Source organism: Equus przewalskii, chromosome 2 (genome assembly GCF_037783145.1).
Source record: "Equus przewalskii isolate Varuska chromosome 2, EquPr2, whole genome shotgun sequence".
Taxonomy (NCBI): Eukaryota; Metazoa; Chordata; class Mammalia; order Perissodactyla; family Equidae; genus Equus; species Equus przewalskii.
In genome coordinates this window covers 55,226,928-55,356,587 of record NC_091832.1, presented here as the reverse complement: position 1 = coordinate 55,356,587, position 129,660 = coordinate 55,226,928, and the positions used below count along the sequence as shown (strand labels likewise).

The 129,660-nt window shown below is 37.2% G+C and overlaps 1 protein-coding gene across 12 annotated transcripts; it reads right to left on the bottom strand.

Moving 5' to 3' along the window:
• Nucleotides 1–33,512: 33,512 nt before the first annotated feature.
• Nucleotides 33,513–116,643, bottom strand: PPP2R2A (protein phosphatase 2 regulatory subunit Balpha). Of its 12 annotated transcripts, none has more exons than XM_070607214.1 (11): nucleotides 116,053–116,384; nucleotides 114,147–114,221; nucleotides 80,206–80,335; nucleotides 63,388–63,485; nucleotides 49,881–50,046; nucleotides 43,894–44,006; nucleotides 42,777–42,954; nucleotides 41,322–41,486; nucleotides 40,216–40,385; nucleotides 37,758–37,849; nucleotides 33,513–34,510 (listed from the first exon to the last, which is right to left on the bottom strand). In XM_070607214.1, the coding sequence occupies exons 3-11, from the start codon at nucleotides 80,219–80,221 to the stop codon at nucleotides 34,231–34,233; spliced, it is 1,278 nt and encodes a 425-aa protein (XP_070463315.1). In that variant the 5' UTR covers nucleotides 80,222–80,335; nucleotides 114,147–114,221; nucleotides 116,053–116,384; the 3' UTR covers nucleotides 33,513–34,230. The 12 variants fall into 12 exon arrangements, with proteins under 12 accessions (XP_070463315.1, XP_070463321.1, XP_070463323.1 ...); XM_070607220.1 differs by lacking the exon at nucleotides 116,053–116,384 and adding an exon at nucleotides 115,080–115,141; XM_070607222.1 differs by lacking the exon at nucleotides 116,053–116,384 and adding an exon at nucleotides 114,621–114,742.
• Between the last annotated feature and the right edge of the window lie 13,017 nt (nucleotides 116,644–129,660).

Below are 129,660 nucleotides of genomic sequence, written 5' to 3'. Positions count from 1 at the left end.
CTCTCTCTTTTTTTTCTTAATTAGCCTGGCTAGAGGCTTATTGTTTGTATTCAGCTTTTCAAAGAAACAGCTATTTGTGTCTTTGATTTTTCTCTGTTGGTTTCTCCTCTAATTTTTATTGTTTTCTTCTATGTACTTTGAATTTAGCTTGCTCTTATTTTTCTAGTTTCCTAAGATGGATGCTTAGATTATTGATTTTAGATCTTTCTTCTTTTCTAATGTATGTATTCAACACCATAAATTTCCCTCTAAACACTGCTTTTACTGCATCCCACAGATTATGATAACCTGTGTTTTAATTTTCATTTAGGTCAAATATTTTTACATTTCTCTTGGAATTTCTTCTTTGACCCATGTGTTATTCAGCAGTGTATTGTATAATCTCTGAGTATTTTGAGATTTTCCAGCTATCTTTCTGTTATTGAACTCTAGTTTAATTCCACTGTGATCTGAGAGCAGTTGTTATATGATTTATATTCTTTTAAATTTGTTAAGGTACGTTTTATGGCCCGTAATATTGTCTGTCTTGGTGAATGTTCCATGTGAACTTGAGAAGAATGTGCATTCTGCTGTTGTTGGATGAAGTAGTCTATAGATGTCCTTTATATCCAGTTTTTTGATGGTGGTGTTAATTTCCACTGTCCTTAATGATGTTCTGTCAGCTGGATCTGTCCATTTCTGACACAGGTGTGTTCAAGTCTCCAACTGTAATAGTAGATTCATCTCTTTCTCCCTGCAGTTCTGTTCTTGCCTGACATAGTTTGATGCTCTGTTGTTTGGTGCATACTTGTTAAGGATTGTTATGTCTTCTTGGAGAATTGATCCCTTTATCATTATGTAATGCCCCTCCTTCACCCTAAAAACTTTCCTCTTTCTGAAGTCTGCTCTGTCTAAAATTAATATTGCTACTTCTGCTTTCTTTTGCTTAGTGTTAACATGATATATCTTTCTCCATCTGTTTACTTTTAATCTACACCTGTCTTTATATTTATAATAAGTTTTTTTGTAGACTGTATGTGTCTATGTAGACATATAGTTGGGTCTTGTTTTTTGTTTTTTTTTTGACCCACTCTGACAATCTCTGTCTTTTAATGGCACATTTAGAGCATTTGTGTTCAAAGTGATTATTGATATAGTTGGATTAAGATTTACCATATTTGTTACTGTTTTATTTTGTTTAATTCAATTTATTTAAACTTAAAAAACCAAAAACTGTTCAGTCATTTCTCCCACCCCATGCCTCTGGCAACCACCAACCTGTTCTCTGTATCTATGAGCTTGGTTTTTAAAATTCATTCACTTATTTATTTATTTAGATTCCACATACAACAGAGATCATATGGTATTTGTCTTTCTCTGGTGGACTTGTTTCACTTAGCATAAAACCCTTGAGATCCGTCCATATTGTCACAAATGGCAAGATTTTGTTTTTTTTATGGCTGTTACTTGTTACTATTTTCTTATTACTGTTTTCTTTTTGTTGCCCTTGTTCTTCCTATTTTTGTCTTACAAACTTTTTTGTTTTAATTGAGTTTTTTATATGATTCCATTTTCTCTCTTTAGCATATCATTTATGCTTTTTCCCCCTTTTTTCAGTGGTTGCCCTAGAGTGTGCAATACATATTTACAGCTAATCCAAGTTTACTTTCAAATGACATTATACTGCTTCTCAGGTAGTTTGAGTACTGTATAATAACAAAATAATCTAATTCTTCCATCCCTTCCCTTGTATCATTTTTCTCATTTATTTAAATTATAGATAACTATATGTACATTGTTACTATTGTTATTATTTTGAACAAACTGTAATTGTTAGATCAATTAAGAATGAGAAAAATAACTTTTTATTTTACCTTCAATTATTTCTTCTTCAATGCTCTTCCAGTCTATATGTACATTTGAGTTTCTGACCTGTATAATTTTCCTTCTCTCTACAGAGAGACATTTCTTGCAAGGCAGGATGATTGGGAACAAATTCCCTCACTTTTTGCTTGAGAAAGCTTTTATTTATCTTTCACATTTGAAGGATAATTTCATAGGATACAGAATTCTAGGTTCATGAGTTTTTTCTCTCAACACTTTAAATATTTCATTTCATTCTCTTCTTGCATGGTTTCTGAAGAGAATTCTGATGTAATTATCTTTATTCCTTTAGCTTCCTTTAGGATTTTCTCTTTATCTTTGATTTTCTGTATTTTGAAAATTATATGCCTACATGTAGTTTTATTGACGTTTTTCCTGCTTGGTGTTCTCTGAGCTCCCAGCATCATTGGTTTGGTGTTTGATATTAATTTGGGGGAAACTCTCAGTCATTATTGTGTCAAATGTTTTTTTCAGTTCCTTTTTCTTTTTCTTCTCCTTCGGTTATAACTTTCTATTATAACCTGTATATGTTACATCTTTTGTAGTTGTCCCATACTTCTTGGATATTGTATTCTGCATTTTTCAGTCTTCTGTCTGTTAGCTTTGTAGTTTGGGAGGTTTCTGTTGACATATTCTCAAGCTCACAGGTTCTTTCCTCAGCCATTTCCAGTCTACTAATAAGCGCATGAAACACATTCTTTATTTCTGTTGCAGTGTCTTTGATCTCTAGCATTTCTTTTTGATTCTTCTTAGAATTTCTATCTCTCTGCTTACATTGCCCATCTATTTTTGCATGTTGTCTATTTTATTTGTTAAAGACTTCAGCATATTAATCATAGTTGTTTAGAATTCTCAGCCTGAAAATTCCAACATCCCTGCCATATCTGAGTCTGGGTCTGTTGCTTGTACTGTCTCTTCAAACCATGTTTTTTGCCTTTTAGTATGTCTTGTAATTGTCTTTTTGATAACTGGGCATGCTGTACTGGCTAAAAGGATCTGCTGTAAATACACCCTTAGTAACAGGCTGATAAGGTATAGATGAGGGGGAATATTCTACAGTCCTATGATTAGGTCTCAATCTTTTAGTAATGAGCCTCTGCTTGTAGCCTGTACACTTCACACAGACTTCTCAGTCTCCACTCCCCTTAGGTGATACAGGATGGCTAGAATGGGCTGAGGGTGTGTATTTTCCTTCTCCCGTGTGGAGATCTAGAAGGGCCTGGAGTCGAATACTTTCCTTCCTCCATGTGGAAGGCTAGAGTCGTCTGTGGTTGGATATTTCCCTTTCCCTGGGTCAGTTAGGCTCTGATAACAACTTCAGCAGGTATTGGTCTGGTTAAATAGTTTCTCCTGAGGGCAGACCTTATTAAGAACAGAATGATCTGGCATATTTCAAAAGGGTTTTTACCCCTCCCTGTGCTGGAAGCCATGAGGTGATTTTTCTCTGGTATTCACTGTGAGAAACTGGTCGAAATCCAGGAGGCAAAATTCACAAGTGTGGGGATCTCCCAATGATGGGTCCCCCTGGAGTTTTTACTTCTCAGAGTTATCTGCACTGAGCCTTTAGCAATTCATCAATTACAGTTCAGGTTTCCTACCCCCAGCACTGGCTGCTAGGGAAGTTTCAGCTCATGGATTTTTACCCTGAAAAGTTGTGAGTCTCTGTATTTGACTGTCAGGCTCTCCATTTTGGGACATAGCTATTTGCTCTGCATTCTCACTTCTCTCATGGATCCTAGAAGGATTGTTAATTTTTTCAGTTTCTTCAGCTTTTTACTTTTTGATAGGATGGAGTGGCAACTTCCAAGCTTCTTACATGCCAGACCACAAACTAGAAAACTTTGTTTTTCTTCATTCTTTTTTCTTTCTACTCCTCAGACTGGATAATTTCAGTTGACCTGTCTTCAAGTTTGCTGACTTTTTCTTCTGTACATTTAAATCTTCTGTCCACTTAAATCTATTGAGTTTTTCATTTCAATTATTATACTCTTCACTTCCAGAATTTCTGTGTGGTTCCTTTTTATAATTTCTGTCTCTTTATTGATAATCCCTATTTGTTGATACACTATTGTCCTTGTTTCCTTTAGTTCTTTATTTATGGTTTTCTTTAGCTCTTTAGTAAATTTAAAACAGTTGACTTGAAGTCTTTGTCTAGTAAATTCAATGTCTGTGCTTCCTCAGGCACAATTTCTGTTAATTTCTTCTATAAATGGGCCATACTTTCTTGTTTCTCATATGCTTCATAATGTTTTGTCAAAAACTGGACATTTTGCATATTATAATATGGCAACTCTGGAAATCAGATGTTTTCCTTCTTGGGTTTATTTTGTTAGTTGTGGACTGTAGTCTAGTTTTTTAGTGGTTTTTAAAAGCTATTTTTGTGCATTTCCCCCAGCCTGGTGCACCAGCCCAGCAGATGGCCAGAGCACGCACACAGAGAAAAGCAGTCAGTGGCTGGGGGAATGTGTGGGCAAAAGAAAGGCCACCTCCCCCTCAACTGGCACTCCAGCTGAGCAGATGTCCAGAGCATGCACAGATAGAAAAGAAGTCAGCAGCTGCGGGGGTTGCATGGGCAAAAGAAAGTGCTCCTCCCCCTGCCCAGTGATCCAGCTCAGCAGGTGGCCACAGTGTGCACAGACAGGAAAGCACCCAGTGTCTGTGGCAAGGAAGCCATGGATCATGGTAGGCTCAGAATACACAGCTCCTGACCCCCACCCAATGGTGGCAGGTGGAAGCTGCAACCAGATAGTATCACTATGTAGAGTCACAAATCCATGCTGTCTAGCAGTATGAAATGGCAAGCACCCAGAAATCAACCTGAAGAAATTTATAATCTAAATAACAGAGAACTCAAAATAGCTAAAAACTCAGCAAGTTACAAGAAAATACAGAAAGTTCAATGAATCCAGGAACTTCTTCACAATAGAGATTGAAACTATAAAGAAGAACCAATCAGAAATGTTGGAGATGAAAAACACAATGGTAGAGACAAAGAAAAATCTGTGTTCCCTAAAAATAGAGCTGATATTATGGAGGACTGAATTAGCAATTTAGAGGGTAGGAATATAGAAATGCTTGGGACGGAGGAGGAAAGAGAACTAAGACTAAAAAGTAGTGAAGAAATTCTCTGAGAAATATCCAACTCAACTAGGAAATGCAACATAAGGATTATAGGTATTCAAGAGGGAGAAGAGAAGGAGAATGGAGCAGAAAGCTTGTTCAAAGAAATAATAGCTGAGAACTTCCCAAACTGGAGAAGGAGCTGGAAATACAAGTTAAATAAGCCAATAGATCTCATAACTATATCAATGTAAAAAGAACTCCAGGGCATATAGTAGTAAAGCTCGCAAAAATCATGACAAAGAAAAATATTAAGGGAAGCAAGGCATGAGAAAATAACTTACAAAGGAACCCCTATCAGGCTTTCAGTGGATTTCTCAGCAGAAAGCTTACAAGCTAGGAGAGAGTAGAATGATATATTCAAAATTCTGAAAGACGAAAACATTCAGCCAAGAATACTCTGTACAGTGAACATATGCTTCAGATATGATGGAGAAATAAAAACTTTCCCAGATAAACAAAAGCTGGGGGAGTTCATTGCCACAAGACCCTCCCATATAAGACATCCTCAAGAAGGTGCTCATACCTGAAAAAAAATTGGAAAGGGTCTATAAAGCCCTGACAAAGGAGATAAATAGGTAAGAAAAATCAGAAAGTTGCAGCTCTCTACCAGGTCAGGTTAGTAAACACTTAGTTATACCATTAAAGATAGAGGAAAGGAAAACACCAAAATAAATATAATCCCATCACTTTAACCACAATCTCACAAGACAAGATGGAATAAGATATGACAATAATAACTTAGAAGGAGAAGAGGAAAAGAATGCAGTTGGCTTACTCTAAGGAAATAAGAGGCTATCAGAAAATGGACTATCTCACCTATGAGATTTTTTATACAAACTTAATGGTAATCACTAAACAAATAATTAGAATAAAGACACAAATTATGAATAAGGGGAAACTAGGAAAACCATCATAACACTACCTAACTGAATTGGTAGTCTGAAATACACGGGATAAGAAACAAAGGAAATACAGAACCAGAAAATGAGCAATAAGATGGCAGCATCAAGCCCTCAAATATCAAGAATCACTCTAAATGTAAATGGATTGAATTCTCCAATCAAAAGACCCAGAGTGGCAGGATGCATCAAAAAACAAGACCCAACAATATGCTGCCTCCAGGAAATACACCTCAGCTACAAAGACAAACACAGGCTCACAGTGAGGGTATGGAATACAATACTCCAGCTAATTGCAAACAAAAGAAACAGGTATTGCCATAGTTATATCCAGACAAAGTACACTTCAAGATAAAACAGGTAAAGAGAGACAAAAAGGGGCAGTATATAACGCTAAAAGAGACACTCCACCAAGACAACATAACACTTAAAAATATTTATGTGCCCAACACAGGAGACCAAAGTACATAAAGCAACTAGTAACAAACCTAAAAGGAGATATTAACAATGACTCGATAATAGTAAGGGACCTCAAAACCCCACTTACATCAATAGATATATCATCCAGACAAAAAGTCAATAATGAAATAGTGGAATTAAACAAAAAACTAGACCAGATGGACTTTATAAATATATATTGAAAACTCCATCTAAAAACAGTAGAATACACATTCTTCTCAAGTACACATGGACATTCTCAAGGATAGACCATATGTTGGAAAACAAGGCAAGCCTCAATAAATTCAAGAAGACTGAAATCACAGCAAGAATCTTTTCTGACCACAATGCTATGAAACTAGAAATCAACTATAAGAAAAAGCTGGGAAAGAGACAAAGTGCAGAGACTTAACAATATGCTACTGAACAACCAATGGATCATTGAAGAAATTCAAGGAGAAATCAAAAAATATCTAGAGACAAATGAAAATGAAACACAGCATACCAACTCATATGGGATGCAGCAAAAGCAGTCCTAAGAGGGAAATTCATAACAATACAGGCCCACATTAACAAACAAGAAAAATCTTAAATAAGCAATCTTAAATTACACCTAACAGAATTAGAAAAAGAAGAACAAACAAAGCCCAAACTCAGCAGGAGGGAAAAAATTAGAGCATAAATAAATGAAGTTGAAACAAAAAAAAAGACAGCAGAAAGGATCAATTAAACCAAGAGCTGGTTCTTTGAGAAGATAAACAAAATTGACAAACACTTAGCCAACTCACTAAGAAAAAAAGAGAGAAGGCTTAAATAAATAAACTTAGAAATGAAAGAGGAGAAATTACAATGGATACCACAGAAATACAAAAGATTATAAGAGAATACTATGAAAAACCATATGCCAACAAATTGGACGACCTAGAAGAAATGGATAAATTCTGTTGGTGGTGAACATAATGCAATCTACACAGAAACTGATATATAATAATGTACACCTGAAATTACACAATGTTATAAGCCAATATGACATCTATAAAATAGTTTTTAAAAAACCACAGCCCATAATGTCACCAAGACAAAAAATAACAAATGTTGGAGAGGATATGGAGAAAAAGGAACCCTCATGCACTGCTGATGGGAATGCAAACTGGTGCAGTCACTATGGAAAACATTATGAAGATTTCTCAAAAAAATAAAAATAGAAATACCATATGACCCAGCTATCCCACTACTCAGTGTTTATCCAAAGAATGTGAACTCAACAATTCAAAGAGACTTATGCACCTCAGTGTTCATTGCAGCATAATTCACAATAGCCAAGACATGGAAGCAACCCAAGTGCCCATCAACTGTTGATTGGATAAAGATGTGGTATATATGTACAATGGAATACTACTCAGCCATAAGAAAAGACAAAATCGTTCCATTTGCAACAACATGGATGGTCTTTGATGGTATTAAGTTAAGCAAAATAAGCCAGGCAGAGAAAGACAAACACTGTCTGATTTCACGCGTATGTGGAAGATAAACAAACACACGGACAAAGAGAACAGTTTAGTGGTTACCAGGGGAAGTGAGTAGGGGGGACACAGGAGGTGAAGGGGCATATTTATGTGATGACTGACAAATAACAATATACAACTGAAATTTCACAATGTTATAAACTACTATAATCAATAAAAAAATTATTTTTGTAAGTCCATATTCTTTGTAATGTGAGAACTCTGAAGTCTCTGTTCCTTTAGCTCGTGCTCAGTTAATTTTTTGAAAATAATCAATCAGTTGATACCAACCCAGAACAGTCACAGAAGATAGAAGAGAAGTGCATTAAAATAATTTAAAATCTGTATTCTATATGTTAAAAAAGTTAGGGAGAGACATGGAAGACACAAAACATACTCAAATCATACTTCTAGGGATAAAAACTACAAGGTCTAAGATTAAAAATACACCAGATAAGATTAATGGCTGGTTAAATATTTCAGAAGAAAAGATTAGTGAACTTGAAGGCATAGCAATGGAATCTATTCTAAATTAAACAGAAAAAAAAAATGAAAAGAGCACCAGTGAGCTTTGGGACAACATTAAGGAACCTAATATATGAATAAATAATGTCCCCAAGGAGAGGAGACCGAAAAAACATTTGAAGAAATAATGGCTGAAATTCTCCTAAATTTGAAGAGAACTATAAACGGAGAGATCCAAAAAGGTTAATGAACCCCAAACATAAGAAATACGAAGAAACTTAAATCAAGACACCTCATAATCAAATTGCTGAAAATCATAATAAAGAGAAAATCTTAATGGAAGCCAGAAAGAAAAAAAAGGTGTGTCATCTAGAGGAACAAAAAAAGGATGGTATCAGATTTCCCACTGGAAATAATGCAAACAAGAAGACAGCAAGGTAACATTTTTAAAGTAGTGAAAGAAAAAACTGTCAACCTAAAAATCTTTCAAAAGCTAAGGCAATAGTGATACGAGCAAAAATGGTGAAAGTAATTTCAAGGGTCTGTTCCTCTACAGGAACATTTAAAACAAAGCAAAACTGTCAGAATCAAATTTCTCAGGACTCTGGATAATACTAAATAGTCAGCAATCAAAGGAATGTTGAGTTATGAAAAAGACAACTAGAAAATGGTAGGAAAGCTTTGTGGGCGGTGCTACTTGCCCTGAGCTCACACTTGCCTGGGTCAGAGGTGGTCTTGATGATGGCAGTCTGCATCCCCACTGTGGGACCCTAGTCATTGGTTCTAGAGAGAGAAGAGCATACTGTATTATCAAAGAAGTATGTCTGTCTGTTCTAACCTGTGTTGGGGCTACCTGAAGGTGCTTGCGTTGGTTTCACCTAACTAGGAAGCCAATCAGGGCAGAAAAGTGGCTCTACAAAAGAAATTCCTTGGAATAACTGTAAATGAAATGAACTATTGCTGCTGCCTGGGCAAAAGATTACAGTTGAGGCTAGTAGTAGAGCCAAAGGTGCGGGAGGAAAACCTGGGGAGAGAGTCTTTTCTGTAAATTAGGGCATTCAAAAGTGACCATGTATACTGAGGAATTTAGAAAGCCAGGCATGTGCCCAAGGCAGGATGTGTGCTTACAAAAGACCTGAAAAGACCTCCGGCTGATCTCTACGCTCAGCACAAGCAAGAAGTAGGGACTCAGACAGAGTTGTAAACAGCTTGGCAAAGCACAGAAGGAGTGCCCCACAACAGATTCAGAGTGTATTTTCCCACTTATTTCTGGTTGTTCTATATTTCCATTGTTTCTTTTTCCTTATATTCCTGTTTGTCATTTCAGTTTCGTGGTTTTCTGTAATGTTTTTCTCAGTTTTTTCTTTATTTATGATATGTGACTCTGCTCTGATTTTTTGTTTTGTGATTACCATGAAGTTTGTATAAAAGATCTCGTAGATGAGATATTCCTTTCTCTGCTGATAGCATCTTATCTCCATTAGCCTATGCAGGTTCCCTCCTTTCCCTCTCCCCCTTCTATATTTTTGTTGTGACAAATTATTCTTTTTTGTGTTGTGTTTGTGACCAAACTGAAGTGGTTATGGGTATTTTTGATGCTTTCTTTCCCTTTATCCTTATGTTATAATTAAGTGTTTATTAACCTATTCTGATATAGAGCTGCAATTTTATGATTATGTTTGTCTGTTTATCTCCTTGCTTGAAGCTTTGTAAACCTTTGCCTTTTTGTTTCAGGTAGGAGGGCCACATTTCTTGTAAGAAAGGTCTAGTGGTGATGAACTCCCTCAGGTTTTGTTTGTCTGGGAAAGATTTTATTTCTCCATCATGTCTGAAGGATAATTTCACTGCATAGAGTATTCTTGACTAATAGTTTTTGTCTTTCAGTATTTTGAATATATCATTCCACTCTCTCCTAGCATATAGGGTTTCTGCTGAAAAATCTACTGAAAGCCTGATGGGGGTTCCTTTGTAGATTATTTCTTCCCTCTTGCTGCCCTTAATATTTTTTCTTCGTCATTGATTTTTGATAGTTTTAATATTATATACCTTGGAGAAAGTTTTTTTGCATTGAGTTAATTAGGTGTTCTGTTAGCTTCATGTACTTGCATGTCCAGTTACTTCCTCAGGTTTGGGAAGTTCTCAGCTATTATTTCTTTGAATAAGCTCTCTGCTTCTTTCTCCCTCTCTTCTCCTTCTTGGATATCTATAATCCTATGTTACTTTTCCTAATTGAGTCAGATATTTTTAAAAAGTCTTGTTCTCTTTCCTCCTCCACCTGAATGGTTTCTAGGTTTCTATCTTCAAGCTTATTAATTCTCTTCTCCATATGGTCTGCTCATTTTTAATGCTTTCTACATTATCTTTCACCTCTTTAGTTGTCTTCTTCATCTGCAGAATTTCTGTTTAGTTTTTCTTCAGTGTTTCAATCTCTTTGGTGAAATACTCCTTCTCTTCATTAATTTTATTCATGAGCTCATTGAACTGTCTTTCTGAATTTTCTTGTAACTCAGCTATTTTGAATTCTCTGTCAGAGTCTAATCTTCTGTGACTTCAAGTTTCATTTCTAGAGAGTTGTCATTCTCTTTCTCTTCTCCCATGTTACAGTAGTTCTTCATGGTGTTTGATGAGTTGATCCTCTGCCAGTGCATTTGTGGTAGTAATCACTTTTCTTATTTGGGTATGGCTTTGGTTACTTTGGTTCTGAGCTGCTTGTTGTATTTGAGAGCTTGCCCATTTCTTCCTCCACTGCCTCTGCTAGATTTGTCATTAGTGCCCTTCTTGTACCACTTGTGCCTCTGAGGTTGCCAGTGCCATGCTTCTTATGATGTTGCACAGTCTTAGCTGTCACTACTGGGGTCACCAGGGTACAAGCATTTCTGCTTCTTTCAGGGTCCCCTGGGTCTCGTGTTCCCCCACTGGCTGTCCATGGGCTCCCAGTGGGCATGCATACGGCTGCTCTTGGGTTGTCTGGGGGTGCTGGTTGCTCTACTGCCAGGGGTGGTGGGTTCACAGGTGTCATTATCACTGCCAGGGGCCCGGGGACCTGGGGACTTGTATACAGCCGCTGCTGCTGGAGGAGCTGTTGGTGGGAGTGCCACCACTGGGTCACCAGTTCTGCTGTGGTTCCTGAAGCTTCTGGGTGCAAGTTCCACCTACCACTGCTAGGGAGAAGCAGGGGTTAAGTAGGGAGAGTTGTTGTTGCTTGCTTTTGCAGCCTTTGGTCTCTGGTGCTAGCCAGTGTGTTTTGAAAACTCAGATCAGGCTACCCGACCTCATCTAGGAAAAATCTGAATTTTGTATATTTTCTACACTATTGGAAATACCTGGCCACTGACATGGGAGGGGGAGGGGACATGCATGCTGGATCTGCTGAGAGATGGACAGGGAGAAAGTCATGCCTGTTTTTTCTGCCCCCCGTCAGCAACCACTCACAGGCTTGCAGGCTACATCCACTGGAGGATGGGCAAGGAGTAAGCCACAGCTGTTTTTTCTGCTCCCACCTTGTCCACTTGCTGTCACAAGAGCTGTGGCATCCACTGTCTCTGCTCTGCTCATAGTCACAAGAGCTATGGCACCCATTGTTTCTGTTCCTGCAGTGGCCACATGTAGGCACGTGCACAGGTGTGAAGATCTGCTCCTGGATAGCTGCTGCTGTGGGAAGGGGAGAGGCTGCTCCCCTAGTTCCACTCCCTCCCACGTGTCCAGTCCACCCACCTTCAGATGTATAGATGCATGGATCTCTTATACATCCTGTTGTGCTGTGTAGGGAGTCCTCTCTTAGTCAATGGATGTCCGATTGGTTGTAACTTAGAGGGGAGAGATAAAGGGAACAACTCACTCTGCCATGATGCTGACATTACTCAATGGGCTGTCTTATTACAGTTTCTTGCATTCCTGGTCTTTGATTGGATTTCAGACATTGTGAATTTTGATCTGTTGAGTGCTGGATATTTCTGCATTCCTATAAATCTTGAGCTTTGTTCTGTGATGCCCTTAAGTGACTCAGGACCAGTTTGATTTTGGAGGGTCTTGCTTTTTGGGTGGTTTTTAGGTCAATTCAGAGTAGCATTCAGTCTAGAGTTACCTATTCTCTACTACTGAACCTGTCCTCAGAGGAACGGCTCTCCGTTTTTCCCCAATGAGTATGATGTTGGCTGTGGGTTTGTCATATATGACCTTTATTATGTTGAGGTACTTTCCTTGTATCCCCATTTTCTAAAGAGTTTTTATTGTAAATGAATGTTAGATCTTGTCAAATGCTTTCTCTGCATCTTTGAGATGATTGTGTGGTTTTTATCCCTCATTTTATTAATGTGGTGTATCACATTGATTGATTTGAGGATGTTGAACCATCCCTGTGTCCCTGGTATGAATCCCACTTGATCATGGTGTATTATCTTTTTAATGTATTGCTGTATTAAGTTTGCCAATATTTTGTTGAGGATTTTTGCATCTATGTTCATCAGTGATATTGACCTTTAATTTTCCTTCTTTGTGTTCTTCTTGTTTGGCTTTGGGATCAGGGTGATGTTGGCCTCGTAGAATGTGTTAGGAAATGTTCCATCTTCTTCAATTTTTTGGAATAGTTTGAGAAGAATAGATACTAAATCTTCTTTGAAGTTTGGTAGAATTCTCCAGAGAAGCCATCTGGTCCTGGACTTTTTCCTTTTGGGAGGTTTTTGATTACTGTTTCAATCTCTTTACTTGTGACTGGTCTATTCAGAGTCTCTATTTCTTCTTGATTAAGTTCTGGGAGGCTGTAAGAGTCTAAGAATTTATCCATTTCTTCTAGGTCATCCAATTTGTTGGCGTATAGTTTTTCATAGTATTCTCTTATAATCTTTTGTATTTCTGTGGTATCCATTGTAATTTCTCCTCTTTCATTTCTAACTTTATTTATTTAAGCCTTCTCTCTTTTTTTCTTAGTGAGTCTGGCTAAAGATTTGTCAATTTTGTTTATCTTCTCCAAGAACCAGCTCCTTGTTTCACTGATCCTTTCTACAGTCTTTTTTTGTTTCAATTTCATTTATTTCAGCTCTAATTTTTATTGTTTCCCTCCTTCTGCTGAGTTTGGGCTTTGTTTGTTCTTCTTTTTCTGATTCTGTTAGGTGTAGTTTAAGATTGCTTATTTGAGGGGCCAGCCACGTGGCCAAGTGGTTAAGTTCACACGCTCTGCTTAGGCGGCCCAGGGTTTTGCCGGTTCAGATCCTGGGCGCGGACTTGGCACTGCTCATCAGGCCATGTTGAGGCGGCATTCCACATGCCACAACTAGAAGGACCCACAACTAAAATATACAACTATGTACTGGGGGGATTTGGGGAGAAAAAGCAGAAAAAAAAAAGAAGATTGGCAACTGTTGTTAGCTCAGGCGCCAATCTTTAAAAAAAAAATTTTTTTTTTAAAGATTGTTTTTTTGAGCTTTTTCTTATTTGTTAATGTGGACCTGTATTGCTATAAATTTCCCTCTTAGGACTGTTTAGCTGCATCCAATATGAGTTAGTATGGTGTGTTTTCATTCTCATTTGTCTCCAAATATTTTTTGATTTCTCTCTTTATTTCTTCAATGACCCATTGGTTGTTCAGTAGCATGCTGTTTAGTCTCCACATTTTTGTTCCTTTCCCAGCTTTTTTGTTGTAGTTAATTTCTAGTTTCATTGCATTATGGTCAGAAAAGACAGTAGATATAATTTCAATCTTCTTAAATTTATTGAGGTTTGCCTTGTTTCCCAATATATTGTCTAGCCTTGAGAACGTTCCATGTGCACTTGAGAAGAATGTATATTCTGCTGTTTTTGGATGGTGCTGGGAGCCGTGGCTACATCATTTGATCGGCTGTTTGACAGGGTCCAGCCGATTAACGCCGAGGGGTGCAGGGTCGCCCCTTGGTGAAGAATAACCGGCCAGCCCCTCACATAGTTCTGAAACCTGTGCTGCTTCTAATTGCCCTTCATTCCTTTTCCTTTCTTAACCTCCAGTTTTCACTCCTTTGGGTGGCTGCTTGGGAGGCACTACCTCCCGGGGAAAATTAGATATAGTAAGAGAATGCGACCACCTGCAGGTAACTTTCAAGATATTTTTCAGTTAATTAATGGAGGAGCACACAGTCCCATTTGAGACAATCAGAAAGGAATCCTGCCCAGATTAGATGTCGAATTAGGTTTATGGCCTCCATCTGGTTAATGTTTCCTTCTCCCTCCAGTTCTTTGTCTAAATATATATATGCATCGTCCTTCTAAGTTTGTTGGTTAATTGGATGATCAAGAAGTATCTATATATTATTCTTGACCTTCTGCTTTCTGTTAAAATGTTATAGAGGTTTTCTCCTAAAAGCAATAAATAATAAATAATTGATGAGTAGAAGGGCCGAGGGGTGCAGGGATGCCCCTCGGTGAAGAGTGGCCGGCCGACACCCCTGATATTTTCTGAATTATATGCATGCTTTCTAGCAAGGTTATGTCTATACTTATTTCTGTTTTTTATTCTTGAAGATATACAGTTTAGCTTAGCTTTTCAGCCCTTTACTTTACTAACAAAGTGATACTTTCTCCGGCAGTGTGCTTAAGGGACTGTTAGCTCCACAATCTAAAAGACAAAGGAATGCTTTCACCCCCTAAAGGGCGCGAAAATGTAAAGATGTTTAACTGCCCGCTGAGAATGCAGATAGCCCTGGGGATAAGACACCCTGGAGTCGCCTTTTGTTCCCATTAACAATCTACACTAATGACGTAAATGATTGAGGGAGGCAGGGATGGCTCCACCAGGATGTAACCAGACGGACTGCTGTCCTGTCCGGAGGCCTGGACCTTCTCTCTTTGATTTAACTTTACCATGAATTACAACAGACGCCTAGGTACCTATCTCCTTTAGCTTAGAGACAACAAACACTAGTTAATTGCGGAGAAGACTACCATTAACCTTATGCTCTATAGAACATAATGCTAATAAATATTCTTGTGCTCGTTTTTTACTTCCTTATCTCTCTGAGAATATTTGTAGAACTATTTCTGTACTAATCCTGAAAAATATATAAACGACACTTGTGCACAGTGAAGTCGGACTTGCTAACACCAACCCAAGTCTCACTTCCCCTTTATTTTCCCCTCATCGCGCCGACGCTGTCCATCCCTCAGGAACCTGGACTCCGCTGGGGCGGGACCCTGGCAGGATGGAGTGCTCTCTCTCTATATCTATTAAGTTCATCTGGTCTAGTTTTTCATTTAATTCCACTATCTCATTTTTGACGTTCTGTATGGATGATCTATCCATTGATGTAAGTGAGGTGTTGGGGTCCCCTACTATTATTGTATTGCCATTAATATCTCCTTTTAGGTTTGTTGCTAGTTGCTTTATGTACTTTGGTGCTTCTGTGTTGGGTGCATATATGTGTATAAGTGTTAGGTTTTCTTGGTGGACAGTCCCTTTTTATCATTATATACTCCCCCTCTTTGTCTCTCGTTACTTGTTTTGTCTTGAAGTCTACTTTGTCTGATATAAGTATGGCAACACCTGCTTGCTTTGTTTGCTGTTAACTTGGAGTATTGTCTCCATCCCTTCAGTCTGAGCCTATGGTTGTCTTTAGAACTGAGATGTGTTTCCTGGAGGCAGCATATTGTTGGGTCTTGTTCTTTAATTCATCCTGTCACTCTGTGTCTTTTGATTGGAGAATTCAATCCATTTACATTTAGAGTGATTCTTGATATATGAGGGCTTGTTGCTACCATCTTACCACACATTTTCCAGTTTTTCTTCTTTCCTTTTTTTCTCATCCCATGTATTTTGGTCTACTGATTTGATTAGGTAGTTTTCTATGTTAGCTTTCTTCATTTTCTCCTTGTTTATCATATATATCTCTGTTCTAATTATTTGTTTAGTGGTTACCATTAGGTTTGTATAAAAATTCTTGTAGAAGAGAGAGTCCATCTTCTGATTGCTTCTTATTTCCTCAGACTATACTGATTCTGTCCCTTTCCTCTTCTCCTTCTAAGTTATTTTTGTCATATTTTATTACATCTTGTGTTGTTAGTTTGTGGTTAAAATGATGAGATAACTTTTATTTTGGTGCTTTCCTTTTCTTTATTCTTGATGTAAAAGTTGTGTTTATCAACCTGATCTGATAGAGAGTCGCCATTTTCTGATTATTGCCTCCATATCTATCACCTTGCTCAGGGCTTTGTAGCCCCTTTCCTGGTTTTTTTTTTTTTTTTTTTTTTTTCCTTTCAGGTACGAGGCCCTTCTTGAGGATTTCTTGTAGGGGGCATCTTTTGGTGATGAACTCCCTTATCTTTTGTTTACCTGGGAAAGTTTTCCTTTCTCTGTCATATCTGAAGGAGATTTTTGCTGAATAGGGTATTGTTGGCTGGAAGTTTTTGCCCTTCAGAATTTTGAATATATCTTCCCACTATCTCCTGGCCTGTAAGGTTTCTGCTGAGAAATCCACTGAAAGCTGATAGGCGTTCCTCTTTAAGTTATTTTCTTCTGCCCTTAATATTTTTTCTTTGTCGTTTACTTTTGCCAGCTTTACTACTATATGCCTTGCAGTAGGTCTTTTTACACTGACATTATTTTGAGTTCTGGTAGCCTCTTTCATGTGGATTTCCATCTCCTTACCCAGGTTTGGGAAATTCTCCACTATTATTTCTTTGACAAGCTTTCTGCTCCATTGTCCTTCTCTTCTCCCTCCTGAATACTTATTATCCTTATGTTGCCTTTCCTAATTGAGTCAGATACTTCTCTGAGTGCTTCCTCATTTCTTTTTAGTCTTAGTTCTCTCTTCTCCCTCTGAAGTATTTCTATAGTATTGTCTTCTAAATTGCTAATTCAGTCTTCCATATCTTCACTTTTGTTGTTTAGGGAGTCCAGATTTTTCTTCATCTCTACCATTGTGTTTTTCATCTCCAACAATTCTGATTATTTGTCCTTGATAATTTCAATCTCTTGTGAAGAAGCTCCTGAATTCATTAATTTGTCCTTCTGTGTTTTCTTATAACTCATTGAGTTTTTTTATGATAGCTATTTTGAATCCTTTGTCATTTAGGTTATGGATTTCTGTGTCTTCAGGGTTGGTTTCTGGGTACTTGTCATTTTTCTTCTGGTCTGTAGATTTAACATACTTTCTCATACTGCTTGGTGGTGTGGATTTTTGCCTCTGCATGATGTTATTTTCTGGTCACCGCTGCTACCCGCCTCTACTGGGTGGGGATTGGGCTCTGTGTATTCTGAGCCTAGCATGATCAGGGGCTCCCCAGCTCCTGCCACTGACTGCTTGTCTCACTGTGCGATGCTCTGGCCAATGGCAGATCTGGAGCACTGGGCAGGGAGAGGGGTGATCTCCTTCACCTGTGCTTCCCTCAGCCTCTGCTTCTCTCTCTGTGTGGAGCTCTGGGAAATCACTGGACTGGAGTTCCAGGCCAGGGAAGGGGCACTTTCTTACACCTACTTGCCTCCCCCAACCACTGTCTCTCTCTCCATGTGGTACTCTGGGCACTTATGGGGCTCCACCTGCTGCCATTTCTCTCTCTGTGCCATGCTCCTTGTTATCCTTGGGCTGGAGCACTGGGTGGGTTGGGGCACTTCTCTTTAGCTGCTCACCTCCCCTAGCTGTGGCCCTTCCCTCTCTGTGGAGCTACTGCCAATCAGCTTCCACATCCTTTGGAGGATGCAGCCCCACCACCACCTTCAGACATATGGCTGCATGGGTCTCTCAAATGTCTTTTGTATTGTGTATATGTCCTCTGTTGGTGTATGAATGTCCTTTTGGTTGTATTTTAGAGGGGAGAGTCCAAGGGAAGAGCCAACTCTGCCATGATGCTGATGTCACTCTATTCTCTACTATTGAGGTGAGATTTTCTAAATATTCTTCTCAAATCCCCATCAACTATGAGTCTAGTTGGTGGGAGAAGACACTCTTCCCCACTCTCTGTCATCCTGTCCTTTTAATCCTTTTAGGTGAGTCTTTCCCAAACCTCAGGTAATTTCCTTACCTGCATGAGCATGGGCTGGTCAGTATTCTGCTGAATACTCTAAGGGGCCCGTCTGCAGATCTCTGGGGTTTTCTGTCTGTGCAGCTGTCATCACCCTGGTACTTTGTCCTGTGAATGCTAGCTACCTCAGTCTCAGAAGCATCACCTTACCTCAGAGAGTTTTCCAGGCTCCACTTCAGTTCTCTCTCCTTTTGCCACAGCCTGGAAACTCTCACAAAGCAGTAAGCTGCAGCTATCATAGAACTCACCTTGTTTGATTTCTCTCATGGATTACTGTCCTTTCTTGCCTGTTGTCCAATGTCTTCAAAACCATTGGTTATTTGTTGTGTCTGTGTTGTTTTTAAAACATCACCCAGGAGGATAAAGCTGGTCTTATTTATCCTATCTTCTCTGGAAATGGCTGTTTGTTTTAGATTCTAATACAATTTTCTAGAGTGCCAGTTATTGGTTTGTTGTCTCTCAGCTTCATTTTTGGCATTCCTTGTTCTCTTCTGAGCACTGGGAGCTAGAAGCCTGCACATTACATTTCCACCTCTCTTTGCAATCTGGCTTCCACTTAGGTTCTGCTTATGGGGACTTCTGGAAGGAAACTGGAAGGTAGGAGGATGGTAGAAGAATTTTTTTACTGTGCTTTTACTACGTGCTTCTGGCAGTGATGGCAGTAGCAGAGGCAGGTAAATCTGGCTACCGGCTTCCCGCTTAGGCCACATGGTTCCCTGTAGCAGTCACAGGTACTCCTGCTGTCTTGATAGCTTAGCATCTGTGGGCCCTTAACCTGGGAGCAGCAGGCACTTTGAACTCCTGCGCTTCTGCAGCATCAGAAGGAGTATGCATTCCTGGCTTCTTGAAATAAGGTTGTATTGGCAGTTCTGAGAGCTGCCTTACCATTACAGTAATAGTTGTGGGCTCTGGATAACACCACTTCCCACTTTGCTTCTTTGACCTCAGGGCTAGTAGTAGATTCCTAAAGTTACTAGTCTCTAGATAACTCATTTTCTGTAATCAATTCCTTGCATTCAATTTTCTCTACAATCTATGATATTTCTTCAAAAAATCTACCATACTTTCTGGTTTCCTAACTGAACACTAAATGTAATGGAAAGATATGAAATAATTGGGTTATACTTTGTTTATTTAAGGATTTTGACAGCATTAGTCCACTGTCTGCTAGCATTGAATATTGTTTGGGGGAAGTCTGAGGTCAGTTTAAGTTCCCCCTCTGCTTTATAATTTGATGTGACTTTTTTCCAGGATACTCAAGAGTTTTTTCTTCATCTTTGACATCCATTAGCTTTATCCATGTGTCTGGATATGGATTGTTCTGTGTCAGATTTCCTCAGATATCTATATTTGTTTTGTTTATAGACTTGGGTCTCATTTCTGGAAAATTTCCTTGAATGCTTCCCTTAAGTATTTACTCTGTTACAATATTTTTATCTAGACACTCAAATTAGGTATATGACAGAACTCATTTGCCTGTCTTTGGTACCTCTCATTTGTGACTGCTGTTTTTCTTTCTAAATATTATACTTTTTTCCTCTAAATATTTTATGTTATAGGTAGAATAATCACCCAAAAATATCCAGGCCCTAATTGCTGGAACCTGTGCATATGTTACATTACATGGCAAAAGGGACTTTGTGAATGTAATTATGGTTATAGCCTCAAAAATGGGGAGATTATCCTGGATTAGCTGGGTGGGCTCAATATAATCACATGAGCACTTAAATTACATGAGCAGAGAATTCTTTTCCTAAAAAGAGAGATTAATCAGAAAAGGAAATCAGAGAGATTCCAAATGTGAGGATTCAATTTGCTGTTTTTGGCTCTGAGATATAGGGACCTCTAGGAACTAAGGGAGGCCCAAAGCTAACACAAGAAAACAGGGACCTACATCCTAACCTGCAAGGATCTGGTTTCTTCCAGCAATCTGAATGCACTTCAAAGTGGATTCTTCCCGGAGCCTCCTGATAAGACTCCGGCCAGCAAACATATTGACTTCATCCTTGTAAGATTTGGAGCAGGGAAATCAGCTAAGATCACCTGGAATTCTGACCTACAGAACTGTGAGATAAGTTTGTGTTGTTTTAACCTTCTAAGTTTGTGGTGATTTGCTTGGAAGCACTAGAAAATGAATTTATTATACATCATACTCTAATACAATTTATTTAAAAATGAACAGATCAAAGTGATACATTGAGTAGAATAATAAATGAATGAGTTTGCAACTTTTGAACTAATGCCTCTTACTATATAACTTTTCCTTTACTTTCTAGTGTTGACACATTACAAATTTCATTGTTATTGCCAGAACTTCTAAAATATGTGGTCATCTTCTTATTCTGTGGAAATTTTGATTTTATTTATGAATAAGACTTCATATTTTGGTGTCTAAATATAAAAGAAATATACAGTAAAAAATTATGTAAATATGGGAGAACAAGTAAACAATGCATCACTGACTGAAAAGGTGTACAAAAAATTTCTAGACAAAACAAGTTAGAACATGGATACAAATATTTAAGAATAAGTCACCAAAATTACTCTACAGTGTATAATCTCATCATTATGTGTAATAGTGGCAGAAACATTAAGTAATTAAATCTGTTATATTTTGGATAAGTCACTAGGACAGGAAATAAAATTTTTAAAAATCTTATGATATAGTGCTTCCAGTTCTGGCTGTCATAGACTAAAGGGGACTAGATTTAGCTTCTGATAATATTCAACTAGTAAACTGATCAAATATACAGAACAATAGTTTTCAGACAGTGCACAATAAGGAGCATAAGACTTTGATACACAGGAAAAAGGAAACAAACAAAACAAGTCCTGTGATTACCTTGGTTTTCTACTTGAAAGGAGGACAACAGCGGGAAAGAAAATCAAAAGCAGGGCATGGCAGGCTTGATGAGATGTAAGAGACAGAGATCTGAGTCCCATGAGATAGGATGACTGGAAGTTGTTGGGCATAGTTCTGGAGAGAAGGGACAAATGCTTGAAAACTAAATCTGCATATTTATCCCTCTTATTCTTTGCTTAATACTAAGTCATGCAAAAGTAGAGTGAAACTCCACAAGCAAAGAATGCCTGGGGAACTGTAAGATGAATGATTTCCAGAGATGGAAATCACTCAGGAATGGGATATATTTAAGTCCTGATAACACAGATTGGAGCATTCTCATTGAACACCTAGTAGAGACCCCAGAAAGGTCATGTCTTAGTGTAGGTTGAAACTATCTCTAGAGTAAAAGATATTCTAGACTAGTGATTTCCAGTACAGTTCATACTAGCCACATGTGCCTGTTGAGTACTTGAAGTGTGTCTAGTGTGGTCTAGGAACGGAATTTTTAGTTTTACTAAACTTTAATTTATTTAAATAATTTATATTGAAACTTTGATAGTCAAATGTGGCTAGAGGCTACCATATTGGACAGTGAAGTTCTATGGCCAACTTCATGCAGCTTAATAAAGACAAGTCTTGAAGACATGAAATTGAACTGCAGATAACTGCTTTCCAAAACAAGTCCTCATGCACTTTAAGAGAAGAAAACAAAATCTAGATGTTCAACAATATAACATTCATTATGATTCAAAATGTCCAGAAACTAATTAAAAATTACTAGATATGCCATGAAGCAGAAAAATGTGGGCCATAACTATGAGGAAAATCAGTCAAGAGAAACAGATCCAGAAATGACAAATATGATGGAATTGGTAGACAAGGATGTTAAAGTCATTATTGTAAATATTCTCAAATATTTTAAATAAAACCATGACATAATGAGGAGAAAATTGAAAGATTAAAAAAAACCAATAGAACTCTTAGGGGTGAAAAAATATAATATCTGAAATGAAAAATTCATTGACTGGATATAACAGCCAATTGTATATTGCAGAAGAAAAGATTTGTAAACTTAAAGACAAAGCAATAGAATCCATTTAAAAAGAAGAACTTAGGGAAAAATGAAGGGAAGAAATGAGGACAGACTCTCAGTGACCTATGGGATATTATCAAATAGCTTAACACACATATAATTGGAGTCCTAGAAAGAGCACAGAGGGGGTCAGAGAAAGCCATTAAAGAAATAATTTCTTTGAAGAAAAGTTTCCTAAATTGATGAAAACTATGATCCCACCCTTACAAAATACTCAAAAATACCCAAGCAGGAAAAACATGAAGAAAATCATACCAAGGCATATCATAAACACATGGCAAAAAACTAGTGATAAAGAGAAAATCTTAAAAGCAGCAGCAAAAAAAGATGTGTAACTTATAGAGAGACAAAGATAAGAAAACAGCAGACTTCTCATTGGAAACTATGGAAGGCAGAAAATACTGGAATCTCTTTAAAGTGCTGGAAGTATAAAAGTCAGCCAAGGGTCTATATCCAGTGAAAATTTCCTTCAATAAATACTTTACAAAATATCACAACATTATTAAAAATGCCACAATCTTAACAGCTACTGTTTAGTGCTAGGGACCATGCTGGGCACTTTACATATATTACCTCAATAGATCCTCATTACAACTCTGTGTGTTAAGCATTATTATTAGCATCACTTTACCAATGAGGAAGCTAAAGCTTAGATACATGGAGTAGCTTGGGCAAGGTTATAGAGGACTAATCAAAAAGTCAAGGTGTTCTTATTCATTCATTCACTCAATAAAATATTCTCTGAGCATTTATTAAGTGCCAGGCATGTTTTGGGTCCAGATCACTGCAGTTAAGAAGTCAGTCAAGGCCTCTGTTTTGTAGCTTCCTGTCTCATTATTGAGACAGATCATTATCAAATGAGTGATGGACATTCCTTCAGACAGTAACAAATGCCATGAAGAAAGCAGAAGACCTGGAGGTTGGCGATCGAGAAGGCAGTGGCTTTAGTCTGGAGAAAGCTCTCTGAGGACTAGACATTTGAACATAAAGGAGACAGCATTATGATAGTCAGAAAATTGGCATGCTCAGAGAAAAGAAAGGAGGCCGTGAATGGGAGCAGAGGGCACAAGGGAAGAGTAGAAGATGAAAAAGGAGTGGGAGACAACAGCGTATTATTTAGGGCTTTGTAAACTACAATAGGATTTCCTTGGTATACATAAGAAGGTTTCAGTTAAGGCAAACTGAATTACTGAGTAAAGCCTGAATTACTCCCAATAGCCCTGGTAAATGTCCCTTTCTCATGTTTATTATAAGGAGAAAAGCCACATGCAAGTGAGATCCTAGTTAGTGGCAGAACCTGTGATCTAGCTCCCCACTTTGGGGGAAGTCTTGGGGATGAGTCTGTACAGTAAAGCATGTGGTCACGAGGGGAAATTAGTCTTGTATATTTGAGTTAAACTGAGTCTGGATGTTAGAGGGTTTGTACATACTACACTGTATGTCCTTTTCCCCATTGTCTTTATTCAAAACCAGTTAGATAATAAATCAGGTAGAATGGCAGCTAAAGTTATTGCACACTTCATACGTGCTAGACTTTATAAGTACTTCATAAATTTCCTATTTCTCTCAACAATCTGATGAGTTAGGCATTACTACTATATTACAGATGAGAAAATTGAGACACTTGCAAGCACCATACACAAGATGACAGTGATAGAGCTAGGAGTTGAATCCAGAACGTTTGACTCCAAAGCACAGACTCACAGCTACTATGGTCCCTTTGCATTTTAGCACAAATGTGAGTGAAGCAACCAGTGTATTCTGACTGTAGTTTAGTTTCTTGGCCTCCAAGGCACTGTCTAGAAAAATGGCTCTGGTTGGGCCGGATCCTTCTTTACCCAGAATTACAGAGATCCCACCTGGACACATGTTGAGATACCCTACACCATCTGCACTGCCAGGCACACTTCTTCAGAACCTCTTATTAATCACAGAGTTCCTACTTTCATTTATGGGCTTATACAAAGTTCAATCTATGAGGTTTAGTTATTTAGCAGTTGACTTTTATGGAAGGATTTGTTTCCTTTCAAATGCTCACACTAAAATGTTGGCTGCCTGTGTGTTAATCTAGAGAATGGTCTCTCTCAATTTATAGTTTTACCCTCCTGTCAAGAGGAAGTTAAGATCCACAAGTATATCATGCAGAAAATGTTTTATCTTGATCTCTGAAGTTTCATCCAGTTCTAGAACTCTGCAATTTTATTGCTCTTAGAAAAATCAGCACCAAACTTAATATAAATCAGTAAGGAAATAGATGTTTTGATCCAAGATTTGGGGAACTGCTTTGGTACCTGTAATGCTGATATCTAACTTAGGACCTTAAGCTTGTTTCAATATCCAACAAAGCTTTGTCTACAACCTTTCTGGTGGACAGTTATAACACCGTGTATCCAGATTTAAAATGTATAGTCTATTGATCTAGAACTTTCACTTTCAGGAAATTGGTATAACAAAATAATCAGAGTACTAGATGTCTGCACGTGGATAGTCATTGCAGAATTATTTGCAACAAAAAATCAAGACGTGGCCCACAGGAAGTCAATTTAATACATGATGGCATATCCTTGTAACGCAGTCATCAAAAGTGAAAATGTTTATCAGTGATGGGAAAATGTGGGCCATAATGTGAAAATAATTTACAAACAGTATGAATAGCCTTCTAGTTTTTGTATCTATGAAAGCAAAACAAATGATCTCTGAGATGTGGAATTACGTATGAACTTTATTTTTTTCTTTTCTGGCGGTCTAAAGTAGTGGAGACGGCTGTGAGCTTTGGAGACGGGCCACATAGGTTTAAACTTTGGCCCTACCACTTACTAGTTGTGTGGCTCTAGGCAAGTTACTTGAGAAAATTAAATGAGTTAATTTATATAAAATCCTTAGTACAGTGCAACTATCATCATCATCATCATTACCATTATAAAACGGAAACAAAATAAATACATTTGTCTACAATCTCAGAAAGGTAGCGTGTCTAATATAGCGCAAAAAAACATGGACTCTGGAGTAAAAAAAACCTGCGTCCAAGCTTACCGGTGGTGAGATCTTGGGCAAGTCATATCCTGAGCCTGATGTCAAGGGTAGAATGGGGAAAATAATCCTCTCTCACCATCTCAGAGATGTAGTAGGGATCAAATGAGATGTTTAAGAGTGCTACATAAACCATGATGTACTCTGCAAAATACCTTATTATTAATTATGAGTATTGATTCCATAATATCATAGCCAATTACAAGTAATTTTGCCTGGTTTTGGCCCTAATTCTAAAGCAGGAGAGGTACTAACTCAAATGATTACAGAAGGAAGAGAAGCAACTAACTGAAGTGGAATAAATCGAAGAGTAACCTGTTGAGAGGCATTCTCATCCACTGACTCAATAAACTTGTCTGCAAGATAGGTCAGCACTTGGCTGCCATGTGAGAGAGTGAAGAGAAGATAAGAGGAGGAAGAACTTTGTTATATTTTCTTAAACTGGCAGGGTTCCTAGTGGAGCATTCCATCACATCCTAACCACCTTGTTCTTTGCTACTTAAGATAACTGCGTAACCTCATCAGTGGATCCATTCAGGCATTACTAAGTAAACTGTTGCGCAACACAAGAGTTGGATCTAGATTTGGGCTAATAAATTATTTTCAAAGATACTTGAGGAAGCAAAGCGTCACTTGGAAAACTTCATTCTGGTGCTTCATTTTGCTGACTCTGCTGGGCGATTCAGAGAATAACACAGTGATAATACATCTCAGTTTCCCAAAAGGAAGTACATTATAGTTCTTTTCGTAGAGTTACTCACAGCTGTGTGACCCTTGACAGTAGAGTTTTATATTTTGTCATCTTTCAAACGAGGAGGTTGGCTTAATGAAGTTTGAGCTTCCTTTAAGCAATAAAGTAATTCTTTATTGATCTATAAGTCAAGATTAGTTAATGCCAATGGAACACATTCTTTGGTAATTTGGAGTGAATACTTTACCTGTAATAATTTTTACCTATTATAATCTTGATGGAGTTCAGAATTAGAACAAGAAGGATGTTTTGGAAAAGACAGTGACCACCACGCAGATGCCTCCTCACCTCTCGCCACTCCACCCTTCTCCACTGGAGTGGCTGAGAGTACACTGGGGTGAAAGGAGCAAGACCACGTTAAAGCATTGAGAGAGACAAGATCAGCTCATTTAATCTCATGAAGCTGGCCCAGTCTTGACAAAAACAGCTACTCACAAAAACTAGAGATCAATCTCATTTAGAATACAGAAATACAATTTCAAAAATATCATTCATCACTTTAGTAGTTCAAAGGGGAAAAATAAACTCAATAGACAGCCACAGCATTTGGTATTGTTACATTTGATTAAAAGAGAAAAAAACTTAGTAAAAATAAGACTAGTGAGAGTTTTTCTTAACACGATAGAGTATTTCAAATCAAGAGCCCATGTTATACTCAATGTAAAACATCAAGTCTTCTGTGAAGTCATGAAGAAAACAAACATACTGTTTCTGCCCCTCATTAAGCATCATTCTGTAAGTTTCTGCAATTAAAGCAGGAAAGTGAAATAAGAGATATGATATTGGAAAAGAAATGAAATTATTTGGAGACAATATAATTATACAAAACACCAAAGAATCAACTGACATACTAACTAGAATTACTTATTGCTCTAGTTAATGGCTAAATTTAAAATATAGTGAAATTAATATCTCATGTATCATTAATAGAAATGAAAATGCAATGGAGAAATAAAATGATACATAATAAAAGCATTAAATGTAAACAGTGAATGGAAAATAACTTTTTCTCATTTCAGGTTGGGGAAGGACCTAAATGTAGGAAGGACCTAACCATAAATGAAATAAAACTCTTTGACTACCAAAAAAAAGAAAGACGAAAACCATATTATATGTTAAAGGAAGCAAAAAAAGACTGACCAAGAAAAAAAGAGGAGACTCAAATTACCAATATCAGGAGTGAAAGAGGAGACATCACTATAGACACCAAAAACATTGAAAAGATGTTATGGACTGAATATTTGTGTCCCTACAAAATTCAAGTTGATGCCTTAACCCCCAATATGGTGTTACTTGAAGCTGGGGCTTTCGGGAGGTAGTAGGTCTAGGTGGCGTCGTGAGGAGGGGCCCCAGAGGTGGCATCGGTGTTCCCGCAAGCCAGGAAGACAGCCCCACCAAACACTGAATCTGCTGGCACCCTGCTCTTGGTCTCCCGGCCTCTAGAACTGAGAGAAGTAAATGCCTGTTGTTTAAGCCCCCAGTCTAGGGTATTTTGCTATAGCAGTCCAAGCAGTCACTAAGAGAAAAAATGTTATGAATAATTATGTTCATAATCATGACAGCTTAGATGAAATGGACAATCTGCATAATTCTATGTCTATTAAAAAAAATAGCTGAATTCAGATAAAAATCTTCCTGTAAAGAGGCCCAAATGGCATCACTGGTGAATTCTACTCAACATTTAAGAAAGAAATTATATGACTTCTACTCACATTCTTCCATAATATAGGAGAGGAGGGAAACTCATTTTATGAGGTCAATATTATACTGACCAGATAATGACATTTAAAGGTAAGGAAATTACAGATAAATATCTCTCACGAACATTGATACGAAAAATACTCAACAAAATACTACCAAAAGGATCCAGCAATATTTTGGGAATGCAAGGCTGGTTCCAGAATTGAAAATCAATGTAACTCACCATATTAATGTTGTGAAAAAAACTACATGATCATTTCAGTAGAAGCAGAAAAAACATCTGAGAAAATCCAACATCCATTCATGATGGATGTTTCTTTCTCTCAGAAAACTAGGACTAAAAGGGAATTTCCTCAGCTCGATAAGGGCAATCTACAAAGCTCCTACAACTAACATCCTTAATGGTAAAGACTAAATGCTTGGCCCTAATATTGGTGGCAAGGCAAGGCTGTGTCTGATCTCACCATTCTTTTCACCGTCACCCTGGCAGCTTTGACCAGTGCAGGACAAGAAAGAGAAGAGGCACTGGAAAGGAAAACTGTAAAGATTGGAAAGAAATAAAAATTTATTATAATCTGCAGACAACACAACTAAGTAGAAAACGCTAAAAAATCTACATAAGTGAATTTGGCAAGGTGTCAGAATACAAGGTCGTATACAAAAATCAATTGTATTTCTAGATATTAGCAATGAACAATTGGAAATGGAAGAATTTTAAAGTCCCCTTTACCATAGCACACACACAAAAAACATTAAGCACTAACAATATGTGCAAGATGTGTAGTTAAAAACTAAAAACACTGATACAAGAAATTAAAGACCCACATAAATGGAGCCATATGCTGCATTCATGGATTGGAGGACAAATAGCAGGACGTCCACTCCTCCTGAACTGGCCTATGGAGTCAGTGCAATTACCAAAATCTAAGTGGGTGTTTCTGTCCTTGTTGTCAATGTACATAAAAAGGTAAAAGAACTGAAATTTTGAAAAAGAACAAGGTTGGATTACTCACTCGTGTAAAGCTCCAGTAATCAAAGCACTGTAGTGTGGGTGAAAGCACAGAAATATAAACTAATGGAATAGTTCAGAAATAGACTAAAACTGTTAGTGTTAACTGATTTCTGACAAAGGTGCAAAGAAAAATGAATCTCAATCCATATCTGGTACATATATAACCCTCATATGTACCATACATGAAAACTAACTCAAATGGATCACAGATCTAAATGTAAAAGAAAACTATTAAACTTAAAAAAAAAAAATCTTTGTCGACTTAAGTTAGCCAAATTTCTTAGATATGACAGCAAAAGTATAATCTACTAAAGTCGATAAAGTGGACTTTGTGAAAATTTAGAACTTCTGCTCTTCAAAAAGCTCTGATAAGAGAATAAAAGGAGACAAGCCTCAGACTGGGAGAAAATATTTATAAAGCACATGTCTGATAAGGGTCTTGTATCCAGATTATAGAAATTAATATCTGGCTAGAAATATGGAAACACAAATTGGGTTACTTCTTTTCACTTTTTCAAATTGACAAAGATAAAACATAGGACTTTTGTCCATCAGTGAGCAGGTGAAGATATGAGTAATTCCATATACTTGTGATGGGACTTTCATTTTTGGAACAGAAAACAAGATATATACGAAATCTCCAATGATTCCGTATCCTTTAATACAGTAATTATATTTCTAGGAATGTATCCTAAAAATCTTACACACCATGACTGGTATGTATGTTCACTATTCTGATACTTCCATGCAAAAATGAAAACAAAAATCAGTTTTGACAAGAGGGATTGGTCAAATAATGAATTATCCACAATGTCAGGCTATGCAGACAGAAAATCTTACTTAAGAATACTTGATGTGTGAAACTGCTCATGACATAATGTTAAGTGGAGAAATAGGATATTAAACTGTATACATGATTCCATTTTCTATTTAAAAAAATTATGCCCAGAAGAAAAGAGAAAACAAATACAAGCAAATGCGACTGGGCGTTTTCTCTACATGAGATGACTGGTGGGGTATCTTTCCTTTTTTTTACTTTCTAAAGAACATGTATTCAGAACACAGAAGTTACTTTTTATAAAGAATTTAGACATTCCAGGTTAATTCAGCATAAATGCACATGAAATTCCTGGTCTCCTTGTAAAGGAGAAAGCTAACATGGCACATAAGGACCTGCTTTCGCAAAGGGGTGGGCACACTGAGTCATCTATGATTGAAAGAAAGGGCAGCTCAGAACTCTCCTCCAATTTCATTTTTGCTGCTTCCCCAATAAGAGAAGACCGTGATAGACATCTTCGCTGACATTTGGGTCCATCACTGGGTCCTCATTCACTCAAAGGTCATATTGAATAGTGGCTTTATTTGGGCATAAATACACTTTGGACTTTCCCTTTATTTGGTTCTCATTTGTTTTAGGTTTTTTTGGTGGTGGTGGTGGGTGGGGTAAGATTAGCCCTGAGCTAATATCTACCTCCAATCCTCTTTTTGTTGAGGAAGACTGGCCCTGAGCTAACATCCGTGCCCATCTTCCTCTATTTTGTATGTGGGACACCTGCCACAGCATGGCTTGACAAGCGGTGTGTAGGTCTGCACGGGGGATCTGAACTGGTGAACCCTGGGCCGCTGAAAAGGTGCAAACTTAACCGCTGGGCCACCAGGCTGGCCCCCCAATTTGGTTTTTAATAATGAAGCTCTTCCAGTGCAGAAACAGAATTCCCCCATTTATGTGTTCTCAAAAGTACTTCATAAATGCTATTCAAGGCTTAACTGTCCCGCCCTAGTGGGAAAGTCCTCAAATAACTTGTTACTGTTCACATATTACAAATGAGCATAAGTGTAGACCATTTTAAAAAGACATATACTAGCTTCCCCCTTATGCCAGTTTACTTTCGTTTGCCAAATTCCTCCTTTTGGAGGAAACTGAACCGTGTAGTGCCTTCAGTTTGATAGGTACTGTGCTAAGGGGGTCTTTTTCATACGTACTATGAACTCTAGGTCTGTAGGGTGGGTGTTTGCTAATTCTTACATAGAGATAGTAGGCCACAAAGTCTAAGACCACGATGCAATAAAACATCAAGGAGACAAAACTGAATTTTCATCATTACACTTACTGAGAATACCCAAAACTTTGTAAGTTTGCTAAGCATCTGATTAATATTGAGTTATGATGTTTTGACCGCTTATGCATAATTACAAAATGAAGCACGGTCAGTTTCCAAGGCTTTTTGGGGAAGAGGAACATGTAAAAAACTTTTTTCGAAGACTGGCCCTGAGCTGACATTTGTTGCCAATCTTTCTTTTCTTCTTTCTCCTCCTCCCCAAAGCCCCACCCCACCCCCTGCACATAGTTGTATATTCAATCGTAGGTCCTTTTGGCTCTGCTATGTGGAATGCTGCCTCAGCATGGCCTGTTGAGCGGTGCTAGGTCCACGCCCAGGATCCAAACCGGCAAAACCCTGGGCTGCCAAAGCAGAGTGTGTGAACTTAACCACATGGCCACAGGGCTGGCTCTGAAAAACATTTTTAACCATGGTAACACACACACACAGCTTAAATTATCAACCATCTGAGTCATGCTCTCAAATAGTAAAGTAGATTGACTTAACTCTTGATTACCCAGCATACACCTATCTTTTCTTTCTTTTTGGCTTGGTTTTGTTCTTCCAGAAGTGCACATTAATAGATCCACTTTAATTTACTGGTAGAGAAAAGATGCTGAAGCAGTGCTCCCTTAGAAGGTAATGCTTTAAATTTTACTAAAAATACTTCCATCAGTACTATTTAGCTTTCACATATAATTTTCTAATAAACACTTGTATAAATAGTTATACACCAAAAGAACCCCAGTTTTCTCATTTCTAGTTATCTTTAGGAGTATCTCTAACCAGAATAATTCTCACATTTAAGGTTTAAAAAAATCCTTAATTTGAAAGGAAAAAAAGTGTGGATGCAGTTTTGTATTCCAAAAGACTAAGGGCTTTACAGAAGTTTAATATCCAGTATTTAGTTGTCAAATAAACATATGCTTATATAGAGATTTTTTAAATAACTATTGCCCAGCCACTAAATAAAGATCAAAGGAGATCAAAAATTCTATTTCCTTCCGTAGTCTGTTAATTTTGAAAAAAGGTTCAGACAGAAGGGACAGAATATGTATATGTTTGTAGGTGGCAAGAGAATAGGAGAATACAAGCAACTTGACAAGACTAAGTTCATTCTAAGTATAAGTTTTATTAATAAGATTAACCATGACCATATAAGATGAGTGGCTGGGCTTATAATTTGCTACATCAAAGAAATTAAAAATTGATACTTGAGAATATTGTTACAATAATTTATAATAGCATTCCTTTATAGAAGCACTTTAATTTTAGCAATGTTTCTCTTACATATATTCACCTTAGTGTCATGGATGAGAATCATCACAGCTATTGCCGAATCAAAAAAGAATTTCCAAGAGCAGTTTGGTGGTGTCATCTCAAGATCTCCACCTAAACTTTAGGGAGACAATCTCCTAAAAAGATCTTCTGGAAAACTGCCTCATCAGAGACAGAGCATCAGTGTGTGACACCTGTGGCAGGGGCATATCCCACTTCCAAGTCAAGAGTGAAGAATAACACAAGTATGAATGCACCCAAGATTCCCAAATAAGTTAGTAAAAGTGCCATTATTTTAAGAATTATCAGACATATAATCAATGTGTTTAAATACAAATTCAAATTTAAGTCAAAAAATAGTTATTTTATTACATAAAATTTCTCCTGTGTGCTAAAAATGTCAACTTACAAGACATAATATCTGTATAAGTGTAGAGGGCATTATGGTCGAATTGTTTAATCACTTTTCACTGCTGAGAACAGAACAATGGGTCGTGGACAGCTAAGAAGCTCTCCGTGTCCTCTAAAACTCAAGGTGGCTGTAGTGCTGCTCAACCCAAACATACTACCATTCTCTAATAATACATATGCCTATTCAATTTACCTTTGAAAAATAAAGTCAATTTTTTTTCCATTAAAGCTTCTGCAAGATTGATAAAGGTACATTCTACCTATTAAAAAATAGGGGTACTCTTCATCTTTGGCTAAGGTATCACCACTTAGGGAAATGCAGTCATATAGAGATTATTAAATTTTTATTTGAGGCAGCTGTTGGAGTCCATTAAGCACTTTTTGAACACTGTACCTTTAAAGTTTGTCTTTAATATTAATAGCTTTGGAAAACCAAAAATAGAAGAAAAACATCTATGGCAAAGTACATTTCATTCAGATTTGATAGCAGTAAAATACAAAAAAAATATTTAGTGCAGTGTCAATCTTATCTATGTAAATCACTTGAGGATAGTTTTATGTTTTATGACGGAATGACAAAAAAAAATTTTAACTTGTTAAAAAAGTCTTTAAAGTCTTTGAGTTAGTATTTAGAGTAAGGCAAAAATGAAAGTAAGCACTGTAAAAGGCCTTTAAAAACAAAGTTCTACAAATTTGGTTCCCATTTACAACGATTTCATTAACAGAAAATGAGCTGAGTGTAGATACAATGTATCCAATACCCTTATAACTACAGTAAAAAGAAAATCTCTAGTAGCATTTATAGATTGTGAAATCCTTAGTAATACCAATATATATTCGAAACATGTTCATACAGAACCAATACCGCTCCTTCTCCACGTAAAAGAACACTTGTTAAAAATAATTAACAAAATATCAATGTAACAATGGAAACTCATCTCATTTCACTGTGCCCAAAGTTATGACACAAAATACTGGCTTAAAGAGGTAGATTAAAAAGAAAAAGAAAACCAGATTCTCCATTCTTTGTCACTTTTATTCAGTAGTAGTTTTTTTTTTCCTTATTTTCAGTGCCAGACACGGCAAGGAGTGATTACAGCCAACTGTTATTAAAACATTTGTTCGCAACATATATCCCCTTTACCACTGACCCCAAACTGACTCATTTTGTGTGCTTTCGTTCTTTCTTTTTTTTAATATACCACCACCAAGAATGGGTGGAGGGGGCAAGGGCAGGAGAGATGAGGGGAAGAGTCCAGGAGGCCAGAAGAGGAGGAATGCTACAAGCCACAGTAAGAATGAGCTGTATTTAATTTAAAAAAGGGGCAAGGGGTGTACCCCACAAATGATACAGTAATGAGGATACACAATTAAATCCCGTAAGCATGACTGAAGGCTTTCACTGTGTTTGACGTCATCACAATGGAAGGCATAAAAAGTGGAGTAAATCAATGTTGATACAGTCCAATCTAGTCCATTAGGCAAGATGGTGCAAGAAGTCATTTAAATTAAAAGTGCCCTACCCTTACCTAAATGGCTAGCAGACATGGAGAACACCACAGTGATGAATCCACAGAGCTTTCTCCATGTAGCTATAAAAATGTGTTGTCGAATGGCACATTGTCAAACACTGGAAAGGGGCGCCACAATGGACCTCTCTCTTTTTTAGGTACGAATGCTAGATTCAACTATCTCAACTAAGCAGGAAGTGGGCTCTTCTGCTAGGAATGCCAACCCTAATTCACTTTGTCTTGAAATATATACAGATTGTTTGTAGTAGCTACAGCAATGATATTTTCCTTGGGGTGCCAGGCTGTATGAAGTATTTTCTTGTTGAAGTCTAGGCTGTCAACACTTATTTCATCTTTCTTTCGCTTGCCACTTGCACAGACTTTGCGTGGCTTCAGAACCGTGCGGGGTTTATTGTTTTCCCGTGATGCTTCTAGGGTTATGTCTCGCTTTGTGTTCCTGTCAAACATTCTGAAGAAATTATTGTAAGATCCAGTCATGACAACACTGTAAAAGTAGACAGAGCACTCAGTCAAATTACGTCAACAGTTTGTTTTCAGTAAAATGATTCAGTCATGAAACCTAGCCTAGGACTCTACTGGAAACAGCTACCTCAAGCAGATTTGAATTCAGGGAGAGGGCTGCTGACACCAACTCAGGGACCAACCATTAGAACAAACTAGAAATATGGTAGTAGTTAACTTGGTTTTCTCTTAATGACTCCTTTTCATGACTACCAAAACTATCATTAAAGTTGAAAACATCCTCAAGTAAAGCTTGTCAGTAGTACTGAATTATCTTTGTTCAATATTTTTGCAACTACAGGCTATGCAATCAATCAGACCGGCCAGCTTCTTGAAATGCCAACCCACTGTGCAACTCGCAGGTTCTAAAACCAAAAAAAAAAAATGCATGGTATACAGCTGTTCATAAGAAACCAATCCATTACTTTATGATTTAAATTATAAACTATTTAATTTGTTCCCAGGACATTGTCTGGTTCGGATAATCACATCTTATGAATGCTTATAAGAAATCTACTTCTGAAAGTATTAAGTAGCACACACAATTTTTATTAACAGAAAATCATTTTACCTATAACACTAAATACATTTTAAGCAAAATTTTTCTGACTAACATGTTTAATAGTATCAGTTTAAAGGAGTGCCAAATTCTTACTCTGTCTAAGACACTTTATCAGTCCTACACGCCATCCATCACTGCTCAACATTTACTAAGTATTTCAATAGGTAAAGCTTCAGTTTGAAACCATTAATAATTTGGAAAGAGTCTGGCGCTGTTATTGCCTACTATATTCTTTGCACGTTTAAATCACTGTAAATAAGACAACAGGATACCAAAGACCTGTTTAAAGTAATGCTTGAAAACAACCCTGAGTATTTACAAATATTATAAATTACACAGATCATATGTTAAATACAAATGATGACCACCTATTCAGTAATGTCAACTTGGGGGCAAAGGAGACTTGACAACGTTTTAATCCAACTCAAGTTGGTGCATGTACCTGAAGGTAATAACACTTTATCTTTTAAAATAATTTATGTAATTTAAACTGGCATCTCCCTATTATTTGAATTTGTGAGGTTTTAATGAATTAGGACACAGTCTATGGCTATTTGTAAATTTTAAAAGGTGTTGTTAGGCCAGCATTTCTGTGGTATTTCTGCCCCAAAATGTATAACTGGAATATAATCATGAAGAAACATTAGACAACACTCAAATTAAGCAACATTCTATAAAACATCGGGCCGATTTTTTTTTTTAATTTTTTTTTTTTTCTTCTTAAGATTGGCACCTGGGCTAAAAACTGTTGCCAATCTTCCTTTTTTTTTTTAAGGATTGGCACCTGAGCTAACAACTGTTGCCAATCTTTTTTCTTTTTCTTTTCTGCTTTATCTCCCTAAACCCCCCCTGTACACAGTTGTATATCTTAGTTGTAGGTCCTTCTAGTTGTGGGATGTGGGACGCCGCTTCAACGTGGCCTGACGGGTGGTGCCACGTCCGTGCCCAGGATCCGAACCCTGGGCCGCCGCAGCGGAGCGCGCGAACTTAACCACTTGGCCACGGAGCTGGCCCCAGGCCTGTTTTTAAAAACTGCCAAGGTCACAAAAGACAAGGAAAGAATGAAGAATGGCTCCAGATTAAAGGAGGTAACCAGATATGACAACTAAACGTACATACACTTTTGAAGTGGATACTTGGCCAGATCTTTTTTTCTCTGCTAGAAAGGACATGTTTGGGAGAACTGGTGAAATTTTAATGGGATCAGTGGATTACAAGGCAACAGTGCATCAAAGCAAACTTTTCTACTTTAGATACTTGCTCTGTCATTATGTAGGAGAGTGTCTTTTAGGAAATTGTCATTAAAGAACTTAGGGGCAACGGGGCATCATGTTTGGAGTACACTCCCAATTAGTTCACAAAAAAGTGTGCGTATTTATTTATGTGTTTATATTATATATATATAATACATATATATGTGAAGAGGAGAGACTGACACAGCAAACAGCAATAGGGAACCTGAGTAGAGGCTAAATAAGAGTTGTGTTACTCTTGTAAATTTTCTCCAAATTTGAAATTATTTCAAAGAACTGTTTTAATGTTAAGGGAAATAAATAACTTCTTTCTGATAATGGAACATAAAACTGCTAACAATACGTTTACACCATGCAAGGAAGAACTACTTTTGGCAGTGCACCATATCCTATTATATCAATATCTTCTTTCTCTTCAAATTTGCTAATTCCTTCTTCTCTCTTCTTCCTTTTCCTTTTTCCTTCTTGATGCCTTACATTTAGCTGTGGCACTCAAAGGCAAAGTTTGCTTATTCCTACTCTAAATTTACCACGGCCAGCCTATGACTGGGCCTCATATTATAATCAGATAAAAATAATTTTAAAAATCAGACAAAAGATAATCCAAATTCTATTATCCTCTGTAACATATAACACCACGAAAGCCAAATCATATCAAGCTTCAGTGATAAAACTATGGTTGAATAAAGTACCTCTAATACCTTGAGGGCAAGTTCAAGTAATTCCAAAATTATGTTTTTTACTATTTTCTGTTCTACTGGTACATAATAAATAGTAATAAATACTCACAACTCAAAATTGAAAGATTAAGACTTATTTATCCTTGGAAATAATGGTACACATTTCATTACATAGTAAAAAGGAATCATGCTATAGCAAAGTTGCAGATTATAAAAAGCCTAATTACTCATGGTAATATGGTTAAAATAATATATCGTAAATAAATTAATGTATTATCTGGAAAAACTGGTGTGTAACATTCCAAATGAAATATCTATTGCCTAAATATTTCTAAAAACAGTTTAACAGTAGAGTAATAACCAAACTGAAATTTCACCATTTTAACTCTTGGCATGTCAAAAATGTGATTGATCTGGTTCATAAAAGGAAAAATATTAAAGAAATTTAAACCAATTTATGATATCTACAATTTCTTGTATGTTTCAAATTTACTAGTAAAACACAATGTTTCATTTTTATCTGCCAATATTGCTGTAAGATTACTAAATTTATTTCGAGGAAAGTCTGGGGAAAACTGAAGATTTTTTAAAGATTTGTAATTCATGTCAACCCAAAAACAGTTGGCCCTATTTTTAGTGAAATGTGGCAACCATACCAGAAGGAGTGAAATTATAAGTTTCTTTCCTCTAATGAAATTCATGTTTGAATGACAGGTTCAAATTATAATCAATTACCTGTCAGATCCATTCCAACAACATTCAAATTTGTCAAATATGCAGTCATTTTCATACAGTGAACAAAGTTTACTTCTGAGGTATTCATGCACCTGGAGAAAAACAAATATATATGCATATGTACACTTAGTTTACACCTCAAGATCTATGGAGTGAAATTAGAAAAATGATTTAACAAGCCCTTATTTAAAAAAAATGCATTTATAGACACATACACATACCTTTTAATCTTATTAAAACACAATTTCCTTAGTAGCAATAAAGCCATTTTTATCCTTTTGCACACATGAGCCCCCTTCCATGAAACTACTGTACAACACAGGAAGATACCCCTTTGGGCATGGCACATGTACTCTTTATAAGCTTGACTAAATATTCGGGCCGGAAAACATTTGAAAATGGCACAGATAAGAGACTCATTAAAGAATATTACAGCAATGTTTGAATATGCGAACATTTGGCTTCAGCCCATAAATTGCTGATTAAAAAACACTCAACTTTTTTACTTCCTTTTTAAACACCACTTTCTGGGTATAAATAAATAAAGTCTACATTATCATTAAGTGCCTTTGCTCTGCATACCATGACCATGCCCGGTCAGGTGATAAACCACATGGTCACTCTAGGTATGCATCACTGAAAAATCTGCTATCACCTGATACTGCTAACACAATATCAAAAGCTAATGAAAATGTACCTGTTTTTTGAAATATTATTCTACATTTACTCACTAGTATTTCACAAAAAGATAAACTAGAAAATAAATCTGGTATTTAAATAAGTATTCTGAGAAATGATACAGTTCAATATTAATACTGTTAAATTACAAAGGAAAGTTCCAAAGCATTTGTTGTGATAAGAGAGAAAGAAAGGAGTCTATCTCACTATCCTTTTTACTTAAGAGAACCTTAAAAAGGTAATGATGGAAAAGAGAAGGCACCTTCTAAATGCTTACAATTTTCTATTCTTTATGAAACAAGCTAAAGTCATTTTAAGTGTTCATTTCAACTCTTAGTGGAATGATTCAGGCCATGCCAACGTGACATTAAGTGAAAATTTGTTAACACAGAGGAATTGCAACTCATGTGGGGTTAGGTTAGGTTTAAAAGTGAGCATGTAAGGCAAAAAATGAGTGAGATCAAAATTACCCTTCCATGCGAACTCTGTATGACTCCACTCATAGGTGGAGGTTGAACACAGAGACAAAGAGAGTTGACTGGCGGTTGCCGGGGGAAAGGGGGGTTGGGGGGAGGGCACAGGGGGTGGGGTGGTGCACCTAACACATGACTAACAGTGATGGACAGGTGAGATTTCACAGGGTTGTAGACTATCATGATCTTGATAAAAAGTTAAAAAAAAAATTACCCTTCCATGACACATAGCTCAGCAAGATGCTTATACAAAATGAACAAGAATAGAGGAATCTGCACATGCCACACTGAGTATGATGAGACTAATTCAGCATAGGCAGGAAAACTGCAAATCAGGTAAATCAGAACAATTTAGCAAAGTTTTAGAATGCATGTACAGGATTTCTCACCAAACAACTGAAGAATATGAAGTTGAGACAGATCACAATCTTGGCAGTTACACAAACGTAATTTGAAAACAAAGCAGTATTGTATTCCTTTGCTTTTGTTTCAACATGGCATTCATTTTGAATTTTCATATAACCATTAAGGAGAATCCCAAGTAGTTTATGTTTGTCAAAGAGGATTAAAAAGTCTGACAAATAGCATTCTAATTTTATTGAAAACATACAACATAAAGAAAGTATCATTTATAAATTACGTATTCTTAAAGCAGCGTTAAGTGTTTTTCCTCCACTGTAGCCTAGGGTCTAACAGAGGTTTCTGCTGTCCCCTACCCTGTTCTCAGCTGTGAGCATCTTCTTTTCTCTTCTGTAGAAGGAGGAGATAGGGGGACTAATGGTAGTGGGTGGTTGACAAGAAGACAATCCAGAACTGACATCCTACAACAGACCAGCAACTCTTAAAGCTGCCCGCTGGGCTTTAGCTTAAGACGACAGTTGTCAGCCAAAAGGCAGAATGCCAGTCCATTTGACTTGGCACGCTAAAGGTAAGCTCTAGTTCAACTACTCCTGCACATTACTCCAACCGGGACACCCTACCAGGACTGACTAGTCTCCCCAATCTTCTCCCCCTCAGACCTTAAGAGAGAGTACTCTTCCCTCCTCACTTTAAATGCCGGTAGAAGCAGGAAAAAAAGTTCTCAATGTTGAACCAAACCGGCAGCAAAATCAAATTGACAACACAACCTACAAAAGTATATGTAAATTTAACATAAGGAAAAGCAACATACTTGTGAATCTCTGAAAAAACAGTCTAATGGTGAACAAACACTGTATTAGGATTAACACATAATACAAAATCCTTCTCTATAAACACTTAAAAGAAAATTGGGTATATGCTCATTGAAGAAAAAAACCGCAAAATACCTGGTATGTTTCCACAGGCCTGTTTTCCATATTTAAGTCCCAAATTTTGACAGACAAATAGTCTCTAGTCATCATATATCGACCACTATGGCTGAACTTTACATCAGAAATAGAGGAGATGATTTCAGAAAAAAAAGACCTGTTACTGGGATCTTCAGGTTCTTCAAACACTAAAAACAAGAAAAAACGGAAATTGGTATAATATTCTGGCTTGGAAAAGCATTTGCTGAAACAATTCACAAACTTCCTAAGAGAGAGCTAAAAATGACAGGCTAATAAAGAACTGAAAACATCTCTCTGGCTATAAGAACAGAATCTCCCTCAAAGTTCCTTAAGAGAATGACTGAATACTGGAGGTTGAAGATGCCAAAGTAGGTAGGACACTTCCCGAGTCCTCGGCTAGTTTCGCAGAACCAGACTCACCCAGGGCTTCCGGCTTCAGTGCACCAGGTTCGCAGATTCTGCAAACACCTCACTGACTTTGCCTGTACTGCCACCACAGGAAACACACCATTCTCACCATCCAGATTCATATCAGCATTGCATTTTTTCAGTGGCCAGGTAAAATTACTTTGATTAACAGGCACGTACCTATTTTCATGAGTTTTAAAATACTCAACAACATGAAGCCAAGAACAATACAAGCCCTTAAGTTTTTAAACCAGTGCTTTCCAAACTTTTTTTTATGCCAACGAAACCTCTTCTCAGAAGAAATCTTCCTAGGAAGCTCAACAAAGAAAGGAAGAAAGGGAGGAAAGGAGAGAAAGAGAGAAGAGGGAGCAAGGGAGGAAAGAAAAGAAAGAAATGCTCTACTTGAATACAGGGTTGGAGAGCCCCCACCCCAAGTTCCCAAAGAAAAGCATTCCATTAAAAATATATCTACTGGGATATAACAGACATGCCTCTGAGAGAAGCTTCTAAGTTCTTCCAGTAGAATAACCTATAATGCCTCATGTGGACTTAGGCAACTTAACAAAGGGTACAGGAGGTCCTGGGCACACAGGTTTAAGACCTGTAAACCTATGTAGATGTTGTTTACTGTGTCCAAGGCTAGTTTCAGACTAACAGAAAATGTTACCATTTGAAAAAAGACGCAATAAACTTACGTTTAGAGTGCCTATCACAGAGGGCAGATGCCCTCATGTCACATAACCGAATAGTTCCTTTACTGCTGCTGTATACAAATGTGTTACAGCTGTTGGGATGGAATTCTGCTGCTGTAATCACCTCTGTTAGTTCCTCCATATTGGCAGGCTTGATGTCCACAATATCTGGATGGCATTTCATTAAGGAATTTCCATTTAGAAAAAAGAGCAAATATAATTTTACATTTCTCAAATCTAAAATTCATTCATAGATTGAAACACAAGTATTAATTCTGAATTAAATTCTAGTCACTATATGAGTATAAATCTCAGCGGAATCAAAACTTGTAATGCTTAAAAAAAATCTTAGAAGAAAACATGAGCAAATTTTAAATCATTTTAGAATGCAGAAGTCTCTTTTTTGAGTATGATACAAATCCCAGAAGCCATAAAGAAAAGATTGATAAGTTTATCTTACTAAATATTAAGAGAACTTAGTGTACATTCCAAACAAAACGAAACAAAACAAAAAATCCTTAAAGGGGCAAAAAAGAGGAAACTATTTGCACCACAAATGATGGAGCTAATTTACCTAACGTTAAAAAAAGTGCTTTAAAAATAAAAAAAAAAATAAAAATGAAAAATATGCACAAATCCAATGACAAAAGTGGAAAAGAACAAAAGATATATAAATGGTTGATAAATGTAAAAAATGCTCAAATCCACTCATGATCAAAGAAACGGAAATTCAAACAAAAAAGGACTTTTCACTAACTAGATCGGTAAAGTAACAGGCTCTTTTATAACACTATTGGTAGAGTATGAATTATAGTCATGTTAATTTTTCAAATGGTATCTATTTGGAAATACATTAACAGTAGTAATAACTGCTAACATTTATCAAGAACTTTTTAAAAAACATACTTAAAAACAAATATATTTATATACATTTCTATATTTGTATGTATATAGTATTTGTGTGTGTGCCAGGTATATATGTTTATATATCACACACTTGTATATGCACAGAAAAATTTCAGCAGGATAATATAAAAATGAAAATGGGGTTTGGAGAAGTATTTCTATTGCCTTTATACCATCATGCATCAGGACTTGTATGAATTTTTTTCCCTTGATGAGAATATTTTTATAATTAAAAACATTTTTAAGAACAATAGTCCACAAATTTGTTTTAACAAAAAACTATTAAAAAGTTTCTTTTTTCATAGACACTACAATAGACGAATTCCTTAAAATTTCAAGAATCCAATTTTTAAATCAACACATTATGCCCTTTATCAACAAACACTTCCCCTGGTGTTTCATCACTCACGCACACGAAAAAAACGGCATAAAAAAAGAAGCCATTATAAAAAAAAGGAATCAGAATACACTAAGGAGAGACGAAAAGAAATCTAGTATGGGCGCAACATGCCTTCTTTACCAAACACCAAAAAAGAGAAACCAAATGGATACTAAAACTCCTGTCTGTAATTTCCAGATGCCAAAGATTAATCCGCAAATCATCTGCAGATAAATAGGTTTCGTAATCACTATTAATAGAAATTGAGTTGATGTGATATGTATGAGCATTGGCAAATATTCTTCGTGGACTGGCCTCAACCATTAGATCCATGGGCCTAAAGACTGGCACCTGGCAACAACACACACAAAAAAAAGTCATTACAATATGTTCATTGTTTATAATAAAACAAGTTTCAGAACACTTCATTATTACAGTTTTTGAGAGAATATAAACAGTATAGTATGACACAGACAATTTTAAAAAGCAACAGATGATCCTTTAAAGTACTGAAATGGGAAGAAGAAAAATGAGCAATCTGGACAATTTACCTTGTATTACAGATGGAAATACTGATAGAATTTGCAGTTCTTCCTAGTTCCTTTCGCTTGAAACACGTGCAAAGCTAATAAATGTTTATAGTTTAAATCCAAGTGGGTAAAAAGGGAATTGGCCCAGACCATCTAATTCTTGATATTTTTTAGCTACGACCAGAAGATCTGATCTCTTTCTATTTTTTTGATCTCCAAAGAAAATCTTGAAAATTAACCTTTTAATAGCTGACAATCAAACTACGAAAGCAAAAGCGAGTGTGGCACAGTATAAAACACAGTCTTGTGCTGAGTCCTAGTTTGGCCTCTGGCCACAGTGAGGTCTCAGTGTAGTCAGGGTCTATTTAAAAAGGGAGTTCTTTTTTTTTTAAAAAGATTTCACCTTTTTCTCCCCAAAGTGCCCCCGGTACACAGTTGTATATTTTTAGTTGTGGGTCCCTCTAGTTGTGGCATGTGGGACGCCGCCTCAGCATGGCCTGATGAGCGGTGCCATGGCTGCACCCAGGATCCGAACTGGCAAAACCCTGGGCCGCCGAAGCGGAACACTCGAACTTAACCACTCAGCCACAGGGCCGGCCCCATAAAAAGGGAATTCTTAACATGCCATCTAGGTACAGAATTGTTAAGAGGGGACAGACTGTAATTGTTCTTATTCAAGTTCTGCTCAGGCTCTAGACTATGTAACATGAATAGAGAACACTATTCATCAGAATTAGAAACAGCTTTCTTCTGTACTCACTCGTAGTGTCGTGACTGTGGTAGGGTCTCTATATCTTCCATCTTCCTCTTTCAAGTTATACCCTTCTGGTCTTTTGTCCCTTTCACTGATTTTCCATAATTTTATTGTTTTATCTGGGGGAGACAATGAAGAAAGTCCTCAAAAAAACAGTAATACTAATTGAATAAAACTATTTTAAGGCATATTTAAACATGCTACTTCATATTTCACCTAAAAGAATACCAAGAATAAAGTCCCTTATCAGACTTAATAAAAAACGAATTTCCCATTACCCGATGAATAAAAACACATACACATATATACTACAGAAATCACAAATTTAAATGTTAATGGCACTCATAAAATTCCATGTGATCTTAAAATCAAGTCACAGCCAGGTCCTTATCCTTTAAAAATCAATAAAGCTAGGTGGAGAAAAACTGTATATGTATATAAACACTGTGTGTCTACACATACATACAAACATATACATATATACACTCAATATTTAATTTTTAAAAGAGAACAAACAACAAAAATAAATTTTTATTTAGAATAAAAGTAATAAGGAATGTCTATCTCCCTTGGTCCCATACTTCATTAGCAAACCCTATCAAACACTCCACAAATTCCTTCATAGGCCTGGATGCCTCTGTTTAAATCTCTCTCTTCCCCTGTTGAATGAGGGATTCATAAGAAGGTAACAGGGCCTGAAAAAAATTGACTGATTAAGGGGGCCAGCCCTGTGACCAAGTTGTCCATGTTCCGCACACTCCACTTTGGCAGCCTGGATTCAGGTTCGGTTTCCAGGTGTGGGCCTACTCCACTCATCAGCCATGCTGTGGCAGCGTCCCACATACAAAGTAGAGGAAGACTGGCACAGATGTTAGCTCAGGGTTAATCTTCCTCAAGCAAAAAATAAATAAATAAATTGACCGATGACAAGCATATGTCCCCAAGTCCTTCAAGACAAAATTCCTAGGGTATCAAAAATATATAAAATTGGGGCCAGCCCAGTGGCGCAGTGGTTAAGTGTGCACGTTCCGCTTTGGCAGCCCAGGATTTGCCGGTTCGGATCCCAGGTGCGGACATGGCACCGTTTGGCAAGCCATGCTGTGGTAGGCGTCCCACATATAAAGTGGAGGAATATGGGCATGGATGTTAGCTCAGGGCCAGTCTTCCTCAGCAAAAAGAGGAGGATTGGCAGCAGTTAGCTCTGGGCTAATCTTCCTCCAAAACAATATATATATACATAATAGTATTTTTTAAAATAAACTTTTATTTTGGAATTAAGTTTAAAGTTACAAAAAAGTTACAAAGACAGCACAGAATGTTTCTATATACCCTTTACCCAGTTTCTTCTAAGGTCAACATCTTATGCAACCATGGTCCATTTGTTAAAACTAAGAAAATAACATTAAACATTACTATTACGTAAACTCTAGTCTTTACTCAGATTTCACATTTTCCACTAATATCCCTTTTCTGTTTCAGGATCCAAATAACTCTGCATTTAGTTGTCAAGTCTCCTTAGTCTCTCTGACTTGAACAATTTCTCAGACTTTCCTTATTTTTCATCATCCTGACAGTTCTGAGAAGTAGTGTCTTGTAGGATGTCCCTCAACTGATTATGTCCGCTGTTTTCTCACAATCAAACTGGGATCATGAGTTTTTAGGAAGACAACCAGAGATGAAGTGAGGGTACACATGGTAACCACCTAACCTTTCCCTGGTGATGTTTGCTAGCTTTGATCACTAAGTGAAGGGGAAGACAGTATCTGCCAAGATCCTCCACTGCACCATTACTATTTTCCCCCATGCCATATTATTCTTTGGAGGAGAGTCACTAAATCCCGTCCTCACTTAAAGGGATAATTAAGTTACACTCCCCGTAGGGAGGAGTATCAATCCACATATTATGTGGAACTCTCCAATAAGAAGCATCCCTTCTCCCCACTTTATTATTCACTCAACCATTTATTTATATTACTCTGGACTCATGCATGTTTATTTAATACTTTGTGTTATAACCCTAAAATTGCATTCATATAAAAGTATCGTATTCTTACGGGTCTTTCAAAAGCAAATGGGCATAACACAATTTAAAAAATAGTGTATCAAGGCATTTTATAAAACTCTGCCATATTAGAGAAGAGTAGATGCCCCTGTGGATGCCCTCAGTGAAGATGAACTGTAAACAGAGAAAAACTGTTAACTTTATTAACTTGTAGTCTAGTATTTCATCTAAACTCTATGTAATCTTGTTTATGGTTACACTATAGTTAAATTACATGTATTTTCTATGTGCTATTTAGTCTATACATATTTATATAATTTAGGTAAAGAAGTATATATTTTAGAATTATTCCACTTGTCCTAAATACAATCTATAATATAAATGATCAAGCCTAAATTCCATGTTTTGGGAGAAATTACAAACTAAAGATGATGACGATGACAAACTGATCCCCCCTGCCACTCAATCCCCTTAATCATCTTATGGGCCTGTTCAAATTCATCATCCTTATTAAAGATCCAGATAAAGAAATGACAATATACTTATCAAACTTTCAAATGAGATGAAATTAATTTGTGGTTCCTAATAGTCTTATAGGAAGAAAATTATTTTAAAACAATCACGAGAAATTAGGTAATTATTTTCTAAAACAAATTAAACTTCAAAACAAAAATTTTAAAGTGACAAAGTTTGTAAGGAGGTAAAAAACTTTTTAATAGTATAAACACAGGATACAGAAGTGCTATACAATTTCAGCGTAGTGCCTGAGGACAAGGCAGGTTGGAAATAAAATAGTATTTTAATAATTTTTTTAAAAAAAAATCAAAATTCTTATACCCTAGAGTCATGACTTTTTTATCTAGAGTTTTTGGCCCATAGGTGGAGATCCATAAAACTGCATGCAAAATTATATGAATAGACACACTTTTCTGTGAGGGGGATTATTAGATTCTCAAATAGATCTGCTGCTTCCAAAAGGTTAAAAATTACTACTGCTCTATGGTGATTCCCTGCATTGTCAACACTAATAACTAAAGAAGTGTTCCAGAAGTCCAAAAGTTCCAGTTGTTCCTCTTGCCACAAGCAGAGGGTTGGGACAGGGAAAACCATGCTACCAAGTTTCCTTTGTGGGAATGAAGCTTTATATAAAACCCAAAAAGCTTCTTAGTAACAAGCTGTTAAAACACAACCTATCTACAACTAAACTTTGTCGATGGTTAACAGGTGAGAGCTGGATGTTTTTGCAATGTGGAGGAATCAAGGAGAATGCAGAGAAACGCAAAAGAAGATTAAAGAGAGAGAGAATAAAACCACTTGAAGAAACAGGAAATGAACTTGTGTTATAAGAAGGTGACTATGAAGTTAAGTGAAAACAATCTGGGAAACACTGAACAGTTTATGATGATCATGCAAAACCAAAAATAAGATCAATTTTGGATAATTAAAGCTGGAATGTTTGGTCCTATTTTTCTACCATTCTCCCATAGTAGGAGTGTAAATAATCTCCAGATTATTTATACTCATAATCTTTTTTTATGAGTATAAAGACCCTTTACATTTGGGGGGAGGAGGTATTATTATGCTATATCTCAGAGAGAAGACTATACAAAATAATATAAAATACTATTCAGATTTAACAGATATTGACATTGTCCCGTAATTGCCTTCTTTCCTTTTAAAGTATAAAGCTTTTCAGATATAGTTCAAGTTCACTCTTCCATCCTTTTTCGTATCCCACCACACAGAGACACAGTAGTTTATAAAATCCCCATACCTGTTCTATCCTTTCACACTGGACTCTATTTTTGGCAGAAAAAAACAACGCAGCCCTCAAATAGTTGTATTTTATTTAGTATTCATTAACAAGAACAACAAAAAGACAAAAACCTACAATGCACTGTGCAGTGCCCTTTAAAATAATTTGTATTATTAATCAATTATTTTCCAAATTTACATAGTAAATATATTTGGAAGACAATGTTGATTCTGTCTACAGAAAAGAACTACAGATTCCTAAATCCCTGACCCAAGCACGGGAATTCTCAGAGGTCTCTACCTCCACTGAGCCTGTGTAGTTTTCAGCATCTAGAAAGGCTCGTCTGGTTATATGTTGCCTTGCTTATTTCAAACCAGAGAAGAGCACATGGAAGCCTGCATGGAAGACACACATGGACATAAACTGAGAAGCAAAAGATATTTAAGATTTAATCCATAAGTGAATTGAAATGGGATTTGCTTCCAAATAATACTGGAAAGGAGGGGAAGGAGAAGTCTCTGGAAAAGAACTGGCTACCAACTGAGAATCGCTGGGTATGCAGGATTTCATTATTACTATTCTATTTCAGCCTGTGTTTTTAAAATTCCCCTTTATAAAAAGTAAAATGACTTAGCCTATAAGAAGTGAACTGTCAAAATTATTAGGGACAAATACTCCAATACATGAAATGAAATGTGTAACATACTTCCTTGGGACATTTACTTCCAAAAGCAGAAAATATACAAACGGTATAATTACGTATTATTTCATGTCAAAGAAAATAGTAGTATGTGAAACGCTATTTGAAGTAGTTTAGTTTACTGTACAAATTAAAACTGAACCAAGATTAGAGGCCAACACATAACATAAGTCAACACAGTTCCTCCATCTACGATGTTGTTGAGTTACAGGCTTTAAACCAATATTTCTATTTCTCTTTCTTTTAATAAGGAGAAGCAAGGGGAATGCAGTTTATGTGAAAAGAGAGGGAGCAGAGGGTACTATTTCAATGGGTTAGTTGGTGAGAGCTTTGACAATCAGAAAAATGGGCACCTGAGAGGAGGCAAACATTTATGGTGTCAGCTAGTGGCGTCGTTTTGTGGAATGTACTTCCAAGCACTCGATAAAGTGGGCAATGAGGCCTAAACTGGATGAAGGGGGCACTCCTTTGTGTGGAAAATGGCATTTTTCCACCATGTCGCCCCAGAAGTCACTTGAGTTTACATTCTTTAAATTGTCAAGAACAGTAAAATCTAGGTGCTAAAATATGATTTTATTAATAGTGAGGGGATGAGAAAATATGAGAGGTTTTCCCTAATCCTTGTGCCAGCCTCAAGAGAGTTTTAATCTAAATGTTTACAGACTATGGCTATCCAGAATCTGGAAGTATCCCTCAGTCACTCTAATGACTCTCTTCAGACCTAAGTCCCCAAGAAGAAACCAAGTCACAGCAACTCACATGGAAAAAAACTTACAACAAAAAGAAATTACCCAATTCTTAACCTGTCATAAAGGACTTTGAATTCTGATAGTCATTACACAATTCCAACCCTCACTTAATTCCTTAATTTTCTGAGCAAGCCGAAACAGTATAATATGAAAAATCTTCTTTCAGCCACGAGGCTTGTTGGGAAGAGGGCAATATGTCAACTCCAGTTTGTATCTTTGCTGGATGAGCATCAAGTAAGAAGAGTCCTAAATGGACACCATCCTTTGACAGAGTATTTAGTATTTACAGTTTGAAATACTCTTTGGAGAGTTTAGACATACTTAAAAAGGAGGATAAAAGGAAATCAACATTTACTGGGTGCTCATTATGTACACTAGGAGTTAGCACATTTAATACTGATAACAATACTATAACATAGATATTACCATCTCCAGTTTGCAGATGACAAAAACTCGACTCAGTGTTAGTAACCTGCCCAAGGTTACTAAAGCTGAGAAGTGGCAGAAACAGGATCTGACTTAAATCCAATAGTAAAGCCCATTCTTTTCACTACGAATTGCATGTGTGCTGAAAGAAAACTGACGCCTGAGAATCTCCTTCATAGAATTCAAAAAACAGAATAAAAAAAGGAAGACAAAAAGGAAGAGTTTACATCCCGTATGGGGAAGAAATATTTCCAAATGTCTATTTGCAGAGATCTCTTAACTAATAAGCTTTGATAAGGGAAAAGTACCCTACAGGATGTGCATACAAGTGGGCACGAGAAAAGAAAAGTTAACACTTACCATTGGTAGACAATAAAAACTGAGCAGCATTTTTCTGGGGTAACCACCTAATTTTGTTGATCTTTTCTTCTATTTCTAAACTTTTCAAGTAGTCAAACTCTGGTTCATGGCTCTGAAAGGTGCTGTAAACATTATATTCTCCTCTGCTATGAGACTGGATTTTGTTCTAAAATGGAAACAAAAATATTTGGACCATTGTTGAGAAATATTTCAAAACCGACAAACGTAATTAATTCCAACAGACCTTGCAAATTTCAGTTAATTTATAACTTGCATCTTATATATAATTATATTGTTTTTCATACTGAAAAGCTTTCAAGCAATAAATAAGAAAGCTTAAAATAAAAAAAGGAGATGCTAACTAAAGCCTAATAATTAAGACCAATTCAAGAGTAAAGTGACACTAAAATATACATCAATCTGATTACCATTATATATTAAATAATATAGAAGCATACTGATAAAAAAAAAATCTGAGCATCCATAAGAAGGGAGCTTATCTAAAAAGTAAAGATTAAATAAGAAAAGCTTGTCAGAAACAGCTGGCTGAGGCACACCTTCTTTCTCTGCCCACTTTAGTGTCAATTCTCAGTCAGTTATTTAATATGATGTCTTGTCCTCCTGCTTTCCCTTCCGATGCCTGCCTTTAGGTCATTTCAGTGCCGAGAAACTCTTTAAGAGAAGAGCTCTAATAAATGTGATGGCAACATATGACCTGAGCCCCCCACCCCAAGACCACTGTTACTCATTAAGCCCACACTCAGCACTACCCAGCAAACCTCACTCCAGAACCCCATCAACAAGTGCTTACCCTCCTTAAATCAGCTTTCTTATATTATGAGACTAGCACACACCACTGATTTCTTTCTTTTAGTATTAGTGTGAGTGAATATAGCTTAAGCTATTGGATAAAGAGACTACTTGTTAACTTCTTCAGTTAACACTAATACTTTAGCAAAAATGAGAATTATAACCCATGGTCAGAAATTCATCTTTTAACCTACCATTACATGATTAAAAACCTTTCCACCAAAAAGATTCAAAGTCTAGTTCAAAGAAGAACCTATGGAAAAAGTTTAAATGCAAGGTATTGTTGATAGTCCACTATTTTAAGTAAAAGTGAATTATCAAATGAAATGTTTAAGATTACTTGATAATAAAATAGCCCATTAGTTATTATTCTCCATATAAAAAGAAAATCTTACTGAGTATCTTGAAAGCATGTTTTGAGTTGTTTTTTCCAGTAGCCTGATTATCTGAATTGATCATTCATTGTTACACTGTTCTATTTGGACCCTCTGATAGCAATATCAATTATTATTGAGTGGATTTGCCAACATTAAGAATGCAGAACATACCACAGAATATACTCCACACTGGGGATACAGAAGGGGTAACAAACTCAGAACCTTCGTCTCATTGCCATACTCACATCAAATTAGATAACCTAATCCATTACATATGTATATGCTAATACCACTTTGGAAGAAATTCCATAAATCTTCCACCTAAAATTACTTAATCTCAAAAGTTTTACATTCTCCAAGAAAACCAAGATAAGCAGCAATTAAATTTTTAATATGAATGCTAGGTTTTAAAGCAAGAAATTACAGCACTGTGTACATTAGATCTTAGAGAGAGACACAAATTTACTAACAGAGAATCTCTATCTTTAAGTAACTTGTGTATGTGAAACTTTAGTCAAAAGCAGAAACTGGTCAAGGTCCATAAAATTCAAGTAAGCAATAGAAAGAGTCAAGGGCAAGCACACACCATTCTATATGCAAAAACTGGGCCTATATGGGTCATGCTATTTAATGATGAGTAAAGAAAAGCACATACATATAAAAATATTTTCTAAAACAAAAAAAGAACATCAACCTAAAAATTCAATAACTACATGGGTTTAAACGTGATTTATTAATGATCCAGAAGCAAAATCATGGAGATGTTTGGCAGTCTTAACAGATCACAAGAAGCAGTGTTTCTCTGCAACAGGAAAATATATATATCACAGAAGAAGAAAGTTACGTCTAGAAAGTTAAAGATGCAAGGCTGGGCTCATGTATTAGTACCTACTCTCTCTTGAAATCCACTAAAATTACATTAAAACAATTTTTAAAGACAAATTGACAAGAACAAAGAGTAACAGCAGAGACAGCAGCAGCAGTAACATGGAAGAGGCCGTGTAACAGATGCATGAGTGGAAAGTGACTTAGTGGACTGCAGAGAGCTGGGCCCTCAGCCAGCAGTGGGATTTTCCCTAAAACTTGGGGAGAGGTGTTTACCTTACAATGATCATGACAGCACCGTTCTCCACATGAACTAAGTACAGTGAGCAGATAAGAAGAAAAGGAAACATAATCCCATGGCTTCAACACTGTGCCACTTGAACAAGAATGCATAAAAGAATGTTTTTGTTTTAAAAACTCTTCTACAATCGTAGAGACTTGTGATACATTCTACAATGCCTCATATTTGGGTTTTCTTGCACAGCTATTTGCACCTCCCTCTTTTTTCCCCTAGCTTGCCATTATGATCACTAAGAGAGAATCTCTTTACTTAACCATACAATCTACCTGTGTAAAATTTTCTATAATAAATTTACAAGTGCTTTACCCCTACGTGTAATAATGCCTAACATATAACAGGCATTCAATATAGATCTTCTAAATGAACAATAATAACAGTAAAAACAATGAATAAAAGGTGGTGCTGGTATGGTAATGGGAGATTGGAGTTAAACTGGTGGACAGAGTTTGGTGCAGAAATTACAAGGAATGGGTTAAATGCACACATAGCAAGACAGAAAAATCTTGAAAACATAGCTCTTAGTGGAAAAAAAAGTAGGACATAATGAGATGCGAGACAAGAGTATTCTTCACATACATTAAAAAAACAGTACACAAAAACAAAATTACCATTTTCAACATAGATAAAACAGAATTCATAAATATATAAAGAATACTATTATCACGATCAGAATTTAAAGCAAAGTAAAGAAGACAGTGTGGTACTGGCAAGAGGACTGAAAATATATCAATGGAATACAACAGGTGGCCCAGAAACAGGCCTGAATTATGACAAAAGCTGCCTTGCTGCACAAGGATGGTCTTTTCACTAAATGTTTTTTGATAAAGTGGCCATTCATATGTAAAAAACTAACCTTGACCCCTACTACCTCAAACCACACATATAAATTGATTGCAAGTGAATCAGAAATATAAATGTGAATGTTCAATAATTAGGTTCTAGGACAACACAGTCTGACAGAGCTTTCTGCACTGATGAAAATACTATTTATCTGTGCTTTTCCATATGGTAGCCACCAGCCACATGTGGTTATTAAGCACTTGAAATGTGGCTACTGTGACTAAGAAAGTAAACTTTGAATTAAATTTTAATTAATTAAATTTAAATTCCCACATGGAGCTAGTGGTTACCACACTAGACAGTGAAGTTCTAAAAGATAACAGGAATATATATCTTCCTGATATTTCTTACAGAGGACAGAAAAAGCAATAAGTCTAAGGGAAACAAATGATAAATTGTATTGCATTTATATTAATAATCTGTCTGTCAAAATATACCACTCGGAAAAATGAAAAGGCAAGTTGTAGAATGGAAGATACTTTTAACAAATATAACTGACAAAGGGTTCATACTCAAAACGTGTAAAGCAAGCCTACAAATCAACAAGAAAAATGACAGACAACTCAGTAGAAAACATGTGAAAGAGATTTTAGTAGGCACTTCACAAAAGATGATATCCAAATGGCCAATAAATGCATTTAAAAATGCTCAACCTCAGTGTTAGTACAAATTAAAACCACAATTAAGATATACTCATAACCTCCAACAAAATGTTTGAAATTTTAAAAAGACCAACAATAGGAACAGCCAGAATTTTCATATATTGTTCATGAGAATAAAATTGGCAGAAATCACTTTTTACTGTGATGTCTACTGAAACTGAATGCCTACCCCATGACACAATAATTTCACACATGACTATGTGCACCAAAAAACATGATCACCAGAATGTTCACAGCAGCATTATTAATAGCCACAAACTGAAACAACCAAATGTCTGCATCTAAAATATAACAGATAAATTGTGGTATAGTAATACAAAAGAACATTATATAGCAATGAAAATCAGCAAATTATATCTGCACAAACATAATACTGAGCAAAAAGGCCAGGCACAAAATACTTACAGTATCCTTCCATTTATAACAAGTTCTAAAACTACAGGCCAAGCTAAGTGTCTGAGGACAGGCTTGTAAGAGGCTAACAAGGGGAGGAAGGAGAAATTAGGACTGGAAGGGGAATGAGAAGGGTTTAGGGAAAGGGGAGAAGTTCTGTTTCTTGACCTAGATGTCTGCTGCATGTTAATCCACCAATGTTTTGTGCACTTTTCTACATAAAGTTTTAAAAAATACAGCTCACAAATGGTACAGCTGCTTTGAAAACAGTATGAAGGTTCTTCAAAAAAAATTAAAAACAAAACTACCATATGATCCAGCAATCCCACTTCTGGGTATAAACACTAAAGAACTAAAAACAGGATCTCAAAAAGGCTATCACAATTGTCAAGAGGTAGAAGTGACCTAAATATCCATTGATGGATAAATGAATAAAGAAAATGTGGTACACAAACACACACACACACACACACACACAGGAATATTATTCAGCCTTAAAAAGAAGAAACTCCAGTTACATGCTACATGAATGAACCTTGAGGGCATTATGCTAAGTGAAATAAGCCAGTCACAAAAAGACAAATATTGCATGACTCCACTTACATGAGGTACGTGAAGTAGTCACGCTCAGAGAAACAGACAGTAGAATGGCGGCTGCCAGGGGCTATGGGGAGGAAGAAGGTAGCAAGTTGTTCAGTGGGTATACAGTTTTAGTCATGTAGCATCGGGGAGTTCTAGGGACCTGTGCACAACAATGTGTATGTGGTTGGCAATACTGTAATGTACACTTGAAAACTGCTGGGGGGTTGAGTTATATGATATTCTGCCACAATTAAATAAAAAACAAAATACATATTACAAGAACACATTCAAATGGTTATCTTTGCAGGGAGAGGTGAATGAGACACATCATGGGAACAAAAAGGAAAACGTATGCGTGCCTGTACACCTATGTGCACATGTGTGTTTGCTTAAAGAAGGGCCATGACCTAGAATAGTAACATATCATGAACTCAAGCACACCCCCAAGGTTGGAACAAACCAAAACAGACGACAACAGTAAAATCCAATGGTGTTAAAGCCAACCATTTGGGAAGAGAACTGAAACTTCATTTCTTACAGAAAAGTAAACTGCAGAGGGAATAGTTAAATGTTCAAAAGTAAATAAATAAAAGCAGCAAAATAAAGTACAATGGTGAATTTCTACATAATTTTGAAGTGAAAAGGTGCTTCATAAAAATCAAAGCAAAGAGCAAAGAAAGGTTGACAGATCTGACTGGGTAAGAAGTAAAATATTTAAAGGTTGACAAAAGTATAGTGGGGAGAAAAGTGTATCTTAAAACAACAGGTTACTATCTTTCATGTATACAATGTCCTTAAAAATCACTAGGAAAAATATTAACACCCTCTCTTGAAAGATGACAAAGGTCAAAAATTGACATAAAAAACAGTCAGTAAACATATGTATGACTGCTTATCATCATTGGTAATCAAAATTAAGGAATGTTTTGCCCTTAAACTGGTGAAGAATAAAAAACCATGAAAACGACCATTGTCTCAATGATGGGAATAGGGACAGTCATATATACTGGAAGAACTTTATACAGCTTTTGTGGAGGATAATTTGTCAATACTCATTGAAAGCCTTAAAAAATGTAGATACTCAACAATTCCACTTCAAAGTATAACCTAATGAAAAACAATGTATGCAAAGATGTATAAACAAGTTAATGCACCAACAACCTAAATGTCCATCAGGTCAAATAAATTATGAAACATTACAGAGCCAATTAAATTCATATAGCAGATCAATGTTTCTTAACCATATTAACTTATGTGCAATGCTTCCTGCTACTATATTCTGCAGATTCCACAAGCTACATGTTTATTAAACTTTGTCACTTAAGTTATAAAAACAGACTGGATAATGTTCTTCCGACCACACACACACACCTTTCCACTCAATGGTTCCAACAGCCTCTTCACTTCCCGGACTGAGGGGCAATATTTCAACCTGAGAAAACATCACTGTGCATTGTGCTCCTACTAATTTCCTTCTTTCTTAAATGAAATTAGAAAACATTTACTTTGCTCCTTGAAAAAAACATTAAAAATTTCAGAAAACTTTAAGTATATTTTATTACATTCATTTCACATAAAAGAGAATGGATATTTTTTCAGCCCCCAAACAGAACACTACTAAAACTTACTGTTTATTAACGTTCCTTTAATCTTACATTTGTTATAGGCAATCGTTTATTTTATATTTCAAAGTAGTTTAAAGAGTTTTAGAGTCTTGTGAAGTGGCCATTCAGGGACAGTGACAGAAAAGTACAAAACAAATCAATTCATATCTGATAACAAACCACTATCAATGCACTTAGCAAACAAGGGAACTTTCCAGAACAAAGCAAAATACAGCACAACCAATGATGTAAGCAGAAAAAAAAATTTCAAACTTTCCTAAACTGATCACAAATGATGACGGTAGCAGTGACTACTTCAAGAGTTTGGGGGATCTTATTAAATTATATTCAATACTAAGCTAATGCTCATCCACTGAGCGCCTATTATGTACTATAGTAAGCAAAACACAATTTAGAAGAACATCAGTCAAAGTTTCCTAGACACAAAACTATAAGATAGTGGAGGAGAGAGAAAGGCTAACACAATCAGAAAATCAAATCAAGCATTATTCTTTGCCTATAGTATTTGAATAAAATTTAAAGGAGATTTATAAGTTATAATTAATATAATACTTTAACATGTCATAAAATCTAAAATTGTTAATGTGCTATCCAGATCATCTAAATAGCTAAAATGTCTTAGTTCTAAACCGTGCTTTAGAATAAGGGATGAAGTTACATAGGATGAATGCTTATTTACTGAAGGTTTTGCATGCTGCTTAAAGGAAAAACAAAAACCCACACACACAAACTTTGCCTCCTCAGACCACAGCCTTCTTCCCGTTATACATCACTGAAAAAGAAGGTAGATCTCAATGCTCTCTGATCCATGTTTCTCTCAAATAGGAATTCAACTTAGACCTTTAAGGAGTTGGTTTCTTTCTCATACAAGATTTAGCAGATGAGCCTACTTGAGATTTAAAACGGAAAAAAAAGGAGGAAAGAAAGAGAAGATTTTTACTAATTGTCTATTTTTACCTTGCAGGTTCATAATATATGACAATCCTCTGGACCTCGACTTCCTCATATGTCAAATAGACTTTATCCCCTCTTACTTCTGAAGTGACAGGGCATTTTTAAGAATTAAATGAGAAAGTGAGCAATGTTCAAATATTAGTTTCCATTCCGGAGAGGGACCAAGTCCAGGGAATCCACATTACGCCATTTAGAGACAGCAGGACGCAGCTAACACACAACGGCCTGGAATTAATTCAAGGAGCCTAATTTCAGTCTCTTCTCTGTGTCTCAGCCGGAAAAGTGACAAAGAAGATAAAGACTGAACCAGATGATCTCTCAAGTCTTATCCACTGGTAATATTCTAACAAGCTAGAAACACACACACACACACACACACATACACTCTCTCTCTCTCTCTCTCATAATTTGACTATAAGGTGAAGTTCGCTAGAAAATTTGACTTTGCAAGGCCACAAGTCAAATCCTCCTTAATAACTAAAGCTTCAAATTAGGAAACCTACAATCACCTTTATTCTGATTAAGTGTTTACTTTGAAAGAGCCTAAAAAGATATTTGAGAAAGAACCCAATTTCAAAACATTTCAAAACCTATCTACACAGCTCAATCACAATACAGAATAGAAAAGATCAGCACATCAACATCCTTAAGGCATTAAAAAACTAAAATACAGTGAAGTCTAGCTGCAACTCCATAAAACAATGTTCTGTCTGATAAAGGTGCATTTTTTAAAATCAGTGTAGAAAAATTTTCAATAAATAATGTAATAATCTGCCTGGCAATTTGGGAGTGGTAAGGGAGGTGAAAAAAGGAAAGATCTGTGTATCACATAATTTAAGGTAATAAATTCCAACTAGATAATGAATTCAAATGGAAACAAAGTATGGGTAAATGTTTAAATAATTTAGGGGCAGAAAAATCAACAAAAAAGTAAACAAAACTTAAATGCAGCCAATCTACAAAACTGAAATACATACTGTCTCATGAGAAAGAACTGATGCCCTCACAATACACGGCCAATACAAATCAATTCAATAAATACCCCATTCGAAAAATAGGGCATAGAGCAAACAATTTTAATTATTGGGAGTATTAGGAGGTAAAGGATAACTAAAACCCAGTAAAATATCTTTTCAACTACCAGTTTGTCACTTTTACTTCTTGTTTCACTGTATTTAAAAGAGGGAAAAAAATACCAACAACTCAAGGGGAAAGGGGCAGTCTCAAAACTTTTGGTTGAAGTATACAACTTGGTAAAATTTTCTGGAAGGCGTTTGGGAATGTAAGCCTTAAAATGTACATACCCTTTGATCCAGCTATTTTCCTTCTAGAAACACTCTAAGGAAATAATAAGTGCTTCAAAGATTCAACTACAACGTTTTCAATGTCTTTTATGATAGCAAATAAAAATAAAAGACAGAAAACAAGAACTAAACAATCTAGGTATCTAACAAGAAAGACTACTTTATAAAGAAACTTCAGCACAGCTCCTTAACGGAGTATCATGTAATGATTAAAGATGATTTAGAACACAGTATGTGAGGAAAAAAAATTATACAACCCTAAATATATTATAATCTCATTGTAGAAAGATAGGCCTTTGATATACACCAGAAATGCCTGTTTTTGTTTGGTGTAATTACAGGTGCTTTCTTTGCCCCTTGTCCATATATCCTAAATTGTCTACAATGAGTATGATGAATTTGAATAAGTAATTTTTAATTAAATTACCTATGATAAGAATACAATGAAGCAGCATTTTATGTGTGAGATTTGGGAAAAGATGACGTGAAGAAAAAAGTAAGTAAATTCTAAAATTACTGGGTATTATTAGTTTCACAGGTTTGGATCTGTTTCTTTGTTGGGAATTTTCTGGACAACATAAGAAATATCGTTAATTCAAATTTCTCAGCAACAGTTAAAATGAGAAAATTATTTTACTTTAATATGTCAAAAACATGCTTTAAAGATCTAATTTCTGGCCTTAAGAAAACTAACATTTAAAGGAATCCTATCTCGTCTAACAGCTGTTAGTGACATTCATACTGACATGCTCGGCAATCAGCAAAGGTATTTTAAATGATACACCACTTCCGGAAAATATACTACTTTAATGAGTTGGAACCTCAAAATGAGTAGGTAACTGATAAGCATGTGATTCTGTGATAAGCATGCTTTCTAAGGTTTCTTCTATATCCCGTTAAAGAATTTGGGGAATACCACATAAAGAACAAAAAATGAGAAAGATATCCTAGAAAGTTCCAGCAGTCCTAGAAAACAGAAAACAAAGGCTGTACAATGATCTGGAAAGAAATGAAAAAACGAACAACTTCCCTTCTCAACTTCTCCTTAATTCTCCCTTAAAAAACCACTCTCCTTTAGCTTATCATGCACATCAGAAAGCCTGAGAGAAAACTCAAGGTCTGAGCAATCCAAAGTCAACACGAAACCAGCTTCTTAAACAACTGGAGTCACCTAATTTGAGCACCCATAGAAATAACTAAAGATCCCCTAAAATCTACAGAACATCACCTACTCTAAAAGTTCCTTAGAATCTTTCAAGAAAAACTGTATTAATAACTTCATTATCAAGAAGACCATATCCCACCATTTACTTTGTTGTCAAAAGCTATTATACATAAGGTGTGAAAATAAGTTAGTACGATGGTCACCTATTTTAGGACATGCTTTACACAACACTGGATTAGATATCAAAGTTTTGAACCCTTACTGACCACGTGATGGGTGTGATACCTCATGGAAATCACTTTACCCTTATGCCTCAATTTCCCTATATGCCCTGCTTCTATCAGAGATTCTATCAAATAAAAAACTATTCAAACATATTAGTCATAAAAATACTATTAGGGCCAGCCCTGATGGCCTGGTGGTTAAAGTTTGGCACACTCCGCTTCAGTGGTCCAGGTTCCGCTCCCAGGTGTGGAACCACACCACTCGTCTGTCAGTAGCCATGCTGTGGCAGTGGCTCACACAGAAGAACCAGAAAGACTTACAACTAGGAAGTACAACTATGTACTAGGGTTTTGGGGAGGGGAAAAAACCCAAAAAACTATTAAATGACAGCAAAAAATGTTACAAGGTCACCAGGCTGAAATATATTTGAACTGAATGAATCAGTTTCTCTGATTGCGGAGTAGATGGACAGGCAGCAAGAGGTTCCTGTTAGGAGGACAGGAAGGGGATCTGCCATGAATGAAGGGTAAGAAGCGAGACAAAAAGGTGGTTTTTAAGATGGCAAGGTTGATGTGCCACATTCACTGCTGCTTCTGTATGACCTTTTCTTTTTAATTACAGATAATAAAAAGAGTGAGTGGAAATATTTTGGTCTCCAGGCAGGCGAAGTTCAGCAAGGAAACCTGCCACTGAGTGAGAGAATAATGCTACAACAGTGCAAACGCACATCGTGTGTGCAAACAGAGCTGGCATCATTATTTGAGACTAAGAAATGCCTGCTGGACAGGCACCAGTGTACCCTGGAACGTATGGATAATAGCTGTATTTGTTAGAAGCAGCTGGCCTAAAATTCAGAGATCCAAGTTCTAATGCCAAAGCTTTGCTATTAAACTAAGCAATATAACCTTGTTATATCAACTTTTCCGGGGATTATCTAAAAACTAGGAAAAGATCATCTCTAAGTTCTCTTCCACTTTTCAAACTGTAACACTATTTTACAGATGTATAGAAGTGAATTCTTAAAATCTAATATAAACATGTTAGGCACTGAAATACAGGTGCCTCTAAGTGTAAGGTACTATAATCAATGATGTAGACACTGATTTTCCTGAAAATAGCACTACATTAGAAGGTCCAGTATAAGACAGGGCTTGAAAATGTGGAAAATAAATTAGGTAAAATGTGCCAAACTACTATTAACAAGATCAAGTTTTGGAGGGAAAAGTCAATTATTATGATCATCATTATTTAATCTATCACTTAAAAAGTACATTGATATTTACACTAAGTAATTCTCAAAAGACACACTACTAATCTGAGGTTCTAGATAATGAATCTCTGTCTTGAAATCTTAAATGCAGTTAAGAATGACAGATGCATGAAAAAGGAAGTCCTTTTTTTCTACCAGTGGCCCTTCTCAAAAAGTCAGTAATAGCACTTTAGAATCTTCAGTAGACTCTTCAGAAAAGCATCACAGAAAATGATTATTCTTTAAATTTTTTGGCCTTATTTTCCAATATAAGTAAAATGAGCAGTTTCAGTAACTCCACGTTAGACTTTTAATTCCAATTTAATATATTACTGACAGCCTTTAGGACAATACTAAACTATTTCTTTGACTACATTTATCGACCCCCTATTAAAGCAAACATCTCCTCCATTAAATGAGTCTTTTTTCACGTTTGATTTTGACTGAAGAACAAACCACCAACTACAAAAGGTGAAAATGACCTCACTGTCAAGCAAAATATGACTCAATCAGCTTTTGACAACTTATGTTTTAAAATAATATAAAGCCCTCAGTAAAAATGTAAACTCTCTTAGAAACCCTCAATGTAAGCCCATGTATTATATACTTCAAGATGGAACTGATTAGGAAGCAAAATTAATTTTGAATATTTTTCTCCAAACACCTTTCTTTAAAACAAAAGCAAAGTGCAGAAAGCCATTAACTTTCAGTAAAAAAAAATACATTCAAGAGCAGAGAGTGCCTATGGGAAAGCCAGTTCTAAATTCTGAATAACAAAATTAACATTCACATTTTGGTTATCTAATAGGAAAGGCATCAAAGAACACTGAAAGATGACATGTCATAAGTTCTGGGTTCTAGTTCTTGGTTCTGTCACTAAGTAATCAAGTGATCTTAATATCTTGACTTTCTCTGTAAAGAAAGGGAAATTGTATGATCTGTAAGGTTCCATTTCAACTCTTAAGTATTTCAATATTCTTATGGTCAAGTTTTTAGAAGCTTAAAAACAGGAAAAGAAAACTGATTTTGTCCCCCCTTCCCACAAGAACATTCTCTGTCAAGAAAAGCTTGACTCTTATTTTCATATCTTCTTCCAACCAAAATAAATAAATAAATAAATAAATAAAAGGAGACATATTTAGTGTTTGTGCATCTTCTAATCAGACACTATTAATCATTTCTTTTAAAATTAAATTACCTACCTCACTGGGGTGTTGTGAGGATTAATTCATTAGTGTTTGTAAAGCACTTTGAGATCCTCAGGTCAAAGGCGCTATAGAAGTGCAAAGTAGTAGTATTATTACTAGATTCTTTGCTTATTTAAGGAATTTCACAATCCTTTAAAACCTAACTGTGTTATGATTCAGATACCTATTTGTAAAACCCTGCAATTTATCCACATTACTTTTAACTTTCTGAATATATTATAAATAGACAGGGGCAGGATGTTTCAAAACAAATTATTTTAAAGGTTTAACTTTGATCCTCAAACAGTGGGAGAGAGCAAGAGAAAATTCTAGTGTGACAAATTTTGTTTAGCATAAAATTTAGTGAGAAATCTTGTCAATCGGATTTAGAAGTGTGCCTAACTTGTACCCAAAACAAAACAAAACCCACTTTAATCACAGATACTGTAATGAGAAATTCCTTTCTTCAAAGAGAAAAGGAAACAATTTTTAAAAGGTTATAAATTACATTACACGTTTATACATGCAACTGTCATTTAAAACCTTTGTATTTAAATCACAGTAACAGTATTAGTATGAACTGACGTAAAAATAATTGATTAGAATTTCTTTAAACTAGCCTCCCACCCCCAATTACACAAAGTATACTAAGCATTGAGAAGAGGTCAAAGCAATTTTGCTATATGGAGTTTTAAGAGAAAAAACTGAGGAGGGCCAAGGCTTCAAAAAAAATTAAAATCTTGAATTATTCCACCACTTCCCACCCCTTTATCTAGCCAAATATTTTTACAATTAAAGCATTATGTTTTTAAATCAAAACCACACACACACACGTACATACGCACAAAGCTAAGAGAACCAGAGCTATCTCTACATTGGATATTCTGCTTGACAAAGACACTTCTTTTTAAAAAAATGCCAACATCCTCTGATGAGATTCTCCAGTGCAACACAAGCTCCAGTCCCAAAAGCAAACTGAAATTTAGATATTAAACTTTAAATGCTTACCTCCTGCTCCTGTTGAAAGATGACGACTCTACCACCTTTATCTCCTGTTGCTAGTAATTCTCCAGAATGATTAAACTCTACTGTAGAAATTATATCTGCTGTATAATTGAAACAAAAACGAAGATATCAGTTTTTCTTTCCCAACTAACTACAGTTTAAGAATTTAGCATGTTTTTCCAAACACATTCTAAGCCTATATTTATTTCATGAATACTTTGGTTCACTAAAAACTAATTATCCCCAGAATAAATCAATATGAAACTACTTTAACAAATAGGAACACAACAAACAATAAATATTAGTGGTTTATATTAATATTTCACTAAATTCATGAATGTAAAGAAATTAACAATTTGTGAAACATTCTATGATAGCATCATTAAACAAGAACAATTATCTTGCTAATCTTCTTTCTTATATACTTCTGATAAGGTTCTTTACACAAATCCAAATATGGTTTATAAAATTAAGGCAGATATAGCTGAAACAGGGAAAATTTATTAAATGTAAAAATAATTTCAGAAGAAATTTTAAGTCCTAAATTAATAAATTCAAATTCATGAAGTCAAACAAAAATTTGCAAATAGAACACATTTATACCAGAAACGTTTTGTGCTATGCACCTTCAATATGCACAGCTCTTCTTGTGGCTCCCAAACACTGCAGGGACTACTAGAATCAGTCATGTTACACTCAAAGTCGGTGCTAACTTCACAGTCAAGTTCAAATAAAGTTATCGGGGGTTTTTTCCTTGCTTTTTGACACCAGAGCCATTTTCCTAAGAAAAAAACCTAAGTTACAGAATTGGGCATTAAGATGAAGCAATTACACTGTACAATTCACCATTGTTATGAACAAGTTCTTCACTATAAACATAGTATGCCAAATTAGAAAAGACCCCATTACATACATTTTAAATAAATAACTTTTTTTTTTTACAGAAGATAAGGGTCATTTTCTGGTCTACATTAGCTCACTGTAAGAATTTAAGAATGTGACTTTATATAATAAAGAAGACTATATACCTTAAACTAAAAAATTTACTGACCAACGTATCTTAACAATAATCTGTCCAACACTGGATCTTATTTTCTTTTTAGTGATTTTTCCAAGTCCAGCTTGATTTTGGAAAGCTTTCTTTGCTTCCTCCATTGTCTAGGTCCAAGGACTTCACCTTTGTGGAACCCTCTGAAAGTTAAACACGCTCTCCCAAGAAACGGCACATATTTATATTTAAGTGCACACAAAAATCTGCATACAATTCAGAGGGTATGAACGGCACCCCACCTCCAGGTTAAACACCTTAACCCAGACAGCCCACCAAGGTCAGTGATATCAACAGGAAAGAAATTTATTGTTTACACTGCATGCATATGTAACACAAAGGCATAAAGCTGAATATACTGGATTACTCTGTAAAGCCAAACATGAATAAGTGCTTTTAAAAGCCATTCTATTAGGTGCTCTGTACTGTACTTCTGTGGTGAATATAATAAAGAATTAAAAATAGAGATAGTTCCTGCACTTAAAGCACAGTAGAGTACAGCTGGAGGGAGAAAATAAGTAGCAGCTAACTATATCAGAGCATACGGAGTCACATCTTATTCAAAAGTTAGGTTCTAAAATTAGGCAATAAGGTGAAAATCATACACAGTAAAAATTATCTTTAAATTCAAACCCCTCGGACAGGTATCACTTTGGAGATGCAAATTCTTTCTCTTCTAAGTCCAACTCAGCCAATTTCCCCACAGCATTAATAATTTGTGGTTCCTGTGGCTAACTCATCAAATGAACTAGTTTATTTAAATATAAAGTCATGCTACACCAAAAACACTTATCTTTGAATTCTAGAATATGCTCTTGGCTTGGTGAAATGCTCACAGCTGACACCAACACCAGATTTATTCTCCTGTTCACTCAATGGAATAACAGGGAGAGTTGGCTCAGTATTTAAATTCTTGCATCTGTTCTCCAGGTCCAAATTACTGCATTCATCTAAATTAAAGTCATTACGACTCCTTGTTAGGAAGAGGAACTGCTATGGCTGAAACTTACTAAGGCGATATGTCAACGTTCACAGTATGACTAGCTGACTAGCCTCTGCTGAGCAGTAGTGAAAAGCCGGGGGAAAAGGTGTGCTGCAAGATGGGCTCAATTTCTAGTGGGGGAGAAATCTTCATCTTCCTTAGGTGAGCTGGAAAGGAGAAAATCTAGAGATGATTACATCAGTAAGGAGATCATTATAATAAAGGATTGAGGAGATCTGGGAAGGGGGTAGTGGTGGTGGGGATTTCACACTTATTCTTAGAAGACTGAACAAGAATCAAGTAACAAAGTAGCAGGCACAATACCCCCCCCAAAGTACTGACTCACATAGCTAGTTATAACGTGTTCACTCAATATGTGATGGGAGAGGAAGAAAGAAGCGTGTGTATATGTGTCTGTGTGCTCGTGGCGGGTCAAAAGAGCGGGACGGGGATGGAGAAAAGGACGGGGAGGGAGAGGGAACAGAATGAAAAAGACCAATAACTTATTGCAAGATGCAACAGGAATAATACACCTGCTTTTACAACGTGTCACTTCTCATCCCAGGAATGGTTATTTTACAAGGAGACTTCCAGATAGTGATGATGTGTGTTTAGTACTGAACCAGCTTTGTAGCAAGGGTACAAAACTTAGCACAACGGAGACAGGCTGAGGAATCCTAGAGACAACTGGCCTAAATATCAAGAGATGCTCAATGTTACGACAAAACAAGAATCGAACATTTACACCATAAAAAGTCAAGCTACTTTAAATCTTTGAGGGAGAACAAGATTGGGTGAAAGGCATACAATTTTCTCAATTTACAGATATTCTTCAGACACTGGTGTTTGTTAGTACAGTCATCCCTTGGTATCTGCAGGAGACCGGTTTCAGGACCCCTGGCAGATGCCAAAATCTGTGAATGCTCAAGTCCTTTAGTGGGCCCTCTGTATCCGTGATTTTTCCATCTTGGATTCAATTAACCTCAGATAGTAAACATAGCACACGATCTGCGGTTGGTTGAATCTGCAGATGCAGACAGCCAACTGTATTTACCTTGCCAAAAGCCAATGAAAAAAGAGAAAATTTTAGAAATAGCCAACGAAGCCACTGCTTAATTGAACAGTGTAAAGAAATTTTATTTGGAGAAAGGGTGGGTGGACTGACTTGTAGCCGTCTTCCTGGGATTTGAGGGTTTTTTGGTGAGAAAGATTGGTCCTGAGCTAACACCTGTTGCCAGTCTTCCTCTCTTTGCTTGAGGAAGATTGTCACCGAGCTAACATCTGTGGCAACCTTCCTCTATTTTCTGTGTGGGACGCCATCACAGTGTGGAATGATGAGCAGTGCATAGGTCTGTGCCCAGGATCCAAACCAGCGAACCCCGGGCTGCCAAAGTGGAGCATGCAAACTTAACCACTACGCCACCAGGCCAGCCTGCCTTCCTGAAATTTTTATGCTGCATGTATTTAATATATCCATATTTCAGAAGGTAAATTATTTTCCTGGTTTGTATGATGTCACAGTGTTCCTGTCTCTGCACCCCCCCCCAAAAAAAGAAAAAAGAAACACTGCGATTTCTGGATGCTTGGCCATCTGTATAAGTGTGAGAGCCACTGTATACATTTGTACCTATTTAATGTCCAAGTTTATGAATGCTTTTAAAGTTTTTCTGAGTTGTAAAATGCCAAGATCTCGCAAGGTCTCACTGGGAATATGACACATAAAAAGGATGAATAAAGGGAGAATGAAATCAAATTCCGCTTCTAGATCAAGACAAACATAGAGGAATCAATTATAGACAACACTATAAAATTGAGCTTTGAACCACATGTGCCACTGCATGTTAGTGTGCCAAGAGCAGGTTATGGGTGCCTGGATACTGCAGACGCAAATCTGTAATCTCCAGTTGTAAACAATCTTGTTTACCTCAGTGTGCCACACAAACATTACTATTTCCTAGTTGTGTCATGATGTGCAACAGGTAAGGAAGCATGGCTCTAAAAATGGTGCTACCAGATCATGCCATACCACAGGGTGGTCAAATACTGGTATCTGTGCTTTTGAAAATAACAATAAATCTATTCCTAGAAAATAATCTTCTAATGTTCTGATGCCTATACCACTAACAAAAATTAGAGTGGATGATGGCAGAAAATCTATTAATAGCACTATTCAATAGAACTTTGTTACAATGGAAGTGTCCAATATCTGGACTGTCCAATACAGTAATCACTAGCCACAAGTGGCTCCTGAATTTTTAATTTTAGCCATATGTGGTTAGTGGCTACCATACTGGACAGCCTAGGTCTAAAACATTACAGAGTGGACATAGACTTTTATTGCAAAGCCAAAAACGCTGCAACTAAGAAAATTATGAACCTTTAAACATACTCCGGGTACAATAAAACAACTATCAAACACACACACACACAGATTGTTGCTCCAAGGAGGAGCAGGCTGAAAATGTAAATACATTTCATGAAAATTTAGATTCCTGGATGCTAGTTTTACAATAAACCATTAATGAAAGCTACGAATACTTGAGAATACTTTACTCTTGAGATTATAGTTTTTAAAAAAGCAAAGACATTAATCTCACTGTTAGAGCCATCACACTGAACTCGAGGTATGGTTCAGTATGACAAATCAACTAGGTCATGTTCTCATACACCAACAATAACCAACAACAAAAATCGAAGAACAAAAAACTTCCTCTTTTAAAAAGAAAAATAAGAATCTTTCCTATGACCAACAAAAATGTTATTTCACAATAAAAAAATCTGTTAATCTTACAAAAGAACATTCTAATACAGTTAATAAAAAGGAATTACTCCTTTTCAGAACATTAGTCAACTGCCTTACTGTGCAATAAGCCAAGACACAGCAATTTTTGGTACACGCTGACTTCAAATTGTGCAAGACAAATGCAATATTTAAAAGGCACAAATTTTTTAAAGAAAATTTAACACAATGTTTTTGACCTTTGTTGTTAAAATCTATATACTATTAACACCAAGGAATTTATGATGTGTTATATAAAATGGAACTCATTTCTTCCAACCCCTTCTTTCTAAACTATCAGCAGCTGGGTTTCAGCCTAAGAAACTGAAATAACCGCTTTCTTTTGGGGATGGAGTGGTAGTTGGTAGTGGTGGCAGGAATGACAAGGGCAGTATTACTGGTCTATTTCTACTTCACAAGGCACACCACACGGTTCCTTCTTGCTACCTACCTACTTTCTCTATTTCTTATGTGCTATAATCAACAGAATAGGACACAATCAGCGAAAGGTTCAAAAAAAACACTCTCAGCATAAAAATCAAATGAGAGAATTTAATATATAGTATATATAAATAGCAGTAATTAACAATAATTCCTATATATTAAACGACCAAATTATTATTAGCACTGACATTCTCTAAATACTTCAACCCTTATGTTGTGAGGCACTTTATGGGGTTATTCACTGATTTTAAAATTCTATTTGAGGACTATGGCTCAAATAAATAATCTGAAAGAAACCAATTAAAATTAGCACCAACATGGTTATAGGTATATTATCTATCCAGTAGTCTTCCCATATCTGTGGTTTTGATTTCCATGATTTCAGATACCCAAGGTCAATCACCATGTGAAAATATTAAATAGAAAGTTCCAGAAATAAACAGTTCATAAGTTTTAAATTGCACATTGTTCTGAGTAGCATGAAGAAATCTTGCTCCATCCTGCTCCGTTCCACTGGGGACGTAATTCATACCTTTGTCCAGCATATCCACACTGTATATGTTACCTGCCCCTTAGTCACTTAGTAGCCATCTGGTTATCAGTTGGACTGTCACGGTATCACAGTGCTTGTGTTCAAGTAACCCTTATTTTACTTAATAATGGCCCCAAAGCACAAGAGAAGTGATGCTGGCAATTCGGATGCCCAAAGAGAAGCCAAAGTTCTCGACTGAATAAGGAAAGAAAAAAATCATATGCTGAGGTTGCTAAGATCTACAGTAACTTTTATTACAGGATATTGTTATAATTATTCTATTTTTAGCTATTGTTAATCTCTTACTGTGCCTCATTTATAAATTAAACTTTATCATAGGTATGTGTGCATAAAAAAAATATAGCAGTAGGGCTCAGGACTATCTGCAGTTTCACGCACCCACTGGGGGCCTTGGAACGCATCCCCCATGACTACTGTATAACAAAAAAAGCTGAACAGACATCAAACATCCAGTAATTAGGAAATATAAAAGTAAATTCTAGTACACAGGTTGGAAAACTACGGCCTACCCGCTGTTTTTGTAAATAATGTTTTATTGGAACCCAGTCATGCCCATTTGTTTGTATATCGTCTTTTGGCTGCTTTCACTCAACAACAGCAAGGTCGAATAGTTGGCAAAGACTGAAAATATTTACTCTGTCCCTTTACAGATAACGTTTGTCAACCCCTATTAACACAATCTGTACTAACATTAAATAATAAATATGGTTTATGTGAATACAAAGACACAACAAACTAATGTCAAAGCACACACTTTACACAGATATGTACAACCATAATGTGCCAAGTACTGTGCTAAGTAAGCATTCACATATATTCTCATTTAATCCTTATAACATCACTATGATACAGATATCATTTTCAATTCACAGAAGAGTATAAGGAAGCACTGAGAGATTAAGCAACTTGTCTATCACACCTGCATCAACTGTCAGAGCCATGATTCAAATTTAGCAGGTGTGAACAATCATATGAGTAAGGTGACAGCACAAAAGTCTGTAAATCAAAGGATAATGAATAAAGGACTAATGCAGAATATTCAGTTAACTGCCTCTTTTTCATTGCTAAAATGCCTGTATTCAATAAAACAGAGTCAAACTACATTGACTTCATACTATTTACTAATGGTCACATTATAATTACTGTCTGTCTTTCAGCACCTACTACATTTAAGGCACTGGGTGATCCACATTCTAAATTCTACTCCCTAAAGGGGCTTATAAGAAAGTGGAATGTGGGCAGGCCCAGTGGTGTGGCAGTTAACTTTGCATGTTCCGCTTCGGTGGTCTGGGGTTCACCAGTTTGGATCCCAGGTGCAGACCTACACACCGTTTGTCAAGCCATGCTGTGGCAGGCGACCCACATATATAGCAGAGGAAGATGGGCACAGATGTTAGCTCAGGGCCAGTCTTCCTCAGCAAAAAGAAGAGGATTGGTGGCAGATGTTAGCTCAGGGCTAATCATCCCCCCCGCCCTAAAAAAAGTGGAATGTAATCACAACAGTTAACCAAGGAAGGATTTAGTGAATGTTTAAGAGAACCTAAGAAGGAATATCATAAGGCAAAATAAACAATACAAAATAAATTCTAGGCCATGAGGACTGAGTAAATATATAAAGATGTTCCCTCTTTTTTTAGACAAAAATAAAGGCGGGGTGGAGGGAGCTCAACCAGGAAGAACTGCTTACATATTTCTAACCATCTGGATTACAGATTCCCAAAAGTCCCACTGGAAAGAGTTAACAAAGCATCCAGTGGAGGCTGACAAACCTGATTCTGTTATTTTTCTCAATATGATTAGGCTTTAAAGATAAATAACACAGAAGAACATTTAAAAGGCTGAAACTCATAAAATACTATAAACATTGCAGCAGCAAATAAGTAACTCTAAAAAGTGCCTTATGCGACACAAGACAGCATAAATCTTAAGATAATCAGGAGGTTCACAAAAACTTTATAACCACTGTTTCTTAAAATTCTGGATTCTGAACACTATTTCAAAAGGGACTGCCCTGGTGAAAAGAGCAAGTGTCTGCAAAGATTTGCTCCAAGAGGAACTGCCAGTGTGGTATTCTAGATACGAAAGGAAACTTCCATACCTGGAAGAAAATGAACTTATCAAGTTGGCTGTACTGAATCTTATCTTTTGACAAACAATATTTGATTTCCCACAAAACTCTACCAGGTAATCAGTCTCTTCCCGTTTTTGTTACATTTCAGTAAAAACAAAGACTAACAAAGAATGCTACAACTAACCGCATAAACAAAAGTATTCAAAAAAAGTACCTAATAAAAATGTACAGTAACTTAGCACTTCCGCTTTGAAAAGGGTGAAGTGAAAGACAAAACTCAAAATTAAAAACCTGTCATCAGTTTTCTGTCTCTGGCCTTGAGGGAGTAAGACAATCTGGATTCATCCTCTTGCTGTGACCAACTAGAAAACGGAACAAAATACATGAAACAACTGTTTTCAGACAGCTGGGCAACATGGAGTGCAGGACTGTGAACCCTTAGAGAACGGAAACAAAGTGAGCCCTATAGTTGCCCCAGCTTCCTGGACAGGTCAGCGAGCCAGGAAGAAGCCAGAGATCAGCAATTTCACTGAGTTGTGGAGTCAGAAACTGGAGGGTTAGGGAGAACCAAAATAGCTAGAATTTATGGGCAGACTACAGAGAGAAAGCTCAAGAGTTCTACAGTGGGATCATTTACAATCTCTAGTTAAATCCTGATCTGAGAATATGTGGTGTGACACTCCACAAGGCCTAGGAAAGAACCAGCAGAAAGCTCAGGAGGGCTCAGAATATTAAGGGCTCCCACCAGCCACAGCAGAGAAACTGCATAATTAATGAGGCATCGGGTAGAGTCCTCAGAAGAGTATACCCTTAGTAGTGGGACTGTATCAGCACTAATGACTAATTTGTCCTAACAAAGCTCAAAAGCAAACTTTGACCAAATTGATCTCAAGTAACTTAACTGTACCAGAAAAAATCCAACACTCAACAATGTAAATTCACACGTCTGGCATCCAATTTAAAATCACCAAGAACGTAAAGCAGGAAAATATGACCCATAACCAGAAGAAAAATAAACCAAAAGAAACAGAACCAGAAGTGACAAAAATGATGGAATTAAGGTCTTAGCAGACAAAGACCTTAAAATAGCTGTTGTAAATATGCTCCATATGCTCATATAGAACAAATCATGAACAGGATGAGAAATGGAACACAAAGGACAAAAAAGAAACATCTAAGAATGAAAAATACACTATCTGAAATGAAAGATACACTGGATGGACTAACAGATTAGATAACCACAGTAGAAAAGAGCAAGAATTGGAAGGCCTAGCAATACAATCAAAATAAAATGAAGCAAAGAGCAAAAAAAGCACAAAGATCTAACTTGTAGGATAACATCAAGTGTTCTAACATATGTATCATTGCAGTCACAGGAAAAAGGGGGGAATATTTGAACATATGACCAGCATTTAAATGCTTAAGCACGGTGACACTGTACGTAGAATAATCAAACCAAGACATCAGTTATAAATGTCACTTCTACAGGTATATAGCAGTGGCAAATCAAAAATCACGAATAGCCTTGCACTGGTGATGTGACTTTGCAAAATCCTGAAAAATTCTTCATAAAATTACAATATTTCAAAGCATAATCTTCTCTTGATTTACACAGTAAACTTTAGTATATACATTAAACCCATGCAAAAAAATACTTAATAAAATAAAGCAGAGCTGGGTTTTAGGCTCAGAAAATAAGGAAGCTTTTTTCGGCACCGTGAACACTTGGTAGAATATTTTAAGTCATGCAGACCATGGAACAATTTTTTCTTGTTCAAGATTGTCCTACAAACTGCCAAACAGCTGGCACACTTGGCTCATGCCTAGTAAATGCCAATAATGCCTACAATCACTGGTAAAATTAAGTAAAAAAGAACTGAACAGGTCAAAAGTCTGTAATATGTACACACGGATGAAAGACATGGTGAAGATGCAATAGTCATAAATCTTTACGCCCAAAGAAGGTTTTTACTTTATACATTTCGGGGTTATTAGGAATAAAGGGATTGACAAAAAGCATAATTATAGTAGAAGACTGACATATCCTTCCCTATGCCCGACCAGACTTAAAAAAAAAAAAGTAGACAAGGGGGGATTGGTGGGGGTAGGGAGGAGGTAGGAGGCTATTATAGTCGCTTGAAAAATATAATTGATAAACACACAGGGAAAACTCTATACTGATACAGAAAATACACATTCTTCTAAAGAGCTATGCAATTCAAAAAACACTCATACTCTGAGCCGCAGAGTCCTTTAAAGAATTCTAATTATTAACTTAAAGACTACATTCTCTAACCACAATAAAATTAGCTAAATATTAACAACCACTGTTTCTAATCAACCACTTGGTAATTTTAAAATTCTAAGGGCAAAAACAAAAATTAGTGTTGCAATAAAAATACTTTAAAAAGATTTAGAGGAACCTAAGTATATAAATATTTAAGGTGGTATTGTTTTTGTAAAAAGTGATGACAATGATCACTATAAAAGAAAACTGAAAAAATAAAAAGCTGAAATCCCACCACCAAGAGAGAACCACAAGTAATAACTGAACTGAACAGTCTTTTAGAAACTCATGCAAATTGCAAAATATATAGATGTATTTATTTATATATGATACGATTTCTGTAAAATCACTTCAATGGAAATATAATTAACTTTACTCTTTTTTTAATCACACAAATAAACCACTCTGTAAAACAAGATAATCATTACTGTTAACTCCACTTCTGAGAGAACCACTATAGTTACTTTTGTATATATCCTTCTGAAGTTTATCCATGTGTATTTCACATGCTCTGCACAAAAAATAACAGATCTATTTGTACTGAGAAAGAATGCTGTCTACATTATATCACTGAGCTAAAAAAAAAAAAGGTACAAAGTGTGTTTGAGCCTATCTGCCTATCTGTGTAACATAAATAAAACACAGCATTATGCAATTAGTTACCAGAGCTTAGACAGGGAGACCAGGTTAACAAATGTGACAGCCATTAGCCTAACAGTAACATGGAAAGTGACAAGAGATGAACCTCTACAAGATAAAGTAATGAGATACCACTACACACCATTTGAATGACTAAAATTTTTTTTAAAAACTGACAATACCTAGTGCTGGTGAGCAACTGGAACTCTTACATACAGTTGGTAGGAATACAACATGGCACACACACTTTGGGGGAAAAAAAATAGAAGTTTCTCATACAGTTAAAACAAACATTTTTACCATGTGACCCAGCAATCTCATTCCTAGAGTTTTATCCAAGTCAAACGAAAACATATTCACACAAAAATCTGGGATGCAAATATTCATAGCAGCTTTATTCGTAATTACCAAAAACTGGACATCAAATTATCCTCAACTGGAGAATGAATAAACAAAATGTGGCATATACCCATAAAATGAAGTATCACTCAGCAATAAAAAGGAACAAATTACTCATACAAGCAATGACATGCATAAAAATCAAGATGCATTAGGCTAAGTGAAAGAAGCCAGATTCAAAAGGCTCCATGCTATATGATTCCATTTATCCAACATTCTGGAAAAGGCAAAACAGAGGGACATAAACAGATCAGTGGTTGCTAGGGACTAGCGATGGATGACAGGGTGACTACAAATGACATGGGACTTTTTGGAATAATGGAACTACTTTTATTTTGACTGTGGTAGTAACTATATGACTGTATGTTTCTATCAAAACTGAAGAACCATATGCTAAAAAGGATGAATTTCACTATATGTAAATTACATCATAAGACTACAACAAAATCCAAATACTAGAATCTCATCCCAGACATTCCAGAATCCTAATCTGATGTTTTACTTACTGGTTACAAAATGGTTTCCTGCTCTAAAACCTTTAAAGGTCCTCTAAGAATTACCACAAGGTTTTTGAAGTACTGCCTGGCACTCATCTCCTCCATAATATAAAGACCTCCCTTAAACATATCATTTTACTTTCTAGTACCATAGCTTCCAACAAATTCTCTAGTAGGGCTAATGTTTTGTCTTTTATTTTTAATGAAGTGTTACTTTATTATTATTTTCTTCTTCTCCCCAAAGCCCCCCAGGATATACTTGTATATTCTAGTTGTAGGTCCTTCTAGTTCTGCTATGTGGGACACTGCCTCAGCATGGCCTGAGGAGTGGTACTAGGTCTGTGACCAGGATCTGAACTGGTGAAATCCTGGGCCACAGAAGCAGACCGTGTGAACTTAACCACTTGGCCATGGGGCTGGACCCAGGGTTAATGTTTTACACTTCCAACATACACACTTATGCCCATCCTCACGCCTCCTTCTTTAGCTTGGCTGTATTGTCTACCTTGCCTGAAATATCTCCTCTCTCCATTCCTTTAGCTCTTATGTATGTGGCCCATAAGAAGAAAAAAGAACTAAATTCACAGCTCTCTGGAGAGGGAGAAATATCGCAGAAGGATACAGCTATAGAAATAAAATAGGTATAGAAATAATAAACAAAAAACACGATTTTTACACAATAACTAAATAAAATATACTTGTTTTTCTAAAAACAATTTATACAACATAGGAAGATGATTCACAGAAGAGGAATGAATACTGGTAAAACATAAGCAAATATCTAGTCAAATCCGTTAAATAAATTTTTAAATAAGATACTATTTTCTATGTCTTAAACTAGAAGAAAATACAAATTGTTCAAAAGACTACTATTTGCCTTTATTGTAGATAGAAGTATATATTATTACTCTGGAAAACTATTTCATAATTTATATCGAAAGTCACAAAGCATTCATTCTCTTGGAACTTTATGTCAGTTCCAGAAGTCATCCTACTGAAATAATCCCCCCAAATTTTTTAAATGTATAAAGGTGCTCACTAATGTCTTCAAATTATCTAGTGTTAGAGAATATAAGAGAAACATCAAATGTTCTTCTTCTGCCAATATCCTTTCACATTTTGCTCTCATTTTTCCTGAAATCCTCCCCCTTTGCAAGTCGTTCCTTACAAGCCTTGGCTCTTCATTAACCATTGAGCAAGAGCAACAAGACACCCAGGGATGAAGCCTCAGCTCTGTTATTAAGTAATAATTTGACCACGAGTAAGTCAATTAATCTTTATGAACTTCAAGTTTCTCATTTGCAAAAAAACATGGATAGATGATCTCTCTCTTCAGAGGATGAGTCTTTCACAGAGCATACACAAGATATACTCAGACACAAACTCAACACATCTGTGAGAGGAAGAAAACAGAATAATGGCTGGAGAAAAATATCATGCTTTTATTAAAAAACTTCTAATATGGAAAATGAAAGACCTGAAAGGACAAAACATCTGCAAAAGTTGCATTCTCTACCCATGATCGTGGATCTCTGCTAGAGATCTCACTCTGACAAAAACGAATCCCAGATTTCTTTCTTTTTAATCTAGAAGTCAACAACAACAGTGATTTAATTAAAGTTACTTTCAGTAAGTTATAAGACAATCAGTGGTGAAATCAGAATGGAAGTGAAACAATGAAATATGACACTCTCTGCCCCACTCAACTCATACTGCCAGTCCAGCAGTAAAGCACTGCACAGGAGATTCTCATGTCATCAATATTCACTATACTTTTATAAGATGGAATCTTCCTCACTTTTATACATAAAAGTCAGAAACTACTTAAGTGCAAGTGATAATGCATATACAGGTAACAGAAAACATTTTTCAAACATTAATGAACAAAAGCTACATAGCAGAAGAATTAATTGAGCTGAATCTTTTTGTTTTCCATAAATTTATTTTAGCATAATTTTAGACTTACAGAAGAGTTGCAAAGATCCTTCACAGTTCCCGTATACTCTCAGCTAGTTTTCCTATCCTTTACATCTTGTGTTACTATGGTTTGTTTGTCACAACTAAGGAACTAACACTGGAATATTAACTAAACTCCACACTTTATTCAGATTTCACTAGTTTTTCCCTAGTGTCCTTCTTCAGTTCCAGGATACACAGACATTTAATCATCACGTCTCTTTAGTCTTTTTAGTCTCCTCTGTTCTGTGACAGTTTCTCACTTTTCTTATTTTTTATGACCTTCTCAGTTTTGAAGAATACTGGTCAGGTACTTTGCAGTTATGTCCCTCAATTTGAGACTGTCAGCTGTTTTTCTCATGGCCACACTGCAATTATGGGTTACTGGCAAGAAAATCACAGAAGTGAAATGTCATTCTTATCATATCATACAAAGGTACATCCTATCAATATGACCTATTGATGACAACCTAGATTATCTGGGTCAAGTCACTATTTTGCCACATTTCTCCACTATGAAGTCGCCCCCATTTATATAAGGTACTCTGGAAGGAAGTCACTGAGAGTGGTCCATGTTCAAGGGATGAGGGGTGTTAAGCTCCATCCCCTGGTAGGGGAGTACCTTCATAAATTATTTGGAATTCTTCCATAGGGGAAAATTGTCTCTTCTCCCCCATTTATTTATTTAACCAATCACTTATCAGTATGAACTTACAGATATTTAGTTTATACTCTGGGTTATAATCTAATACTATGTAATGCATTGTAGGTTGCTCAAATTTTTCCAGATTTGGCCACTGAGAGCTCTTTCAGGTTGGCTCCTGGGTCTCTCTGACATGCTCCTATCCTTCTGTTCTTGAGCACTTTTGGAACTTTTTTAAAAACGTGTAACTTTCATACATTCTTAATATTACCACAAATTAAACATGACTTCTAGTTTTTTCATTATATGGTTACAGACCAAGGTTTTTTTTTTAAAGATTGGCGCCTGAGCTAACATCTGTTGCCAATCTTTTTTTTTTTTTATTCTTCTCCCCAAAGCCCCCCAGTACATAGTTGTAGATTCTAGTTGTGAGTGCCTGTGGTGGTGCTATGTGGGACACTGCCTCAGCATGGCCTGATGAGCGGTGCCATGTCTGCACCCAGCATCCAAAATGGTGAAACCCTGGGCCGCTGAAGCGGAGAGCACGAACTCAACCACTCAGCCACAGGGCTGGCCCCCATACTAAGTTTTAAGCACTGAACTCTCTTAGTGATTTCTGAAGAAAACAGAAATACACTGAAAACAAAAGGACTACCTAGATTAAAGGTTAGCACCACAACTAACTTTCATCCTTGGAGTATCTGACCATGTCTAAGATTTCTATCCTGGAATGGATTTCTCTTTTGGTCAGCTGAGGCTCTAAAAGTTAAGAAATTCTATGTGTTAGCTTTCTTAGAAGTGTTAACATACGTGTGCAACATGGATTTTGTATTAATCTGCTAGTACTCACTGCTCTTTTCTTTTCAGATGGTAGAGAGGTGGGGGTGAGAACACAGCAGGTATACTGATCATCTTCACCTCTGTTAAAGTCAAGGGCCTGCTGTCAAAACATTCTGGGACATAACATAGAAATTACTTCTCATTTTGATCTGGTTTGTTTCAACACTTAGAACTCCTATTAGGAAGAATGCTATTTTGTTTGGACACATGATCCATTTTCATGATCTTTTCTCCTTTATTAGTTCACTATACCCTCTAAGGCAAACACTGAACTTTAGGATTGGCCCCACATAGATAAACAGAATACAATTAACCCAAACTTCTTCTCAAAGGTAACTAAATTACTCTTCAATATAAGAAAATATTTTACTGGATGATGCATCTATAACATGCTACTTTCTCGCTAAAGGAGGCGGCTAGCTTTAGATATAGTTACTTCCCCACAGACCACTATGATGCTCTTTTATCACCGTTGACCTCTAGAGGGAGCTCAAAGTTCTTGTTACTTTTTCCGAAAGGTCAGGACACTCCTCCCACAAACGTGGTATCTTCAAGATTTAAGATTTTATTGTGGCCTAAGTAAGTAAAATGTGCACCATCCTTTTAGGAATTTCTTGCTTCTGAGAAGTGAATAAGGCTTGACCTGCTCATCTGCTCCTGAGGCAGTAAGCCCCAACCATTTCTTCCTCTCTCCCTTCCAGACTCCTAGGACTCCCCTCAAACGTTCTCTTTCCCACTTGGCACTGACTAGGGCATATTACTGTAGCCTGAGAGGCTGAAGGGAGGATGGCTGTAAGAACTGGGGGCAGATGCTCCCTCTTGCTGACTCTTGTTACCATCTGCATGGTAGGCAGTGCACCTCCACGTTCTTCATGCCAGGGCATACACAGAACGTACTTGTATTGCACACTAGTATAAAGGTAAGATGAAGTTGCTTGTATCTGCCCAGGAACTCTAGTCAGCCAAGCTCCCACTCAGGCACCCACCCCCAAGGACTGGAGGGATCATTATCTCAGCACACCTATAACACATTCTTGGGGCCACATCTATAGGGAATTTGTGCAGGAAGCGACCAGAAGTCAGACTGATCATTTCCCCACTGTCAAATCCCCACTTCACCTGTCTATAGGACCCTGAGGAAGCAACTTAGCCTTTAAAAGACTCAGTTTCCTCATCTTTAATTACCTACCTCATAGATTTGCTTTGATGGCTAAACAAGCAATAAATGCAAACAAATGAGCTTTGAATGAGGCACATGATAGGTACATTGGTAAGCAGAAGATGTTGGCTGGGGTTTGGGCTTGTTGCACAAAAAACAAGCATTTAAGCACTTATTTGTTTCTAGGATCTTCAGGTCAACCTAACCTAGGCAAATAAATTCTCCAAGTGGTCCTGCATAGCTCCCTGTAGCCTGAGACTAAAGCCCAAACTAGTAAAGCTGCTCCTTTGTATATACGCTCAAGAGGCCTCAGGGTGAAGCACCACTGGTCAAGGACAGGATATTGTATTCCTTTGTCTCTTGGCCAAAATATCACTTCAATTACACCATGAGTTCCAACAACAGAGTAAGTGCTAACAGCCGTTATAATAACCTCTCCTCAACCTCTGACTCAGTGAACAGGAACATGTTATGCGATAAGCTCAACAAAGACCACCGGCTATTGATGCTCATACAGAACCTACATTGTAATGTTGCCATGAGAGCCAGGGTAATTTCCAGAGATGTGTTCTGGAACCAGCCTCCCTTCTTTTTAACTTGTTCCTGGATAATCTGATATCATGTTTGGATAAAATGGAATGGAACCATACCCTCCTGCAATAAAGAACAGAAAGATAAACATTTGCTAATACATTTAGTCTACAGGTGTTGTCTTAACAAACAAGTCTTGGTGTATTAACGTTATATATAATGTTAGAAAGAAGAGCTCCAAAGTGACCATTCTAAACCTGAAGTTACCATCTTCATTAGATGTTCACCAACTTTTAACTGGCTTATAATTGGTTCCACAGAGCAAATCACCTCATTAAGTTGCCTTATCAAAATAAAACGCAAATAAGTTTCTCAAGGAGATTACACGAATAGTATTGCACAAAACTCCTACATCTTTACATGCATGCCTATTTTTATAACCAGAATGGGTATATGATTATTAATTTCTACATAAAATCTTTACACACTAAGAGTATTACAGCCATGCTATAAGAACCAGAAAGCACTTCATTGTCCATTTGTCTTAGTGGAGTCAAACCCAACTCAGTTGTTTTCTGACAGATTTCTCCAGCTCACTGACAAACTGGGTACAAAGGTACAGAATATTCAGAGAAGCTAGAGATCTTTAAGGCATGTTACAGAAAATTTTATAGACTTTTATTCCAATGGCAAAAAGGAGCACACCGGGCAGTTTGGAGTTACTTCAGAAATCCCCGTAAGCAATGATAGTGATCTGAGCCAGTGTAGTACAGTAAAAATATTATCATAAGGAGATAGCATTTAAAATGCACATATAGTACGTTAGGTATTTAATCCTCATAAAACCTAAAAAGTTGGTTGTATTAATATAGCCATTTAATAGATGAAGAAACTAAAGTATAGAGGCACATGAGATGACAGAAGTGTACAGGTTTTAAAATACATTTATGAAGTACATAAAACAATGCTTGATAATTGATAACGTGTGGAGAGCTAAAGATGAAATCAAGAATAATGTCTAGGTTCTCATGCTGACTGAATGTACTTAATACCACTAATAGATAGATATTTACCTTACATTAAGTGTTATTTAACAGCATCTACATAGCAGGTACAACATCAAGTCAAAAAAAAAAGTGAACCTCCATTGGCTAAATAATACAAAAGATTATGTCAAGATGATTTCATCACAACTCTTAACCAAAAGGAATATATCATATTACCATATCATACTATTACCAAAAAATTTAGCTCAGAAAATTCTTTTTGCTCATCTTTTCCTTTTATCATCCTTTTCCTCTCAGTTCTGGTAGGTTATTTTGCTCAAGGTGGTAATTTTCTGACCCTGTTTTTAATTATATTTGACTGCAACTCATCGTCTCCACTATATTTTTTAAACTATTGTAATCATGCTTTTCAAATGATTTGAAAGTATTTTCTACATGATTCTATTTTCAAAGATGCAACTGCTTTCGTGAATCTCACTGAAAAACAGAAATATTAAAGGTTTTCTCCATTTACTAGAACTAAACATTTATTCCTCTAATTCTGAAAACTGGTCTTATTTTTCATAAATCTTGTGCATTTTTGTTGTTTTGCTCATTTTTAAGAGAGCCATTACTTCAACGATATTTTACTGAGCATCTACTCCATGCCAGACACTCTAGGTCATGCTGGATACAAGAATAAGTAAGATAGACCAAAATCCCTGCTCTCCTGGATCACATAGTCCAGTGATGGGGGCCTATTATAAACAAATGGATAATATAAAATCTATCAGGTAGTGCTAAGTACTATAATACTGTAAAGACCAATAAGAGGATAGAAAGTACACAAGAGGGTGGGAGACTATTTCAGGTTAGATGGTGAGAGAAAGCCTCTCTGAAGAGACTTCCGCAGAAACCAAAATGAACAGGAAATCAGTCATCCAATCTTGTAAAGAAAAGTATTCCAAGCAGAGAGCCTAAGGAGAAACGAGTTTGCTAAACTTGGTTAAGACTAATGCAGAATAAGGTGGCAGAGGAGATGCAGCATTTACTTAGCAGACGCCAGACTACATACAACCTTGTAGGCCATGGTAGGGCTGTAGATGTGTTCTAAAAGTGGTAAGCAGCCATTGGAGAGTTTCCAATCTACATTTTGTGATTATCTGTTGTGTGAATACAATGCAAAATTGGAAGAAAGAAGAATGGTTTGTAAGTTATTGCAGTAGCCTAAGCAAGAGATAATGATGGAATAAACTGAGGTGGCAGCCATAGAGAAATGAATGAATTCAGAACACATTCTGAAGATAGCACTCCCAGAACTTGTTGATGGACAGAGGTATCAAAGGATGATTCCAACGTTTTGGAACCAAGCCCAAATGGAGGAAAGGCAGTGCCATTTACTGGGGAGAGATGGGCCAGAAGAAAGCAGGTTTCGGTTAAGAAAGGAGGCAGAAATTCCATTTTCACATTTCTGGTGCTGATTTCAACCAGACACACAAGTAGAAATGTCATATAGGCAGCAAGACAGATTTGAAGGCAGTTTAAGGATGGAAGAGGAGATACAGATTAGGCTATCATCAACTAAATGTGACTTCCTAGTGAGTGAATACAGATAAAGAAAACAAGAGCTCTGGGGCTGGCCCCGTGGCCGAGTGGTTAAGTTCGCGCGCTCCGCTGCAGGCGGTCCAGTGTTTCGTTAGTTCGAATCCTGGGTGCGGACATGGCACTGCTCATCAGACCACGCTGAGGCAGCGTCCCACATGTCACAATTAGAAGAACCCACAACGAAGAATACACAACTATGTACCGGGGGGCTTTGGGGAGAAAAAGGAAAAAATAAAAAATCTTTAAAAAAAAAAAAAAAAAGAAAACAAGAGCTCTGGTCCGAGAACTGAGCCCTGAAGGTCTCCTACACCTAGCACTGAAGAGGAGGAACCAGCCAAGAAAGGAGACTATGCAGGAACTGCTGGTGAGATAGGAAGAGCTTTTCTGGAAGGCAGGCAAAGATAGTGCTTCTCGAATGAGGCAGTGATGAATTGTGTCAAAAAGTGCATATAGATGAAGTAAAGTGAGGGCTGAGAATTCAGCTTAGATTTGACAACATGGAGATTTTTTGGGTGACTGCAACAAAACTGGTTTCAGTGGATTACTCTTCCTTAAAACAAAAGCTGTTTTCTGTAGCTTTATTTTACAGTTGTCAGAAGGAGAAGCAACTCGAGTTGAGCTGTATAGGCTGAAAGCACTGACAGCCTGAGATTTGGCTTATGAAGGGTATCCTCTCTAATTCTGCCATCAATGAAGATTTCCTGACTATTATATGCCTTGGGTTATTCTGGGAAACAGAGGGTTAAACAAATAAGGCCCTAAAGCTGACTCACCATGCTTCCCAGATGCTGACTTCTCACCTGGCTGGGTGTACTGAGTAGTATGCTTTCAAGAAAAATACTAGAGGGGCCAGCCCCGTGGCTGAGGGATTAAGTTCACACGCTCCGCTTCGGTGGCCCAGGGTTTCGCCAGTTCAAATCCTGGGCGCGGACACGGTACCTTTCATCAAGCCATGCTGAGGCCACATCCCACATGCCACAACTAGAAGGACCCACAACTAAAAAATACACAACTATGTACCTGGGACTTTGGGAGAAAAAGGAAAAATAAAATCTTAAAAAAAAAAACAAGAAAAATACTTGAGTGATACATTTTGAGTCATTCCAACTCTGAAAAATGCCATTTTGTTGCCCTGCCACCTATTTAAGATTCTTAAGTTATAACAGTTTTTCCTCAGTTCTCTAGATCCCACTCCCCCATCTTTTAGCACAGCAGTGTCCAACACGGTAGCCACTAGCCACATGTAGCTATTTATTGAGCACTTAAACTGTGAGCTATGAAACTCATAAAATGAATTTTCTTTATTTAAATTAAACCTAGCCACACATGGCTACTGGCTACCACTAACTGGACAGCACAGTTTTAGCACAGTAGACAGATGCAATGTCTATCTGATACACCTTCCTCTGTAGGTAATCTGTTTCTTCTCTGGATACTTGTACTATTTATTTCTATATCCTAAAATTTAAAAATACACTAGGCTATTCCTAGGTATGGATCTCATTTATTTTGATTGGTATGCACTTTAGTTATCTGTAAGAGAATAATATTAACAGGCCCTACCACATGGGGGTTGTAGAGAATTCTAAATGAGTTTCAACTCGCCAAATACTTGGAACACAGTAAGTGTTTAATAAACGTTAGCTCTATTCCATAAGCCCTTTTGACCTGTTCTCTCTGGCTCACAAAAGTTTTTACTGTTTCTCTGACTTTCTTTTATCTGTTTGCTCCAGCCTGTCATTCTGAACTTTTATTACGCATTAGATCTATTCTTTGTTTCCTACATTTTTGTCTACAATCTTCATCTTACTTTTTCCTCCAAATTGTGGGAACATTTCTACAGCCCTGCTGCTCCCTGCCTTCAAAGAGTCAATAGCTGAGAGTCACAAATTTCACTTAAGAACTCCTTCTTGCTCTCTGATTTTTTTTTTTCTCCTTGAGAAAGTTAGTTGTTCTTTAAATTTCAACATTTTCTATTGTTTCTTGCAGTAAATCTAACATAGGAAATCAACTGCTCACACTGGTCACCTTTTTTTAAAGTGACTAATGCACATACTGAGTCTGCATCTGTCTCTTTCTCTGTATTCAACTTCAAAGAAAAAGTTCTATGTTTATGTAATACTAGGAACTGAGTTGGGTTCAATCAGAAAACACCTAGAACCAAGTTCAAATCCTTTTTATGCGGAGCAGGTTAAATTGTTACTTCCTGTATTAGCTCTCAAATGCCGTCTAACAAATTACTCCAAATTTAGCAGCTTAAAACAATAAACATGTATTATCTCCCAGTTTGTGTGGATCAGGAATCTGTGTGGCCTAGCTGGGGGCATCTAGCTCAGGGTCTCTCAAAAGGCTGCAGTCAGTTTCTCAGCCAGGGCCTCTGTCATCTCAAAACTGAATGGTGGAAGGACCTGTCTGCAACCCGAGCTCACGCACACCGCTGCTGGCAGGCATCAGAGGCCTTCACTGGCTGTTGGCCAGAAACACCAGCTTCTTGCCACAAGAGTTCCATAGGGAAGCTGACAAAAGGGAAAATGGTTTTCCTCAGAGCAAACGGAAAGAGAGCAGCCCAACACAGAAGTCGAAGGCTTTTTGTAAGCTAACCTTGAAAGTGACAACCCATTACTTTTGCCATACTTGTAGAAGCCAAGTGGTTAGGTCCAGCCACACTCAAGAGAGGACCAGGTACAAGAACATGAATACCAGGAGGCAGGAATCATTGGGGGCTATCTTAGAGGCTGGCTGCCACAATTCCTTGGTCAGCTTACAGCTTCAGCAATATGTGGTCAGGGACAGGGAGTTTCAACTTTGTGCTTCATGGTTAGTCTATCTCCTGCAACCATGGTTAGCCAGCTCCTCTCCACTGGTCATACTCCCCTTGGTAAGAACCATCCTGAGTCATTTAGTCTTTAATCTCTGCTTCAAAGTACAAAATATCATACCAATCAACTGTTCTGTGGACCATCCTCAAATTCTAGCTCTGGCTGCTCCAAGTAGGTCCCTTTACTCACATCCCAGGAGGGCTTCTCAACCACATAAATGAACACGGAGTCAGGCAGTAAGAACTTCTCTCACTATGTTCTCATTTGTAATGTTTCCTGCCAAAATTCTTTTTAGTTTAGTTATGGCACACTTCCAGGGTTTCCAAGGAGACTGGACTCTCCCCATTATGCTTGTTGGTCATTTCAGTGTGTGTTTGTCTGTTTGTTTTAACACACAGGATTAGATCATCCTCCTCCACCGGAAGTCAACACAGCTATTTATTTAAGTAAAGCACTTTACACATTCTTTAAAAGACTCTGTTTTGATAAATATGACAGGAAAGGCTTGTTGGTTTTCTTAGCCATATAATTCAATTCTATTGTTGGATAAAACAAAGATGTTTTAATCTACATCATCAATTCCCAGGATATCTTCTACTATGGTAATTTAACTAAATTTTACTGATTTCTAACAAATGCAATGTCACCAAACTTAGTTCAGTTTAAGATGTGACTAATTACAAAACTTAGTAAGCACAGAAACACTTTAACAATATATCTACAATTTGAAAAGGAATGAGACACAGCTGCTCAGCGAGATGAACTCAGCAGGATTTCACACGGTTGCAAAATAGTCCTTACAACTATGTGCCCAGTAATGGGCACCTAGCACTGTGGAATGGACATAGTACTTAATCAAAGAAAAAGCTTAAGTCAGAATACCAAGGGTATTCTCACTCACAAACCAAAATATCCATTTTTGGTTAACAATGGAAAAAAAGTTTCCTATACCATATTACTCCTCTATGCCACCCTTATTTCCCTGAAGATTATTTATTCATCCTATTTCCTTAGAATACTAATAAAAAGGGTAGGAAGAGAATCAACAAAAACTAAGTCAGATGTCAACAAATTTTCTGATCTGATACTCAGGTACAGAGTGCATAATCTACTGGATAACCAGAATTCAGGTTCTTTGTCCTCTGCTGATGAATATGTGGGAAAGAGAATTAAGAAGGGAATTAACACAAATATGTTAAGCAGACACAAGGCCACCACATACTGCTACACGGGATCTAATCTCCCCAAGCAGCCATCCTGTACAGACATATTTATAAAGCAGAGCACGTGAGGGTTAAAACCCTGTATCAGATTTCTAGGTGATATGTTCTTAGTCAAAGAAAAGGGATTTTCAAACATTTCAGCACTTAAGGAATAAAATTACTTGTTATCTCAGCAAAGTTGTAGGATACAAAATGGACACACAAAAATCAATTCCATTTCTATTCAACAGCAATGAACAATTTGAAAAGAAAATTATGGAAGCAATTCCTTTTACATAGCATCAGAAAGAATATTTAGTAATAAACTTAATCAACGAGGTGAAAGGGTTGTACACTGGAAACTACAAAACGTTGCTGAAATAAATTAAAATCACAAATAAAGGGAAAGACACCCAATGTTCATGGACTGGAAGATTTAATATTGTTGTCAATACTACCGTAAGTGATCTACAGATTCAGTGCAATCCCTGTCAATATCCTGACAGCATTTTTTGCAGAAATAGAAAAATCCATCCTAAAACTCATATGCAATCTCAAGGAACCTGAATAACTGAAACAATCTTGAAAAAGAACAAAGTTGAAGGTCTCAGACTTCGTGATTTCAAAACTTACTACGAAGCTAAGTAATCAAAATTGTGCGGTACTGGCATAAAGACAGACATACAGACCAATGGACTAGAGAGTCCAGAAAAACACACTGACCCTTCCACATACGGTCAAATGCTTTTTGACAAAGTCTTTTCAACACATGGTGTTGGGAAAACTGGATATCCACATGCAAAGGAATGAAGTTGGACCCTTACCTTACACCATTTATAAAAATTAACTCAAAATGGATCAAAGATCTAAACATAAGAATTAAACCTATAAAACTCTTAGAAGAAATCACAGGGAAAAAGCTTCATGGCATCGGATTTGACAATGATTTCTCGAATGTGACAATGAAAAAACAGGCAACAAAAGAAAAAAATAGATAAATTGAACATCAAAATTAAAAACTTTTGTACATCAAAGGACAAAATCAACAGAGTGAAAAGGCAACGCAGGAAATGAGAGAAAATATATGCAAAGGATATATGTGATAAGGGGTTAATATCCAAATATATAAAGAACTATAACTCAACCACAAGAAAAAATCCAACTTGAAAACAGGCAAAGGACTTGAAAAGATATTTCCCAAAAGATATACAAAGGGCCAATAAACATATGAAAAGATGCTCATCACAGCTAATCATCAGGGAAATACAAATCCAAACCACGAGTTACCACTTCACATCCATTAGGATGGCTATTATCAAAAACAGAAAATAACCTGCGTTGGTGAGAATGTGGAGAAATTGGAACATTTGTACATTGCTGATGGGAATGTAAAATGGTGCAGCCAATGTGGAAAACAGTAGGTTGGTCCCTCAAAAAGTTAAACAGAATTACCTTATGATCCATCAATTGCACTTCTGGGTATATACCCAAATAAATTCAAAGCAGGGACTCAAACAGATATTTGAACACCAATGTTCACAGCAGCATTATTCACAACAGCCAAAAGATGGAAGCAACCCAAACGTGCCTTGACAGTGAATGGATAAACAAAATGGTATATACATACAATAGATTATTCAGCCTTAAAAAGGAAGGAAATTCTGGCACACACTACAACATGGACGAACTTTGAAGACTGTTATGGACTGAATGTTTGTGTCTCCCCAAAATTCATATATTGAAGTCCTAACCCTCAATATGATGTTATTAGGAGGTGGGGGCTTTGGGAGGTGATTAGGTCATGAGGGTGGAGCCCTTTATAAAAGAAACCCCAAAGAGCTCTCTCATCTCCTCCTGCCATTTGAGGACACAGCAAGAAGAAAGCCGTCTGTGAAGCAAAAGTGGGCCCTCAGCAGACACAGAATCTGCCAGTGTCTCGATCTTGGACTTCCCAGAACTGTGAGAAATAAATTGTTGTTTAGGCCACCCAGTCTATGGCAGTTAGTTATGGCAGCCTGAACAGACGTAAGAAAAGGACATTATGCTAAGTGAAATGAGCCAGTCACAAAAGGACAAATACTGTATAATTTCACAGAGTAGTTAAATTCAGAGACAGAGAGAAGATTGAGAGTTGCCAGGGGCAGGAAAAGCACGTAACGGGGAGTTACTGTATTGGTATGGAGTTGCAATCTGGGAAGATAAAAAAGTTCTGGAAATGAATGGTGGTGATGGTTGCACAACAATGTGTACATACTTAATGCCACTGAACTGTACACTTAAAAGTGGTTAAAACGGTAAATATTACGCATAATTTATCACAATAAAAAATTATTTGTTGTCTCCCATAAGAAGTCCCAAGGTAGGGCAATTAAATCCATGATTAGTTAATTCACTAGTTTATTTCATCAAGGATCCAGGTTCTTTTTATCTTTGTATTCTGACAAAAGATAGGTACACACAGTTGGGAACTAGGGCTCTTACTGTGGGAGAAAAAAAGATACAAATACAGAATGCGGGAGGTAAAGAAGAATTCTGTGGTAGTCAACCTAAATTGGCAGATCAGTATAAAGTGATATTTTAGAAATTTTATCACAGAGTAATGTCAGTCATATACAAAAGTAGGTAGAAGAGAATAGTATAAGGAATTCCTGTGTACTCAGTACCGTGCTTCAACAATTACAAATTTATGGCCAATCTTGTTTCACCTATAAAGCCATCCCATATTATTTTATGCACATCTCAGATATCAAATTATGTCACCCATAAATATTTCAGAAAGTATCTCTAAAAGGTAAGACTATCATTTTTAATATAATCTAACACCATTATCATACCTGAAAAAAATCAATAGCACTTCCTTAGTATCAAATATCCAGTACATGGTCAAACTTCCAATTGTCTTATGTCAAAAAAAACTTTTCAGGGGCTGGCCCTGTGGCCGAGTGGTTAAGTTCGCACGCTCCGCTGCAGGCGGCCCAGTGTTTCGTTGGTTCGAATCCTGGGTGCGGACAAGGCACTGCTCATTAAACCACGCTGAGGCAGCGTCCCACATGCCACAACCAGAAGGACCCACAACAAAGAATATACAACTATGTACTGGGGGGCTTTGGGGAGAAAAAGTAAAAAATAAAATCTTTAAAAAAAAAAACAAAACTTTTCAACTGTGTGAATTAAGATCCAATAACATTTTCAAACTACAATTGCTTGATATGTCTTTCAAATCTTTTTAAATCTACAGGTTCTCCCTCTATTTTTTCCTTGCTATTTATCTTTTGAAGAACAAGGTACTGTTGGTTTGTCCTATATGAACTCATGATTTAAAAAGAAAGCAAAACCCAAAAATCCTTCTAATTTTCTAGCTCTGTCTAGACAACCATGACAGGACCTAGAAATAATGACATTCCAGTCACAAAAAACACACTTAGCACATAAAATGGTTTCTAAATACCATTCCCTACTAAAAGAACCCAAGGCTTCTTAAAAAACTATTGATTCCAGATCTGAAGCAGTAAAAGTACAATCTGAAACATCCTATGTCAGAAAAGCAGGAGCGATCAAAGACTGTGACATATAAAGGGGACATGGGAGGGACTTGATGTGTCTCTCAACCGCCAAATTTAGGACAATTTGAGCATCAAAAGGAATGATGGCAAAGATTGGGTGGCATTAACAGACTGTTAACACACAGAATGAGAAAAGAACCTAGGAGGGGCTGGCCCCGTGGCCGAGTGGTTAAGTTCGCGCACTCCGCTGCAGGCGGCCCAGTGTTTCGTTGGTTCGAATCCTGGGCGCGGACATGGCACTGCTCATCAAACCACGCTGAGGCAGCATCTCACATGCCACAACTAGAAGGACCCACAACAAAGAATATACAACTATGTACCGGGGGGCTTTGGGGAGAAAAAGGAAAAAAATAAAATCTTTAAAAAAAAAAGAAAAGAACCTAGGAGTCCACAGTGATACCAAAAAGGAGAGGAAGGGGTGGAAGATAAGAAAATCACCATTCTGCATCCACCAATGTAAGAAACGCCTCAGCCAAGGGCCATCAATGAATCCTTACTAATTACAAAGGGGAAAAAAGGTTCTTTTTTGAGAAATCTGGCAGACACTACATGACCAACTGATCAAACTAAGAATTATCAATACTGGGACAAATTTACATTATTTGATGCACCAGGACGTACACATTAAACACACTTATATAATATGTCTTGACCGAAATATTTAACCTGGATTTAATTATGAGGAAACAGTTGGTGAAATCCAGAAAGTGAGACATTTTAGGAGATGATAAGCCTTGACTCTTCAAAATTAAGAGAATGCTTGACTGGATCCTGGATTGAAAAAATTTTAAGGACTGTTTTTCAGCCAGTAGGGGAAGTTTAAACATGGTCTGTGTAATAGAGAACATTTCTGTATTAATGCTAAATTCCTTGGGTATGATAATGGTATTGTGGTTGTGTTAAGAGAATATTCTTGTTCTTGAGAGAAATATTTAGGGGTAAAGCGTCATGCTGTTTCCAACTTACCTTCAAAAGATTTGGGGGCAAGAAAGTGTCAGTGTGTGTATAGCTGAGAGAGCAAATGTGGCCAAATGTTTACAATTGGTGAATATACATAAAAACAATTATAGTTGTATTTATTTTTCAACTTCTCTGTGGGCTTAAAATTTTTCAAAATAAAAAGTTGGAGAAGGAAAGGAAAGAGGGTGAGAATAAGAGCAGCTCCAGATACATTCTCATACACTGTAGCAAAAAAAGAAGAGCTCTTTCCTGGGTTTCTTTTTAAAGGGGTGTTGAGATTTTCATGGAACCATCTCCCTGGGCTCCCGCCCCCCACAGACAGCTCTTCATATTTCATTGTATAGATCTAATATCTGTCTGACCTCATTTCATATTTAGCTTAGTCCTAAAACCATGAATCCACCTATAATGAGGAAAAAAAAAAAGCCAGAATGGTCTTTTCCCACCTAGCCAGTATGAAAACCAAGATCTAAGCTGGCATGTTTCTCCCAAACTATCAATGAGCCAAATAATCTCCCCTATTCTAATCAGGCTATATAGGGCATTCATAATTGGGGAAAGGGGAATTATGACTTAAAAAGGAGACGCAGGCCTATTAAAGTCCCCATTAAACAAGATACACCAAACCAAAGCTGAAGATTTTAATTGTTACTGCTCTGTTACTACTCTAGAACCTATTTCATTCTGCATTAAGCAACATTTCATCTGACAATGAAGGTCACATAACACTTTTATTTTTTAATTTCCTGAAGAAAATATTGATGTTAGGTGCAGCTGAAGTGGGAAGGAAGGAGCATTGAACTAGGGAGTCAACAGGCCTGGGTAAAAGTTCTAAGATTTACAGCTGTCCTAGAGACTAACTGTCCCTGCCAGTGGCCATTTCCCCCTTTCTGCTTTTAGTAACAGAACACCCCAGCACCCTACTTCCCCCAGCAAAAGCACACACAGAGTTTTGAAAGAAAATTAGAGGTTACACTTCTCAGGCTCTTCTAAGGCCATGTGACCAAGTTCTTAACAAGGGGATATGAGTGTAAAATTTCCATGTCACATCCTTAAAAAGAAGCTACTTGCTCTCCTTTCTTTGTCTCCCTTCCGTGGGCTGAACACAGATGTGAGCCAGACTGAGCCCTGTAGACAAGAGTAATCTACTTCGGAAGGGTGAACACTAAGACAGAAGAAACTTAGAATTTGGATAATCTCTGGCAAAAAAAAAGCAGCTTATCCACTTGGGACTCCTCTCTACCACTGGGTAGTTACATGACGGAGAAATAAGCTGCTAATTTTTGGAACCATTGTGTATTTGGGTCTCTTACAGCACCTTGGCCTATAGTTGCTTGTGTGACTCTGGGTACTTCCCTGGGCTTCATTTTACTGGTTCACAAAACTGGGAAGAATAATGAGTGCTATTAACTTCTTCTTCAGCTTACTGTATTTCCTATTTTTTAAAAAACTAAGTATGTATATGCAGTAAAATATAAACTTGAAGCTTCAAATATTTTAAAATGGGATGATGTGAACAAAACCTTGCACAATTTATCTACCCATTCAACAAATAATTACAAAATGTCCACTAAGTGCCAGATGCTTTTATGTACCTGAAACTATTCAGGACGCTACAAATAAAGCGGTAGAACAAAAGAAACGGAGTTCATTCCTTTGTGCACGAAACTTAAAAATTCAGAGGAAGCCTACAATAAGCAAGCCAACAACAAATAAACAAGATTATTTCAAATAATAAGAAAGGAATTTGAAAAAGAAAAAAAAAACCCCTAACATTAAGCATACTCTGGGGTTGGAAAGGAAATCAGTTACACAGGGTAGTCAAGGCTGTGCAAAAATCTGCGTAAAATATTCCAGGTTAAACAAGGCAAGTTCAAAGACGTCAGCAAGAACAAGACAGCGTATGTTCATGGACCATCAAAAAAGCTCCCATCCCTGGAGCTACTGGTGAACAAGGGGGAGAAGGACAGAAAACATCTCAGCGGTAGGCAGAAGCAGTCTGGTATTAAGCACACAAATGTTCTATTACTTCTATCAGGGGATGAGTGCTCCTGATGAAAAAACAGAGAGAAACTATTACTCCCTTAATTCTGTCTTGGTTTCAGGACAAATGATAGTCCCAAAAGAAAACTATGATTTTAGCTGCCTTGCAATCATTAAGTGTCTTTAATCTTACATTCTACTTATGAATGTCTTTAGTCTGAGACAAACATTTTAATTAACTAAAAGAGAGTTCAGGAATAAAAAACAAAGTCATTCATATCTAATAAAGCTAAAGTTTTCTCTGATATGATAAATATATGAACAAATTTCAATATGTATTCAGTCAATAAATATTTCATAAGCACCCACTATGTATGCCAGACACTGTGGCAGGTGCTGAAGATATAGCAGTAAATAAAGACCTGGTCCTTGTAGAGTTTAATAAATCAGAATACATTTCAAAGTTTAAAAACGGTGATAAATTTTTTAAAGCCTCTGCTTTTGGCTGACTCTCTAATGCCTAAAATTTAGGTTTGAAAATGCAAGTCAGTGTCTTTTATTTTAATTTCTCTCATTTTTTGCTGTAGTTGACAAAAAGAACTCCAAAATTTTCCAAGGCTTAGTATATTAAGAACAACTGTACACACTAGAATTTAGATCTAAGAAAACAACTAAATCTACTTTCATATAAAAAAAATTACCAATATGAATTCTGTGAATTCTCCTGTTCCATGGCAGAGAAAGTGATTACTAAGTGTTGTGGGACATGAAGGAAAGGGAACTATAAATATTTTATTGATCCACTTGTTAAACATGGAGATTCAAAACACATTCATTTATCTCTCCCCTCTAGATCCCACTAAAATGACAATAAATGAATAAAAATAGTTTAAGACAATAAGAATAAAGGAACATGCAGAGAAAGAGCAGAAGAAAGACAGCAAGAAGTGCGCTGGAAAAGGGAAAGCAGTCAACTTAACAGAATAAAGGAAACTGACACCTAACAGCAGGTGGAAGGGGGCTGCCAGGAAGAGGCAAGCAGATTCACCCTGTAGACCCTGAAAAGGGTCAGGAAAGCATGACAGTGAGGCTTGGGGCTCAAAACACGGCTACTGGTTGAAATTTCTATATAAGATACAGAGAAGCCCCACTGTAAAGGAGAGAACTACTTTACTTTCTGAAGAAACTGAACCAGAGAAGCTATCAGTTGGAGCTGAGGCTGATGGCGAAGCATCAAACTGAAAACAAGATTAAGTGAAAGGATGCATACTAAACCATGAGCTGCTTAGCTACCTTCCAGGATCTCAGAATATAAGCAGCCAGGATTGAGTATGACACACACCCCCCCCCCCCCAACACACACACACTTCCCTCTGAGACAGGACACTGGAAGTTCCTTCTCACATTGAAACAGCGAGAGTCCTTGGCTCATCACTTTACAGTGAAGCCCAGCAGCTGATGGGCTCTGCCAGTGAACAGAGCATTTCCAATCTACTTTTTAGCACCTCATTCTTAAATGCTGATAACCAAGGATCACCAGATACTGCAGTCTGCTAATACAACTAAGAAAAAAGGAACTCAAAGGAAATGGAATGCCAAGATGAGAAAATTTTTTTAAAAAGTAATCTCAAAGATACTCTGTTTATAAAACACAGGTTGCTGAAAAAGGAACACTCCAAAGAAAAGCTCTTAAAAATACAATAACTGTAAAAACTGTAAACTGTAAAAATCAGTGAAAGAGTTGGAAAAAAAATTGAGGAACTCTCTCAGAACGTACAAAAAAATATAGAGAGGACAGAAAATAGGAAAAGAAAAAAAAATTAGAGGATCAGGGCAGAAAGTCCAACATCCACTTATTTTTTATTTTTTAAGATTTTTTTTTAAATTTTCCTTTTTCTCCCCAAAGCCCCCCGGTTCATAGTTGTGTATTTTTAGTTGTGGGTCCTTCTAGTTGTGGCATGTGGGATGCCACCTCAGCATGGCTTGACGAGCAGTGCCATGTCCAGGCCCAGGATCCGAACTGGCGAAACCCTGGGCCACCGAAGCAGAATGCGCGAACTTAACCACTTGGCCGTGGGGCCAGCCCCCAAGATCCATTTAATAGGAGCTCCAGAAAGAACAAATAAAACAGAGAAGGAAAAAACGGAAGAAAATGAATCTACAAGTTAAAAGGGCCCAGTGAGTACTAGCCCAGTTAATGAAAAAGACCTACCCAAAGGTACATCATCCAGAAAGGAAAAAAGAAGAAGAAACAGAATGGCATCAGGCTTCTCAAATGCAACACTGGACGCTGGCAGACAAAAAGAAATGTCTTCCAATTTCTGAGGAAAAATGATTTCCAATAACTAGCCAAACCTGGAAGTGTGAACGCAGGATAAAGATCTTTTCCAGGCAGACAAGATCTCAAAAATTGTACCACCCATGAAATCTTTCTCATGAAATCCTGGATACTGTACACCACTAAAATGAGGGAATAAATCAAGAAAGAAAAAGACATGGGATTCAGGAACAAGGAGATCCAACACAGGAGAGGCAAAATGAATTCCCATGATGGTGACCTGAAAATAAGAACGAAGGAAAATCCAAGGAAAATAACTGTGCAACAAACTTAGAAAAGACCCAGCCCAGACTTAAGGAGCATTGGAGGGATAGAGTTCAAGGTTAAAGTGACACTAACAGAACATCTGACGTGCTTCAATACCATGACAGAAGACACAGTCTCCTGTCAAAGGATCTGAGGATGATTTACTGACAGAGTCACAGGAAACAAAACAAATCACTCCAGACCGAAACATGATGGAGAACACCGGGGGAATGCTGACAGGTTTATCTGATTCTTTTCACCATGTAGAAAATTATATTGAAAGGTGCAGAAAGAAAACAGCGACAGTAGGTTAAACAAAACAAAACACAATGGAAAAACAAGGTAATTATTAACTCTAGAGAAAACAATGTTAAAGAAGAAAGGATATAATCGTAATTCATTACCTGGTAGTAGTGAACATGATGTACACTCTTGTACTAGCTTCCTATGACTACTGTAACAAATTCCCACAAATCTGGTGGCTTAACACAACACCAATTCATTCTCTTACAGGTCTAGAAGCTAGAGGTCCAAAATCTGTTTCACTGGACTAAAGCTAAGGTGTGGGCTAGGCTAGCTCCTTCCAGAGGCTCTAGGGAAGAAGCTGGTTTCTTGCCTTTTTGAGGTATTGGAGGCCACCCGCATTCCTTGGCTTGTGTTCCTTTCCTTGCATCACTACAACCTCTTTCTTCTGGTGTCACATCTACTACTTCCTCCTTAGATCATCTTATCTCCCTCTTTTCCTTATAAAGACCCTTGTGATTACATTTAGGGCCTAGGAGGATAATTCAAAATAATCTCCGTATCTCAAAATCCTTAATTTAATCACATCTCAAGTACCTTTGCCATATAAAGTAATCCTCACTCATTCCGGGGGTTAGGATGTGGATATCTTTCGGGGGTACAACTGAAAGGGAGTACAGCCTCCTACAACTCTGAACACTGGTTTAAACAGTAATAATGGTATAACTATACTGAGAAAACAAGGGAGGAGCTGTAAGAAGGGCAGAATAGACCTCAAGTCTTAGCTACCATTTACATCTGAGGATGTCTAAAATTGATAAAGAATTGGCTATGTGAGTACACTGTTTACAAACAGGACTGTATCTGAAGAAAAGTTTAGGGAAGGGGAGTCAAGGTAAGGATAGGTGAAAAGCACAGAAACTGTTAACTTTCCTCACAAGCATTTTGAAACTATTGACTTGTACTGATAAAATAACAACCTAAAACAAAAGTAACATTAGGTGGCTGGGGGGAGAGAGAGAAATCCTGATTGGAGACTGAAATGGTACCTCAAGGCAAACACAAAATCAAAAACATAAAAATTAAAAGGGTACCATTTATACATATTAAAAACCTGTGTTAGGTTATGAAACAATCAATTAAGGAGTTAAGATTTCAATTCCTAAATTCATCCTTTTCACAGTACTGGGGGGGAATCTAGTTAAAAAGGCAAACTACTTAGCAAAAGTAAATCTTTATGTACAGTAAAATCTTGGCCTGAGCCAAACTTGAAATACAAACACAAATTTAATCTAACAATTAGGCATGGCTAACATGTAGTACTATGATGCAAACTGCTTTTTAACAGCTAGCTCCCCAGGAGGTGTTTATTCATTTATTGAACAAACGTTAACTGATGTGAGAACAGCACAATGGATCTATTCAGTCCATCAGAAATTTTCAGTAAAAGAATTAAGATACTACCCTACCTGTTCTCTCCCATAAAAAGGCTGTAAGCTGTCTTCTCACTCTCTTGAGGTGTAGAGTGCAGACCATCAGAACAGCAGTAGCAACAACATGGCCATCAATGGAGCTGGTAAGAAATGCAAACTCACAGGCTCCAGCCCAGACCTACATTCAGAATCATGATCTGCACTTTTGCAAGATTCCCAGGGAATTCCTCAGCACATGAAGCTTGAGAAGTACTGGCTGTTTTGACAACAAAACACAGCACACTTCTGAATAAGGAATCAAAGAGAGAAATAAGGGTGTTCATTGGTACAAGAAAATTTGCTTTCTCTTCAAGACTCCTGTAGAATTTTTTATGGGCTCTACATATATTCATCAGCCTACTCAGGTCCGGTAAAGGGTTCAGATCATCACAGAAACATCTAAGGAGTGGGGAGAAAGAGTAGTGAGAAAATATTTATAATGTAAAAAAATATCGCACTCACAATGATGCCTCAGGCAACAAGGGGAGGAAGGACAGGGCTTTTTAGAGCCTCAGCACTTAAGGGTCAGTACTTCGATTTCCTGAGATCACACTTTCAGGTGGCCCAAACTCCACTCCCACCTGGTAGGGAAAAATGAAACTACTAGGGAAGGACACTCTGGGCTCTAGCGCATGTTCAAAGTCTCCCAGCCTCACTCCCAAATTACATTATTCTTGAGAGAAGATGTAGAGTATACAATCATAGGGAAGAACAAAACACTGGAGGAACTTGAGGAAAAAAGGAAAATGAGATAAAAAATAAAAAAGGAACAAGCTTGAACTTTTGTTGCCACATAATAGTTTTAAATTAGTCAAATTAATAGTCAAAGTTCCAGGCCCTAGTCTAACCCCAATTCTGATGAAACTACTCTTCCCACTTCTCTCTTTGGATTTCCCACTCCCAACCCAACAAAGTTACAGTTGTATTCATTAATGCAACATACACTTATTGAAAGTGCCTATAATCTGCCTCAAATTTCAAAAACAACTAGTTGATCTTCGTTTGTGGACTCGAACAGGCTTTTATTCTTCTGTTGTTAATCTGTTATTTCTGTCAATCATGCATTAAATAACTAAATAACTGCAGTGAATAAATTTTCTGAGCATTTAGTATGTATAAAAACTAAGCACTCATGTACACTAATCCTTGAAATAACACGGCAAGTACTATTAATTATCCCCGCCTACAGATTTTAAAAAACCTAAACATAGTAGTACTCAAATGTTTCCTTACCCTCTGCCCTCCTTTGCCTGTCAAAAACAAATGAAAAATCACTTCATTTAGAAAGCCTTTCCCATCTACTCCAGACCCAAATTATTTCTTCTTTGAGCTTCCATAAAACTTTCCTCAGCTATAATATGATTCAAGGGGGAAAAGGGACTATGCTATTACAAATGAATAAGAACGACAAGCATCTCCAAAGAACAAACAAAGGACATGAACAGAATCCACACACTTAAAAACAGTAAAACAATTAAGCAGGAAAGAATTTTCTGAATGGTAATATTTTGCCAGTCAACAAGTCAGGAAATGGGCACTCGCATTTACTGCTGGAAGAAGAGAAAATCAACAACTTTCTCAGGCAATTTGGTAACACATATCATAAGCCATAAAAAAAGACGACACCTTTTGACTAGCCATTCCACTTCTAGAAATATACCCTAAAGGAGTAAGATTCTCACAAGGATGTTCATCATAAATTTATAATAGCAAAAATCATAAAGACTGAAATAGTGAGACATGATTTTTTTTGCTTACTTGTGGACGTTCTGAAGTCAGAAGAACCAAGGTTCAACCCCTGGATTCCCCACTGACCAACTCTGTGACCTTGGCTAAATTACTTTACATAATCTTTAATTTCCTCATCTATAAAATTAAAATAATAATAATACCTATCCTCAGAGGCTGGTTGAGAAGATTAAATGAGAGAATACATGTAAAGTATTTACACTAACAGTTAGCTAAGTTTCTTGAGGACTTATTTTAAAAATATATCAGAGGGGGCCGGCCCCCTGGCCGAGTGGTTAAGTTCTCGTGCTCCACTGCAGGCAGCCCAGTGTGTTGTTGGTTCGAATCCTGGGCATGGACATGGCACTGCTCATCAAACCACGCTAAGGCGGCGTCCCATATGCCACATCTAGAAGGACCCACAACGAAGAATATACAACTATGTACCAGGGGGCTTTGGGGAGAAAAAGGAAAAAAATAAAATCTTTAAAAATATATATATATATCAGACATTTTATGTTTATATTCAGGAAGCTATTTTTCCTTAAAGAATAAAAATTCTTAATAGTAACAATTACCACACAGGAAGAATTTAATGAAGCTGCATTCTCACCAACTTGAGCAGTATACAAATCATGACATTTTGGCCTTTTAAACAATGTTAACAAAATTTCCAAGAAATTCAGTTAAGAATTAGAGATGGTACACATGTGAACAAAAGGACCCATTTGTTTACTGAACAGTCAAAAAGACACATTAGGAGAAAAAAAAAAAAGACACATAAGATGTTTAGGATCTAGGGGTCGGCCCCGTGGCCGAGTGGTTGGGTTCGCGTGCTCCACTTCAGCGGCCCACGGTTTCGCTAGTTGGGATCCTGGGCACAGACATGGCATCACTCATCAGGCCATGTTGAGGCAGCATCCCACATAGCACAACCAGACGGACCCATAACTAAAAGTATACAACTATGTACTGGGGGGCTCTGGGGAGAAAAAGGAAAAATAAAATCTTTAAAAAAAAGAAGATGTTTAGGATCTAGCCTACCTTATAACGTTTATTATAGTCCTAATTAAATAATCACCAAAAAGTCCTGGTCACTTCACATACCATCAGGAACAGTAAGATTCAATTGGAGAAAGCTCAAGGTCTAATTTAATAAGGGATAAGACAGGGATAAGACACAGACTCCAAGCATCATAGAACCAAAACGGTTATTTTTAAAGACTTGGATATCTTAGAAATTAATTACTATAAATTTTACTTAGTTTTAGTCACAGTCCACTAATTGTATATCTAGGTGCATATCCCAAATGTGTATAACCTTCTCAGCAACTCTTCCGACTGAAGCTATGGAAATCATAGGCCAGTTACAAGAAAATGGTAGATATTTGGACAATTCATCAGATCCTCTCTAACAAAGGGCCTATGGACCTTGTCTATCATGGATTTCTGGAATATATTTTCCCATTTTCAAACCTAAAATGATGAACATGCTCTGTTAAATTGAAAACATATACAAATATAAAATACTTCTGGACAATATATAAGAAATTTGTGATCGTGTCTCTGGGGAATATAAAATCTTGGAGAATGGGGTAAGAGGGAGACATACTTTCACTGTATACCTCTTGTTGTATTGTTTGGATTCACCACTGCATGTGTGTGGGTGTGTGTATATATTTAAACCTAGTTAGTAAAAGATAAAAATAGCTGCCTTATATTTAGTTTGTAAGATGTGCAAACTAGATTTGCGTAATATTGTGGAGAAAGTCAGATGTAGGGTGGTGTGTGTGATAGAAGTATTGCAAAACAAAAGCTTTTTCTTTTATAACCATGAGTTTTTTACTGGCTCTGGAAACTCACTTAAGAAAGGGAATCCTACTCTTGGTCTCTCCTTGTATTTTTTAGTAAATTTACTATTTCTTCAAATTCAGTGTACAATTCACAGTACTGTTCGACCATCAACACTATCTAATCCCAAAACATTTTCATCACCCCTTACAGAAATGCTGTACCTACTGGCAGTCACTCCCCTTACCCCTGCCCCCCAGCAGCTCTATCAACCACTAATCTACTTTCTGTCTCAACAAATTTGCCTGTTCTGAACACTTCACATAAATGAAATCATACAATATGTGGATTTCGTGACTGGCTTCTTCACTTAGCATAATGTTTTCAAAGTTCATCTATGTTGCAGCATGTAGCCGTACTTCATCCCTTTCTATGGCTGCATAATATTCCATTGTTTGGATACACCATCTTTTCCTTATGTACCATCAGTTGACAAACAATTGGTTTGTTTCTACTTTTTGCCTATTACAAATAATGTTGCTATAAACGTGTACAAGCTTTTGTGGACATATGTTTTCAATTCCCTTAGGTATATACCTAGAAACAGAATTGCTGGATTATACGGTAAGTCTATGGTTAACTTTTTAAGGAACTGCCAAACTGTTAAAATTAAAGTTTTGAAACCTGAGACAGAGGACAAAGACAAAAAAGGCTTGTAAGCTACCACAAACATTTACCTGGAGAAATCTCTAGTAATACTATTCATTAATCAATTCAATTCACAACCGTTTGAAACCATCAAAAGGCGTATTTGTGTCTTAGAAAGACTTGAGATATATGTGATTTTTTTTTATTTAACCCCAAGGAACAACTAAGTACTTGTACAACAGCACCATCTCAAAATCAGGCAGCATCATGTCAACTGGGAAAAGGGAAAAGAATTTACTACTCACATTTCAGCATTACCTGTAATTTTTTTTTTTTTTTTGAAGCAGATTAGCCCTGAGCTAACATCTGCCGCCAACCCTCCTCTTTTCGCTGAGGAAGACTGGTCCTGAGCTAACATCCATACCCATCTTTCTCACTTTATATGTGGGACACCTCCCATGGCATGGCTTGACAAGCGGTGCATAGGTCCGCTCCCAGGATCTGAACCAGCAAACCCCGGGCCGCCAAAGCAGAACATGGGAACTTAACTGCTGCACCACTGGGCCAGCCCCTCCTGTAAAATTTTTACATGGAATTAGGCGAGGATCTCCTAGTAACATAACAGCTTAATATCAAAAGCCACAAAGTGTTATGGAAAATGCTTATTTTAATAAAACTGACCTTTTTAATATACCTAAAGTGAAGGAACCATGTCTTCTATTTCCTTCACATTCTCCACAGTACTTGTCACTCAACATACACCTGTTGACTTGTGGATGAATAACTACGGTCTCACATTAATTTCACCCCCTTCCTATGAGAACCAGAGATTCAGACTTAATCAAACAGTATTTTTTAAAATTGAACCACACAGAAGCAAGGTGGGAGCCTAAAAAGTAGACAGAATAGTTCTACTAACTCATAATCTTAGACCAACTTTGCTCTTCACATACAAAATGACAATAACGTCTATCTCAAAGGCTATTTTAAGAAATGTGACCTTGATCATTCCTTATCTACAATTTCATTAGAAAGAAATACAATGCAGTTATCGACTTTCCCTATTATGCTGAAGACTTTGTCTAATTAAAACATATATGAAACAACATACAGATTGCTTTATTGTTAATATAAGAAGTTTTACAGTAATGAAACACTGACTTACAAAATCCACAAGATTTTCTGTTTTTAAACCGGAAACTGCAAAACAAATGAGGTGAAACTTTGCTCAAAAATCTGGATTTTGTCTAATCCTATCCTGAACGAGTCTACGAAATATAGTAATCCAATTCTAATTTTCAAACTGTTGTTTCAAATCTAGGATAACACATTTATCTCCCAGCAGTACCAATCTGTATTCTTAATGTCCTCTAACCGATACCTTCATGTTCTGCCTAAGGTTCTTCCTGTGCACCGCCAATCACTTATAGATAGTACTTATGCTGTTCCTTCTCACCGAACCCCAACCATATATAAAAAGATTGGAGCGGACAATAGTTAAGAGGTGGAAGCAACCTAAATGTCCATCAACGGTTGATGGATAAACAAAATGTGGCATATGCATACAATGGAATACTATTCAACCTCAAAAAGGAAGGAAATCCTGTCTACATGCTACAACGTAGATGAACCTTGAGAAAATGAAATAAATCAGTCACAAAAAGACAAACACTGTATGATTCCATTTGTATGAGGCATCTAAAGCACTCAAATTCATGGAAACACAAAGCAGAACGGTGGATAACGGGCTGAGGGGAAAGGAGAATGGAAGAGCTGGTTAATGAGCTCAGTTTCAGTTTTGTAATTCAGAAAAGTTCTGGACCTCTGTTTCACAATAATGTGAATATAGTTAACAGTACTGAACTGTACACTTCAAATGGTTAAGATGGTAAACTTTATGTGTCTTTTACAACAAAAAATGCATAAAAATGTAAGGTAGTTAAAAAATATTTCTGAAAGAATTTATTCTGCTGCTGGAAAAAAATAAGTAATTCTCTTTTTATGTCAAGGGGAAAAAAAACACTAGAAAGAAGCAATCCCTTCTCTACTACCAATTCCTATAATAACCATTTTTCTATGCTGCATCCCTAGATAGAGAATTTGACAAGATTTATTGCCTACAATAGCCTGTTTCTCTTGAAATAGAGCCTTCACAATTTAGTAGCCAATATAAGATATTAAAGATTTCTCTCATGCTATCTTAGAAACACATCTACTGCAGGACCACAAGACTCTTACCCTATGGTAAGATGGGGAAAAACAGATACCAGGTAACACCAAAAAGGTTCTATTTCCACTTTCACACAGAGCAGACCTGAAACTACAATAGCAAATTCTAAAAAGTAACATTGTTTCAGATCTTTAGGAAATTGAAAATATTTTCCCATCAATTCCTTTTATCTGCTTTGGTTTCTCTCTTAATATCAGCTACTGAAGAATAATTTAGATTCCTTCAGAATGAAGTATAAAATGAGCAACTGACTCAAAATCCAATATATTCCTAATATTTTTAACCATGGTTAAAGAGACAGCAGTTTTTAATTTAAAAAAAAATTAAGATGAGAATACAATAAAGCTGTCAAGCCTAACATCTTAGAGAAGATTCATCCCTCTAATATTACATCAGGAACACTAAGTACTAAGAGGATTCCTAAGAAAGAATACTTTCTTAATAATCTAAAAACTATCACTATCATAGAAAATATCCTTGACTCCTCCAAATTTCAGTAGGCATATAATCACAGGCAAAACTTTACAGACTAGGGCAGAGGTTCTTAACAGGGTCACTGGCCTGTGAACCCCCTTGAACTGGATAAAACAGATCATTCATGGGGCCGGCCCCATGGCCAAGTGGTTAAGTTCATGCTCTGCTTCAGTGGCCCAGGGCTCTGCCGGTTCGGATCCTGGGTGCAGACATGGCACCACTCATCAAGCCATGCTGAGGCGGTATCCCACATGCCACAACTAGGAGGAACCAAAACTAAAAATACACAACTATGTACCAGGGGGCTTTGGGGAGAAAAAGGAAAAATAAAATCTTAAAAAAAAAAAAAATCATTCAAAGACTTCAGAAGAGAAAATTCCAGTTGGTATTTGAACATTCAGAGAGGAGGTCAACCAACAGAAACTAAAAATACAGGAGTATAAACCTAGGTATAATGACATATAGAAGCATTCAATATGATTTGCTAAGGATTCCACATATGCCATGGGCAAGGATCTATATGACATTGTAATCAACTACAGCTAATATTAACTAAAAATATTCCTATTAATAAAAAAAACAGCTGTGTTGCTCTTTTAATAAACCCAATTTCTAAACATGGAGGCAAAACTGGTACAGCTAGTTTTAAAAGTACTACATAGTTGGGCAGATTTTTTTTAAAGGCTACAAAAATAGCCACAAAAACACTGAAAATACTTAGCAGTAAATAGTTGATACTGCACTCTTAGAATGGGAAATGCAGCAATTATTTTAAAATAGAACTATTTTGTACTTTAAAGTAGAATTTAAAGAAAAACACTGTTCCTCCTCCTTTTCCTCCCTTTAGTAGTTAAAACAGTTGGGAAATAAAAAGTTACTAAGCCAATTTTATATCTTTCTTACATGAAAAAACAACACATCAAACTGCGACACGTTGGGCTCAAAATAAAACACAATGTCAAGGGCACCAACTCATTTCTAATGAGCAGGCCACCAACCCAGAAATGGCACTAGACTAGGCTCTAAGGAATTTAGTAATTCTACGTTAAGTATTAATGACAGTTGTACCTGAGCAGAAATAGCTGGAAAAGCCCTACAAAACTTTTAGGGTTAAAGCATTCTGGCAAATATGTCCTGGTATTTAATCTCTCTAGGGAGAGCTAAGTTTACAAATAGTTATTTTAAAGTCCTGAAGGTATCCTTAGTTGACCAAGCTCACCAGAGGAAAGGGCTCACGGCAGATCTAATCAGGGATGTGGAGAACAGCAAGGGAGTAGGCTGAAACAATTTGCAGTCACAGAAACTCTTTCACAGGAACGCTTTAGACAAGCGTGCACAAAAGCAGCACACTATTCTGATCACTTATCCTGTGGTTCATGAGACTCTTGTAAGGCAACAGCACAATGAAATCCAATAACAGACTAAACCAACAGTTGTCAGATATTTCTGGATGGCAGGTACACTTTTAAAATCTGAGAATCCCAAAGACCTTTTAAATTTTAAAGTATTTATTCATTAAAAACAGTAATAATAAGCCCTACGCATTAACAAAAAAAGTACGAAAAACAACTATATTTGCCCCCCCAAAAACTAGTAAGAATGGTATTGTTTTACATTGCTGCAAATCTCTAATGTCTGGCTTCACAGAAGATGCCTAGATTCTCTTCATTGCTTCTGCATTCAACATACTACACTACGCTGTCTCAGTTAAATATATGAAGAAAATCCAGCCTCACTCAGGTATGTAGCTGGAAAAGAAATATTTTAATAGTCTTTTCAGGTAGTTATGGATATCCCTTTGATAATACACCAAAACTCAACAATTGGTAGTTTCTTAAAGGTTTGTGGAATCTGATACCATATTGGGTTGTCTGTTATGTTAAAATGCAATCCTCCATCTTGCACTTTTACTTATATATGACTTTTTAATATCACAAGCATTGGTCATTTGCAAAATACTGATTCAGAGTTATGCAGATCTTCCAAATATTACACAATATTAAAAATCACAGTCATTAATAGTACTACTGATCTCATTTGAAAAATCTTTACTAGGAAGTTAACAAGCTCAGGATGGCAGATACACGTTTTCCAAAATTCTGACTTTTGCTTAAAAGCTCAAATTTTACCACAGGCAGCAAATACTGTCCATTGAGGCAACAGATTCACTGTTCATTTGAGAAAATATCTCCCAACTATCCAAGTTTGAATAACCATAGATTGTCAGCAGCTCTTTCTAGGAAAAATAATGTTACATGAAAAGAGCAGCTAGTTCACTCTGAAACAAATAATTGTACCAAAGCTTCTGCTGCAGACAACCATTGTACTCTGGTCTATAGCAGAATTTTGTCACACAGAATGTTTAACAGACATGTACTCGAGTGTCGAGATTTAAAAAAATTAGTAACGTATACTGCTTCACCAAAGACATTCTTAAGTAAAATTGGCATTTTTAAACTGCTGGTACATGGCAATGAAGATTACCATGACTACTGGGACCATTTGGTGCCAAAGCCTTGATTCATGGTAAGGTGCCAGCACATTTACCCATACTCCTTCTGTGCCATGGGTGCAAATGTCAACATAATAAAAAAGGCACAGCATCTTAGCATTACTATGAAAACAGTTTCGACTTCATAGACGTCTTGAAAGAACTGAGTGGGCGCCAGACCACGCTCTGAAATGGAATAAATGATAGCTGTTACAGACCCTCTTGGACCAGAAAAGCGCACATATGTACATGCACACACAATATAATTTTACATACAACTTGAGAAGGTCCACACAGCCCTTACAGCCCATTTATAGCACGTTCTTAAGAATTCCACTAGAAAATCCAGTAAATCTCCAAACCGAATTACTTCAAAACAACAGTAATCTATTAGGCATTACAAATAAACTCTGTTATAAATAAGTCACATTCCAACAACTTCAGACACCCTCACCTAACCTAAAAAAGGCAGCTCAAGTTTGGAAGTAAATAAAATTACATTAGGGGAATTAAAAGATTTGAGGTAAGAATCCCAAGTCCACCACCTGCTCAAGGATACATATTTAATAACCTTCCTAGCCTAGACTCTTCATTTGTATGGGAAAACAGTGTCTACTTATTTCATAGAGTTTTTGTGAAGATTAAGGAAGTAATATATATAAAGCACCTAAAACAGTACCTGGCACATAGTTAAGTACTCAGTGAACACTAGCTGCTGTGAGTACTTATGATGGCCATGCCATCTCTTCCTTATATTGACTCTACAGTGGTAAAAATCAAATTCAATTATTTATAAGAAATCTAATTTATATTACCAGGTGTTTACTTCTCTTTTCCTTCTACTAAGGAAGCAACTTGCAGACCCTTGATTACTCAAATATAATTTTCATATCACCTAAGAGAAGGGAAAAGAGATTATAGTTGAGAATATTAGCTAAAACATCTATCTCCAACCCTTCAATTTTACTATTTAACAGCATAAGAAATTTAAGATATAGTTTACCCTTCCTCTTGCAACTCAACTAAACTAAGCAAATAAAGATGTGCAAATACATAATATATGGGAACTTATTACTGATTTCACAAAATAAATTCTTTGTTTCAAACAACCTCTTATCATTCTGCTTATTCTACAATCTTTAAGGATTTTAAAATTTAGTTCACAAAGAGAAAGTATTAAGAAATAACTAAGTTTAATTTTTGGCTTATTTTAATAACCTGAGACAAAATGTCAGCTAACTTTCTTTCAGAACCATTATCTCTCATAATTTCTCTTTCAATAAAGGAATAAGAAAAAAATTTTTAATATCTTTAATGAAAACAAAGACACTGCCCAATACTAAATAAACAAGGTCATTGATGTTATTTAATGGGCAAATTTACACTACTTTAAGTGATTGCACTGCATGAGAACTAGACTTTTTGTCAGTAGTAATGCTAATATTAAGAGAAAGGAGGAGTGTCACATGACACAAGGCAAGAATGGTATCTAAGACCTTTGCTATAGATCATTAGGAATAGGTCATTTGGAATATAGCTGATGTGCCAATATTTTGAAATCTGGAAATAACTGGTTGTACTATTTTTTCTAATTGACACTAGTGCCTAAATCTAACATGCATACACCTCTAAGAAACAGAGAACACAAATGACCTTAAATTCTGTTTATATTGTAGCATTAGAAATATGGAATGGATTTAAAACCATTCAATTTTAGGTGATACCCGCAAAAATTATTTATTTCTCAAAATTTTATTTATATCCTTATTTGGGGAGTATTTAGACTCTACCATTGAAAAATTGTTCCCAAGAACCAGTCCACAAGTCTAAATCCTACTAAAAATAAACAGGAAGCAAAGTGTTGAAAAGATACAATGCATTTGGATCCAAGTTTCATAAAAACAGGCCTCATGTAATAAAATCAAATTCCTAAAATAAGTTCCTACGAAGGAAAGTTTAAGATGGTCAAATACAGCATTAAAATAACAAAAATTATTTAACATTCAGTAATATTAAAACAATACTAGAGTAAATAATAAAATTAACATTAAAATAGCCATCTTGAATGATTGTTTCATATTTTTTACCAAAAATCATACACTTCAGATTATTCACATGTATTTGAATTTTTAATAATTTCTACAAAATTTAAATAAATTAACAAATTATCAGAATGGCTACTGCAAAAAAATCATTAGGAAAAATTCCTTACTGTTTCACTTTAAAATGAAATTGGTTTTCTAGTTTGTTGAATTCTGATTTTAAAAACAAAATCAATAATATTTCTATTATTAAATAAACAATGGTCTGGGAAAGGAGTTAAGTGATGCAAGTATAAATGGGGCAGCGCTAGCCACGGGTTGATGATGTTGGCTGATGGGGGTTCATTTTACTATTCCATCTACTTCCTGCAATGTTCGAAAGCACTATAATGAAGTCTTTTTAAAAATGCAAAAAGAACCAGGCAAATTAAAAAACAGGCAATTACCTTCAGGAAAAATGAGGAGACACACAAGAAATGAGCAACATTATATAATAGTATTAGTTCAGTGGCAAACATGTGCATGGTCATAACAATGTAAGCACTGACTTCTAATTTAACCATAAAGTGTGATGTAACACTGGGGCATGAGAATGATAATTAAACAGCTTAATCTTCATATACTAGAGAAGGAAGTCAATTGGAAATGTCTAAAATTGATGAGAAACAGAAGTATCGTTTTATTCACAAAAAATGTAATTAAGCACCAGGGAACACAGCTAAAAGAATTCAATGTAATTGCCTTTAGGAGATGGACTAGGGATTAGGGAGTGGGTGAGGCAGAGATTGCCATTTTTCACTCTAAACCCTTTAGTACAGTATTGAATTTTTTAAAACCCTTTTTTATTGTGAAACCTAACAAATACAGAAAATAAAAAATGTCCAAGTTAATCAGTTATTACAAACATCTGTACAACCACCATCATCCATCCAGGTCAAGACACCAACCACAAGAGCCTTCCCAGACGCCCCCCCAATCACAGCTCCCTCTCACTGCTTAAAGGCAACCATTATACTGGCTTTTACAGTAATTACTGCGTAGCTATTCTTTGGAGTTTTACCAGCTTCATATATGTCTCTAAACCTATGGTTTACTTTTGAATGTTTCTGAACTTCATATTAATGAAATCAAAGAATATGTATAAAACATACATGTACCATTTTCTTCACTTTGGCTGACGAGAAACTTTTTCATAGCCTTTAAAGACAATTCTCCAGTTTCTTCACTCTCCAACTCTCCCTTTTTTGCCATAAACGTTCAAGTAATAACAATAACTAAACCCTTATAAGGCTCTTACCATATGCTGGTTTCTGTTTTATGTATATTAACTCATTTAATCATCAAAACAACATTGTAAGACAGATTGTATTGTTATCCTCATTTTTAGAAGGGGAAACAGGCACAAAGAGGTTAAGTGACCTGCCCCAGATCACATGGCTAGTAGGTGACTGAGTAGGATTCAAACCACGCAGCCTAGCACCAGAGTCTGTGCACTTACCTACTGTCTCATGAGAGAAAGCTCTTAATAAAGGAAAAGTTCAAAGTATACAATACGATAAAATGTTATTACTGCTAACCACGAAGATTAAAATGAAAAACTGCACGACACAAGAAGATCCAAGTGATAGAGATTTTAGTGCCTCACCCTTCTCCCAGACAAGTAGCTAGACCAAAGATAAACCACTTAAAAGTGCCTGAAGAGAACTGGACACAGAATAAGCATCCCCATAGAGGCTGTAAATGTCCTGGAAGAGCCTAAAACAGGCCCAAGGTCAATGAAAGCATTTGGTTAAATGTCAAAATTCTGTCTTAGCTCTGTAATGTACTTAATGAAAAAATCTGAGCTTTGAGTAACTAAGTCCAGTGAAGACTTATTTTTAAACTAAGGCCTCCAGCGACTCCAACATCTCAAACAATTTAACTTACCAATACTAGTAAAGTTGGGCGATTTCTCTTCTAAGACATCTTTGAGAATTAACAAGATCAGAGTATAAGGAACAACAGAAATCACTTAAGCCAGTCCTGCCGTCTTAAGGCTCAGCCTACTGGAACCCAGAGGAGTACTTATCCAAAGTGACATATACTAGTTTGTCACTAGGATAAAAACCCAAGGTCTCCTGACTTGTTTCTATTATATAGCTGTATATCATCAAGCCAGTTATAAAGCCTGCCAAATCAATAAATCCATCATTGCCAGAAGTATATCTTGATCATCCTAGCTTTCACCTTTCTCTTCCCCCTTCATAACCTCATAATAATGGTAACACTTATACTACTTCATTTAATAAATACTGAACAGCTACCATATGCCAGGCATTGTTCTAAGCACAGCAAGTTTATATAGGATGTCCTGTATAGAGCACAAAGACACATGAGTCCTGCACTAAGCTTACAGTACAACCTTACAGGTTTTGGCTACTAAATATAGAAATAACGTGCTGTGAAGAAAGATTCTAAAAGTATTTCCAAAAAAGGGAGATAAGTAAAAGGGTTACAGGTTTGATGTGAAGGATAGTAGGATTCTGATAAGAGAACTGTGGGAGGAGTTTCAGGCATTCCAAGGTGGGAACAGCAAAAAAACAAAAGACCCCAATGTAAGAGTGTACACATCTTGTGTGAAGAATAGTATCCATTTAGCTGGATCATAAACCATCCTAGGAAATAAACTTAGAGAAGCACAGGTCATATTGGTGAAAGGTTGAATCATTTGAAAGTAATTCATAATCCCGTGGATACAGGAATCTACTTAAGATTTCTGAGGAAAATAAAACTGGGACTGCATTTAAGATTAACTTAGAAGTAAAACAGGACAAGAAGCAAAGAATCATTTAGGAAGTTACTGCAATCCTGATGAGAGATACTGAGAACCTGAACTAAAGTGAACGTGGGTATGGAAAGAAGATTAAAGCATTAGAGAAGTAAAAATGGTATGCCATGACAGCTGACTGCATGGAGGAGGGGAAAGACAGACAATTTGGAGCCCTTAACGGAAAAGAAATTGGGATGTATCACTAATAGAAAACAGGCAAGCTAAACTATAAGGCTGAGATAGATAGAATCTGCTTAGAGATGAGAGTTTCAACCAATGGGGAAAACATATTAATAGTTTTACTTGATTTCACAAAAGGAAGTCTTCTCTTAGTTAAACATAACAGACTATGATACACAAACCATAGTCTGCAAAAAGACCCAAATTAAAGCAGTGAAATCTGAAAGTTGGATGCTTTTTACACTTAATACAGTTGTATAGACACAAGCACCAGAACAGTCATATTTTTATTAAAATATACATACCAAAACTCAGCATGTTAAAATGCTATGAATGCACTGTACGTCAAAATGATATTTAACCTCAAAAAAAAATTTTTAATGAACCAGTAGCAAAAAGCAGCTAAGTATTAGTAGAAGACAACTACAACTGATCCATCATACTTATCACAAACTATCACTTGATGCAGTTACGTAAATTTAGAACATCAATTTCTTTTAATTAAGTAAAACCCATGCGGTTTTTCTGCTAAGAAGTAAACTATGGTTTCTCAAAGGGCAAGGTTTATGTCCTCAACACCTTGTGGCCCCAGTGCTCAGCATTTAGGAAGCCCCAAAAGATCCTTGATAAAGGGAGTAAGATGAATTCAACCAAGCAATGTTTTTCAAGTATACAGAACTTTCATAACTTGGTGAGTATTACACAACGGTGTAGAACTAATGATCCAATATTTGACTGCCTACTATTCAACAGGTAATGGTGTTACAAAATGAGTAACACATGACTCCTCCCTTGAATTTAGAATTTATTTCTCTAAACAAGTCAAACACCACAGGCTTTACCAGAAAACCCTGATTTCCAATATTTGTGTGACCATCAGAGAGTCTCTTAGCTTCTTTAAGCTTCTCGTTTCTCAAGTGAAAAACGGATGAGGACTCAATAGAAAAAAAAACATGAGATTGCTCTGTAAAGCATCAAAAAGTATAATGTTACATGTCAACTGGCTCCCCCACAGGGTTCACCAAACTCTGACCAAACTTCATTAAAAATGACACTGACACAAGCATTTACTGGCTCATCACAAAGCCATCACCCTACCAGCACCTAGAAAACTTCCCCAACAGTACTCTAGACAGCAGGTAAGAAACAGGATCTTAATATGAGAACAACACAATCTTAAAAAAAATGATTTATAAATTTTCACTAGAGAAATGTTTAAAAATTAAAAGTACGTTTTAATATCTGAGTTTTGTTGGAAAATTCCTACTGTAATTCAAGACAGAATACTATTAAAATTCAATCTTTAAATAACATTTCTGAACAATGAGATAATGCAACTACTTTATGGAAAAAATGCCTCCACCACTTAAGACCATCTCAAATAAGTGCAAAACCCTAAAAAAGTTTCAAAACTTTAAACTTTAAAATACATTAATAAACAAATTTTTGGGAAAAATTAAGACTTAAGTACTTCAGCTGATCAAATCCAGCTTCTAACTGCACAAGAATAAGCTTCCCAAAAGTCAAACTATATCCATAGCATTGTTGTTTTCTTATTCACCTAAATTAATCCTTACAAGACAATAAAATGCATCATGTGAACCAGCATTCCTTCACAGAATATGCCAATCAACACTACATTCTCAAAGTAGGCAAGGTCATAAAAAGCTAAAAATCTTCCCTCGAAAATAAAAGATGCAGTCAAAAATGTTTCTGAGCTAAATGTTGACGGCACCTGTTTCAACTTACTCATCCAAAAACAATGTACAAACATGAAAATGCATCACCATTTATTTGCACATGAAATTTATATAGCAAGGAAACCTTAGATTTTTCTTCTGATGGTTTTTTATATATATATATATCTCTCTCTCTCTCTCATCATATAGCGCTCCTTTCAGTTAATTCAGGGAAAAATAATAACAAAACAAGGCATTAATTATAAAAGAGATTTAAGACTATTTTTCAGAAAAGTGACTTTTAAAACTGTTTTTCCATTGCTTGGACAACAAACACAAAATGTTCTTAAACTATTACACACTCAGTTGCAAGGAAATCCTTCAGTAATCAAGATTTTGAAAAGATTTATATTCAAATTTTGCATTATTAAGCAAGCTTTCTTACCTTCTGCTACATCATCATCTACTGCTCCTTTCACCTGAGAAAAACACCACTGAATATCATTCCCTCCTCCAGCTCCTGGAAAAAGAAAACATACCAATTAAAACTGAGTCCTGTTCATGTTTACTCCCGTAAACACAGAGATGGTATCCACGGCTGGCATGATACTAATAGCCTAGTACTGCCCACACATACAACTACCACTCCAGAGCACTAATTTGGAAAAAGGTTAGTCCCCAACAACTGGTACTGCATTAAAAAAGAGAGATTGATGGATTCCAGGTAGGAAATATTTAAAGGCCACGTACTATCCTTAACACTGTACCTCAGTTCAAAACTTCCTTCCATTTTCCCTTCCCCTCAATAAAAGCCTTACATTCAAGCAAGACCTACCAGAAAAAAGTAATTATCAAAAGTTAGAGAGGTTTCCTTTAAGTGTACAAAAAGCCTGCAGAAAAGTTAATAAGGTTAAACTACCATAAAACATGGAACGAAGAGAAAACTTCAGGAACATTACTGCCTGGGTGAGGAGTAATGATTCATATGAACCCTATCACCAAAGCGCGCACACGGCAAACAACCTCACCACCCTTTTCTTTGCATTTCCTTACCAGCAAATCACTGGATCCAGAGAGCGAGGGAAAGAAACCGAAAGGAAAGCTTGCGAAGAGACTGTCAAAGGAAGCTCATTTCGCCTCCCTTCACCTTATCCCTCTGAGTCCAAAGGACCTTGCAAAGAATTAATTTTGCTAATTTATCATCTTGAGCGAAACAATTTTAATTTCATTTAATTATTCAACAAGGCCAAAGAGCAACCTGTTCATAGCAAACCGTAAGTCAATTCAACATGTTAACTTTTTAAAAGGTTTAATTATCTAAACATTGAGAAAAGCACAGAAAACTGGTTTAGTCCCTGAATATTTCTATTTCACTTACAAGCACTGATGAGGAAATGTCCGGCATGTACGGAGAAAGAAACAATCGAGATCTACAATTGATTCCACTAGATGAAGACAGATATTCAGGAACACCGAAATGCATAAAAATAATCTTCAAAGCCATTACCTTTCCCTTCTTTCATCACCACTCCTTGCTAAATATTCCAACCTGGTTTTCTCTAAGCATCCTTCCTTCCCTCCCCCCGCACAAGCTTTTACCTAAATACCTCTCTCCCGTTGGCTATTTATATCACTGAACTCCACAACTATTTTAACTAACTCGATGAAACCCTTCTGGGAAAAGGACATGGGCACAAAAGCTAACACGCAAAACGGAAAGTTTAAGTTACATTTTTCATGCAACTTGCTGTATTAAAGGCCTTGCACTCTTTGGACGTAAAGGGTAAGAAACGAAAGGGAGATGGTTCAAGACAAAAAATTCAGGCTCTTAAGTCTCAAAAATATACGCACCCACGGTGGGAAAAAAATACACATATGTCCCCATTGTATTTTAACTTGTAAAGCACTCTTCCTTCTCAGTGCAAAACATATGTGTATCAACACCCAAGAAGGCTTGCAGCCGAGAGAAAAACAGGAATTAAACGAAGGAAGATCCGCAGGAAAGCCCGGGGCGGGGGGGGGGGGGGGGGCGCGGAGGTTACACCGGGCTCCAAGGCAGTGGGGACAAATCTGCACTCGCCCCCACCGCCCCGCCCACGCCTCACCCCGCTGCTCCGGGCACGCACCCCACCCCCCGGCGCCGAGGTTCCAACCCTCATTTTAGAAGCCCTTTCGATCCCGCAGCGACCCCTCGCCTCTCCAGAACCCTCCCCACCCCACTGGACCAATTCCCTGAAATCCAAGGGGCGCCCCGTGGCTCTACCAGAGGCAAAGGCGGTCGCTAGGGGGTGATGGAGGGAGGAGGAAGGAAGCGGTGCCTTGTCAGTGGACGAGGGTGATTTCTCCTTTACCTGCCATGTTGCGCTGCAAATGGTGACCCTGCTGGGTTCCTCGGGGTCTCTGCTTCCTGAACTCACCCCCCTCACCTGGGGATGGGGGGGTAGAGAGGGCGGATGGCGGCGGATGGCACCTGTGGGGGGAGGGGGTGGGGGTCGGGGGAGAAGGAAGGAAGGCGGGGCGGGCAGACTGGCCAGCAGGATGGTGGATTTCACTCTGGGGCTTCCCTGCTCTTGCTCTTTCTCCAGCAGCGGCGGCGGCAGCTACGACAGCGACGGCGGCGGCAGCGGCAGGGGCAGGCGACTCCACTTTCAAAATGGCGCCGGCCGGCCTGGCTAGTGACGTCACCGGGGGCGGAGCCGCCGGGCTGGGCCGGAGGGGCGGGGCGGGCGAGGGCCGGGGCGGAGAGCAGAGGGGGAGGGGCGGGGAGCGGCCGGGCGGGCTCCTGACCACGCCCCTTCCTCCCCCGCCCCCTCGCTGCGTCCGGGCCTGGCCCGGGCGGGCCTGCGCCGCGCCCCGGCTCGCGCCCTGCTGGGCGGGTGTCCTGCGGTGCCCTGTGCCCCGTTCTACTGGTGCCAGTCCGCGGTCCTGCTGCGCATCACAGGGTCCGAAGCCCTCGCGCCAGTGCCCAGACTCTGGGGCGGGCTCAGCTCGCAAGGATTCATGGGGTCCTGTGTCCTTTTGGAGAATACCCGTATTGCTACTTAAAATAGTGACATTGTGGGTTAGCCCTGAGGCCGGTGAAAGAAAGGGACGGTGGTGCAGACTGGCTGCTTAGCCAAGGTGACAGTTCGCGGATCTGAGAGAGAGGTATCTGGACCGGTTCCATCCGGGTGAATTAAATTACCTTCTCATGGGCCTGGGGAACTGTGGCGAGGGTCCTTGGTGACAGAATGCAGTTAAGAGTGGTTTCTAAACAGAAAACGGGAGTTTGCTAGTAGCAGAGTATGGCTGAAAAAGTGGCCCATATTTGGTGTGTGCAACTAAAAGTGTAAAAACAGTAGTTAAGAGCTGGGCTCTGAAGCCAGGCTGCCAAATGCTGACTCCACTTGTGAGATGAGGGTAACAATCCTACCTTACAGGCTAGTTTCGAAGATTAAGTAACTTAATTTGAGTGCATGATAAATGTTAGCTGCAGTTATTGTTAGATTTGTATTTAAAGCATCTTCAATAGAGTTAAAAGGTACAATGAAAAAAGTAAACTGGAGCCACTAGTCATCAGCCAAGACGGGATGTGCACTTCGTTGAAAAACGCACTAATGATACAGTCACTATATAGTGTACACTTTATGTATCTCACTAATCTCCACAATACTCCCATGAGATAGATATCTGCATTTTACACATGAAAAAACCTGCAAAAACCTCCAGAATTTAACATTAAGGCTGAAAGGAGTGATAAGGCATTCAGAGACCAAGGGGAAATCTACAATATTTACTCCTCCTCTCCATCATCTCCACCTTCTACCTTATTCTTGATCTCCAGAGCAGTTCCACTGTAAAACAAGTATCAGAATTCGTCTACATAGAGCCAACCCTGATGGCCTAGTGGTTAAAGTTCGGCACTCTCATTGCTTTGGGGCCTGGGTTCACTTCCCAGTTGCAGAACCACACCATCTGTCTGTCAGTTGCCATGCTGTGGCAGTGGCCCACCTAAAAGAACTAGAAGGACTTACAACTAGGATCTACAACCATGCGCTGGGGCTTTGGAGAGGGAAAAAAAAAGAGGAAGATTGGCAACAGATGTTAGCTCAGGGTGACTCTTTTCCAGCAAAAATAAAAAAGAAGAATTCCTCTACATGGGACAGCTGTACCATTGTATTATTATTCCTCCCAGACCACTCTCTAATTATTAGGGCAATGTGTCTCACTTTACCAATGAACAAACCAAAACTAAAAATCTACCCTGTATCTGTCATCTTTCAGCTACTTGTACAAACAGGTACAAACTTCAATGCACTGTGTGCTGTATTTACTTCTATTTTGGTTTATTTCATAAGTGTTTTTCTCAGGATATGTCTCTACAATTCGTTTTCCTTTTCCTGGTGAGAGCTCTCCACCTTAACCAGAACTCAGAGGGAGAAAGAGAGAGAACAGACCATTAAACTGGAGGACTTGGCATCCTTGTATGCAAGTCGTTCTTCTCTTTTGTGCTTCAGTTTTTGCCATGTGTAAGATTTGAATCTTCACATATCCTGAAAAATGATTTGGTCTACATCAATGATTTGTTCTTCTTAGGAGCCAATAAAGCTTGCCTAGAAACTGGGATAATTGTAACAAAAGTTCATATAGCACTGGCTATGTGCTGGGCACTCTTCTAGGAATACTATATAGAGTCTTGAGGGTACTAGGTGCCTGTGAGATGAGCTGAGATGGATCTGATAATCAAGGATCAGTGCATCCTGGTGCCCAGGTACAAATGACCTGGCAGTTTCTGACTCTGAGCAGTCATTTCAGTGGAACACAAGCTGCTTCCCTTTCTTCTGAAGGGAATAGAGGCCAGGAGACCCAATAGCCCAAAGGCAAGAGTTGCTCTTGTCTATTTCCTTTTCCTTATCTTACATTCTATCTTCAATCCTCTGCACTGGGGCTTCCTTCTCTATCACTTCACAGAAATGGTTTCCGTCAAGGTCGTTCGTGATGTCCATGTTACAAAATCCAATGGTCACTTCTTTGGTTTTGTCTTTCTCTATTTCCCAAAAACATTTGAAATGGCTGATCACCCCATCCTTATTGAGACTCTTCTTTCTTGACACCTTATTGGTTTCCCCTCAACCTTTCTAGCCACCCTTTTCAGTTTCCTCTGCTGGCTCCTCCTCCCAGACCACCCTCTAAATTTTAGGGTGATGTGTCTCACTGGCCTCTCTCCTGGATCCCCTCCTCTAACTGCACACTCTCCCAGGTAACCTCACTTAGTATTTACAGGTCTTTGCAGATGTAAATAACATGTATATTCCAGTGACTGCAAAATCTAGTCTCTATCTCAGTCCTCACCCCAGAACTGCAGACACACACACCTCTACCTGCCTCCTTGACATTTCTGCAGATGTCCAATAAGGATTTAACACAAGCCTTCCCAGAACACAAGTCTTGATTCCATGTCCCCTCTACCTTGGCTGATGTTGTCTGTTTGCCTGGAATATCACCATCCACTCACCCAACCCTGCCCCAACATTCCCACATGCCCATCCCTTTTTCCTTCCTCAGCCAGTAAAACTCTTTCTGGTTTTTTTAAAAAACCAATTCAAATGTAACTGCTTCCAGGAAGTCTTCTCTGATATTTTTTCCCATTTTCTACCCACCTTAAGCTGGACTGGCTGTGCTTCCTAAATATTCTCGTAAAATCTAATGCAGTTCTCTCTTACTAGATTATGTTTAAATTATCTAAATATGTATCCATTATTAGCTTGAGTTCTTTGCGGGTAGGAAGTATGTCTTATTCATCTCCATATCACCAGCCACATAATTTGTTGCATTAATGGATAAATGAATAGATCTCTCTGGTTTGGGAAGAAAACCAGTGAAATGTTGGCTCCTTAAAGTGTGCCATATCATAAATGTTTTCACTCACTTTTATTATCCCTGGAACAAAGAGGCATTTTACAAGTTATCTTGGTCATTCTGTTCTACATTTGCTAGGCAATAGTTGGTTAAATATGTAAATTGCTTATAGATGGATTCATCCCAACTACTTTCAACTGGTCCTTTGTTGCTGAATACGTGTTAATCCAAGAGAATCCCATAGGACACCATTCCCTCATCCACATGATCCACATACTATGATGCAAGCATTTTTTCATGTGAGCCACTAGCCAGAACTTCAACAATGACCACATGTAAGATGCACCAAGTAATAGTTCCCTGGAGAACTGAGTTCAGCATAGGCACACCAAGAGGAAAACTCCCTCTGGGTTTTCCTGGAGGTGTTCTCCTTCCAATCTGAGCTGAGCGGCGCCAAGTATACCCATAATCTCACCAGCAGAATGGAGCTAATGAGACTCACTTGTGGGGTTTTCCAAAACAGCTTTTTAAAGTATATTATACGATGAGAGGAGAATCACTTGAAAGATGTTCTTTTCCTTGGAGTTGAGATGAACCCAAACCCTCCTCTACACTAAATGAGAAGCAGCATGGTTTAAATGCTTCTCTCCACTAGGCAGTTAGAACTAGGGGTGTCTAAGAAAGACCATGAACTCAAGGGGAAAAGGAGAAGTCCCTGATTAGAAAATGATATGGTTTAAAATGTTGGCAAACCCACCACAGCCATGCTTTCTGACATGGAGCAGGTGCAAGGACTTTACAGGGAACAATTATAAGCAGTTGCCAGCCCTTTATATACTTTCTTAATATCTACAAATTTGGCCTGGATGGCAGTTTTCCAAAACTCTGCCGAGTCTAGACTATGATGACAACTCACACCACAATTTCAAGGTGTAGAACTCACTATCAAATCACCAAACTATCCTACACTAGCAGGTGTTGAAGAAAAAAGACAGTGAATCCACCAGGCAGATGATTATGTAGTCAAGCGTTTGTAAAAACAGAGGAAATTGCTTGTGCTTTAGAAACAGGATACAAAATGCAGATACAATATGATCACTAGTGTGTACCACAAACAAACACAAAACACGTAGAGCTGAAAAGACGGGAAGGAAATGTACCAGGTGCTCCCAGAGGTGTCTCTGGGCAGTGGACAAGGGGCCATTGTTTCTCCTTTGATACTTGCGTTTCTCCAAATATTCTGTAATCGGCATATATTAAGGGAAAGAATAAACTTAATTTTAAAAGTCTATTGTAATGCTGGTGTTAGAACATGATGATAAAATCTATGTTATAGATTTTCCACATTAAAGTAAAAGTTGAAGTCCATTATAACTGTATACACAGATGTGATTTAATCCATGGTTTTACCATAAAACAGAGAAATATTTTGTGTTGGTCTTTTAACAGTGTGCATACTTAAATATGAAGGAAAGTTTAGTAAATGCATGTCATTACCTTCTGTTTATAATTACAACCAAAAATCTTGTTTTATGCTTTCACGGGAGGTACAGTCTATAAATATATAACCTGAATATCTCTTTGGTGTAAAATGCAAACTTTATGAAATTAAACATTATCTCTGAGATCTGTTTTCAGTGTTGCTTATTAAACGATCATAAATGTCCCATAATGTACACAAATTATCCAAATAGCCTATTTGTTTGAAGTATGAGTCTACTTCCAGGCTATAGATTTTTTAGGTGGCATTTGAGATTAGCTGTGACACTGGTATGTGTTTTGTGCCTAAATAACAGAAATATATAGGCTCAAGGCTGGAAGGAACTTTAGCACTAAGTAGCCCAATTCACTCGATGGATACTTGAATTCCTTATTCAACATGCCTTTACTTAAAAACTTCCAAGTAACCAAGTAACCAAACTTCCTCTATTTTGTATGTGGGTTGCCACCCCAGCATGGCTGACGAGTGGTATAGGTCCACACCCAGGATCTGAACCTGCAAACCCAGGGCACTAAAGCAGAGTGCATGCAACTTACCACTATGCCACAGGGCTGCCCCCAGATTATTCTGTTTTTAGACAGCTGTAATCACTAAGTAATTCTTCTCCATATCATACAGAAATGTACTTCATTGCAACTTTCTTTCTGCAGACCTGACTCTCCTGTTTGGAATCTCTTTGACATGAACACAAAGGTCCTTTGGATATTGGACTATAACTCTGTCTCCCACGTTTTCTCTTATCCACAATAATCAACTCAGCTTCTTCAAAGCATCCTTTCTTATCCAGCTTTGATCTGTGCATCAATGCATTATCTCAGTCAGTATCCTTTGCATATGGTCTACCTGTTCCAAATGCCTCCAATAGTGATGCCCAGAACTAAATGTAATGATTCAGGCCCAACAATTACACATCTGAGTAAAACTGTTACCTACCCTCACCTGCAAACCGTAATTCCGTTAATGTAGGCATGAGTCCATTGGATTTGACAATCTCATGTTGTGATCTGGGCCCTTTACCATGCATAGCTGTTAATACACAGCTCCCTAATCTTTTTCCCAGTGTCTTATTTTTTGAATTGATACATAATCTCTGGAACATAGTAGGAACTTGATAACTATTTGAATAAACAAATGCAAGTTTTTATCTTATTCTCTATTAATTGTTTTTCATAGTTGAAATTTTATTGGTTGCAATTTGATGACTGGTTCATAGAAACTAAGAACAATTTGTTCAGAAAATCTAAAAAGTCAAGTAGTTGTAATTATTTCTGGAAAATTGTTTCAGTGACTCCAGCTTAAAATTTGGTAGCAAAATGTTATTTAAAGGAGGGTTTCAAATGTATTATCTTAAGCCATCGATAAGTGGTTACATCTAAAGTCCCCTGAGTTCACGATTTATTATCAGTCATACTATATGTATATGCCCCAAAATTTATGCATTACACGTTAACAAATTATTAGGAATGAGTAGACTACCACAACCAAACATGTGACAGGTAGCTCATATGTCTGATAGGGGAGCTTTTTAGAATGAGAACTTTTAGGTTCTCACTCCAAAGATTCTGATTTAGTAGGTCCTTTAAGAAGTTTCCAACCACATGATCCACCAATCCTATTTCTGAGTATATATCCAAAGGAAATGAAGTTAATACCTTGAAGAGATATCTACACTCCCATGTTCATGGCAGCATTATTCACAATAGCCAAGACATGGAAACAACCTAAGTGTCTGTCAAAGGAAGAACAGATAAAGAAAATATGAGTTATTTAAAGGAATATTATTCAGCCTTAAAAAAGAAGGAGATCTTGCCATTTGCATAAACCTGGAGGACATTATACTAAGTGAAATAAGCCAGTCACAGAAACAAAATACTGCATAATTTCACTTATATGAAAGTCTGAAAAAGTCAAACTCATAGAAGCAGAGAGTAGAATGGCAGTTTCCAGGGACTGGGGGAAAGGAGAAGTGGGGAGATGTGGGTCAAAGTGTAGAAAGTTGCAGTTATGGAGGATGAACGAGTTCTGGAGATCTAATGTGCAGCATAATGACTATAGTTAATAATACCATATCTATTATATACTGAAAACTTGCTAAGACAATAGATTGCAGATGCTCTCACCACACATGCACATACATGGACACAAAACAGTGACTGTGAGGAAATGGATATGTTAATTAGCTTGACTAGTAATCATTTCACTATATACGTATATCAAAACATTATGTTGTGCACCTTGAATAGATACAGAATTTTTATAAAGAAGTAAACTTCCAGGTGAAGCTGATGTGCGGTCAAATTTAAGAATCATTGACTTATCATATCTACACATTTGATCAGCATGGTATAAAGTGCCTGACTGAAGTCATTAATAACAAATGTTGGGGGAGAGGATACTCAGAGCATACCCACGGAGCAGGTTTCTCAATGTCTTTTCCAGAAGATATTAAGTATTCTGTGAAAAAAGAGGATTCTACAGTCAAAAAAATTGGGGAACACTAGATGCATAAAAGAGTTCTTTACTCTGTAATTTTTTTAGTAGACATCGTGAATCTGCAGCTGGTGAGGTTTAACATGAAACATTCCCCAAACTCATAGGACAAAAGACACTGAGCCACTAACAAGCATTACTTGAGTATAATCATTCCCAGTGAAGTATTAAATGAAGAAGGATCTAAACCTACATTTTTTCACATTTTCCTCATAAATAAAAGAATATTTCACTGATAGGCCTTTCTCCTTTCATATTTCCTTAAAGATGCTCTGAGGTTCTTTCACTCATAGGCAGTGATGCACTGGAACCAGCTTGCACTGGCTCTCAAGACCTGATTGTTAATTTATTTTTTAAAGGTATGCTTTTTGGTGGGGAAGATTGGCCCTGAACTAACATCTGTTGCCAATCTCCCTCCCTTTTGTTTTTCTCCCTGAAGCCCTCCAGTACATAGTTGTATAGCCTAGTTGTAAGTTCTTCCAGTTCTTCTATGTGGGATGCCACCTCAGCATGGCCTGGCGACGGGGACTAGGTCCACACCCAGAATCCAAACCCATGAACCCTGAGCCGCCGAAGCAGAGTGTGCGAATTTAACCACTCCGCCATGGGGCTGGCCCTTGGTTGTTAAATATTTAGGAATTTTGAAAGGTGGTTTTTAAAACAGTCATTATTAAAAATTAAGTTATATAAACTTACAATTAAGTTATTTATATGGTAAAGGTAATAAATACTCAGGTCTCATCACTCCCTAATTATTTTACTATTTTCTGTGCTCTTGGGGTAATTTACATCTATTGTAGCTCTATGGTGGAAACTGGTCATGATGGGAATATTTGTACCTTAGAAATCAGCAAATGCTAGAAACCAGGGCTCCCCTAACCCCCGCCAGAAAGCTGATTGTTAAACATTTACCAGCGCGTCACTGCCCATGGATTCATTGACTTCCACATAAGTAAATCTCTGCCCTACAGTTACACTCTGCTCTCCTTCCTAATCAGTAGATTTTTACCCCAAAGCATTTCCTCCCATTGACACGTTCCAGTTATGATGACCCTCATCTCCATGATGAATCTGAACTTTTTATTTTATTATTTCAGTTTTAGGATGTTTACTAAAATATGCCTGTACATCAAATGTGAACCTTTTTTCTCTTGTGATGGCAAAATAGTGATGTTAGAATATGTATAGTCATGAATGAAGACTGACCAACCAACATCAAAAGAAATCTGTTTATAAATAAAGATTGTTTTTGAGTTGCAATAAGGATCGATTTGGATATGCTAGAAGCTATTACTTATTCATTTCTAACCATACTGCCAATTAGTATTGCTCCCACATTTTCTGCCAGCAGTCAGTCCACAACTCTGCCCCAATGTTTGATAATGCACTTTAGGACTTATTTAAGCTATTGTTTCTGGGCTTTATCCTCATTTTGGACATCCATTATATTAGGTTTATTGTGTCTTGGCATTATCCTCTCCCTACTCATATCTAGCTCAGGGCATTCTGTAGCAAGCCATGAGAAACTCTTTAGTGCTAACGGTTCTTCCAAGCCTCCTGGCTGCAGATTCTGCACTGTCCTTCATTATTCCACTGGATTCATTGACAACACTGACGAAACAGTACTTCCTTGAGTCCTTGGCCGTGGAACACTCAACTCTAAATACTAGATCTTGTGGTGTGCCTCCCCCAGATCTTCTATTCATCAGTTCTGAATTAGCTACTTGGATAGGCTATTGGGTCTGGTACATTCAAGAACCTAGGGATCTTCTAATATTGATTGCTGGATCCTGTTCTACCATATCCAAGTCCTGTCCGTGTTGCTTGTAGGCCCCTCAGAGCGACAGTTTAATTGTCACTTAACTATCAGGAAGATAGCCTTTGCTATTGACACACACTTCACAATGTCCCACCTCAACAATAGCACTTCTGAATTCAACCCCTGGTTCAACACTGAGTCTGCCTTAAGCACTTAAAGCCCCTAAAGAGTACGCCCGTGCAGGTCTTCCTGTGTTCACTTTCCAAATTTTTAAAGGTGTCCAAGTCCTGCTCATTTCAGTTTTTACCGTAATTCAGGTTTCAAATCGCATGTTATTATTCATGACAACAAAATCAACAATAATATTCTGCATTTGGACCGTACATTAGCTTTGTTTGTGATAAGATAAGTGAGGACTCTTGTTCTAAGAGATTAAGGCATTTGTTGTTAAACGCCTGGTAGCTTGGAGTCATCCCGCTAGTTAGTGGAGAGGCTAGGAGCTAGGACCCAGTTTTTGGCTCCCAATCCACTCAGTCTAGTGTTCCTGCCGTTATCCCACCAAGCTGATAATTTCTCTGCTGTTTATCTTGGTACTATACTTTGATCCAGAGCACTTACAGAAGATGTGTCCTCAAACACACACATTTTAAAAACAATCAAAATATAACTGGCTGAGTAAAAATTCCTTGGGTGTAAAACATGTAAACTCACTTATGAGGCCCCAAAATATGGCCTGGTATGACTGTACCCCTCATCTTTAGAACAGACGTCCCCCCCAAAAAAGGTTATGAATGCTTCCACAAACACTTCAAGATGGCTTTAGAGAAAATTGAAAGCTTAATGAATCAAATCCGGCTTATACTTAATAAACCTGCAAAGACCTCTCCGACATGTTATGTTGGTAGCTTTGCAATAAAAATTTAAATGTAATAACTTCTTAATTTGGAAGGCAATAAATCTACAACAAAAGTTAAACTTCAAAATTGCTTCCAGCGAGGGAAATTAGATGAGACGCCACTCTTCAAATGCTATTTGAAGCACCACCTCCACAATCTAACCTCCTCCACCACAGCAAAGTTCAGAATCCCCACCAAGCTGCAGAAGGAAAAATGTGTGATTCTTTTGACGGTCACATGAGAATGCTATTGAGTGTCCCTCCTATGGTCCCGAGTGGAGTCCTTTCCAACCTAAGTGGATTTCCCTCCAGCTTAGGTACCTACCTCCACAATTTAACCTCTTTATTCGCTGTAGGCTTCATGGCCCCAAGCAACTCATCCAGAGCAAAATACTGCTTTGTGTCTGGAGAAGGAGGCTAATACAAATCAAGACAACATGATACAGTAGTAATAGCTTCAACAAAATTAGAGACGGTGCCACAGCTAAAGTCGTGACACATCCAAGAATGAATGGGCTTAAGCTATTTCCATACAGCAAAAGTCTACAGTAACAGCAAGCTAACTGAACAGTACCAATGGCTAGTAAGCCACTAAATTTAAGATAATTGAATTAATCAGTTACTATGTTTAGAAATCTGAAGATGAGGCAGCAACAGTTGGGTGGACATTGAAGTATTGACAATTGAAATTTATGTATTTTATAGGTATCACATAACCTTGACTGTGTCCCGCTCCTGACTGGTCCCAATCTTAATTACAAATGGAGTCCCAAAAGCCAATCTCAAGAGTTTTTAATAGGACTTCATTCCATACCAGTGCAGAGAGATCATAAAGGGGCTTACCAAGTATCTCAGAGTCTGGTAACTACCTTGGGCTGCTTGGAAAAAAAACAGATGGTGCAGGAGATACATAATTAGCCATTTGGAGACAGCACTCCTCTCATGTAAGGAAATTGCATTCTGTTCTTAGAAGGTCCCAAAAGAATAAATTTTTAACACAGGAACATATGAGCAGCGCCTACAGAAAACTGACTAGAGGTGCCATTGTTGTTGCTGACTACTTTTGGCAGATCTTTAAATCCTGCCTTAACTAAACAGGGCCTAATCTGGAAAGAGGACAGATCTGTCTTTTAATAAGCAAAAAAGTCACAGAAATCAAAGCATTGCCTTCTCAAAAAGGAAACCTGTTGAGGGAAGAAGAAATAGTATGCTCACTTGGGAAGCGACACTGCCTCTCTGGGAAAGAGAAAAGTCAGCTCAGAGAGGCTCCCTACAGGGTGCAGATTTCATACACAGAAACTCCACAAGGAAGGAAGCAGAAAGCGAGGCATCACACACACATCCGAGACCTTGCTACCACAGCAGGTGTGTTTGTGAAACTGTTCTCTTAAGACTCTATGCGTTACCCTGTGGGAATGCTAGAATCTAGAAGAAAGGAAGGAAAAAGAGAAGTAACAGGAGTTAGAACCAGGCAACTTTTCTTTGGATTAACAACTTGGCATTCTCAACTGTAAAAGCTGGCAGATGAGCCGAAGGTCATTGAAAAGCTACTAAAAGCCACTGTCCACATAGTAATATTATTGATGGTAGAATTACCAATAAGGGGCAGAAGAAAGATGGCAAATGGGTTTTAGAGAGAAATAAGTCCAGGTTTGCCTGTTGTCTCTTTTTACTCTCAAAAGTATCTAGGTTTAGACGATAAAGTGTATGGTGAACTTATTAACGAGTGACAGTAGCTTCCTCTGCTCACCTGATCTCTCTTGTCCACAGGAGCTCCAGGAAGCCCGGCATCATGGAGGATAAGAGAACACTCTAAATTCAGGAGACCTGAGCCCACACCTGACCCTGCCACCACCCACTGAGACCTCAGGCAGGGGCATCACCAACATGGGTTGCTTTCTCATTTATAAGATGAAAGAAATAGCACTCAAGTATCTCAGTGGTCTTTTCTAACTCTAAAATTATGACACTATAGGAAAAAAACTTTTCTTTTTGCCTACGCAATCCCACCTACTCGTCTTCACCCTATTCTTCACCTCCCACAGATGAAAGGAACATCACTCCTTAGATGTTTCTGTCTCATCTCTGGACTTCCTCACTCATGCAGATTTAACTGAGTCATCTACCTCTTCAAAATCAGCTTTCTAAAAATTTTTGTGGCCACCACCACCTCTTTGTCTTCTGTTCTTTTGGTAAAGCACACTCATGAGATTGGATGGAGTTTAATAATGAAGAGCAGCTTTTGTCTGATTACTTCTGCTTCTTTTTCTCCCCATCATAACCTCTGAGTCAAATGAAGTTTTTCTTAAGTGGTAGTTGAGCAATACATTTCTTGGTGAGATACTAACAACATGAGGGGAAAGCCAATTATCAGCTTAAAGAGGAAAATGTTATATCCCATGCAGAAGACACAGAAAGGAAAATACAGGGTTTGTGAGGGGCTGGAATGCCCAGATTAACTGAATTATTCTCTTCATTATGGAGAGGCAGTAGAATACTGTTTCTCAACCTTGGTTGTGCATCCAAATCTCCTGGGAGCTTTAAACACTACTGATGCCTCGCTCTCATCCTCCAGAAATTCTGATTTAAGTGATCTGGAGTATGGCTTTGGCTGCACATTGGGATTTTTTAAAAGCTCTGCATGTGATATGCCCAAGGCTGAGGCCCATTGCAAGAAGAGAAGTTAAAAATAATGGCAAAAATAATTGGATCCTGTTAGAATGGCTATAATTACCAGGACAGAAAATAACAAATGTTGGAGAGGCTGTGGAGAAAAGGGAACCCTCATATACTTCTGGTGGGAATGCAAACTGGTGCAGCCACTATGGAAAACAGTATGGAGATTCCTCAAAAAAACCAGCAATAGAAAGACTGTCATGACCCAGCTATCCACTACTGGGTATTTATCCAAAGAACTTGAATTTAACAATTCAAAGAGACTTATGTACCCCTATGTTCATTGCAGCATTATTCACAATAGCCAAGACATGGAGGCAACCCAAGTACTCATCAACTGATGAATGGATAAAGAAGATGTGGTATATATATATAATGGAACACTACCCAGACATGAAAAGAGACAAAATCGCCCCATTTGCAACAATGTGGATGGGCCTTGAGGGTATTATGTTAAGAGAAATAAGTCAGAGAAAGATAACAACCACATGATTTCACTCATATGTGGAAGATAAACAAACACAAAGGCAAAGAGAACAGATTAGTGGTTACCATAGGGGAAAGGGGTTGGGAGGTTGGCGTAAGGGGTAAAAGGGCATGCATATGTGGTGACTGACAAATAATAACGTACAACTGAAATTTAACAATGTTGTAAACTATTATGACCTCAATAAAAAAAAAAGATTAAAAAAATTGGAATCTGAGTTTCATCTTATAAAGGTGTGGCCCTGGAACTTTGCATTTGAAACAATCACCATGGAGATGGGTCTCAAAGAATTTTGGAAACAAGATCCATTCCA

Bases quoted from the DNA above. Each gene is read 5' to 3' on its own strand.
- PPP2R2A (XM_008532488.2), bottom strand. From the start codon at position 114,657: ATGTTCCTGAAGTTTTCTCTTCGTTCCATGTTTTATG. The intron at 44,007-49,880 runs GTAAGTGTTAAC...TGTCTCCCCCAG, and splicing joins GTTTTTATTGTCTACCAATG to ATAAAACAATAAAATTATGG. The intron at 40,386-41,321 runs GTAAGTTTATTG...TCTTGTTTTTAG, and splicing joins CTGTGATAGGCACTCTAAAC to TGTTTGAAGAACCTGAAGAT.